The sequence below is a fragment of the Chiloscyllium plagiosum genome, unplaced genomic scaffold (genome assembly GCF_037043375.1).
Source record: "Chiloscyllium plagiosum isolate Xiang-an unplaced genomic scaffold, Cpla_swu_hap1 HiC_scaffold_24, whole genome shotgun sequence".
Classification (NCBI taxonomy): Eukaryota; Metazoa; Chordata; class Chondrichthyes; order Orectolobiformes; family Hemiscylliidae; genus Chiloscyllium; species Chiloscyllium plagiosum.
In genome coordinates this window covers 39,816,919-39,961,097 of record NW_028270162.1, presented here as the reverse complement: position 1 = coordinate 39,961,097, position 144,179 = coordinate 39,816,919, and positions in this window count along the sequence as shown.

Below are 144,179 nucleotides of genomic sequence, written 5' to 3'. Positions count from 1 at the left end.
AATCTGATGCTGCAGCTCAAGCTAGAATTTCACAATAGTTTAGAAATTGTTCTGGTCTTGAATTAGGAGTGTACAGGTTACTACTGACATTGCTAGCACAGATATCTTAGAAAGGGCTGTGAAATATCTGAATTACAGTATTTTCACCTTGCATTGCTAATTTAGTTGACTTGGACAAAAGCACTTGCCTTGTTAAACTAGTTACTGGCAAAGCAACACAAGCAATCTTAAATACTTTCACTATAATTGCTCATTTCTTTAGATTTATTAAATAAGGTGATTTACTGTACTTTCAAATTGTAGTTTGCTATCAAGCTACTTATATAAGTTGTTATAATTCTCAAACATCCCTGTCAGGCACAGATTGCCATATGCTGCTCCAAGTTTATTTTTCAACATTGTTGCCACGTTAAGAGAACCAATGAGCACAACACTTGACGCTACCAGCTAAGGGTGAAATATAACATGGAAACCCAAAACACAGCATGTCATTTGGACCACTTTATCCAAGGATCAGATCCTGTCAATCACAAAGACCATTTACTTGCACACAGGAAATTTAGCTTGGCTCCATCATTGCCTTTAGTGCCACCAGACTCCCATGCCCTGTAGCTGGTTTTGCTTCTGCCACATGTCGTAGTTTCAGCACTTTCAGAACTTTGTTTCTCATATCAAATTATGCCAATCCGGTCACAGAGATGTACAGCATGGAAACAGACCCTTCGGTCCAACCCGTCCATGCCGACCAGATATCCCAACCCAATCTAGCACCCAGCCCATATCCCTCCAAATCCTTTCTATTCATATACCTATCCAAATGCCTCTTAAGTGTTGCAATTGTACCAGCCTCCATCACATCCTCTGGCAGCTCATTCCATACACTTACCCCCCTCTGTGTGGAAATGTTGCCCCTTAGGTCTCTTTTATATCTTTCCCCTCTCACCCTTTAGTTCTGGACTCCCGGAGCCTCGGGAAAATACTTTGCCTATTTACCCTATCCATGTCCATCATAATTTTGTAAACCTCTATAAGGTCACTCCTCAGCCTCCGACGCTCCAGGGAAAACAGCCTCTCCCTATAGCTCAAATCCTCCAACCCTGGCAACATCCTTGTAAATCTCTTCTGAACCCTTTCAAGTTTCACAACATCTTTCTGATAGGAAGGAGACCAGAACTGCACGCAATATTCCAACAGTAGCCTAACTAATGTCCCCCTTGCTGCGGTACATTTTGTTGTTGGTTACTGATGCCTCCTATTCAAATTCTCATCCTCCTATTTTAATTCATTCACGGCCATTGTCCCACATATCTCTGAAACCTCCCACAGGCTTTCAATCCTTCCTCAGATTCTCTCTCTCTTCTTCAAACCCTGGCCTCTTATGCAGCTCGCTTTCTTTGCCGTGTGAATAGCTATGCCTCCAGCCACCAAACTGTCATACTCTGGAATTCCCTCCAAATAGCGTGCCCCCTTTCCTTCTGCCTTTTCTGTAGAATCTCGAAACCCAGCTTGTTTGATCAAGTCCTTAGCTAGCCCACCTCAGGCCTGGATTTTTATCATGACAAAACGGAATTGCTTGCATAATTGTGGTAAAGCAAGTATCTGGGATAAAATTTGAGGTACTCAAACATAAGTGAGTAACACATGTAACTGCACTATGCCAGAAATTTATTAATCTTTCACACCCATCCATCAATCCCAGCACTTGAAAATCTCTTGGAAAGAACCGTGGGTGCCGAGCATACCTGGAAAGGGTGTTGCAGGGAGTTCAACACAAAAATAAAACTGAAGAAGGTTCACTGGACCCAGATCATTAACTTTGGCTTTCTCTGCATAATGCTGAGGTACTGCTGCACTTTCTGCTTTTGTTTAAAAAGCTCTCAGCTGATTATTATGGGTTTACCCCAAGCTGACAGCAAGACGTGCTGATCCCTTGTAATTCAAAGGTTCAACAAGGGTATAAGTCAGTTTTCTGGATATTTCTGGGCTTTCGTTTCAAGGTGACTTGCATTGTATTATCCAAATGCATTTTATCATCAGCTGTTGTGCATCGTTCTGAGCCTGCTGTATGTGAATTTTGCCTGAGTAATCTGATACTATATGTATGGATTTTTAAGGAATACAACACACAAGCCTCCTTTAGGGTCTGATTGTTCATTAGTTCAACTTGTTGGGCAGAGTCTCAATTTAATGGATTCTTTGGGGAGGTTCGCTTAAAAGCAGGAGATGTATCTGCTTAAGGGTAGTTTGGGTTTTCCTTCGCCTCTATGTCCTTAGCACATATTATGGGGAGGTGGGTGACATATTCTGCCCCCATCAGGATCATCGGCACTGGAACGTCCAGGTGCCATGTTTAAAAAGATTCCTGGACTCCACTTCGGTTTGCAAGCCAGGAGCACCACTCAACCTCTGTTCATCAGCCCCACCCATCCCTGGAAATGAGAGACACCAGGGACAGGTCCACATCACCTTTCAACAACCCTTCCCTAGTAGGTCTGCCTGAAGACCGGGTGATGTGGGAGCGTTGGTGTTGGACTGGGATGCACAAAGCCAGAAGGCGCTTGACACCAGGTGAAGACTTCACCTGATGATGGAGCAGCACTGTCAAAGCTTACGATTTCAAATCAATCTGTTGGACTATAACCTGATGTCATTTGACTTCTGATTCCAAAGAAGAGAGGTAAATTTTATTTTCTGAGGGATGGCAACAGGAAGCTATCCTGACACTGAGAGGTAGCCTGGATAAAGGTGGGAAACTCAAGAGAACCTGATCCCAGTGCCGCAAGAGGGTGAATGGACCATGACACTCCCACACGATATATGTCTATTGAATGCTTCATGTTTCTACAAAAAAGTATTAGTATTGTAATGCAATCTAGATTAGAGTGGTGCTGGAAAAGCACAGCAGTTCAGGCAGCATCCGAGGAGCAGTAAAACGACCTTTCGGGCATTGTAATGCAATGGCGTACACGATTATAGGAATGGTATGGATTAAAGATGTTGAAGTGTTTCGGCAACGATGGTCATATTGGATGGTGGGGCAGGCTGAATGGCCTACTGCTGTTCCTATGGTCCTAATGTTGCCACTGCACAGGGCTAGCCTACACAGTACTGAATGCCAGGCATCAGCCTCAGCTCCCTCACATGCAATCGATATGGGTATTTGAATTGGAAGGGTTTAGAGCAATATGAGCCAAATGTTGGCAAATGGGACTAGTTTAATTTAGGAAATCTCATTGGCATGGACAAGTTGGACTGAAGGATCTGTTTCCGTGTTGTATACCTCGATGTTTCTATAATATCCACCAACGTAGCCTATTGAACCACACTGCACCTGACTCTCTCACATCTGCCAAGGTTTACATTCAAAACATAAAAGTAGCTAGACCACTTAGGTGCTTGTGCACCATCAGCTCACTGACTTTTTTACACAGTTAGAGGAACATTTGATATTTTTCTAAAGTGTCAGGCATTCCTGTCATAAAGTACTTCATTGTTTTTCAACAACTGCAGCTCGATGATGACACTGAATCATCCTGAACCCTTTAACACCTAACTTCCCCATTTGACATGTTCTTTTTCTCACTACTAAATCCCACAATCACAGCTTCAGGGATTAGCATCTCGATTTGGAATGCAGGAACGGTGCTCTTGTACTCGTACTAACATCTCTTAATTCTTCTCAAGAGAAATACATGCACAATAAGTGTCAAGGTGCGTAGGCAGGGTGCAGTTGACTGACTTAGGCTCCTGACCCCCATGCAGGAGCTGACCATTGAGATGGCAGGCAAGCAACAAAAATGTGTCTGAGACCAAAATGTGATTGGGTATCTGCAGCCAATCTGTGAGCCTCCAATCTCCTACTCCTAATTCCACCTCAAACATCAGTGTCTTAATGAAATGTTGACTAAGAGCGGCCATTTGCAACAGTAATAAACCTTTCTCTGTCTCTGTCCAGCTTCCCACTCCCAAAGCCAGGATACCTTCCTCCTCCTCCTCCCCCTCCACTATCACCACCACAGAGATCTTCTAAGACACTAGTCTCAGAAGATGCACTGTCAGGTCTTTCCTCCCCACCCACCTCCAATGCAGATACATTCACCACTCTATCTAGAGTAAGCTCAGGGTCACATTCTGGTGAGCACAGCACTATTACAGGCCTGCAGTGAGAGGTGGGGGGGGGGAGGCAACAAAATGACTGAGGTCTTCGACACTTGGAGGACTGCTGGAGAACAGATCCATTGCTGACCCCTGTACAGATGGTGAACATCTGGACACAGTCATTCACGAGTTACAGAGGGAAGGGGGGTGGGGGGGGGTTCATCATCTGGCAGAGATGCCGGAGGTCATGTGCAGATTGGAGTGAAAGAGAGAGGAGTTTGCAAACATTCTGTCCGATTGATATGGCTCCAGCATGTAAACACATGGGTGTCTCCAAAGAACAATTGGCAGCTTCCCTGTGCAGCCGAACAGTCTGTATCTGCCAGATATGAGATTGTGGGATCATTCACTCCACACCTTGAATCATGGATGCATTAATCCACTGGCGAAACAAAATTGGGCTGAGGAGTCTATACCTCCCTTCAGCTGCCCCCTCCTTTCAAAAATGTCCTCCAGCGCAATATCCCCTCCTACGTGGTTGACGATGCCTTCCAGCACATTTCCTCCACTTCCTGTACTTCCGCCCTTGAACCCCACCTCTCCCAATGCAACAAGGACAGAAACTCCCCCCACCCCGGGCCTCACCTTCCACCCCATCAACCTCCAGACATATCGCATCATCTGCCACCATTTCCGCCACCTACAAACAGATCTCTCCACACCCTATCTGCATTTCGAGAGACCATTCCCTTCGCAATTCCCTTGCCAGGTCCATGCCCCTCACCAAACCACCCACCCCTCCCGGTACCTTCTGCTGCTATCACAGGAAATGCAAAATCTGTGCCCATACCTCCCCCTTCACCTCCATCCAAGGCCTCAAAGGATCCTTCCACATCCGACAGAAATTTACTTGTACCTCCACACACTTCATTTACTGCATCTGTTGCATCCAGTGTGGTCTCCTCTACACTGGGGAGACAGGACACCAACTTGCAGATCATTTCAGAGAACACCTCTGGGACACCCACACCAACCAACCCAAATCCCCATGGCTGAACACTTTAACTCCCCCTCCCACTCTGCCAAAGACATGTAGGTTCTGGGCGTCCTCCATTGCCAAATCCTAACCACTTGATGCCTGGAGAAAGAATGCCTCATCTTCCACCTTGGGCCACTTCAATCACACAGGATCAATGTGGATTTCACCAGTTTCCCCATTTCCCCTCACCCCACCTTATCTCAGTTGGTAATGAAAGAGCCTAAGTCGATGAAGAAGCTTGTACTCAGCAGAACTTGGAGAAAGAAATCAAGCCCACAAGGTAGGTGCCTTGCCAGCAGGTTTCTGACCAAACATGTGTCCTGATTTTTGTCCACAAAGATGGTACCTGGTCACACAATTCTTGCAGTCTGGAGTGTTAATGAGTATTCGTGGACTACTAATGGATGCAAAAGAGCTTCTTAACCATCAAGGTCAAGAAAGCTGACCTGGCTGAAAGATTCAGAGATCCTTATACCACAACTTTAACCAACCATAGAGGAAACTAAGTAGAACTTGCAAAATTCTACCCATTGATGCGTTCTTAAGTTCAAAGGGGACAGCCAGGAGATTTTGACAAACAATGACTTTAACAAAATTGATACACGAATGGGTATACTTTTGAATACAGCTTCTCTCGCGATCACTCATGGGATTTTCTACCTTTACCTGAAACCAGGTCTTCAGAACTACCCTCCTGCCAGTGACGTGGGTGGTGATCTGCTTTCGTTATCTTCATAGAATTTATCTGGAAGGCTTTCTAGGTCCTCTCTCCCCACCCGGCCTGTTCACTTCCTGCATCAAGGTCGACAGCGATGCACTGGAGAACCTTAGGAGTTCATTTCCAACCAGGCGATGCCATTTTCCTATCCTTGCCAGTTCCAAGATTGAATTGCAGTGCATGCTGAAGCCAAAGTACAGCTCTCCTTAGCTCTCTGTGCTCCTTAGCTTTCTGTGCTGCCTGAATGACAATAAATGGACTCAGCTACAATGTGCATCATCATCATTGTGCCCAGTTTCAGGCTTAACTCAGCTTTCCTCCCTTTACCCCTTGTGGTTCTATCCTGTCACTGACTGTTTCCAACTTGGACCTTCCATTAGGGATAACATCTGATTCCATTGCACCCCTGCTTCCCCAGAGCAAAGCTTTCAGAGGCAGGTACCTTTTCAAACAGACAAATCTACTGACTCAATCTTCCCAACTCTCCCATGAAAATCTGGCCAAACATCCACACTTAGTGGGATAGAAAGCTCTCCTCAACACCTAATAGGCAACACTTGATAGCTCTTCATTGCTAACTCTTCTTCACTTGTTGTCTTGCACTCTGATCACTTCAGGCTTAGGTTAGTTGGGTCCGTATCTATGATAAAGAGGCAAAGTGAGATTATCATTGAGTGAATGGGATTTTAGCCTGTGAATTCATCACTTTTTGTTCAGGGGCTTTTTGCTTTCCTGCTGTATGTTGAAGCTGGAGTTCCCGCCCATAATGTTCAATCATCTGGGTGATTTTTCTTTTCAAGCTCCTTACAAAACAAAGCATATTACAAGGCCAGTATGGTGGTGACAATTCCTGCTGGACTTTCTTTAACAGTTCTTGTGAATTTGGTTTTCAAGGACAGGTTCCTTTTCAAACAAACAAATATATTGACTTTTGCCCAAAATGTCGATTTCAAAGCTCCTTGGATGCTGCCTGAACTGCTGTGCTCTTCCAGCACCACTGATCCAAAATCTATTGACTCAGTCTTCCCAATGCATGTCTTAAAATTACACTAAACTGTAAGAATTATTTAATTGTTTGGTTTTGCACATGTACTTATTGAAATCCCCATACCTCTTGCTGTAGATCCCACCACAATCAAACTAGCCAAAGCATGTTAAGACCATAAGACCATAAGACATAGGAGTGGAAGTAAGGCCATTCGGCTCATCGAGTCCACTCCGCCATTCAATCATGGCTGATGCGCATTTCAGCTCCAATTACCAGCGTTCTCCCCGTAGCACTTAATTCCTCTAGACAACAAGAATCTATCAATCTCGGCCTTGAAGACATTTAGCGTCCCGGCTTCCACTGCACTCCGTGGCAATGAATTCCACAGGCCCACCACTCTCTGGCTGAAGAAATGTCTCCGCATTTCTGTTCTGAAATGACCCCCTCTAATTCTAAGGCTGTGTCCACGGGTCCTAGTCTCCTCATCTAACGGAAACAATTTCCTAGCATCCATCTTTCCCAAGCCATGTATTATTTTGTACGTCTCTATTAAGTCTCCCCTTAATCTTCTAAACTCCAACGAATACAATCCCAGTATCCTCATATGTTAGACCTGTCATTCCAGGGATCATCCGTGTGAATCTCCGCTGGACACGTTCCAGTGCCAGTATGTCCTTCCTGAGGTGTGGGGAATAAAACTGGACACAGTACTCCAAATGGGGCCTAACCAGAGCTTTATAAAGTCTTAGTAGTACATCTCTGCTTTTATATTCCAACCCTCTTGAGATAAGAGACAACATTGCATTCGCTTTCTTAATCACGGACTCAACCTGCATGTTTACCTTTAGAGAATCCTCGACTAGCACTCCCAGATCCCTTTGTGCTTTGGCTTTATTAATTTTCTCACCATTTAGAAAGTAGTCTATGCTTTTATTCTTTTTGCCAAAGTGCAAGACCTCGCATTCGCTCGCGTTAAATTCCATCAGCCATTTCCTGGACCACTCTCCCAACCTGTCTAGATCCTTCTGTAGCCTCCCCACTTCCTCAGTACTACCTGCCTGTCCACCTAACTTCGTATCATCGGCAAACTTCGCTAGAATGCCCCCGGTTCCCTCATCCAAATCATTAATATATAATGCGAACAGCTGTGGCCCCAGCACCGAACCCTGCGGGACACCGCTCGTCACTGGCTGCCATTCTGAAAAAGAACCTTTTATCCCAACTCTCTGCCTTCTGTTAGACAGCCAATCCTCAATCCATCCCAGCAGCTCACCTCGAACACCATGGGCCCTCACCTTGCTCAGCAGCCTCCCGTGTGGCACCTTATCAAAGGCCTTTTGAAAGTCTAGATAGACCACATCCACTGGGTATTATTATGTTATTGCGCAGAGTGCAATGGTAACACCATAAATATTGTTTATGATAAAATGGCACTGATTCAGGAAGCTCTTCCATTTCCATGTGTTTGATGTCTTTAAAGCTGAGATTGTCTTTCATAAATGAAGAGGGGAAGAAATTAGTATCCCACCTCCTTAAAATGTTTAAGATAGGACTTTCATGTGGCTCTGGGTGTTGGCTGACTTGCTACAGGAATTTGAATTTAATTAAGTTTTTTTAACCAGTGGTATTCAAGCATTTAAGGAATTACACAAGCAGACAAGATAAGGGTAAGCCACAAGTACTGCTCACACTGAAATGTGAGCTAGATGCCATTTATGTTATACTTTTCTTTTTGCTTACAACATCTCATCCACTCTACATAGCACCACTATATAGGCCAAACACTTGTCCTCTATATCTTTGCTGGATGGAAAATCTTTGGTATTAACTGGTTTCATAACAGTTTCTTAACTGTTCAGAATCTGAAATTATGTCATAGCTTGATTGTAAGGCCTGAAAATTTGCATTCATTTAAGTTTATTTTTAGTTTTGCATGAAAGGTAAATCTAAAATCCAAATACAATACTATTTTATCTGAAATCAGATATGAAAAGAGAGATCTTAATTTTTAACTTTGTAATCTTTGGAAAATCAAATTGGCAGAGTTAGCCATGTGGAAGAAATCATAGAATGTATGGACAGTTTCCTGGAACAACTTTTTGTGGATCCAACCAGGAATTTGTCTATTTTGGATCTGGTAATATGTAATGCGGTAGGTTTAATAACTTATTTTCCAGTAAAAGATCTTATAGGAAACAGTGACCATAACCTGGTTAAAATTTAGCATTCAAGTTTGAGACAGGGAGACTTGAACTGGAAACAACTGGGCTACAACCCAAATAAGGGTAATTACAAAGGAACGAGGCACAGTTAGCTGAGAAAGGAGTTTAGCAAAAAAGACAATTGCTGAACTGGTTAGACCACATCATTGAAGTTTTGGACCCCCTATCTAAGAAATTATACTAAGAAGTATTTGGATGTACACTTGCGATGTCAAAGCATACAAGGCAATGGGCAAGTGCTGGAAACCAGGATTAGAATAGAGAGGTAGTTGTTTTTGACTGGTCCTTAATATTCTGAAAGACCTTTTTCTGTGCTGTAGACCTTTGTGACATTGGAGGCCGTCCAGAGGAGGTTCACTAGATTGATCATTGATTGGGAGGGGTCCTCTTATAAGGACGATTGAGTAGATTGGGCTTGTACTCATTGGAGCTTTGTATAGTGAGAGGTGACTTCATTGAAACATGTAAGATTCTTAGGGAGCTTTACAGGGTACATAGAGAAATGTTGTTCCCCCTTGTGGGAAAGTCTAGGAGCAGAGGGTATAATCTCCAGAGTAAGGAGTTACTCATTTAAGACAGATGAGCAATTTCTTCTGTGAGGGTGGTACATCTATGGAATGTTTTACAGCAGAGAGCTGTTGAGGCCGAGCCATTGTGAATATTCAAGGCTGAGACAGAGAGGTTTGGAGTCCGTAGAGGCATAAAGGGAATAGACAAGAAAGTGGAGTTGAGAATCATCAGGTCAGCCATGACTTTCGCGAAAGGTGAGGCAAGCTCAATGGGTTGAAAGGTTTACATCTGCTCCTGTGTCCTATGATCTTCTGGCCTTATACAGCTTTGTTTTGTTAGCATAGCTTTACAATTTGTCTGCGCATTTGCCTCTGTCCAGATTTTGCGAAGAGGGAGGTGTAAAGGAGGGGAAAAGCATTTTGACATTTGATGTGCAGTTTTAATGTTAGTATGTTTCCAGCACCAGTCTGATTAAGACTTGAGCATTCTGAAACAAAAGGGTTTTCTTTTGAGGAAAGGCTGAACAGACTTAGCTTGATTCCGTTGGAGTTTTGAAGAGTAAGGGGTGACTTCACGGAATTGTATAAATTCCTGAATGATTGAGCAAGCTGGCAGAGAAAGGATGTTACCCTTTGTGAGTGAGTCCAGAATTAGGGAGGACACTGTTATATGTTTAGGATCAACTATAATAGGGTCAAATTATTTCGCTCCAATTATTTAGGGTCAAATATATAGGATTTTATATCGAAAAAAATAACATTTTTCTCTGAGGGCTTTGTGTCATTGGAACTTTCTGTCTTAGAACGTGATGGGGTGGGGTCCATTAAATATTTTTCAGGCCAAGGTAGTTAGATTCTTGTTAGGTCTGGGCATCAGAGGTTGTGGGTTGATGGGAATGTGGAATTCAAAACACAAATAGATCCCTCCCACTGTCCAAGCCCCAAACCTACCTTCCAGGTGAAGAAGCATTTCACTTGTACTTCTAGTTTACTATATTCTCTTCACACAAGGCAGTTTCCTTTACATCGGTGAGACTGACTTAGACTGGGTGACCTCTCTGCAGGTAGGAATGACCCTGACCTCTCAGTCGCTTGCCATTTCAATAAATCACGTTGCTTTCATATTACCATTTCTGTCCAGCGTTCCAACAAAACACAATGCAAGGTTGAGGAGCAACACCTCTGAGCCACTTACAGCCTTGAACTCTCCACATTGAATTCCATAACTTCACAGCTGACCATATTATGCCTACTCTACATTTTTCAACCCCTCTACACCCACAGCCTTGTCTTGTTTACTTAGTAAAGACAAATTATTTTCTCACTTTCACACATTAATGCATATCTCTCTCTCTTTCACCACAATTAACAACCCTTTTGTCCTTTGTACTGGGTCTCTATCTTCCTCTGCCTCTGTCAAAAGTACATTTAAAAAATTCTGTCACTTTTCAGTTCTGAAGAAAAGTCATACCAGACTCGAAATGTGAACTGTGCTTTTCTCTCTCCATAACAGTTACCAGACCTGCATTTTCATTGTTTGTTTCAGCCATGATTCTATTGGATGGAAGAACAGATGGCTCACATCTGCTTTCCTGTCTTTATATGTTGGGCAGAGGTTTAGGGATTAGGAGGGAACCTGTGGTTGTGTTCGTGGACTGGGGCGGGGTGGGGTCTGAAACTCGTAGGTGGTCACGTTGCGTGTCCCAGAGTGTGGGCCAGTCTCTGACCTGATGTCTTACCTTGGGATAGTGATGAGTCTGACCTCAGGGAGGTAATGTCTCTAACATCATCATCAAACTTTGGGCAGCTATAGTTGGTGGGGCTGAGCTTCTTATTTTTCATCCTAAGGAGTTGGGAGGGTGATGTTCCATCTGAAATGAAGGTTAGTGATGGATTTTTCTGCAGAGGTCAGGAAAAACAATTAGGTAGTGGACTGGGAAGATGCTTATCTGTTGTCTCTGGCTTGCAGAGTGCTGTAGAGGCAACCTTCTCCATGAAACTTACCCTCGCTTCCCTTTGACTGCTTATATTCCCAGAAGAAACCTGGAAGATAGAACATGCCCTAGTATGTTCTAGTACAGGCCCTTCGGCCCTCGATGTTGCGCCGACCTGTCATACCAATCTGAAGCCCATCTAACCTATGCTATTCCATGTACGCCCATATGCTAGTCCAATGACGACTTAAATGTACTTAAAGTTGCCAAATCTACTACCATTGCAGGCAAAGCATTCCATACCCTTACTACTCTCTGAGTAAAGAAACTACCTCTGACATCTGTCCTATATCTATCACCCCTCAATTTAAAGCTATGCCCCCTCATGCTTGCCATCACCATACTTGGAAAAAGGCTTTCCCTATCCACCCTATCTAACCCTCTGATTATCTTATATGTCTCCATTAAGTCACCTCTCAACCTTCTTCTCTCTAACGAAAACAGCCTCACATCCCTCAGCCTTTCCTTAAGACCTTCCCTCCATACCAGGCAACATCCTAGTAAATCTCCTCTGCACCCTTTCCAAAGCTTCCACATCCTTCTTATAATGCGGTGACCAGAACTGTACACAATACTCCAAGTGCGGCTGCACCAGAGTTTTGTACAGCTGCAGCATAACCTCATGGTTCCGGAACTCGATCCCTCTGTTAATAAAAACTAAAACACTGTATGTCTTCTTAACACCCCTGTCAACCTGGGTGGCAACTTTCAAGGATCTGTGTACATGGACACCGAGATCTCTCTGCTCATCTACACTAACAGGAATCTTACCATTAGCCCAGTACTTTGCATTCCGGTTACTCCGACCAAAGTGAATTACCTCACACTTGTCTGCATTAAACTCCATTTGCCACCTCTCAGCCCAGCTCTGCAGCTTATCTATGTCTCTCTGTAACCTACAACATCCTTCGTCACTATCCACAACTCCACCAACCTTAGTGTTGTCTGCAAATTTACTAACCCACCCTTCTACACCCTCATCCAGGTCATTTATAAAAATGACAAACAGCAGTGGACCCAACACCGACCCTTGCGATACACCACTGGTAACTGGACTCCAGGATGAACATTTCCCATCAACCACCACCCTCTGTCTTCTTTCAGCAAGCCAATTACTGATCCAAACTGCTATATCTCCCACATTCCTATTCCTCCCCATTTTGTACAATAGCCTATTGTGGGGAACCTTATCGAATGCCTTGCTGAAATCCAAAAACATCACATCAACCGGTTTACTCTCATCTCTCTGTTTGGTCACCTTCTCAAAGAACTCAATAAGGTTTGTGAGGCACGACCTACCCTTCACAAAACCGTGCTGACTATCCCTAACCAAATTATTCTTTTCTAGATGATTATAAATCCTATCTCTTATAAACTTTTCCAACACTTTACCAACAACTGAAGTAAGGCTCACTAGTCTATAATTACCAGGGTTGTCTCTACTCCCCTTCTTGAACAGGGGAACCATATTTGCCATCCTCCAGTCTTCTGGCACTATTCCTGTAGACAATGACGATGTAAAGATCAATGCCAAAGGCTCGGCAATCTCTTCCCTGGCTTCCCAGAGGATCCTTGGATAAATTCCATCCGGCCCAGGGGACTTATCTACTTTCACACTCTGCAGGATTTCTAATACCTCTTCCTTGTGAACCTCAATCCCACCTAGTCTAGTAACCTGTATCTCAGTATTCTCCTTGAAAACATTGTCATTTTCTAGAGTGAATACTGTCGAAAAATATTCATTTAGTGCTTCCCCTATCTCCTCTGAATCCACACACATCTTCCCACTACTATCCTTGATTGGCCTTAATCTTACTCTCGTCATTCTTTTATTCCTTAAATACCTGTAGAAAGCCTTAGGGTTTACCCTGATCCTATCTGCCAACAACTTCTCATGTGTCCTCCTGGCCCTTCTGAGCTCTCTCTTTAGGTCTTTCCTGGCTGCCTTGTAACTGTTAAGCGCCCTAACTGAGCCTTCACATCTCATCCTAACATAAGCCTTCTTCTTCCTCTTGACCAGAGATTCCACTTCCTTTGTAAACCATGGCTCCTGCGCTCTACAGCTTCCTCCCTGCCTGACAGGTACGTACTTATCTAGGACACACAGGAGCTTTTCCTTGAATAAGCTCCATATTTCTAATGTACCCATCCCCTGCAGTTTCCTTCCCCATCCTATGCTTCCTAAATCTTGCCTAATCGCATTGTAATTGCCTTTCCCCCAGCTGTAACTCTTGCCCAGTGGTATACACCTATCCCTTTCTATCACTAAAGTAAACATAACAGAATTGTGATTGCTATCACCAAAGTGCTCACCTACTTCCAAGTCTAACACCTGGCCGGGCTCATTACCCAGTACCAAATCTAATGTGGCTTCACCCCTTGTTGGCCTGTCTACATACTGTGTCAGGAAGCCCTCCAGCACAATGGACAAAGACTATAGTACTCATACTATAGTGTTCCCAGTCAATATTTGGAAAGTTGAAGTCCCCCATGACAACTACCCTGTCTCTCTCACTCCTATCGAGAATCATCTTTGCTATTCTTTCCTCTACATCTCTGGAACTATTCGGAGGCCTATAGAAAACTCCCAACAGGGTGACCTCTCCTTTCCTGCTTCTAACCTCAGCCTATGCTGCCTCAGTTGACGAGTCCCCAAACATCCTTTCTGCAATTGTAATACTGTCCTTGACCAACAATGCCACACCTCCCCCTCTTTTACCATCTTCTCTGTTCTTAGTGAAACATCTAAATCCTGGAACCTGCAACAACCATTCCTGTCCCTGCTCTAACCATGTCTCCGAAATGGCCACAACATCGAAGTCCCCGGTGCTAACCCATGCTGCAAGTTCACTCACCTTATTCCAGATGCTCCTGGCGTTGAAGTAGACACATATCAAACCAACTTCTTGCTTGCTGGTCCCATCTTGCGTCCCTGAGACTTGATTTCGGACTTACCTACTCTCAATCTTTTCTATACTCGAACTACAATTTTGGTTCCCACCCCCCTGCTGGATTAGTTTAAACACACCCCAATAGCCTTAGCGATATTTCCCCCCAGGATATTGGTTCCCCCCAGGATATTGGTACCCCTCTGGTTCAGATGAAGACCATCCTGCTTATAGAGGTCCCACCTACCCTGGAAAGAGCCCCAATTATCTCTGAGGCATGAAGCTTCATTTTAATAATTAAATGACGAACCTGACTCCTGTCCTATCCCCATTAGATTGGACATGGTCAGGATGGGGTTTAAGTTCAAAAATATTTTCATATTCCACTGACCCAAATGCATCCAGTTTACAATTGTTCCCTATACATTGATCGATCACTAAAATTGACAAATTGTACAGGGCAACAGTTGATAAAGAAGAAAAACCAAGGAAAGATATGAAGGGACACAAAAGTATTCGTACCTGAAAAATACAGTGATTCTTTTTCCCCTACCATCAAGAATTTCTGTTGAAAGATTCCCTTATACTTAGTTAAAAATCACACAACACCAGGTTATAGTCCAACTGGTTTAATTGGAAGCACACTAGCTTTCCGAGCGACGCTCCTTCATCAGGTAAGGAGCGTTGCTCCGAAAGCTAGTCTGCTTCCAATTAAACCTGTTGGACTATAACCTGGTGTTGTGTGATTTTTAACTTTGTACACCCCAGTCCAACACTGGCATCTCCAAATCATCCCTTATACTTGTTTCCTTTACAAATGCTGACAGTCTATTTCTGTTTTGTTTCACATTATTTAGAAACATGGGTTCATTGTGAAATTCTTAAAGTTGAAAAGTTTGTGCAATTCAACACTTCTGAACCTGATCAGATTAATGACTTCCTGCTCCTTTCTTCAGATCCATGGCAAAAGCTGTTAATTCTGGAAGTGATCAAAGAGAATTAAGAAGCAGGTTCCAAGTGCTAAGGTGGGTGGTATTATTCAATTATTTTTAGTCTACCTGCAGGTACAATGCAGTTAATTGCATATGCTGGGACAAATACCCAGCTGCATTTCAACTCATTGTAAGTACATATTTTCTTGCTTGCCAGTTATCTTTTTGTTTATCAATATTAAAAAAAAAACTGGAAATATGCAGCAGGTGTATCAGCATCCAAACAGCGCACGTGAACATTTGTGATTTCAAAGAGAGTGGCATGTTGGTGGATTGGTTGTGGATTTTGCAGAGTTTTCTGATTTGTATTTTGCACATACTCAGATTTTCTTTTGTTCTCAGTTGCTGAAAGGATCCTCTGTTAGGTTGTGATGATTATTTTCAGCACAATCTGCTCAATGTCACTCAGACTAATGTATAAGATCAAGAAATCTTTAGGGTAAATCGGTGCTTCGCAATTACTCTTGGCTATCAACTTCTGCTTAAATACAGAAGTCTTATTCCTAAATAAAATGAGAGTGATGACTGAGTGTGATCTTGATTTCTCCTCTAGGTTTGGAATCATTTCTGAGTTTATGATTTGCATTCTTCCTGCTTTGGTGTAGTGCATTTTGGGAATAGTTTCTGTGATGCTCAGCGTTTGGCACTACTGCCTCACAATGCCAGGAACCTGGGTTCGATTCTGGCCTTGGGCGACTGTCTGTGTGGTGTCTTCAAATTCTCCTCGTGTCTGCGTGGGTTTGCTCCCACAATCCAAAGATTGCCCATAGTGTTAGGTGCATTAGTCAGGCATAAATGTAGGGAAATTAGTCTGGGTGGGTTATTCTTTGGAAGGTTGGTGTGGACTTGTTGGGCCGAAGGGCCTGTTTCCACACTGTCGGGAATCTAACCTAATACTCATCAGTCCTTCTGACTTCTGTGTTATGCTCCAGCCATTAGTTTTAACAAACCTGCATCTTGAATACCGATGAAGGAAGGATATATACAAGAAAAAGAAAATCTGTGAATGTTTGGAAAACCAAGCAAGCAGAGGTAAGCATACGATATGCTAATGATGAAGAATGTTTTAAATATGAAGGCCTAAAGCATTTTTGGTGATGTTTCTCAATTACTTCCTTAAAACAGAACTTCAATTCACTAATTTATTAGTTTCTATCTTGAAACAAATGACTCATGAAACTCCGGAATCTGTGGCTTGTGCCACAATCAAAGCCTTATTTTCCAGCTATATTCAGTATTCAGCCGCACACTAATGAACACATGCCAGTTAAGTGTATTCAAGATCTTGAGCAGATACAGTGTGCTGTGACCAAATCTGTAGCATGATTATTACAGAAGAAAAAAGCCGCTCTGTTTTGAAAAGTCACCGAAAGCCAGCATTTTGTTTATATTCATTCCCGGGTTTTGGTATCATTGGCTGGGCCAGCATTAATTGCACTGTTCTAGTTGTCCTTGAAAAGGTGGTTCTAAGCCCCCTTCTTGAACCACAGAGGTCATGTGCTGTAAGTAGGCCTGCATTGCCATGATAAAGGGTGTTCCAGGATTGAGATTCAGTGACATTGAAGGAACTGCTGATGGACTGTGAATTGCTTGAAGGGAACTGGGATGGTGTTCCCATGCATTTTTTGCCATTGTCCTTCTAAATGGTAGTGGACATGAATTAGCTGGTACCGTTAAATATGAATTCCTGCAGCACATCTGCTGTTACTGGTCATCGATAGTGGAAGAGGTGGATGTGGTGCCAGTCCAATGGGCTGCTTTGTCCTAAATGGTGTCATGCTTCATGAATCTTATTAGAGCTGCACTTCTCCAGGCAAGTGGGGAGTATTCCATCACATTTATGACTCATGGTTGTAAATAGTGTACACACTTTGTAATCAAGAGGTGAGTTAGTCACAGCAAGATACATAGCCTCTGACCTGCTCTTTTAGCCAGAGGAGTTACATGGCTAGACTGTTAAGTTATGGCAACTCCAGGATATTGCTAAGCATGATGATAATGCTATTGAAAGTCAAGCCCTGATAGCTAGGTTGACTCATTTCGGAGGTGCCTGGCACTTGTGTGATACAAATGTTACTTGCCTCTTCTCAGAAATTGTCTTGTTGCATTTGGTTGTGGACTGCTTCGGCGTCTGAGGAGTTGCGAAAGCCAATGTACATTGTGCAATCATCAGAGAACATCTCACTTTAGACCTAAGATGGAAGAAGGTCACTGATGAAGCAGCTGAAGAAGAATGGGCAATAGCCTTTCTCTTGGGGAACTCCTGCAGAGATGACCTCAAGGTGAGATGATTACTGACCTCCTTTGTGCCATGTCTGACTCAAAAAGTGGAGAGCTCCTTTATGTCACATTCAGACTTACGCAGTCTTGGTCTCTGGAATTAAACCCTTTCATCCATGTTTGAACTGACACTGTAATGAGGTCTGGAGTTGGGTGGTCCAGGCAGAATCCCAGCTGAGTGTCAGAGAGCAGGTTTTTTTAAAATTCTCTTGTGGGATGCGGGTGTCACTGATTTGCCAGAATTTATTATCCAACACTAGTCCGTTCTTGAGAAAGTGGTAATGAGCTGTCTTCAGGAACTATTACAGTCAACATATTGTAGGCTGATTTCCAATGCCCTCGTGGAGGGAATTCCAAAATTTTGACCTAACAACAGTGAAGGAACAGTGGTATATTTCCAAATCGGGATGATGAGTGGCTTGGAGGGGAACTTGCAGTGGTGCATTTCCCATGTATCTGCTAAGCAGGTGATGCTTAATGATACCTTCTGTGTGGGGATGGTATTTTGTCAGGTTGACTTAGTCCCGTTTTCCTGATGAAAAGCGTCATCAACAGTGCTATCGAGCAGCACCTGCTCAGCAATAACCTGCTCAGTGACACCCAGTTTGAATTCTGCCAAGACCATTCAGCTCCTGAACTCATTACAATGTTAATTCAAACATGGAGTAGATAACTGAATTCTTGAGGTGAGGCAAAACTAACTGCTCTTGAGACTAAGGCCACATTTGATCATGAGCAGCATCAAGGAGCCCTAGGAAAACTGGAATCAATGGGAATGATAGAAAATCTCTCCACTGGGATTCATACATGACACAAGGGAAGATGGTTGCCATTGTTGGAGGTCAGTCATCTCAGAACCAGGGCATCTCTACAGGATCATGTCAGGACAGAGTGGCATGGTGGCTCAGTGGTTAGCACTGCTGCCTCACAGCACCAGGGACCTGGGTTTGAATCCTATCTGTCTGTGTGGAGTTTGCACATTCTCCCTGTGTCTGTGTGGGTTTTCTCTAGGTGTTCCGGTTTCCTCCCACAATCCAAAGATGTGCAGGTCAGGTAAATTGGCCATGCTAAATTGCCTACAGTGTTAGGTGCATTAGTCAGGGGTAAATATAGGGTAGGGGGAATGTGTCTGGGTTGGTTATTCTTCAGAGTGTCAGTGTGGACTTGTTGTGCCGAAGGGCCTGTTTCCATACTGTAGGGAATCTGATCTAGTGTCCTAGGCCCAACCATCTTCAGCTACTTCAAAATTATATTCCCTTCATCATAAGATCAGAAGTGGGGATGTGTGCCAATGATTGCACACTGTTCAGTCGCAATTGCCAAATGCAACAAGACCTGGACAATACTTAGGTTTGAACTGAGAAGTGGCAAGTATCATTTGTGTCACAACTACCATCGCTGAATCCTCAATATCAACATCAGGGGGCTTACCCTTGAATAGAAACTAGACTAGCCATGTAACTACTATGACTACAAGAATAGGTCAGATGATGGAAATCCCGTAGCTAGGAACTCCCCTTCTGATTTCCCAAAGCCTGTTGACCTTCTATAAGATACAAGCCTGGAATGTGATGGAGTTCTCTCCACTTGTCTAGATGAGTGCAGCTCCAACAACATTCAGATACCATCCAGGACCATGCAACCCGCTTAATTGCCACCATATCACAATCAATCAATCCCTTCAGCATCAACACTCGGTCACAGCAGTGTGTGCTGTCGATGCGATGCACTTTAGAAATTCACCAAGGCCTGATACACAGCATCTTTCCAACTCATGACTACTACCACCTGGAAGGACACGGGCAGGGGATACATGGAAAGATCGCCACTTGCAGGTTCCCCTTCTGAGATATTTACCAATGTGGAAATACATCATCATTCCACAGTGTCACTGATTCAAAATCCTGGAACTCCCTCCCTAATGGCATTGTGGGTATCCCTGCACCGAATGGACTGCAGCTCACTATCAGCTTCTCAAGGACAACTAGAGATGGGCAGTACATACTGGCTGAATAAGCAATGCCCACATCCCAGGAGTGAATCCAAAATAAAAAGCCTCTTTTCTTTCAAAAACTCAAGGAGACTGTGTTTTTTACACTCACAGCATTTAAGTAGTTAAAACTCAGGGAAATAGCAAGCATATCCTTCTTTTTTTAAAAAATGTCTTAATTTGGTTAAACAGGAAGTAAGAAATTGTCCTACCCCACTTCTCCTAGTCATTATAGTCACATCGCAGGTGTTCAAGGCTAGAGGTTTCGCTGCACGTACAATAGCATTCTCCTTCTCTTTCCCTTCCAGGCCATAATGGCATTCAGAGGTGCAACAACCTTTACTTGCTCAGAAGGTTAAACTTGATAAATTACTTCAAAAGAATTTCACCTTGTTGATGAGAATATGTCTATATATTCATGTTTTAGAATACACTCGAGCAAGTATTTTTTTCATCTTGGAAGTATCTGCAACTGTTTTCAGGAATAGTTTCCCAGTTGAAAACCTGACCGTGAATTCTCACAATAGAGTTCATTGTTTGTGAGAGGGGGTTGGTGCACAAGTACAAATGGTTGGAGTCCCGAAAGGAGTTGGCAATTGAACTTGGGTCTTGGTTCAGAAACCAGTGAAGCATGATTCAGTTCCTGTTAGCACAACTAACTATTTAGATGGTTCAGGCTGAATAACAGAAAATAAAATACATGGCCCAAATGGACACGTTTTGAATTAAATCTATTGATGGATGGTCTGCTATTGCACATTAGTTACTGTATTTAGATTTTAATTCTGTTCCTGTTTGCCAAACTGTTTTGTCTTTAAATAATGTTGGGATCAATTAATTAATCCAGACAGGAAGTCATGATGTTCTATGACTGAAGTCTCGATATTACATATTTTCAATTTATCTTTTAATATTTTTAAGTGTGTATACATAGATGGAAGCAGTGTTGTCCTTTAATATATTTTACATTTTCTCTATATTCTATGATCTGTCCATTTTGCTGTGTGTTTTAAATGCTAGATCAGTGGGGTTTTGCGGCCTTCTGGCAGACTGGAGTGTTATTGATTGTCCTGCCCCTCTTTTATTGCCCTCTCAGAGGGGAATGAGCTCACCTGCAATTTCCTGTCTGCCAGAGAGGATCATGGTGATGCAATCAAGAACTCTCACTCCCAGAAGAACTGTGTGTACTCCCCAGTCCACAGCAAAGGTTCCTTATGTTAGCTAAAAGCAAGAACTTCATGACCTCAACACAAAATATTTTGCAGTCTCTGTTGCACTTCTGAAGTGCTTAGGAAACACAATGGTCAACATCAAAGTCTGGTCACATGATGTCTATGCTCTATTTTCCTTGGCTTTTCTTCCTTTCCTCCACCCTACAGTTTTATTTATGTCCTATTTACTTCGTTGTCAGCAGGGAGGACTCTTTCTCCCTTTGGCACCTTAATTTACACCCATATTGCACGTGGCCTCCACACCATCTGTTCATTTTACTTTCAACAGAGGAGCAGTATAATAACCAGCATTTTCCAATCTCTTTCAGATCTGAATAAGAGTCAGATCAGACTTGAAACATTAAGTTTCTTTCACCACAGTTGCTGCCATATTCTGCTGAATTCTTCTAGCATCTTCTGTGTTTGTTTCAGATTTCTAGCATCCACAATATTTTGATTTTAACAAAATTGTTGGCTGTGCCAACAGTATCCACATCACATGAATGAATTTTTAAAAAGCCATAGTCCATTAAAACTTGCAACCTACTGGTTACTGTCTCCTCATATTTATTTAACCAATTGAAACCCAGTTAACTCTCAGGGGCTGGGGCTATTTTTCCTGAAGTGTCAGAGGCTGAGGGGTGACCTTATAGAGTTTTATAAAATCATGAGGGCCAAGGATAGGGTAAATTGACAAGGTCTTTTCCCTGGGGTGGGTGAGTCCAAAACTAGAGGGCAGAGGTTTATGCTGAGAGGAGAAAGGTTAAAAAAGGACTGAAGGGGCAACTTTTTAATGCAGAGGGTGGTGCATGTATGGAATGAGCTGCCAGATGAAGTGGTGGAGGCTGGTACAATTACAACATTTATAAGGCACCTGGATGGGCATATGAATAGGAAGGGTTTGGAGGGTTATGGGCCAAAGTCAGATTGAGATGTCTAGTTGGCACAGATGAGTTGGCTCGATGGGTCTGTCTCTGTGCTGTCTGACTCTATGACTATAAATCAGATTTGAGGAAATGGAACTCAATTTAATTTAGGATATCTGGTCAGCATGGACAAATTGGACTGAAGGGTCTGATTCCATGCAGTATATCTCTATGACTCTCGACTCTCATTATTGCATCCTTCACCTATTCCTCATTCCATTTGGTCTCGGGCATTTTTTAAGACAATGATGACAATAACAGACACTGTTTGTTTGGATCCTTTCTAACAGTTTACGCACTCAATGGAACTCAGTGGATCTTTTGTGATCTCAGTGTTCTGTGCTGATATTAATATTGTCAATAAGCTGGGACACTACAAGCAGTTTAAATTTGTTTTTGCAAAGATATGAATAAATCAAAGACCCAGGACATGTTTCACCTTAATGTTTTACGCTCTGAAAACTAGTTAGCAATGTGGACCAATCTTATAAGGCCATCATCAAGAATAAATATTTAAATACAAATATTAAGTTAATTAGGAATTGTCAAATGTCAATTATCAGAATGAATGACGTTCAGTTTGGATTTCAAATATCTGAAGGTTATATATAGAAGGAAACCCTTTGGAAGTAGAGAGTTTAAGGATTTTGAGGAGTTTGTTGGATTTGAAGGATTGTATATCATACATATCCACAGGAAATGCAATTATATGTCACAATACCCAGCATTCAGCAGAAGGGAAGCCAACTGATACTAAAAATTATTTTATGTCTTAAAACAACGTAGACTTCAGAGACTTCAACATGTTTTTTAAGACTTCAGTTTATATAGTCACTTGTATAGCCTAGAGTCCTTTAGAGCCAATGAAGTCATATGATTTGGTGTAGTCATTACTTCAGTGCAGAGAAAAGCAGCAGCCAAATTGTACACAGCAGGATCCCACAAGTAACAATGAGAGAAATGACCAGACTATCTGTTTGTTGGTTGATTGTATAGCGCAACAGTCAATTCTGAACTGAAGTATCACTCAGTACTAACACTGAACCTTCTGACTTGAACACCGAGCCAAGATTGCATTCGACTATTAATTGTGGGGTAGTTTTACTACATTGGTGTAGTAATTAAAACCAACAGAACATGTTCACATTTATATTTATCATTGCAATAGGATTGTTTTGTCAAATTTCGTTTCAATGGCAAGGTAGTTCCAATATTATTTGGATTGTTTTTCTAATCTACATTTACAATAAATCCTTTCACTTGTGGTGATATCAATAGTTGTGAGAGTAGATTTGGACAAGTAAAAACTTTACCCACAAAGAGCTGTTCATTATATCAAGAAATCTATGCAATTTGTTTCATGTGACGTGACTTGTTTGTCATTCATACTTAGTAGAAACCTGCTTATAGTCAAATCCAACACAATACATTCTGTTTATACCTCATAACATTTACTCTTCAAAAAGAAATATTTTGTATCAAGTTATGATTAATGAACATCTGCTGTAGATAGTATTTGTTTTTAGTTCTCTCGTTGTTAGTGCACTAAGGCCCTCAATTTTAGGAGATGGTGGACTCACACTGTTGTTTATGTATTTATATGATAGCCTTATTTAGGACCAATGACAATATTCTTTTTTGTTGCATGTGATTTTCTTTTTCAAACTCCAAATGTGAATCAAGTTAATATGAGATGAAGCAAGGCTATCATCAAGCAATTAATTTGTGTTATTTTGCAGCAAGGTGAAAATGGAGAACAATAATAATATATAATTTGGAATACATGGTAAGGTTGTCATTTTAGATTTGAACGTTTTCTGTAACTATCTTTATAGCCTTTCAAAGCTCCTTGCTTCAGTAAAGGACTTACAGAATTTATGCCAAATTCCCACCAGCAGGCACTTGTTTGGCTTTTACCTGTGGCTGACTGGGGCTTGGGTTCTGGCTCAGCCTGTCTTAGGTTGAACTCCAAAGCTGCTATAATCCTTCATGCCTGCTCCCTCTGAAACAAACTCAATGGGCTGTTCAGCAATGCATCAAATATTCATATTGACCCTTTAATGTAATAACATTTCTCAAGGTGCTTCTCAGGAACATTATAAAAGTGAAAAAGAGTGAACCCAGCCAGATGAGATGCCTAGACTAACTGCCTAAATATTTGTCAATAAGGTGGGTTTTAAGGAATGACTTTTAGGAGCAAGATGAAGTTGTGAGCTCTAAGGAGGGCATTCCAGAATTAAAGGCTGTGGAGGTTAAAGGTGCAGCCACTATAGGGTGAAATGGTTACAGTCAGGGATGCTTAAGGCTCAGAGTAACCAACCTCCAGGATTGCCCTGGACTCTCCAGTATTTGAATATCAATTTCCTGGACACTCATGTGAAGCGCTGGAGTAATACCATTGGGATCATAAATGTTTTGTCATTTTCTTTGAACCTTCCTCTCTACCTGTTATTAAAACACTGAAAATAGAAGGGGCATGGTGTGCATGGGTGAGATAGGCTGTTTGGCTGAACATCAAGCATCAATCTGATAGGCAGGTTTGCTTTTCAAATGGCATAGGAAGGCGATGTATTGCAGGGATGGGTACGTTGGCTGTCTAATGGCTGGAGCATGGGGACAAGTCAAAATGAAGCCTCCAGGAATATGCTGAATCACAGTTACCAGCTTCATCAAGAAGGCAGAATGAGGTGAGCCCAAATATTGTAAAGGGTTGTGAGAGATTACAAGATGGGAAGCAGCCAGGCCATGGTACAATTTCAAAGTAAGGAGGAGTATTTTAAAATCAAGACATTGCTTGGCTGGAAATGAATAAAGAAGGAGCTGGAAAATGTGTTGCTGGAAAAGCGCAGCAGGTCAGGCAGCATCAAAGGAGCAGGAGAATCGACATTTCGGGCATAAGCCCTTCTTCAGGAATGAGGAGGGTGTGCCAAGCAGGTAAAAGATAGGGAGGAGGGTCTTGGGGAGGGGCGTTGGGAATGCGATAGGTGGAAGGAGGTTAAGGTGAGGGTGATAGGCTGGAGAGGGGGAGGGGGCGGAGAGGTCGGGAAGAAGATTGCAGGTCAAGAAGGCGGTGCTGAGTCAGAGGGTTGGGACTGAGAAAAGGTGGGGGGAGGGGAAATGAGGAAGGTGGAGAAATCTGCATTCATCCCTTGTGGTAGGAGGGTTCCTAAGCGGAAGATGAGGCGCTCTTCCTCCAACCGTCGTGTTGCTATGGTCTGGCGATGGAGGAGGTCAAGGACCTGCATGTCCTTGGTGGAGTGGGAGGGGGAGCTAAAGTGTTCAGCCACGGGGCAGTTGGGTTGGTTGGTGCGGGTGTCCCAGAGGTGTTCTCTGAAACATTCCGCAAGTAGGCGGCCTGTCTCCCCAATGTATAGGAGGCCACATCGGGTGCAGTGGATGCAGTAAATAATGTGTGTGGAGGTGCAGGTGAATTTGTGATGGATATGGAAGGATCCCTCGGGGCCTTGGAGGGAAGTGAGGGGGGAGGTGTGGGCGCAAGTTTTGCATTTCTTGCGGTTGCAGGGGAAGGTGCCGGGAGTGGAGGTTGGGTTGGTGGGGGGTGTGCACCTGACGAGGGAGTCACGGAGGGAGTGGTCTTTCTGCTGATAGGGGAGGAGAGGGAAATATATCCCTGGTGGTGGAAATGACGAAGGATGATACGATGTATCTGGAGGTTGGTGGGGTGGTAGGTAAGGACCATTGGGGTTCTGTCCTGGTGGCGATTCGAGGGGTGGGGTTCAAGGGCGGAGGAGCGGGAAGTGGAGGAGATGTGGATGGCATCGTCAACCACGTCTGAGGGGAAATTGCGGTCTTTGAAGAAGGAGGCTATCTGGGTTGTTCGGTGTTGGAATCGGTCCTCCTGGGAGCAGATGCGGTGGAGGCAAAGGAATTGGGAATATGGGATGGCGTTTTACAGGGGGCAGGGTAGGAGGAGGTGTAACCTCAGTAGCTGTGGGAGTCAGTCGGTTTATAATAAATGTTCGTGTTGAGTCGGTCGTCTGAGATAGAAATGGAGAGGTCTAGGAAGGGGAGGGAGGAGTCTGAGACGGTCCAGGTAAATTTGAGGTCGGGGTGGAAGGTGTTGGTAAAGTGGATGAACTGTTCAACCTCCTCGTGGGAGCACGAGGTAGCGCCGATACAGTCATCGGTGTAGCGGAGGAAAAGGTGGGGGGTGGTGCCAGTGTAGTTGCGGAAGATGGACTGTTCCACATATCTGACGAAGAGGCAGGCATAGCTGGGGCCCATTTGGGTGCCCATGGCTATTCCTTTGGTTTGGAGGAAGTGGAAGGATTGGAAAGAGAAGTTGTTCAGAATGAGGACCAGTTCAGTCAGTCGAAGGAGGGTGTCAGTGGAAGGGTACTGGTTGGGTCGGGGGGAAAGGAAGAAGTGGAGCGCTTTGAGGCCTTCGTGATGGGGGATGGAGGTGAACAGGGACTGGATGTCCATGGTGAAGATAAGGCGTTGGGGGCCGGGGAAGTGAAAATCATGAAGGAGGTGGAGGGCATAGGTGGTGTCTCGAACGTAGGTGGGGAGTTCTTGGACTAAGGGGGACAGGACCGTGTCAAGGTATGCAGAGATGAGTTCGGTGGGGCAGGAGCAGGCTGAGACAATGGATCGGCCGGGGCAGTCAGGTTTGTGGATTTTAGGCAGGAGGTAAAAACGGGCGGTACGGGGTTTGGGACTATGAGGTTGGAGGCAGTGGATGGGAGATCCCCTGAGGTGATGAGGTTATGGATGATCTGAGAGATGATGATTTGGTGGTGGGAGGTGGGGTCATGGTCAAGGGGGCAGTAGGAGGAGGTGAGCGCGAGCTGCCGTTTAACCTCAGCAATGTAAAGGTCGGTGCGCCAAACTAACACCACGCCTCCTTTGTCTGCCGGTTTGATAGTGAGGTTGGGGTTGGAGCGGAGGGAGTGGAGGGCTGCACGTTGCGAGGGTAAGAGGTTGGAGTGGGTGAGAGGGGTGGACAGGTTGAGGCGTCAATGTTGTGGCGGCAGTTGGCTATGTAGAGATCGAGGGCGGGTAAGAGGCCAGCACGGGGTGTCCAGGTGGATGGGGTGTGTTGGAGGCGGGAGAATGAATAAAGACCAGTGAGGGGTAATGGGGAAACGGTGTAGATTAGGACACAGGCTGCAGAGGTTTTGTTGACCTCAAATTTGCAGAAGGTAAAATATGTGTGGCCAGCCAGAGATTTTTGAAATAGTGAAGTTTGGAGGCAATAAAGGCCTGGGTGAGGGCTTCCACAACAAAGAAACTGAGATTAGCATGCTGCCAAGTGGTGACAGGGGAGATAATGGCCTATTGGTATTATCTGGTAATCTGTTTATCCAGAAACTGTTAAACCAGAGACCCAGGTAATGTTCTGGGGACACAGGTTCAAATCCTGCCATGGCTGATGATGCAATTTGAATTTGATAACAATCTGGAATTAAGGGTCTAATGATGACAACAAAACAATTGTCAATTGTCCGAAAAACCATCCGGTTCACTAATGCTCTTTCGGGAAGGAAACTTCCATCATTACCTGGTCTAGCTTACATTTATCTCCAGACCCACAGTAATGTGGTTGACTGTTAACTGTCCTATGGGCAATTAGGGATGGGCAATAAATGGGATGGCCAGTGGCGCCCTCATCTTGTGAACGAATAAAAGTAAGGTTACAGACATGGAGACAGGCAGTTTGATAACTTGAATAAATGATCTGAAGCTCAACTTGGAGTTAACTGTGATACCAAGATTGCAGACAAAATAGTTTAGTCTCAGACTATTGCCAAGATGAGGAATTGTCTCAATAGCTAGGGAATAGAGTTTGGAGCAGAGACCAAAAACCATGGCTTTAGTGTTTCCAGTAATAAGCCATTGAAAATTTCCATTCCTCCAGCACTCAATGATGGATAATATAGTCTGATAATTTAGCAACAGTGGATGTGTGTATGAGAGAGAGAGATAGCAATGAGTTAGATCTAGATGTCATGAGGGTACACATAAAAATAACATTCCTTTCTATCATCTGCTGTGGTGAGGCAGGGAGATGGTTCCAAGGATAGGTACTTGGTGGACACTAGAGATGTTGATGAAGAATCAGAAAGAGAATTCATGAAAGTGATTCTTTGACTATAATTGGGAAATCAAAATAGAATACCATGACAGTGCTCCCAGCTATGAGGAGATTTTGGAGGAAGATGGTAAGATCTACCAAAGACTGCAACTCAAGGTCAGGAAAGAGAATATAGCTTTGTCAAGGTGAAACTGGATGCATTTTGTGACTATGATGCATTGGTATTGTGGCAAAGTGCAAACCTGATGGGATGTAAGCCAAACATGGACGTGGTAACAAATGCAAGAACTTTGGACAGGAAAGGGAATTTTGAGATTGGGTGGAGCTTACCACAATGGTGGACAAAGATTGTTGTTCAGGGTTGTTAATGGCAGACTTGATGAAGAGCAAGACAACAGCAGAAGAGACAGAGAAATTGAAGAATTTCAGTCTCAGGCCCGTATCATGTCAATATTTGTTGGGAGATCATGGAATGAGATAATAACTTGCTCACAAATTTTAGTTGTCACGAGTAATGATTTATGGGCAAGGATTTGACCAGGTTAGGGAGAGGTGGGGAAAGGTGAAGCCATCATAAAAACATATCCACTGACAACTTCCAATTAGGCAACCTATCAGCTAGATTTGGCCTTCAGTCAGATAGAAACAGTCTGGAGGAGGTTACAGGATGAGGTAGATTCACTTGAAAAGGAATCTTGGGATCCAAGAATGTGAGTTGTGATTTTGAATGATTGAGGGATTGTCCAAAGCTGGGAGTCTGAGTTGGGGTCCAAAGCTGGAGTTTCAGAGCCTGAGGAGAAAAGATATTGCCTTCAACAGAACTAAACTGGGTCACGCAACCAGTATATAATAATGCTTTAGCAGTACCAACTCCCTAACGACTTACCTTAAAAAACCAAAACTTAAAAGTTAGAGAAGAGGCTTTTCAGCTCATCAAGCCTGTGCTCGCTTTATTAAAGAAGTAGTGAATCACCTCCCTGCTTTTCATCTCAACATGCGACGTGTCCCTTTCTTGTCCTTTTTAAAGAAATGATTAAACCTGCTTATATCAGCCTTTTGGGCAAATCATAACTACTGACTGAGTTTAAAAAAGATCTTTGTTTCCCACCTCTGGCTGTTTAGGCAATTATCTAAAATCTGTGTCTTCTGTAATGTGAAATATTACAAAGCAAAATATGCCCTTTATAATATCTTTTCATTTTTCAAGTGATCTGCCTGATTAAGCTTTGACATTGCTCCAGTTTCAGTCCAGAGTTAAAGATGAAAGGAAGGCAAGCTAATTGGCAGAGCGCGGGCAATGGCTAAACATGTCCTTTGTATCCATCCCAGCCTTTGCTCTCCCCCACATTGCCTGGAAACTAAAGTGAAAATATTGACACTTCAGCACCCTGGCAGGTAGCCAGGGGCAAAAGGGTTTGAGAGATAAGAAGGAGGCCTTGCATCTACTGCAGCAATGGGACTGTTACATGAACAACTGTTACATGGCCAGGGGCAGAGGGATTGGTGATAAAATACCTACCCCCACAGAACAGAATAAATGCTGTGCCGATTTGTTTGAAATAGCTTCATTTTACATGCACTTTGGCCTTTGCAGACAGAAGGGGAATAAAACATTGATCTCGATTGCCCTGATTTTTGGAATGCTTTCCAAAGATTGAAGTTTCTTACTGGCCACAGACAGAAACAAGTTTTATGAATAGCCAAGGAGAGTGACAAACCATTCGATAAACATGCCTGAGAGCTTGGCTGGAGATGTGGGTTGGGGGGGTCTTTTCTATTCCTCATGATCTGGAATCACATATTTCACTAGAGGGTCCATTCAGTAAGACATTGAAAGAGAATGCAATATACTCTGAGATTAATGAGCTATTCTTTAATTAGTTGATTGTTAAAGGATTTTTTTAAAAAAACTGTTGGTAGAAATAATGCAAAAAATTATTTTCGTTGTTCCATTCCTCATATTTCATGCTTCTTCCAAGACGTGTGAAATATTGTTATGATCACTTCATGTTCCAAACAGAATAATGTCACCTCATTGTTGCACTGTAGAGGTGGTTGACTTTTCTTCCAACCAAAAAATGTTTGTTCAAAGATCAGATTGTGGACAAGACTTCCTGCTCTAGGCCTGACTTGAGCCATCAGCTTCACACTCTGTGTCAGCCTGATCCTCATTGTTATACCTAGTGCTCCCTCCCATAACTGCTGTAGAACAGAGAGACCTAGGGGTTTGCATCACATGTCAATAGGATGGTTAAAAAGGTGTTTAGCATGCTTGACTTCATTGCTCAGACCTTTGAGTAGAGGAGTTGGGACATTGTGTTGAGGTTGTACTGGACATTGGTGAGGCCTCTTTTGGAGTACTGTGTTCAGTTCTGGTCTCCCTTTTATGGAAAGGATAATATTAAGTTGGACAAGGCTCAGAAGAGATATATCAGGATGTTGCTGAGAATGGAGGGCTGAGTTAAAAGGAGAGGCTGGATAGGCTGGGACTGTTTTCACTAGAGACTAGGAGGTTGAGGGGTGACTTTGCAGAGACTTATAAAATAATAAGGGATATAGATCAGGTGAATGGCAGGTATCTTTTCCCTAGGGTGGGGGATTTCAAGACGAGGGGGCACATTTTTAAGCTGAGAGGAGAAAGATTTTAAAAAACATGATGCAATTTTTTTTACCACAGTGTGGGTCATGTGTGGAATGAACTTCAAGAGGAAGTGATGGATGCAAGTGCAGTTACAACATCTAAAAGACATTTGGAAAAGGTTGTGAATAGGAAAGGTTTGGAGAGATAGGGGCCAGCAGCAGGCAGGTGGGGCTAGTTTAGTTTAGGATTATGGTCGGCATGGATTGGTTGGACCAAAGGGTCTGTTTCCGTGCTGAATGACTCTATAATCGGCCACTTGCTGCGGAGAAGGAGGATACATGTGATGGTGACTGCTCGAGCAATAGAGTTGTTACTGCTGTATCAGATAACCAAAGGATGTGACTGCAGGATGAGGCTTAGAAATATGATTGAGTACTATTAAAGCCAGTAAATGCTGACATACACTGGTTGGGCTCATTAGTCTATTTCTGTCTTGTGACTTCGGTGTCAGATTATAAGATATATGAGCAGAATTATGCCATTTGGCCCATCGGGTCTAGTCCCACCATTCCATCATGGCCGATACATTTCTTGACACCATTCGGCTGCTTTCTCCCCATAACCCTTTATCCCAACAATATAGAACATAGAACATTACAGCACAGTACAGGCCCTTCAGCCCTTGATGTTGCGCCAACCTGTGAAACCAAGCTGAAGCCCATCTAACCTAAACTATTCCATTTTCAACCATATGCCTATCAGTGACCATTTAAATGCCCTTAAAGTTGGCGAGTCTACTAGTGTTGCAGGCAGTGCATTCCAAACCCCTACTACTCTCTGAGTAAAGAAACTACCTCTAACCTCTGTCCTTTATCTATCACCCCTCAATTTAAATTTATGTCCCCTTGTGCTAGCCATTACCATCTGAGGAAAAAGGTTTTCACTGTCCACCCTATCGAATCATCTGATATGTCTCCATTAAATCACCTCTCATCCTCCTTTTTTCTAATGGAAACAGCCTCAAGTCCCTTAGTCTTTCCTCCTAAGACCTTCCCTCCATACCAGGCAACAGCCTGATAAATCTCCCCGGCACCCTTTCCAATGCTTCTAAATCCTTCCTATGATGTGGTGGCCAGAACTGTACATAATGCTCCAAGTGTGGCTGCACCAGAGTTTTGTACAGCTGTAACATGACCTCATGGCTCCGAAACCCAATCCCTCTACCAATAAAAGCTAACACACCATATACCTTCTTAACAACCCTATCCGCCTGGGTGACAAATTCAGGGAACTATGTACATGGACATATGGATATGATTTTTTTGGGTCACCATTCTAACATGAATTCAAGCTCACAAGTTGGTAGCTGACATGTTACACTTCCCCTAGCTACATTTAGATGCTTGCTTTACTTTTCTTGGTGTCCAGTATTAAGTAATGTGTGACTGCTGTGACTCGGTCATCATTACCAAATTAAAATTTTCTGCTTCTGAATGGCTGAGCAGTTCGAACATTCTACATAAACTTGGTTAATATTCCCTGATTCGAGAAGTTTGAGATATGAAATTTGAAGAGGATTCAATGGGGTAGACTCCCTATAATGACGGAGTCAAGAGTGAAGGAGATATTATTCTAATATTGGTGCTAAGTATTTTGGAAAGGAAAACAAAATACTTTGACATGAAGGTGAGAGAAATTTGGACTTTTCTGCCCAGAAGGATGTTGCAACAATTTAAGATTTCAAGACAGATGGGCTGATTTCCATTAGGTAAGGGTTCAGGATACAGCACTAAGTCAAGTTAATAAAGTTGATGCTCCAACCAACCTGACCTAAATGAATGGTGGAACACTGTTTTGCATCTAATGACCCGACTACTACTATGGAATCAATCCGTTTAATTAGTATAAATTTAGTATAATTAGTATAAATACCTCCCTATTTGTCTCTTTTTTTAGCTTTGACAAAGGGTCAGCTAGACTCAAAATGTCAGCTCTTTTCTCTCCTTACAGGTGCTGCCAGACCTGCTGAGATTTCCCAGCATTTTCTCTTTTGCTTCAATCCATTTAATTGTTGAGTGAGAATTGCACCCTGATACACTTCCAAGCAGAATCTTTGCTATGAAGGCTTGATCTTTGAACAGTGTCCCACTAAACTGGTTGAAGGGCAAAGATAAATCCTTGCTTGTTTGTTGGGAAATAGAGTTTCTTTTGTTTTGTTTAGCTGGGTGCATGACCTGCGTAAAATCTTGTCTCTGTGCTTAGGAATTTCCAAATAAAAGTACGGAGTGATCTATACTAGGCAAGTTCATATCTGTTTGATCTGGAACACACTCACTCATCCCAATGAGACCAAGCTCCATTTAATTTCTGCTCACTGTGTGCATCTATTGCATAGTCTTTTTAAGCTTGATAGAACAAAGAACAAAGAATATTTACAGCCCAGGAACAGGCCCTTCGGCCCTCCAAGCCTGAGCCAATCGAAATGTATTGTCTAAACCTGTCGGTCAATTCCTGAGCATCTGTATCCCCCTACTCCCCACCCACTCATGCATTTATCCAGACGCATCTTAAATTAATCTACCGTGCCTGCCTCTACCAACTCTGCTGGCAACGTGTTCCAAATACCCACCACCCTCTGTGTGAAGTACTTGCCGTGTGTATCCCCCTTAAACTTTCCACCTCTCACCATGAAAACATGACCTCTCGTTATTGAATCCTTCATTCTGGGGAAAAAACTTGTCTCCATCCACCCTGTCTATACCCCTCATGATTTTGTAAACCTTAATCAGGTCCCCCTTCAATCTCCTTTTCTCTAATGAAAATAAACCTAACCTACTCAACCTCTCTTCATAGCTAGCAACTTCCATACCAGGCAACATCCTCATAAACCTTCTCGGCACCCTCTCCAAAGCATCCATATCCTTTCGGTAATGTGGTGACCAGAACTGTACACGGTATTCTAAATGTGGCTGAACCAATGTCTTGTACAATGTTAACATGACTTGCCAGCTCTTATACTTAATACCCTGTCCAATGAAGGCAAGCATACTATATGCCTTCTTGACCACTCTATCCACCTGTGTAGCAACCTTCAGGGTACAATGGACCTTCACTCCCAGATCTCTCTGCCCATCTACTTTTCCCAAGGCTCTTCCGTTCATTGTATAATTCCGGAATGGGACTATTTGGCGCCGCCCTTTTGGCTCTAAACTGTTTTGGTGCCCGTTACTTTGGTGCTGAGATGTTTTGGCACCAATTCAGAATTTTAAAAAAGTCTTGTTTGGTTAAAGATGAGAGGATGACTAATGACCCGATGTAATTTTCTCAACTAGCAAGACTTGATAGTCAAAGCTGTAATGACCCACTGTAAATTCAAATCTCGTTTTGTAATCATTTTCTCATTTAACAATTGTTAAGTCATCTAGTGCCTTGATGATACTTAAGCCCTTCTGTCTTCACATTGGAAAGCTGTAATACAATTTTATTTCTATTTTTTTGTACAGCCCATACCAGAAATGGCTGAAAACATTCTAAGTAAGAGAGACAAACCAAAATTTTCACACGATGGTTATCTGTATGTGTTTGGTAAATGTAGCAAAATGTAGAAATTCATTTTTATAATGAATAGGTTAAAAATAATGAGTAAAAAAGAATTAGATTTATTTCTTACAATGCAATAAAAACTAATTTATTACGGGTTCTACAAGACTTTTTTTTTATTCTGAATTGGCGCCAAAAAAGCTCAGCGCCAAAGTAATGAGTGCCAAAACAATTTAGAGCCAAAACGGCGGGACCAAATGATCAGCACCAAAAAGGCGGCGCCAAAACGTACCCGACCCGTATAATTGGCCCTAGAATTATAATTGCCTAAATGCATCACCTCACATTTGTCTAGATTGAAAGCCATCTACCACTTTTCCGCCCAACTCTCCAATCTACCTATATCCTCCTGTATTCTCTGACAGTCCCTTATACTTTCTGCTACTCCACCAATCTTTGTGTCATCTGCAAACTTGCTGATCATACCAACAGTGCCCTCTTCTCGATCATTTATGTATATTACAAACAACAGTGGCCCCAACACTGACCCCTATGAAACACCACTGGTCACCTTTCTCTATTTCGAGAAACTCCCTTCAACTACTACTCTCTGTCTCCTGTTGCTCAACCAGTTCTTTATCCACCTAGCTAGAACACTCTGCACACCATGACTTCACTTTCTCCATTAGTCTACCATGGGGAACCTTATCAAAAGCCTTACTAAAGTCCATGGATATGACATCAACAGCCCTTCCCTTACCTAACAACTTGGTCACATCCTTGAAGAACTCTATTAAATTGGTAAGGCATGATCTCCCCCGCACAAAACCGTGTCACTGATAAGCCCATTCTTTTCTAAATATAAATAGATCCTATCCCTCAGTACTCTCTCCAGCAACGTTCCCACCACCAACATCAGGCTCACTGGTCTGTAGTTACCCTGAGTATCCCTACTACCCTTCTTGTACAGGGGGACAACATGAGAATCCTCCAGTCCTCTGGCACCTCACCTGTATTTAAGGATGCCACAAAGATACCTGTCAGGGCCCCAGCTATTTCCTGTCTTACCTCCCTCAGCAACTTGGGATAGATCCCATCCGGTCCTGGGGATTTGTCCACCTTAATAATCTCTAGACTACCCAACACATCTTCCCTACTTATGTCAACATGATCCAGACTAATCAAACTTCTATCTCGAATCTCAACATTCATCACGTGCCTCTCCTCAGTGAACGATGATGCAAAGTAATCATTCAGAATCTCACCCATTCTCTCAGGTTCGACACACAGCCTTCCTTCGTTATCTTTTAGTGGACCAATCCTTTCTCTAGTTACCTGCTTGCTTCTTATATAAGAATAAAATGCTTTGGGATTTTTCTTAATTCTGCTTGCTAAAGCTATTTCATGACTCCTTTTAGCCCGCTTGATTCCTTGTTTAAGACTGGTCCTACTTTTCCGATAGGAGAAAGTGAGGTCTGCAGATGCTGGAGATCAGAGCTGAAAATGTGTTGCTGGAAAAGCGCAGCAGGTCAGGCAGCATCCAGGGAACAGGAGAATCGATGTTTCGGGCATAAGCCCTTCTTCAGGAATGAGGAAAGTTTGTCCAGCAGGCTAAGATAAAAGGTAGGGAGGAGAGACTTGGGGGAGGGGCATCCGAAATGTGATAGGTGGAAAGAGGTCAAGGTGAGGGTGATAGGTCAGACTGGGGTGGGGGCGGAGAGGTCGGGAAGAAGATTGCAGGTTAGGAAGGCGGTGCTGAATTCGATGGATTAGACTGAGACAAGGTGGGGGGAGGGGAAATGAGGAAACTGGTGAAATCCGAGTTCATCCCTTGTGGTTGGAGGGTTCCTAGGCGGAAGATGAGGTGCTCTTCCTCCAACCGTCGTTTTGTTGTGGTCTGGCGATGGAGGAGTCCAAAGACCTGCACATCCTTGGTGGAGTGGGAGGGGAATTGAAATGTTGAGCCACAGGGTGGTTGGGTTGGTTGGTCCGGGTGCATGTGTGGAATGAGCTGCCAGAGGAAGTGGTGGAGGCTAGTACAATTAAAACATTTAAAAGGCGCCTGGATGGGTATATGAATAGGAAGGGTTTAGAGGGATTTGCCAGCACTTGGCCCATATGGGACTAGATTAGGTTGGGATATCTGGTCGGCATGATTGAACTGAAGGGTCTGTTTTCGAATGGTACATCTAGATGATTCTGAGTCCAGTTGCAATGGTCACATGGTGTCTTTATTGTACACATGGAGAACCAAAGCTGGACAGTCTAGGTGCTTTACCACCAAGTTTCAAATGAGCACAGTTTATATGTGTTTTCATTATCAGTTACAGCTGGGTAAAGGGCAAAGCACAATGCCCTCCATTGGGCACGGTGGCTCAATGGTTAGCACTGCTGCCTCACAGCGCCAGGGACCTGGGTTCAAGTCCAGCCTCAGGCAACTGTCTGTGTGGAGTTTGCACATTCTCCCCGTGTCTGCGCGGGTTTCCTCCCAGTATTCCAGTTTCCTGCCACAGTCTAAAGATGTGCAGGTTAGGTGAATTGTTCATGCTAAATTGTCCACAATGTATAGCGATGTGTAGTTTGGGTGCATTAGTCAGGGGTTAAATGTAGGGGAATGGGTATGCGTGGGTTACTCTTCAGAGGGTCAGTGTGGACTTGTTGGGCCGAAGGGCCTATTTCCACACTGTAGGGATTCCATGATAATTGTGTTCCTATACAGTTATTGCACTGTAGAGACTTGGTATTGTTGTTCTGGAAATAATAAAAATATGTTTATAGAAGGTTTATGATGTAGTTAGGGACCATCAGACAATGTGACAATGGCCTTCCCCATTTCTGAATTAGGGCTTTTCCGTGCATTGTTTGTGTGTCGTCCATTGCTTCATTGGGTCATTGTTTGAGCATCTTTTTGCATCCTAGCTACTGGTCACTTCAAAATAAATTCAAATTTTGCACCTTCAGATGGGTGACCTCAAATGATTACTCAGGAAAGGGAATGTTGCACAGCCTATTTGCCTCAATCACCACATTTCCAATTGTCATGCAATTTGAACAGTGAACTACCACTGACAAATTTCGAGACCATTCTGCCACTTCCTTATCCATTTTCAGAAACAGAAAATAACTGGAGAAACTTAGCAGATCTGGCAACATCTGTGGAGAGAAAAGAGTCAACATTTCTTCAAGACCCTTCTAAAAACTTGGAGGACAGGGCACTGGACTTGAAAGATTTATTCTGTCATAGGTGCTGCCAGACATGCTGAGTTTCTCCAGCAATTTCTGGTTTTATATGTTTTCAGAACTGCAACATCCTCACTTCATTGTTCTTTCAAATTTCAAATCTAAGCAGTTAAAGCCACATTATTAAGACCATAGATTTTCAAATGTCTCTCCGAAAGAGGGCCCTATACTCATCCGGTCTATCTGGAATAGGATTTGCAAATTACCAAGGCAGTGGTGATAGGCCAATACCAATTGGCCAATTCCATTAGGCCAATTGTCCTGGAACAACCTGAACCTGCCTAGTTCCAATACTGGACTTAACCACAAAAGATCAACCTTGTCCTAATCTTGCATTGCCAGGCGTGAAGGAGATCCCACTTAGTATCTCTGTTAAAGAGAAATGCTCAATTGGGTTTTGAATAATTGACAAATGTATGTTTGGAGCCTTGCTTCAGAAACTTCATTTATCTTGATTTAATCTCCTGAAAATTCATTTTGGAGAGCCCCCCTCCCACCAAACTCAAGATTTAAACAGGAGCCAATTGTTTAATGGCTCTAGAATAGTGTGTTCAGTAAGCCTTTCCTTTGTAGTAAAGACACTTTGACAAAACACAAAGTCAAGAAGTGCTTCAGAAATCAGAACAATTACTTTTCTATTGTGATTGGAACCTCAGAAGTTTCCTTTTATTTTTGTGAAACTACATTTAAATGCATGCTTCTAATCCTATGTCCGTTTAGCATAGCTATACAAATCAAAGAAAAGCATCTGGTTCTACTATGCATGATTGTGACAGATTAAATCTCAACAGAGCAGATGTATAATCATTAATCACTCTCTGACTACCTTTAGTGAGAACAGGTTCAAATACCCTATTGCCGAGAAGGTAATTTCCACATCCTTATCCCTTAGGTCATATCACTGGCCACTGATCCATATTAAATTTGAAGCTAATCATATACTCGCTGATTAAAAATTAAGTCAACAAAGATGTCAGCCATAGTAGCCCTAAACTACACAAGCCTGTTCCTACCAGACCAATTGGTCACAAGGACAAGGCTAATGCTCTTAGCAATTATTTGTAGTTTAAACCCAGAAAAGACAAGTCATCACAACAGAACCTGCCAAGTGCATTTCTAGACTATTTCGCCAGAGGAGAAGTACCTGCAGATCAATGCGATGGTGCCTTGATACTGTTGATAAAGAGGAGCATGTTGGTTGTAGATTTGCGAGATAAGATCACGAGGATTAATCTGGAACCTTTAGACTGACGCTGAAACATATTATCAGACAGGTGTGACTTTCAGTCCCAATTCAACATCCATCTCGTGGTCGACATATTGCCAGCTTCTGGCAGATGCTACTTAGATTGTTGCTAAGATTCAGGTGATGTATTCATTTTAAAAAGAAGAGATGGTGATCTCAGATTTGTTGGTGAATTTGAAGGCAGTATCATTCCCCTCTGATTATTCCACAGTCGTTTCCATTGAGAGTAAGGCCACGTTCATGTGAAGAAAGCGGATTCAGTTTCTTTTTCCAAACAAGCGTCCACAGTCTTTTCATTCTCAGTGTACATGTCTTCTTGGATTATTAACTTAAAAGGTCACAGTAACATCTACTAGCTATTTTTGTGGAGAAACAGGCTCTTTATTATATTGCTGCTGCTGCACATTTAACTGACTGTTCTCTCTTTGCTTTTGTGCTAGAAAACCTAAAAATGCTGGTGCTCACTGGAAAATAAATCAGCTTGGGCTCACAGTAATTTCACTATCCTGAGTGTCAGAATAAACGAACATGTTTTTTGAGTGTTCAGATGGCTGTTTTGGCTAATACACTGTGTGGAGTGGGCTCTATTATTTGGCATTTTCCCCTATATTTTAAATTAATCTTATTCGAATTTCATAATGCTATTAAATGAGCAAATCTTATCTTATTAAGAACGTGCCTAACCATTTGTACATCAGGGAAGTAATTCAGAAATTCTGTTTCGTAGGGCCCAGAGAAGTGATTGGGTTTCCCTTTTTTTTTGAAAAAGAAATGCAATTGTCAAATGCTACAGATGCACATGTTCATGAATATTTGAACAAGGAATAGGTGAGCTACATAAATTATTAGGTGGCAATCCTTTCTCAGAATGTGGCCTGCATTTTCTCTTGCTTTACTGATGGGTCCACTGGTGTCTGACTTTGTTTGATTTCTAACTTTTGTTGTTGGATTTTGCCAATTTTTTAGAATTAATACCACATTGGACACACCCTAGGTTAATCTCCCCACATAAAGACATTGTTGGAAGCTGCAATCACACGCTAATTTTTGTGCAATATTTAGTCTTCATTTAATAGTAAATCTAGGTGCAGATCAGCAACATGGGGAAGACAAATTACTGATCCACAGTTTCCTACTCAAAATAGCCACAGAGAGAGAAACCAAAACCCAAAGTTCAAACAAAGCTAAACAGACCAGATGCAGAGAGTTTAGAACCAGAGTAACAGTCCCAGGATACTGACTGAGATGTGGAAAATGTTCTTCACTTAAAGAGTAGTAAGCCTGTGGAATTCTCTATCACACAAGGCTGGGGAGGCCAAGTCACTGAATGTAGTCAAGAAAGAGATACATACAGTTTTAATTGTATAATGCATCATGATTTGGAGATGCTGGTGTTGGATTGGGGTGTACAACGTTAAAATTCATGTAAAACCAGGTTATAGTCCAACAGGAGTGTTGCTGAACAAAGAGACCTTGGCGTGCAGGTTTATAGCTCCTTGAAAGTGGAGTCGCAGGTAGATAGGATAGTGAAGAAGGCATTTGTTATGCTTTCCTTTATTGGTCAGAATATTGAGTGCAGGAGTTGGGAGGTCATGTTACGGCTGTACAGAACATTGGTTAGGCCACTGTTGGAATATTGCCTGCAATTCTGGTCTCCTTCCTATCAGAAAGATGTTGTGAAGCTTGCAAGGGTTCAGAAAAGATTTACAAGGATGTTGCCAGGGTTGGAGGATTTGAGCTATAGGGAGAGGCTGAACAGGCTGGGGCTGTTTTCCCTGGAGCATCGGAGGCTGAGGGGTGACCTTATAGAGGTTTACAAAATTATGAGGGGCATGAATAGGGTAAATAGGCAAAGTCTTTTCCCTGGGGTGGGGGAGTCCAGAACTAGAGGGCATAGGTTTAGGGTGAGAGGGGAAAGATATAAAAGACACCTAAGGGGCAACTTTTTCACGCAGAGAGTGGTACGTGTATGGAATGAGCTGCCAGAGGATGTGGTGGAGGCTGGTACAATTGCAACATTTAAGAGGCATTTGGATGGGTATATGAATAGGAAGGGTTTGGAGGGATATGGGCCGGCTGCTGGCAGGTGGGATTAGATTGGGTTGGGATATCTGGTCGGCATAGACGGGTTGGATCGAGGGGTCTGTTTCCATGCAGTACATCTCTATGACTCTATGACTCTAGGTTTATTTGGAAGCACTAGCTTTCGGAGTGCTGCCCCTTCATCGGGTGGTTGTGAGCAGCCATCCGAAAGTTAGTGCTTCCAAATAAACCTGTTGGACTACAATCTGGTGTTGTGTGAATTTTAACTTAATGTATCAAGGAGTCTAGGGAGTAAGGGTCATTATGGCATGGACATAGAGGATCAGCCTCAACCTGAATAGCCTACTCCTACTTCTAGTTTCAATCTTTCTTACATAACATCACATTACTGCCAATTTTCCTTGATAATTAAACTTCCCACAACCTAATAACCAAAGCGGAACACTCTAAAGCCTGAAGCATACACTGGACTAGTTACATTCCCCCTGATGTGGCAACATTTTCACTGCGTTTTGGTGGCAGATAACTGTCATTAGTCATATAATGTAAATTTCTAAATCAAAATATTATGAAGTAATTTATGCTATTTTGTATTTTCATGTCTCCTTTTCACTTGATATGCCACAAATATCAAACATTGTATTTAATCATGACACTTTCAACTTAATAAGCTAAGATCAGTAAAACAAAACTTTTCTGAAAATGCTGCAGATTACTTACACATTTCAAGGTTATAAAATATATATACTTAAATTAAGCTGCAGTAAACACAAGCTTTCAGTGAGGCCTGAACAGACGTCTTTAAAAATGTGTTGTTGCATTCATGAATTTACTCTCATTGAGCACCATACATCCAGTCGAACCTCATATCTCATGGTAAGGCCTTGCTAACAACTAACAACACAAAGCCAGCTCTTGTAATGTTAGAGTTCTAAATGAGGGGCATTTTAAGTTTAAGCATTGCCTAAGTCATTTTACTGAAAGATATTGAAACACAAAATGATTCCAGATTACTGAGGTGTTTGCCTGAAGTCAATTGAAGCTCATCAGCAGCCAACACATGAAACCTGCATTCTCTGTTTGACTTACTTTACCAGTTCTTGGGTGAGGCCACTAGGTGGGGCATTTCACCATGGTGAAGGTCTAACTGCTGTGACAGCAATGCACAACCCGCAGGCTCATTCAGCTATCCAGTTAGAAGCGACTTCACAGGAGAGGGGGAGGGGAGCGCCGACTGAGAATTGTTGGCTTGCATTTGGAAAGTTGTGATCAATAGTTAAATCAGGGCAATACCATTAAAGCAAGCCTTGGGAAAACTAGGAAAAATGTTCGAACACTATAATGTAAAAGAATTTGATAAGAGTGCAATTTTGAGCGGTTCTCTTTTAGTAGTGCTTTCTTTCCAAAAAAAATCACTGACTTCTTGGACATTTCCTGATGCAGCCACATTAATATTTCACCAACCTTCTTCTTCAACTGATTATAATTCATTTTTCAACTCAATAGTCTTTATAGTCAAACCTAGCTACTGCAAGTTTATAAACACTGCATTCTGATTATAAATAGTTCGAGTTGGACATGAACTGAACTGCAGTACTTGCATTGACAATGAATCTACGAGTTTTGATGGCATTGATTTATTCACAAATAAAGTAAAAAAAAACGCTTTAAATACTCAGCAGGTCTGAAAGGATCTGCAAAGAGAGAAGCAAAATATTTCAGTTGAACTTTTTTTTCAGAAGAATCACAACTTGTTGAATAACTCCTTTCATAGAATGATGGAGTAACTTGTCCATGGCTGACCAGGCTTCCGAAGCTGAACTAGTGCCATTTGCTTGAATTTGTTTTGTCAATAACTTGACTCTCGACATTTATTTTAGAATGCTCCCTGCAACTTGGTGATTAAGCTAAACACATCCCATATGACGTGAAACCCTGTGGATGAAGAACATCACAGGTTGCATGTCCATTTTGGTGACACTCAAGTTGTTATCATTGACTCAGTGTCTCCAAACTAGGAAATGGTCAAATTAAGTAACAGGAAAATCAAAATAGTTTGGGGCCCTTTGGGAATGGAGAGGGATGGGGTCCCGGGGTTACATATTCTGAACTTATCCTTTTCTTTTGCAATTCTTTTGTGACTGGTGAAAGAATGTAAGTTGAGTAACATTTGAATCAACTAATAATGGGAGGTAAAACCATTTTATTTAAATTGTTTTTGCTAAGGCCTTCAAAATCTGGAACAAATGTCATTTTCTGTGTTTGGTTACATGAATGAGACATGAGATTTATAAAGCCAGCATTGAAACCTCACATCCACTGTGCAGTATGCCTAAGAGGCACAGTCATAATGTCACGCCATTTTGTAGCATCTGACCTGAGGATACAAACGTTTCAGTCTCTAACTTAACTGAGGCCACTTGAAGCACGAAGCAATTATGAAATTGTGATTTGTAATAGCTTAACAAAGAACCCTGAAGTGCCTATGTGCCTATCAGGGGCTGTTGTAAACATCCATTGAAGCTTTCAGTACTGTGCTAGCCATGCCTACCTCTTATATAATTGGAACTGGCAATAAGTATTGCCTTATCGGGTACAAATATTCCACTGGAGGTAAAAGTCCACATCCCTGTAGCAGATCAATCTAATCAGCAAGAACGGGGCCCATTTGGACCAGAACCTCTGTTAAAAACACACAGTTTGACTCTTCAAAGTGTTTATTCATGTGTGAAATTGGGTGAGGGGAACTAGTTTTACAGTTTATTGTTGGTAATACATATAGTACCATGCAAGTATGTTATTATTCCATCATGACCTTGTACCTAACTTCCTATGTACCTATAGCTTTTGTTCGCTATAATTTAGATCCTGAATATGATGTTTGGGACATTGAATAATGTCAGCAAGATCATTTTCAAATGGAAACATTGATAATGGGTATTTATGTATGTTGGATTGTGGTCCCTCTCATTTAAACTCCCCACTCCTCCCCCTGCCCCCACATCCCCACCAATAAACTGTACCTAGTTTCCCAAGAAACTGTGAAACCGTCTCAAAAAGGCAGCTCAAGCATGATAGAGGAATCTACCTCTGTTAGAGGCATTTTAGCAGGTAGGTAATGTCCATTTTTCCTCAGAAATTTCCTTTATAACAACACAGGGCATTCAAAGATTGGGGACTCTATTGTGTATTCCTCACAGTGTGACAGCTGGGAGAGCTGCAGTTCACTGACTGTCCAGTTGCCTGACATTGTAGCAAGAACACTTTGAAAGGCAAAATGGGATAAATACAATTGCACATAATTATTCATTGCACATGGATGATTTTGAATGAAAGAGCTGTGGCTACAGTACAAGCTTATGTCTTTTGTTGCACATGGATTATGAAGTCCTTCATCTTATGTGACCTACTTTACACTACCATACAATGTGATTACAGCTTAATCACAGCACAAAATCGAGACAGGAATGTCACATTGTTGTTTTAAGTCAACACATGCTTCATTGATTAGTTTGTATTATAATCTATGAGAATTAACTTGGATTTTACAGAATCAGTGAAACCCTACAGTGTAGATAGAGGCCATTCGACCCATTGAGTCTATACTGACCTTCCTAAAAGCATCCTGATTCCTCTCCCCCACTCCAACCCCCAATCCTATAACATTGCATTTCCCATCCATAATTCACCTAGCTTGTATGACCCTATCGGGTAATTTAGCATGGCCAATTCACCCTAATCTGCACATCTTTGGACTGTGGGAGGAAACCAGAGCATCCGGAGAAAACCCACACAGACACAGGGAGAATGTGCAAACTCCACATAGACAGTCGCCTGAGGGTGGAATTGAACCTACGTCCCTGGCGCTGTGAGGCACAGTGCTAACCATTGTGTCGCCCCCTTTTATATAAAATTCATATAAAGAAAGCACTTATGTCTGTAGGGAATGTCTTCCTTATGGCTGTAATGGTTTGTGCTACTTTCTGGTTGGCTCTTTTGCAATCGGTTATCCCATTGATGCCATAGCCCTGATAGTTACAGGAAAACGTACTGATCATTATCCAAAATACAGCAGCAGCAGGACAGGGGGCTCTCATGGAGCAGTGGTTGTGCCCCTAATTCTGAGCCAGAAGAACTAGATTAAAGTTCCATCTGCTCCAGTGTTGTGTCACAACATTTTTGAACAGTCAATTAATCTACAGCAGTAAGGACAGTGTGGCAGCAAATCCAGACACAGAAAGAGAGAAAGAGGAAAATATCAAGATGATTGTATCATTGGTTTGTTTCACTCTTCAGAAAATAAATTATTTCAGACAGCTTTTTTTTACCATGGAGAGATTTTCAGTTGGATTTTTAAGTCCATTTGCGGTCAGAAACCAAAAATGTTGAACAACATGACAGCTTCCTGTCTCTGTTTCCATTGTCGACAATTTTGGGGGAGGGTGTTTTGAGGCCTAGTAAAGTTTCCCTCCCACATGAGGCAGGCAACCAGGCAAGTGAAGTACCCCATGTGGCAGGGACAGTCAATTTACCTAGTGGCTGACAACTAGCAGCAAAGCGAGAGTTCCTGATTAATCAGCAGGCCTACAGGCACTCCCTCTGTACCAAGGTAGGATTATAGACCAAGGTCAACCTTTAATGGGACTCACTACCACAGTGGTTTTACTTTTTAAGGAAGTGTTTGAGAGGATACCTTCTTGGAGAGCCACTCTCTCGGTTATGTACCTTGTACTGCAGCTACGCACTCCTCTGAGGCTGGAAGGCCTCTGAATGTTTTTCAGCTTCAAGAGTCTACCTGGTGCCTACAACTGGACACCACACCAGTCTCCACACCAATTTGGATGGTGCCCTGGCCAACATTCCAGACCAGTCACTGCTCCTGTTTCACTTCCCTCTCTTCTCTACCCCCAGCCAAATCCCAACCCCACCCTCCTTCCACAAGTGGATTTGTGACTTGGTGACAATCCGGGCTCCTGCATCCTAGTCCAAAGGTGAACATTCAACCCTCTGTTCAGGCAGGAGAGGAAGTGGAGTTGTGTGACACTGCTTTTCATGGAGTATGTATGAGGATTATGCAGGGCAATGAATGGGAGACTGTGTTCCATCAGGAAAGAAATTAACCATGGGTAGCAATATCTCTTAAAAAAAATATTTGTTAAAGCTGCAGAGCTAGGCAGATCACTGAAAACCCACTACACATTCAACCGGACCTACGGTGCCTATGTGCTTAGCAGTTGAGATTTCTAAGTGTCATCTTAGTTGTAACAGAAATGCACTTTGCAAACAAGTTTCATGTTGAAAATGGGTAGAAAGCAGTTACTGCATATCCTGCAGTGGAGGGCAGAATATTAGAAATGCAAATGGTGCACTTAACCAGCTAACACTCGGTCATGGATCTACAAAGTAGAATTGGTACCTGGCAAGAAGGTGCAACACACTCAGGCTCTGTTAGCGTCTATGTGACTAATCAGCAGCACTAAGAAAGAATGATAGAGTCAATTCTCCATGTTGTACTGGCAGTGACCATCAAAAGTACAGTGTTGCTGGTACGGTAGAGCCAGAGGAGTCAGGTACCCCTAGAGTGTTTGTGCAAGAAGACTTCTGGGGTCCTTGTGTCCTTCCTCTGGATAGTCACCAGTCTGCTTCTTTTGCGAGGAAGGGGCACTTGGAGTGAGGTCAAGTTCCCTCATTCCTCGTTGCCTTACTGTTGATGCTGAGTACCAACAGAAAAAGCAATGTGAGCAGATCTATGTGCATTTCCAGCAGCCACCAAGTTATCTACAGGATCTGACTTTCCATTGTGTACAATTCTAGTAAAGTTGTTGGACTTGCCCAACTTTCAACTCAGCTCACCCAGAAGGTCTAACAAACCTGCCTTATGACTATGCATTTTCACAAAGTTATTAATGGCTAATATCATGGGTCTTCTGCTGCCTGGGACAGAGTAGATGTCTGATTTCCAGAGATTAGATTATATTAGATTACTTACAGTGTGGAAACAGGCCCTTCGGCCCAACAAGTCCACACCGACCCGCCGAAGCGCAACCCACCCATCCCCCTACATTTACCCCTTTACCTAACACTACGGGCAATTTAGCATGGCCAATTCACCTGGCCTGCACATCTTTGGACTGTGGGAGGAAACCGGAGCACTCGGAGGAAACCCACACAGACACGGGGAGAATGTGCAAACTCCACACAGTCAGTCGCCTAAGTCGGGAATTGAACCCGGGTCTCTGGCGCTGTGAGGCAGCAGTGCTAACCACTGTGCCACCGTGCCGCCCACTTCCCCAACCAACTGCAGAGACCTTGTCTTCTCCAGAACATGCTCCCAAGTCTCATCTGGATGAAGTGCCCACTGAGGTCTAAGTGTCTGTGATGGTGGATGATGAAGGAGATGGCCTTGCAGATGCATCCTCTGAGGAAGTTGTGCCATCATCTTCAGAGAAAGAAGCAGCTGAGGAAGTTATACTCTTTCGGTGTCAAGAAATTTCTTGTTCTTTTCCACTACCCACTGCTTCATATGTTGTTCTGTGTGCAACTTGATTTCATAAACCAAGGAGGTGGCTTAATGTATTATCCAGAAGGTGTGGGTGCCATGAGCTGATACAAAGTGCTGATATATTTGCTCTCACTCATCTTGGGCATGTCCTTCAGGAAAAGAACAGTAACATATATTGGAATAGCGACAAATAGGAATTCTATGATGAGAAATGGCAAGACAAATATGCATGCAGCTGTTATGCTGCATATACTTTTGTGCTACTGAATGTGTGTGTAATGTTTGGAAAGACATGATATTAGCCAGGAACGTTTTTTCCTAGTCCTTCTAAGGCCTCCAAACTAATGACTCCCTAAATCATGTTCAATGGCAGAAGTTGTGAGGCTCACGTTTGCTTCCGGCTGTTCGCAGTGTCTTTTCCTGTAAGCAGATCCTAGCCATGCAGATATTATTGTTAGGAAGAGCAATGATAATGCTATCCCCATGCTTGCATGCATTAGGCACCATGCAAAGATTTATGTGCTGCTTTGAAAGTTATATTTCAGGGGCACATTCAAGATCTCTCTAGCTGTAATATAAAGATAGATATGAAAAAAAAAGATTGCCTGAGTGTGTTGTATGTAATGAAATGAAATTGCATGGAATTTTCTGTAAACTTATTATGGCATGTATCCTTACATCATATATTTAATAGTAGGAAAATTCTGTGTATAAATATACCAGCAATCGTCCTGACTCATATCTATATTTGAAATCTAGGACTTACGGATGTGAAATTGCATTCCTTTGCTCAGTCACTTTCACACAGGGATTTCTGATATTGTCTTTACCTGAGGGAATGTTTGGAATGTCTATATTTCAGTTCTAAAGAAGACAACCCTCCTCTGCTATTGCTCCTGCAGCAATTTCAAGAACAACGTTGGGTCAAAACCTTTCAAAGCTATACCAACAAAGGTATTTCAATCATGTCAAAACATGACAGCAAAGATTGGAAATGGGGCATGGGAAGTGGGATTGGATTGTCACATTTTTAAAACTATGATACCCCTAGACTTGGATTATTTTATTTGAATTTGAAAATGGTTGTAAATTATTCGGCTACCTTGACATTGATACAAGGTTCTTTTGCCTCTATTGGGTCATCCTCATCTTAAATCTTTTTACTGAGGATTGAGAGTTGACAGGAAAGTCTGCTCTTGCTAACAACAATGTTTTAACCATAGTGTCATGATGGGGATTGTGCACAACCATGTATATGCAAAACTCCATTTCTCTTACCCAGAGACTGACGTGGCACTGGTTCTACCTCAAGTCTACAGCCTTTCATCAACCTAACCAGACAATTGACCTCAGTTAGCTTACACTAATAAAGCAGTGTGCTCAACTTTACTGTGAACCCCTGGAGATACCCATATTTGATGTGTGTCATGGAAAAGGAATTGCATTAAGACAGGTCCTGTAATTTAAATACTTGTGGAACAGCGGTGAAGGTGCTACTTTAATATGAAGCCTAACTTGTCTTGCATTAGTATTATATAAAAGGAGACTTTTTTACTGAAAAGTATACCTAAATTTGACTACCTACTATGCAGCACAATATTTGTAAAGGATTCTTGTGATGTGAACCAAGATAGCGAAGCTTGAATGGTTTATGCATTAGTTAGTACCTTGAACTTGCGTTAATCCCTGAACACATTTGGTCATTTAACATGTGTTAAATGAATACCTCATGGCATTTTTTTTTCACTAGTTCTGTTGGACTTACTCAATACATTGCAACTGCTTTTGCTGTAGGTAATGGCTTCTTCAAACCACGGGCCAGGAAAATATTCTTGTACAGAATTTATGAAGCAGCATCTGCCTTATGTCAGTGTTTCATGACAGTAAGAGATTACTTTTCTGAAAATAAACTCTTTATTAGGATTATATTCTTGTTGCATGTTGGCCATATAATTGTGTTACAATTCCTTGATCTGATATTGACAATGTCTGATGATTTTTTTTTCCCTCTTTATCATGAGCTACAGTTAGGAAAAGAGATATGTTGTAAAACTTGAAAGGGTTCAGAAAAGATTTACAAGGAACTTGCCAGGGTTGGAGGGTTTGAGCTATAGGGAGAGGCTGAATAGGCTGGCGCTGTTTTCCCTGGAGTGTCGGAGGCTGAGGGGTGACCTTATAAAGGTTTACAAAATCACTAGGGGTATGGAGAGGATAAATAGACAAAGTCTTTTCCCTGGGGTGGGGAGTCCAGAACTAGAGGGCATGGGTTTAGGATTGGAGGGAAAAGATTTAAAAGGGACCTAAGGGGCACCTTTTTCATTCAGAAGGAAGTGCATGTATGGAATGAGCTGCCAGAGGAAGTGGTGAAAGCTGGTATAATTACAACATTTAAAAGGCATCTGGAAGGATACGTGAATAGGAAGGGTTTGGAGGCATATGGGCCAAGTGATGGAAAATGAAGCTAGATTAGTTTAGGATATCTGATCAGCATGGATGAGTTGGACCGAAGGGTCTGTTTCTGCTCTGTACATCTCTATGACTCTATATTAGGTCTGTGAAGCAAGATTTCCAAAATGTGGATAATTGTTTGAGAGGATCATTAATAAATTGTTTCAAAAGTGTGTGGAACTACAGTGTTATGAAGTTGAGGGCTATCAGATCTGAAACACAACACAGAGGTGGGGGGGGGGGGGAGGTGCGACAGGTACAGTATGATTGTATGAAGAGAAACTGGTAGTTAACATTGTCACTGGCGTTCCAAACAAAGCAGAAACAACTGCAGTGTAACCTTTAAGATCAGTCAGAGGATGAGTCACTGATCACATGTTCTGAAACATGAAAGAAAGAAGCATGATAAGGCAAATTACTGCATTGATGACATGGGAACTAAAAGACTAAGAGCATAAGTGCAAGAAAACTAGAGAACAGCAGCAGGAGAGAAAGGAGGAGCAGTAAGAATGTGTGAATGGAATAACTAAATGGAGGAGTAATTTAAGAAGGGAGAGTAAGAACCAGAGAAAGTGAAATATCAATGCAAGCGCAAGAACCATTGGCATGTACTGAAGTGTGAGGATCACTGAAAGTCGTGCAACAAAGCAACAGTTTGACAGCAGGATAGAGTTTGGTCCTATGTTGAGCTGGAGGCTTGGGTTGATGAAACAAGCCTGAGAGAAAGGAGAGCAAGGCAATGAGGCATAATTAGACAGGAAAATGATTGACAAGAATGTCCATGTGGTACCTTGCATGAGGGAATACAATAAATAGACATTTGTTTGCACCAGAGATGTTATGCTATTATTGGAATGGGAATAGCAGAGGTCAAAGAAAGGAACAGCATTGAAACTAACCTGAAGGGATAAGAAACCAGAGGTGAACAGAGCTCTAAAGATGATTGGAGAGGTAGAAAGAACCTTGACATCTATGTGGAAACAGCAGCAAACTGGAAGCGAGTCCGATCAATTGAGCTCACTGACAGCTCCCTACAATGCAATCAATGGGTTTAGTTTGAATGTCATGAATTGTGACTACACTGAGACCTGGCACATCAGTATTCCTGCTACTGCTCAACCACTGGGATCTACCAGATAAAAGATTTTGGGAAGCCAGGATGAGCTTTCATATTGACACCCAAAAGAAAAGAACTCTGCCAATGTATGGAATTGGTGATCTGTTTATGCAAGGTGAGCCCATTTCTAACGAGGTACCATGTACTAGACTGGAGGATCTCTTGCTGAGTCTTTCTGGATGATTAGTGGTTACATGTTGGGACTCGCTCCTGAGTTGACTTCAGCTTTTAAAGACAGGACATGTGTTAATATTCATTAAAGGTTCTAAGTGTCTCACATTATCAATGGAAAGCACAGACACAAAATGTGCCTTTTGTTTGGTTAGCCCTGAACCTCATTGATATGTTTCTCTTTGTGAGCCTCACCACAACATTTCTTAAATTCACAGTCATGTCCTTTAGTTGTGGCATGCCCCAAGTAGATTCTTGAGGGTTGCTGTCTTTATGAGGAGAATTGGAATCTGTTATTCCAAAAGTTATTCTTACCTTTAGCTGGTCTTCAAGAAATTATCAGATCTTCATAGGGTCTTTCTGATGGCTCATGGAAATTTCAGAAGCGTTAATTCTGTAAAACCCTTTTTGACAATGACATAAAAGATGTTTGAAGCTCTTTTCATGGAATGCTTGATTAGTCGGCCTGCGGATTAAAACTGGGTGTGTTATTTAATTACATTCTGATGAAAGGTCACCAGACTCGAAACATTAACTCTGCTTTGTTCTCACAGATGCTGGTAGACCTGTTGTGTTTCACCAGCAATTTCTGATTTTTGTTATCAGTAAGTCTTTAGATTTGCTTGTACTTCTAACTTCAGCCTTTTTAAAGTTTTAAATAAAGAGACCATTAGAAATTTCTTGGTTCTTGAAAGAAATTAGACTTTAATCAGAGAAAAATTAGTTGTCTTCTGGCTAGCTATTGTCCTATCTACAAGTTTGTATAATTGTCTGTACACTTAGAAACTGGTGTTATTTAATGTCTGAATTCTGATGTCCAAAGTTGTTAAACATAGATAGCATGGTATTGAAAAATCAAATAGATGTTTAATATGACTAGCTATTATGTGTAAGCATCACCTTTCTCTCACACGCAAGTGGACTGAAAGGGTGGTAGAAACAGATTCAACAACAATTTGCAAAAGGGAATTGGATTTATCCTCCAAAATGAAAACTTCTAGATTATATGCCAGGAAGCAACCTGAGTGAACCTGGCTGAATTGGAGAACAGTTGTAAAGAGCCAGTATTGGTGCAGGTGCTGACCAGCATCGTTCTGCCCATAGTTTACAGAACTAGCTCAATATCCTTTGAAGGCCATAATGGAAACTTGGGCAACTAGCAGCAGTTTTGTGGATGTGAAGAAGAAAAGTGCAGGCAAGAAAGACAGAAAAAACTGGGTTTTGTTGCTACTGACCAAGTGAGGCCTGGTTATTCTCTTAGTGGTGGCACACGCAGTATACTGTCTGATCAATTCCACATATTTTCAAATGCTCAGGGGTAAAATGCTATCAGTTACTAATCAAAACTAATCATATAGTGTAGTTGTTAAGAGAATCCGAAGGAATGAAGAACTAAGAAAGGGTTATTGAAAGCCAAACAGAGGATAAAGTGTTTGAAACTTCTTTCTCTCCTTTGTTCTGAATCATTTTCTCTTAGATCTCTTAAGGTCTTATATCCCGATCAGATGACATTATTAGTAGTCATTATCTCAGATTGTAGCTGACCTCTGACCTGAAGGGGCTAGGGAACATACCTAGAAGTAACATTTTATGGTCATTACTGGGTCCCAGATCTTTGCTGTCACCGTGGCTGCTGGTCTCGGCTGTGGCTGTGGAGAAATAGATACCTCAGACCAACTAAAACAGCCCATTGAAAGAATTATTATTGTGGATCATTAGAGGCTTTCAGCATTCCTCTAACTTGGGTTTATCGGTTCCACTGCTGCAGTATTCTTGGATTTCTCTTGGCAATGTTAAATATTAATTAAAGTCTTGTTTTCACATGGTTACCAGAGGCGGTTCTGCAGTGTCAGGTTGCTGGTATTATGGCTCCAGCAGACCTCTTGTCAGTTGCTGTGTCACAGGGAGTTGGTGGCAAGGGTTTGAGACGAATGACCTCTCCAACACTGGGTCACAGCACCTTGTGCAACTGACGCACACTTTTGCCAGGGGAGCTCGGATTAGTAACTCTGAAAAGCCTCTGAGACACGAGAGTTCATGACACAACAGAAGTACATGGAAGTGAGCAATCCCAGGTCGCATGCATTTGTTTTAGAAAATACACCCTCAGGGTATAGTGGATATAGATTACTTCCACGCAGGAGTCTATTTCTCAATGCAAAAAGGATGAATTAAGTAGTAAATTGCACCATTCAGAGTAGATTCATGACAGTCTGACAGCTGAATGCATTATTTTCAGTTTTCAATGGTATATATCCCTATCATTCCCAATTTAAAAATAATCATAGACCATAAATAAACTGTGAAATGCTGCACATGAAATGCTGCAGTTTTTCTCCTTTTATTCATTATTTTAGTTTGTCCTTTTCATTGCCTGCTTCTCCCCCCTCATTTTTCGTGTGGTTACTGTTCTTGCAATTGTCTGCCATGAACACAAAATTCTAAATGTTCATAACAATGAGAATAGTAGCACCAATGGGAATTCCCAATAATAATTCAGTACTTGCACATTCAACGTGTTGGAAGCTGTTGAGATCAGGATAATTTGGAAAAGATCCCACACATTTAACTAGTTTTGGGACATCAGCACAGTTACCATCGGCACATAGCAATGTGGAGCTGACCATTTGGCCCCTCAAACCTGTACTAATATGTGAAGTAATTACAGTTAAATAGGAAACAAGTGATGGTTTATTAGTTAGTTAATTGTCTGGAAGTATAAAGGGGTAATAGCTGAAGAAGAGAGATATGAGATTGTGTCTTAGTTATAGAGGTGAACAACATAGCAGACCTTTTAGTCCAACTCAGCCAAGTTGACCAGACATCTTAAATTAATCTAGTCCCATTTGCCAGCATTTGGCCCATATCCCCCTGAACCCTTCCTATCTACATATATTCATATACCCATCCAGATGCCTTTTAAATGTTGTACTCATACCAGCCTACACTACTACCTCTGGCAGCTCATTCCATACATGCACATGAAATGGAAGTCATGTTTGATAAGGCTGAGAATTAGTTGAGAAGGAAGCACATGCTGTGGCTAAAGGGGAGCCATCAGATGTACATTACTTAGATTTCCAGAAGGCTTTTGCTAAAGTGCCATATCAAATGTTATTATGAAAAATAAAAGCAAAATTCTATATTGGAGAGAAGAAGGCTAAGAGGGGATTTAATAGACATACAAGATGATCAGAGGATTAGATAGGGTGGACAGTGAGAGTCTTTTTCCTTGGATGATAATATTGGCTTGTACAAGGGGGCACAGCTGAAAATTGAGGGGTGATAGATTTAAGACAAATGTCAGAGGCAGGTTCTTTACTCAGAGAGTGATAAGGACTTGGAATGCCTTGCCTGTCAATGTAGTTAACTCAGCCAAATTAGGGGCATTTAAACTGTCCTTGGATAAGCATATGGATGATAATGGGATAGTGTAGAGGGATGGGCTTAGATTAGTTCACAAGTCGGCGCAACATCGAGGGCTGAAGGGCTTGTTCTACGCTGTATTGTTCTATGTTCTATGTTCTAAAAGCTCGTGATGTAGTGGGTAGCATATTAACATGGATAGAAGATTGTCTGCCTGACAGGAAGCAAAGGATTTGCAAAAAAAAAGAATTATTTTCAGTTCGGCAAGATATAATGAGTGTTGTATTACAGGGATCTCAACTGACTACAATTTATATCAATGACTTTGATGAGGGTGTGGATTGTGTGATTGCCAAATTTACTAATAACACAAAGACTGAAAGGAAAATGAGTTGTGAAAAGTACATAAGGAGGCTACAAAATGTTAGAGACAGGCTGAGTCTTAGTAAATATGTGGCAGTTAGAGAATAGTGTACAAGATGATCAGAGGATTAGATAAGATGGACAGTGAGAGCCTTTTTCCTTGGATGGTGATGGCTAGCATGAAGGGACATAGCTTTCAATTGCGGGGCGATAGGTACAGAACAGATGTCAGACGTAGGTGTTTTACTCAGAGAGTAGTAAGGGTGTGGAACTCCCTGCCTGCAATAGTAGTCGACTCACCAACTTTAAATGTATTTAAATGGTCATTGGATAAATATATGGATGATATTGGTATAGTGTAGTTTAGATGGGCTTCAGATTGGTTTCACAGGTCGGCGCAATATCAGGGGCTGAAGGGCCTGTACTGCACTGAAATGTTCTATGTTCTCATGTGGGAAATTGTGAAAGTCTCCATTCTGGCAAGAATTACACAAAGAAGCATAGTATCTAAAAGGTGAGAGATTTTGGAACTCTGAGGTGGAGAGAGATCTGGTTGTCCTGGGGCAGGAATCAGAGAAGTCTAGTATGCAAGTACAGCAAATAAATCGTAAATCTCATAGAATGTTATTGTTTATCATGGGGTTGTGATCAGGTGACAATTGCCACAAAATTGTGCATCCATATCTTAATGAAACCCTTAGAAGTATCAAACTCTTAATAAGACCAGACTTGACAGATAGGAGATAGTAGGCAGCAGAATAGGACCCTATGCAGCAGCTATGCCCAATGGATGTCACACAGTTGTGGGAGAAGCTCAGGCAGGCTAAGCAAAGACACGTCCTGTCTTTGATCAGGGCCAAGCAGATACAGCACTTGTTCCATGGGAACAGACACCCCAATATTTCAAATGATCGATTACAGCAACTGACCAAAGTCTGGTTTAATCACCATTGTAACGGAATCCAGGCATGCCGTGGAAATACTGATCATAATGTCAAATCAAACCGGGTTTGAGGTGGAAAATGTTGGCATTATCTGAGAGGGAATATGATTTGAATACACCAGCACCCTTCTGTATGCTGTTGAGAAAGAGGGAAGGCTCATTGGTATCACTCTGGATAAATGGCAATGACAACCCCAGCCTGGATATTCAAATGAACGTGCCTTGTGTGGTCTTTGGACAAACAATGTCCTCAAATGCATTGTTGAGATCTGGAACCTGAACATAGACATCACTAATGTAGCATGCGGGAGGAGGGAGGATATTGCACCATAATATCTCGAAAACATTACCAAGTGACCTTCACATGTAACATTCAAAAGACCAGCTTTTGTGTTAGTCCACACATACCAGCCAGGGTAGCACTATTCGAGCTCAGATACCCACAGGTGGAGGGGCCTTTTCATCAATGTCAATGTCAAACTCAGGCAACCTTATGGGTTTATTGGGTGAAGTACGACACTAGCATTGAACTCCTCCAAAAAAATTATAACAAGTCCAGACACAATTGGCTATTGCGCATAAGGAACAGATTCATATAAAGAAACACTGAAATCTCAATCATTAAAATTGTTAAACCAGTAAATTTAAGAACTTCAAGTGAACAAAGAAAAGGCAACTTTCATTTTTATGTGTCAAAATATTGGGATGTGGGCTATTTATTAGAAACTAGGGGGTGAATTGTGGACTGGAACTATGAGCATCTGTGCAATGTGGGCAGTGGTGGGATTTTTGGCAGAATGAGATGAAAAATCTGGTGGAGCCAATCTTAATGTCAGGCGCAGCTCACTTCATCTTCTGACAAGTGTTGAGATGAGATTCTGGTAGGTCAGTGACAAGTTGCCAGTTAAAGGGATCATTGCTTATTAATCATCATGTCAACGGCCCTATTCAGTTCTTGTACGTAGTATTGGTCACCTTATTCAAAGAATATAAAGATGTTGGAAGCAGTTCAGGAATAAAATATTACTGGGCTAATATATGGAATGGGTGTGTTTTCTGGTGTAGATATGTTTGAAGATCTAAACCTGTATCCCCAAGATTTTAAAAGAGGTCACTTAACTGAAACATATCAGTTCCTTAATAGTTCATGAGAAGGTAAATGGGGGAATCTATAACCAGGGGGTCACTGTTTAAAAATCAGGCATCACCCATTTAAAATGGAGATAATGTGAATTATTTTTCTCTGAGGATTGCAAGCCTTTGGGACCCTCTTTCTGAATTATTGGAAGAAACAGAGTCCTTGAATATTTTTAAGGCAGCTGTAGATAGATTCCTCCTCAGCAAGGAGGGTGAGTGTGACTGTGGATTTGAGGTTAGAGTCAGATCAGCAATGATCTTATCGAATGGCGGTTAACAGGCTATGCCTGCTCCTTGTTCATATTTCATACACAACAATGTTTCAGTAAAAATGTCAAGCTTTGAGGTAACCACAGGATCCAACTACACAGTGATCAATACAAAATGACCATGTCCACATGGGAATGGGCTCCCGTACAAAATTGGTCAATAATGCTGTATCAGGTTTGCTTCATCACGGTTCACCCAAATCCCATCACTTTCTGCAGGAGAAACTGCAATTAGAGGTCACTCATTGAAATGGTGTTTGCATGAGTTTAATGAATAATCAGAATTTAACAGGAGATAATTAGGACATGAAATAAAGTCTGCAAATTAATTGGGGTTAATTTTGATCTTCTTGTAGATTGGAGGGGGGAGGGGGAGATCAAATTGTCAGAATTAACTATGAGAAAGAATGCATAGATTGTTTGTGAGGACAAGATATCATGTATCCAACCATGGAATCAGGCTATTTTGGATCTGACGGTGTGTAATAAGTCAAATGTAATAAATTATTTGAAAGTAAAAGATCCCCTGTGAAACAGCAACCATAACATGGTAGAATCTACCATTCAGTTTGAGAGTGAGGAATTTGGGTCCTAAACAACTGTGATAAACACAAATAAGGGGAATTACAAAGCATTGACAGCAGAGTTAGCTGGAGTGAACTGAGAAAGGAATTGAGCGGAAAGGATGGTTAATGAATAATGTTTGATGTTTCAGAAATTAATTCATGACTCAGCAAAGGTGTATCGCAGTGAGGAACAAGGATTGTAGGAAAGTGTTGAACTAGTCATGGTTAACCAAGGAAACTAATAGTAACAAATTGAAAGAAGAACACACAATATGACAAATGTTAGTGGTAAACTGGGAAGAATGGAATTTTTTAAAAGCTAATAAAAGATGGCCAAAACTATATGATGTGAAAATAAATTATGTGGGTAAAGTTCTCCATTCTATTTCAAAGTGTCCCAGTTATTTTAATGTCTCTAAGTTAAGAACTCTACTTTTTGATGTTATCACAGTCAATCTCTTGTATACTCTACCTATGGCCTTTGTTTGGCATCTTTCTGACAATGGAGGTCCCCATATCTTGACCTGACCAATAATTGGTATTGCATTTTGGAAGATCCTTTCAACCATCAATTTATTTTTAAAAGCTAGGATCCCATAAGCTTTTATATTTGCAACTTTATTCACCACCTTTTGAAAATGTGTATGTCTTCCTCATTCCCTCTCGTCTTTCAAAATGTTACCAAGTTTGTATATTTTTTCTTGCTACCCATTAACTGTATGTAATATTTTGTGGCTACATGTGAGAGGCAATCATTGCATTATGATTTGTGCATATGCTCAATATGTGCATCTTGTGGTGTAATGGTGAGGCCTCTCTTCCTCACAAGATACAGGTTAAAGTCCCACTTATCCTGGCGATGTGTCATAAACTTTCTCAAGAGTTAGTTAAAAGCAGTTAAAGAGGCAGTAATTGACATTAGTGACAGTTGACAGAATTAGAGTTTACACATTTGTAATGTTTCATTTTGTGAATAAATTTGAAGTGTAAAAAAGATTAAATTCTGGTTGTCTCCTTCATCAATTTACTGCTAGAGGTTTAACCCTACTTGCCAGGTTTTGCAGGATTAGATATCTGTAATTACTTTCTCACGCAAATATTAGATTTATTGAATCCCTACCATGTGGAAGCAGGCTAATGGCCCATTGAGTCCACAGCACCCCTCCAAAAAGCATCTCACCCAGACCATGGCTAATCCATCTAGCCTGTACATCCCTGGACACTTTAACATGGCCTATCCACCTAAGCTGCATATCTTTGGACTGTAGGAGTAAGCTGGAGCATTTGGAGGAAACCCACACAATCGCCCATGGCAGGGATTGAACCCAGGTCCCTGATGCTGTGAAGCAGTAGTGCTAACTACTGAGCCATCATGCCACCTGAAATTCCTGTTAATAATGTATGACAGAAAAGCTTTGCATTTGTATGATTTGTTTCACAATCTTGGATGTTTTAAAGTGCTTTTCTCTCAGCGAAATACTTCTGAATTGTGGGAACTGTTGTAATATCAAATATGCAGTCACCAGTATGTACACAGTAAGCTTCCACAAGCAACAAAGTGATAATAACCAGATCATATATTTTCTGATGCAGATTAACAGATAAATGTTGGTTAACTCACCCCCAGGGATACCTTCCCAATTCTTCTACTAAATAATACAATGCAATAATTTACCTGAGAGGGCATAGTCTGGGTTTCAAGTCTCATCCAAGGAATGTTTCCTAGCACAGTGAAGCATTTGAAGTGTCTAGAGTTTTGTGCTCGAATCTCTGGAATGGGACTTGAAGCCACATTATTTTGACTCAGGGCAAGAATACCAGCACCTACGGCACTACTTACTGCATAGAATTACAGTCGTATTTTAACATTATTGAATGTCTGGTTATGCAATGAATAACATGAATTGTAGGGATGTGGTTTGCAACAATTTCACCACATTGCAAAAAAGGCCTCAGTTGAAAGTGATATTTGCCTTTTGATTTATTTGTTACCTACAGAGGAACCTCGATTACCCAGCATTCGACTAACCGAATTTCGGATTATTCGAACAAGATAGCAAGGTCTCGATGCTTAGTTAACAATGTTATCTGGCATTTGATTATCTGGCATTTGATCAACTGAATGAAATCCTCCCTGCCCACATCTTTTGGATAATTGAGGTTCCTCTGTAAATATCACTAGTTGAGTAAGAAAATTTGTTGAACTATTTCAAACAGTCTTGTAAGATTCCTAATAGTTAATATTTTGTGCCCATTTATATATTAGCAACTATTTGTGTCTATAGCTATCAGATTAATAACCGGGGTGGGGGAGGGAGTGATGGAGTCAAGGGAGATTTCCTCTCCACCTTTTTAACAACCTTTTATAAAGAATAAATTTATAGTTTGATTACATTGAGCAAGAAACCTTTGCTAGAGGGTTCTTTGAGTAATTCAGTTTGTGTGAAATATTTGAAACTGTGATATAAATTATCATTTCAAAATGATTGGAAATGCCTGTTAGTTTAAAAATGGGATCAAAATATGTAACATCTCAGAAATATTGTGAGGACGTGAGAGACAATATGCAAATGTAAATTATTTATTTTTGATGCAATCATTTTCAGAGAATGTAAAGACTAAATATTGTTGAAACTTTATTGCTGGAACAGCACAGCAGGTCAGGCAGCATCCAGGGAACAGGAGATTCGACGTTTCGGGCACAGGCCCTTCTTCAGGAATGAGCAGAGAGTGTTCAGCAGGAGAAGATAAAAGGTAGGGAGGAGGGACTTGGAGGAGGGGAGTTGGAAATGTGATAGGTGGAAAGAGGTCAAGGTGAGGGTGATAGGTCGGAGTAGGATGGAGGCGGAGAGGTCAAGAAGAAGACTGCAGGTCAGGAAGGCGGTGCCGGGCTGGAAGGATCCGGCTGAGACAAGGTGGGGGGAGGGGGGATGAAGAAACTGGTGAAGTCCAAGTTCATCCCCTGTGGTTGGAGGTTTCCCAGTCGGAAGATAAGACGCTCCTCCTCCGACCGTCGGGTTGTTGTGGTTTGGCGGTGGATGAGTCCAATGACCTGCATATCCTCGGTGGAGTGGGAGGGGGAGTTGAAATGCTGTGCCACAGGTTGGTTGGGTTGGTTCGTCCGGGTGGCCCAGAGGTGCTCTCTGAATCGCTCCGCAAGTAGGCGGCCTGTCTCCCCAATATAGAGGAGGCCACACCGGCTGCAGCGGATGCAGTAGATGATGTGGGTGGAGGTGCAGGTGAATCTGTGGCGGATATGGAAGTTTCCCTTGGGGCCTTGGAGAGAAGTGAGGGGGGAGGTGTGGGCGCAAGTGTTGCACCTCCTGCGGTTGCAAGGGAAGGTGCCGGGAGTGGTGGTTGGGTCGGTGGGGGGTGTGGATCTGACAAGGGAGTCGCGGAGGGAGTGGTCTCTACGGAAAGCTGATAGGGGAGGGGAGGGAAATATATCCTTGGTGCTGGGGTCTGTTTGGAGGTGGCGGAAGTGACGGCGGATGATGCGCTGTACATGGAGATTGGTGGGGTGGTAGGTGAGGACCAGTGGGGTTCTGTCCTGGTGGCGGTTGGAGGGGCGGGGCTCAAGGGCGGAGGAGCGGGAAGTGGAGGAGATGCGGTGGAGGGCACCGTCGACCACGTCGGGGGGGAAATTGCGGTCCTTGAAGAAGGAGGCCATCTGTGTTGTACGTATTTTGAACTGGTCCTCCTGGGAGCAGATGCGGCGGAGACGAGACACCTACTGCGAAAAGACTAAATATTGTAAAGGTTATATATGTCGAGCACATTAATATCATATTTATATGACTTTTACTTTCTGACTTCCTTTTAAGATTTCCCTGAAGCCTTTTTAGGCTTCTTATTTCAAATGCCACTCCTGTCTATTTTAAGCTGTGACTGGAAACATAGTTGACAATGGGAAATGCAATATAAAAATGTATCTTCAACTTTATGTTAACATAATTCTCAAATAAGCAAAACCAAATGGCTTTTATGTGTATTAATGCTTAATGTTTGTAAATTTGCATATTCAAACCAAGACCGGGTGTTTTTATTAACTTCCAACTTTTAAGCTCAATTTATTCGAAGATTAAATCACTGTGAGCATCTCATGTAAACTCTATCATAGGTCACTTGTATGAATAAAGAACATTAGAGCAGTTTACCTAATGTGTAAAGTTTTGATTTAATAAAATTCTTGTGATAAGGTATTATTGATCTTAAAATAATCTGACCAATATTAGAAAATTAAAACATAAAAACTGCATATGCTTTACCATGGAACCTTGCCATAATGTATAATAGATTTAGTTCATCAATCCTATTATTCTTCAGAAGGACATTCATGGCGACACTTGCTAATTTTCAGAATTTGTGAAGCTATGCAAAAGAAGATGCAAACATTTAACAGCAAGACAATGCTTCTCTATTTCTAATAATTGGCAATTGGCCTCTGCAACCACCATCCAAAAATTTCCCAGTTGCACGAGTGAGTTAGTACAAAGTATATATGCTTTAAGACTGCAGCCAATGGCACAAAATATGTAACTGAAGGAAGGACTGTATTTTTGTCACTTTCTTCCCTCATTCTGCAGTATAGGGCTACAAAATCCATGGGTACCTGGGCACAGACATTATGCTGGGACTATAGGACGTTACCATTGAACAAACTGGGGGGAGGAACCTGCAACTTCATCAATTTTGATGCGCATCTGAACTATATTACTTTACAGCCAATGTTTGGTGAAACAATCACATATCGTCAAGGTCGGCATGATTTGTTTGACAACTAGCAGTGTACAAGGTTCATCATCCCTTAGACTTGAATTCCTGGACTGGTTGTGGATTAAGTTCAGAACTAGGTGGTCATCAATCCATATGCTCAACTGTTAATAAATAAGAGTGTAATTTCACCAGTTCTATTTTCTCATCCAGATGTCTCCTTTTGCACAATAGAACTTTGTAATAATTTTATTTCCCTTTTAATTTACATCATTCTGATTAACAACTACTAATTTTACTTAATGAAACAAAGCCACCTCATTGTTTTTAATCGACTTAAAAAATCTTCTATATAATTGCTTGTTAGTACAGAATTTAAGATTAGCTATTTCAACAAAAAATGTTATACAGTAAATTAGGTGCATCCCTTCTTGATTAACTTCTAATTAGCAATGTGTTGTTAGCATTTAATCCTGATTTTGATGTTGCTTAACCTTCTGTCAGCATTACTATATTCATGAACTCTCATTTATTCCCATCAATGTTGATTTTTTTAAAAAGTGGTAAATGGATGTGTTAAAAGCACAGCTGAAGGAGTAAAAACTCCTGATATATCTGCTGTAACATCTCACGCCCTTAAATTTGTTCAGGACCTGTTTTATAGATTAGCTTGCAGCTCTGCTTTGTGCATTTCCACGTTAACCAGTCTGAAAATCACTTGACTCCTAAGGAGGAAAACTATTCTTTCAAGCAGTTTCCGGGTATTCTGCTTTCTCATGAGAGTTCTTGATATAGGTGTCACTGTCCCTAAAAATACATCTGTTACTTTGGCAAGACTTTTATTGTCTTCCTGATTTGCAATGGGTTTCTTTTTTTAAGGTCAAATTGGTGCCTCTTGCTGTTGTTTAAATTAGATGCAAACGCTATATTAAATTTTCTCATCATTCCTTGCCCTTTCACTGCTCGGAGTAAAAATCAGGCCAAGTCTTAGTTTCTTGGGTGAGAGGCAGGTATTGTTTTCTTTTGTCTGCACAAATGATAAAAATCAGGAAGGCTGCAGTTAACACAATATCCTTCCTATAATTATACTGTTAGTAAATTATTTCTTTCACAATCTTTTGATATTTGTACTCATATATAGTGTGCAAGCTAAGGTTTCCTCCCTCTCTATTGCCAAATTAAGCAGCTCTGTTTCACTTAATCCTTTCTGGATGTTTTAAAAAGAATATATATCCTCTCCACCTTCAGTTTATTTGCTATCTCTTTGTAATTGTCAGTGCACTAGATTAGATTTGTGGAAAACCTATAACTTTTAAGCTGCTTCGTTGGCAGAATTTTTGGCTGTGGGACCTTTATTGTATGTATTTGACTGCTTTCAATTCACGATGGTGAAGATTATGTTGGAAATCCTGGGTGAAATCTTGTGGAGGCTTTGGATGCCTAGAGAGCCTGTGAGAGACATGCACTGTCTCTTTCAGGGAACGGCTGCCAAACCACATACCAAACTGCAGTTGAGAGGCCTTGTCAGACTCTCCTAGAACTAAAACCTCAAGGGCAGAAGACCTGCCCAGGAAAGGCTGACGGTCAGCCTTTGTGCTCAGCAGTGCCACAGAAAAGTCTGTGTCTGCTGCCAGAAAAGCATCTTACAGGGTTTTATGATAAGAAAGGACACAGGACTAAGGTCACTGTTGTGGAAGGACAGCAGGAGATGTTGGGCGGAAGGTGGGGTGGGGGGGGGGGAGCGGGGAGGGGGGAGGGGGGGAGGTGGTGGGATGGTGGATGTAGGAAGCAATGGTAGCTGAAGGCACCCAAAGGTACCATTGTCTAGTGTCCATCCCTCAATCATACTCATGGATTTTAATCAAGTGGTCCTTAACTGGCCACTTCAGGACCTCAATTGACAGTAAGGAAGAGACTTTTTTTTTCCCACCCAGAACCTAATTCTAGTAGATGGGAGGGAGACAGGAGTGTTTGGGTACAGCACCATTTTGCCTAAAAATACACCACTCCTGCCTCTGAGATCTTCCCTCTGGGAGCAAAACATTCCACCCCGTGACTTCACATCGAGTCCACAATTAAATTTCTGTGTCATTCAACAGCTTGCAAATTCAGTTATGAAAATCAAAGTATGCTTGAATTTGATACACATTTAGATATTTTTTTAATGACCTTTGTGTTTTTCTTTTAAATAGTCAACACTTCCATTCAAACTAGCTTTCCTCTCTTTGCTGTTAAATTACTGTGATGTACTTTTATTTCATTCTGACAATTAAAAAAGGAAAACCATTACAGGCACGTATGGCAATAACTTTAATATTTTAAAAAGACATGTTATAAACATTTTTTAGTGTCCAAAGAAAGAATAATTTCTTTTCCACTAGAAATTGTTTCCTATTGTTATCAGGGATGCAAAAGATGAAGGCATTTGTATATTTGTAGTGCTTTGGTAGTATGTAATTCTAGTGTGGGAGGAGTAATGTTCAAAAGGGAGCAAATATTTTATGAATGAGATCTTTTTATATTTGGTTTTTTGTCGCCAGACATCCTTGGCTGAATACTGTGCTTTGTGTTGCAAGTTTTGACTTTCAGCAAGCCAGGTCAAGGGGTGCGGAGACATCATCAACTGTCCCTGTTGAGGGCTACAGGGGAATGTGATGTGAACAGGGTGTCTGATCTAATCCTGCTCCTTAGCAGACAGTTAGGAGCCAGAGCCCATTTCGGAAGGAGCATTGAAGAGCAAGATTGAAGAAAGAAGCAGGAAAAAAAGGTCTCTGAGGATTTTATAGATTTTTAAAGTATTAGTCTCATGCTACCAGCATATGGCAATTTTGTTTTGTAATGACAAGGAGCGTGTTGTTATGTTGCGCGAGAGAAAAATTGCATTTTGTTTTTTTCGAAACATCAAAGTAATAGGGGATTTAATGCTGGTTTCTGTTCAATGCTCCAAGTGTCCAAAGCATTGACTTTTTTGTGAAGTATTTTCTTGTAAATTAAACAATTGTCAAATTAAAATGCGCTATCCAGAAGCTAACATGAAGAAAACATATTTATAAGAGCATTAACAGTGTGACAAGTGTTTGAAATTTGTTTTTTAAACATGTACACATTTCATTGAAGAGTAAACTTACCTGATTCATGGTTAATGGGTATTCATAATGGAAATGACGCACATATATTTGTAGTGCTTTTGTAGTATAAACAGGTATTTCATAATGGAAATGATGCATAATCTTCCTGGCTGTGTCTCTATGTATACTTTACTAGGATTAGACATTTTTATGGAGATGACACCTTCAATTTACACCATACATGACAGCACCTTTTCAAGATGATCTCAAAACTGTCTCTATTTCTATTATCTGTGTCTTCTGTCATTGTCAGGGCATTATCTGGTTAGTGACAATGATTATAAAGTAAATATGTACATATATGTCTGACAGAGTCTAAAGGCATTCAAAGACAGCTTGAACTTTGACTTTTAAAGTGTGAGGTGGAACTTAAATGTGATACTTCTCTTTTTCTCCCTCCTTTATTTTAATACAGACAAGACACCTCCAATATATGAAAAATGAGATGTGATATACTCACAAAAGTCTACAGACAAAGAATACATTGATTCACAAAAAAACACCAACGGCTTTAATACAATTTTCTTGTCATTCTTGGTGGCAAGCATTACTTAGATTTTCTTTTCCTCCTGTAAAATGATATGACAGATTATTAATATATTAGAGTGGGAACAGGTTACTGAATAAATACTTTCATGTTTAAAACATTGTATTGCTATAGGCTTTAAGTGGCAAACATCCTTCTCCACATTAATATATTTTTTCATATTAGAATGCATTATATTTTATTTTCTGTTGATGTGGCCATTAGAGTAAAGGCACTTTCTACCTATCGAAGCAGGACCCAACAATGCATTTGTTCAAGTGAATTGGATGCCATAGAGGCCTTTAACAATGATTCTTGAATTTTGTCTCAGAAACAAAAGCATTCTGCAATTTATGAGAGCAACCAGTGTTTTAAGGTCTGAACAGCTTTTGTTGTCTTTCAGCTTTGTCCTCTCAGATAAGCCAGTTTGTGATTAAATCCTCACCGCACCCAACCATCAGAATGTCTCAAAGTATCCTTCTCCTTATCAACACTTGCACATTGATTGGATAATTAAGGGAATATAGTACCATAATTTCATCATTACAGATACCAGGAGACGATGAAAACCATTGATCACTCTGCTAGATGTCTGCGGCAGATGATGCTATCTGGATGTCTTATCTCCTCACGTTCCCAGTGCAGCTTTTTAATGGCCTATCTAGGCCTTCCTTGTTTCTATAACTGGTGGCCACAATCTGCCTGGCTCTGCTGTATTATTGCTTGAGTGATATTCATTTATGAGGCTGTAAAACTTATTTTCTGTTTTACACTTCGTTAGAATCCTTTTACCCTTTGGTCATTGCTCTCCTTCTGTCATGTTTCAATCCTGTTCCTGTCAAAAAGGGCAAAAGATAAAACACCTAATTGTCAATTCAAATAAAACATTGAAATTTTAAAGGGGTAAATAAATCCCATGCAGAAAATAAACTGAAAATAATCATGAATAAGAAAAAGTTTAAATATAGTGACAGAAACATCTCGGAATTTGACCCATTTTGCACTATTTCATGCTTAACTACGCATTATTGTACAGATGAATGGTGCTATTTTGCTTGTCAGGCCTGATTTGTATGCTGCCATTGTAGTAGCTGTCAGTGGCATGGAGTGATTTTAAGATGAGCCACGTGTATTTGTTGCCTTTGTTGCCTATGTTAATTTACTGATTTGTTGGGTCGAGTATTTGCTGTGGATCTCGTGGTCAAGCTATTGCACCTACCTAAGTGCCTGGAGTTCTAGTAGGCCTGCTGGTTAGAAAAGAGACATATACTCTATTACAATATTTAACAATTGAATCTATAGTCTGTTTCCATTCACAATAAAAGATTAATCTAGGTTTTTCATATAAACGTGGAATTTTCTCAAATGGTTATCTCAAACGTTAAAATACTGAGACGTTTTGAAAAAAACTGCATGTTGCAGTAAACAATGGTTTCTGCAGAACAAGAGCTTAAGCAATGAATGAATCAGAAATGTGTTTCCCAATGATTAAACTGGCAAATGTACAGTATTATTTATTGTGTTACTGATCTATGTAGACCAGGATGATGCCAAGTTTTATATTCTGTTTCGCAGAGAGTTGGGTGACAATTCTTTCAGTACCTCCTCAACCAGGAATTTGACTCCTCAAGAATGTCCAGTGCCCTTTATTAATATGTATGAGTGTATCTCCAACAAAAGAGAATCTCACCATCTGCCGTTGATGTTCACCAGCATCAACAACAACATTATGAGTATTACCATGAACTTTACTATAACAGACATATTAATAGCATTAATATTTTTAGCATTGTGGTGGCTCCAACAATGGCGAATTTGACAGGATTCAGTGGCAATCAAACAACTAATGAACTATGCTCAGAGTTCCCATTCCTGTAAAAGGTCTTGTCTCCAAGGGCTCTAAAAGGGGCAGAGGTTCCTCATTCTAACAGTGCCACAGGGACTATTCCTGGCAAGATGCATTGTGAATACTTACTCTCACACCAAAGTGGCATTGTTGCACCCAACTAGGTGAATCTTGACCAAGTGAGGTGATGTGGTTGGTGACAGCAGATGGTGGTGTTTCTGTAAGGGCTTCTGGAGGGCTCTGTTGTGGATTTCAGAATACCCAATCAGAAGGGCAGCAACTAAACTCATAGGGAGTATACCAGCTTTACTGGGTGCTCTCCCCATTTGGCGGAGGACTGACACCCATTGGCAAAATGTCCGTGGCAGTGGGAACAGACCTCTGATTAGAAAGGTCATCCTCCACTTTTCTCACTGCTGTTAAAATTCCATAGCACTGGGAAGTTAATTGGTATACCACACTGCATGATTCCTTCCATCTCTCTCTCTCTCTCACTAGCCTACCAATTCCCCCAACCTCACTACACACCTAAGCAGCCCATAAAATTCCACCATTACTGTGTTTGCAAAAGCAGTTTGTTGGCTTATTATTCACATCCTAACTCCTATGTGCCACCTTCAAAGTGTGAGTTAGGAGTGTGATGGAGTACTCTCGTCTGCCTGGATAAAGGTAGCTGCAATAACCCTGAGTAAGTTCAATGCCATCTGAAAGCAGCCTGTTTCAACAGGACCCCATCCATTAACTCAAGCTTTCACTCCCTCCACTACCAGTACCCAGAGCAACAGTATGTATCATTAACAAGATATATTGCAGAATCTTGCCAAGGATTTCTTGAGAGCATCTTTCAAATCCACAATCTCAGTTACCAAGAAGGATAAGGACAACAGATATTTAGGAACCTCATCATTTACCAGATCCTTTTCAAACCAGACTCCATCCTGTCTTAGAAATAAATCCTTCACTGTTCCTTCACTGCCACTAGTTAAAAACCATCAAACTCCCATCCTAAAAACAACATGGATATAACTACATTACGTGGATTTAACAGTACAAGAGGGCTGCTCACCATCAACTTCTCAAGGACAATTGGGAATGGGACAGTAAATGCTTGCCTGGCCAGTAATGCTCACCTCCAATGAGCAAACACTCCAAAAGATTGCTTGGAGAAAGGATAAGCTTAAACTCTGATAGCATTTGTAGTCAGACAGTCTGATAACTTTGAGGCCCCACATGAATAAGATTTACTTGAATGAGGATCTGGTACACCAGCATAGCATGATCACTGATTTTTAAGCTGGTTGGGGAAAGAAGAGGGTTGAGGGAAAAGATGCAGTGCCTCATTGTTGATTTTTAGGAAAACCATTCTGGGAGAGAGGAAAGAAAATAACAAGGGTCTTTTTAATTGCGTAAAACCAAAGTTTTGTTTTACAGAAATAATAAGGAAAACATTTATTTTGCTTTACTATTGTTGATTAACCTGACAATACACAGGCTGTTCTGTATTGATAGCTTACAATAATGATTTGCATCCAACCTTAGTGCAGCCCATTGTAAAGCTGTCCTAATAACCAACATAATTAGCTGTTGATTTATTGCAGCCTGTCACATTATAAGCTGTAAGGCTTCCTAACATTTCTATGCTCATTTTGATAGGTGAAATTGCTTTAGACAAGCATAGTTCCAGGTCTGTAGAACAGTGGGACAGTAACTGTTTTGATAACAGCTTTTGATGCATTTACTTTTATTACTGATTAATGCACTTGCTGTGCTGCAGAATGGCACCATTCATAGATCCATTCAGGGACTCTACACTGAAACGTTACGCCATTTTGTTTCTTACCCCAGGCTGACGTTGCAGTTGTGATAAAACAACGGTGTTGTAGCCCACTCTCCTGTTTCTGAGACTCCTTGGCCTGGGTATCTGAAAGCAAGAACTCAGGATGCAAATGTTAAGGTGTGGGTGGAGGGGAAGCAAGCAGTTCATAGTCATACCATCTGCCCATTCATCATGCTGAATGTTACAGTGAGCATGTATTGGGAATTCTGAAGGAGCATGAAGCAGAAGCATTGTCAATAACTTTATCAATGCCAGATGCTGTGGGAGCTTTTTGCAGCAGGATGAGATGTGCCATCTGCTCTCTAGCGTTCAGGAGATACAGGTGACCTTGCAAGAATGAGAATAGAGGGAAGAATGAGAGTGTTGATGTTAAACTGTGTTTGGGTCATGTAACTAGTGGGGAATGTGTGCAGGGAGTAGGAAATGTGTATGGGATAAGCCACATTGATAGAGTGTGAGGATGAGGTAGCGTACCCAAATGTGTGTGAGTCCAAAGTTCCAGGGGTTGATGGGGGTCTTGTCCATTGAGCAACATGAGAGGCTGGTGATTTGGATTTATTGATATTGCCCATCTATGTGAGGTCATTAAATTTAATTAGACTTTTAGTAGCGCAGAACGTCGGTGTTGTCAAAGCTTTTCATCATGGTAATTCACAGCAATACTGATTGGAGGGAAAATGAACATTTATTCTGTATGAAAGGAAGGTAATGATTGGTTGGTTAGCAAGTTGACTCTGATTGGTAAAGATGTTGCCATGGACAATGCACCAGTTATCATGATTGACCCTTAAATACCAGGTTTTGTTTAAATTTTAAACCAAGCAGATTGTCCCTGACTAGTCAAGGCATTGTCCTGAGAAACGCACAGCGAATGTATCTTTGTTGAGTTGAAATAGATGCCATGCTCAAGTTAAAGCAAACACAGGATTAATTCCGCTATTCTGACAGCATCTGCAGAGAGAGAAGCAGAGTTAACATTTCAAGTCCAGTATGACTCTTCTTCTGAACACTCAAGTCATGACATTTCTTCCAGCTCAGCACCAGGTCCTTGGGGCCAGCCTCCAGCATGTGACCTTCCTGGCGAACTGATCCAAACTTCTTCCAGGGGTCAGCCTCAAATGACTTCTGCCACCACAATGGTCATGTCTTTCTTTGTGGTAAAAAAACCCCAATTACTCCGCCTCCGCCGGATCTGCTCCCAGGAGGACCAGTTCCACCACAGAACACACCAGATGGCCTCCTTCTTTATAGACCGCAATTTCCCTTCCCACGTGGTTAAAGATACCCTCCAACGCATCTCGTCTACATCCCGCACCTCCGCCCTCAGACCCCACCCCTCCAACCGTAACAAGGACAGAACGCCGCTGGTGCTCACCTTCCACCTTCCAACCTTTGCATAAACCAAATCATCCGCCGACATTTCCGCCACCTCCAAACAGACCCCACCACCAGGGATATATTTCCCTCCCCACCCGTTTCCTCCTTCCGCAAAGACCGTTCCCTCCGTGACTACCTGACCAGGTCCACGCCCCCTACAACCCACCCTCCCATCCTGGCACCTTTCCCTGCCACCGCAGGAACTGTAAAACCTGCGCCCACACCTCCTCCCTCACCTCTATCCAAGGCCCTAAAGGAGCTTTCCACATCCATCAAAGTTTTACTTGCACATCCACTAATATCATTTATTGTATCCGTTGCTCCCGATGCGGTCTCCTCTACATTGGGGAGACTGGGCCCCTCCTAGCAGAGCGCTTTAGGGAACATCTCCGGGACACCTGCACCAATCAACCAAACCTGCCCCGTGGCTCAACATTTCAACTCCCCCTCCCACTCTGCCGAGGACATGGAGGTCCTGGGCCTCCTTCACCGCCGCTCCCTCACCACCAGGCGCCTGGAGGAAGAACGTCTCATCTTCTGCCTCGGAACACTTCAACCCCAGGGCATCGATGTGGACTTCAACAGTTTCCTCATTTCCCCTTCCCCCACCTCACCCTAGTTCTAAACTTGCAGCTCAGCACTTTCCCCATGACTTGTCCGGACATGTCCTACCTGCCTATCTCCTTTTCCACCTATCCACTCCACTCTCTCCTCCCTGACCTATCACCTTCATCCCCTCCCCCACTCACCCATTGTACTCTATGCTACTTTCTCCCCACCCCCACCCTCCTCTAGCTTATCTCTCCACGCTTCAGGCTCACTGCCTTTATTCCTGATGAAGGGCTTTTGCCCGAAACGTCGATTTCGAAGCTCCTTGGATGCTGCCTGAACTGCTGCGCTCTTCCAGCACCACTAATCCAGAATCCATGTCTTTCTTTGTGCTAACCTGTACACTCCAGCCTCCAGCACTGTCCGCATGATCCTAAAGCACCTCAATCCACATGTTCCATTTTCAATATTCTGATTTGCAGCAACACCATTCAAAAACACATTACTGTTACATTCCCTTAAGGAGGAACTGACTGCCTCTGAGAGTAAAAGGCTACCTGCAGTTCTTGCTATCTGCACAGTGCTGCATGATTCCCACTGAGTGCAGAGGCAGCCAGCAACAACAGGGACCTCTCCATGGAACATTATTCTTCAATAAACAGCATGATAGCACTGTAATCGCTTGTTGAACAGAGACCTTGGAGCGCAGGTTCGGAGTACCTTGAAAGAGGAGTTTCAGGTAGACAGGGTAGTGAAGAAGGCTATTTAGTATGCTTGCCTTCATTGATCAGTGCAGTGAGTATAGGAGTCGGGAACTTCAAGTTGCAGCTGTGCAGGACATTGTCGACCACTTTTGGAATATTGCCTGTAATTCTGATCTCTCTGCTATAGGAAAGATGTTAAACTTCCAGAAAAAACTTACAAGAATCTTGTCAGGATTGGAGGGTTTGAGCTACAGGGAGAGGCCGAATCGGCTCAGGCTGTTTTCCCTGGAATGTCTGAGGCTGAGAGGTGACCTGATAGCAGTTTATAAAATTATGAGGGGTATGGATAGGATAAATAGACAAAGTCTTTTCCCCAGAGCCGGGAATTCAAAGCTAGACATCACAGGTTTGAGGTAAGAGGGGAAAGACTTAAAAATGAACTAAGAGGCAGCTTTTTCACACAGAGGATGGTGCGTGCATGGAATGAGCTGCCAGAGGAAGTAGTACAATTATAACAGTTAAAAGGCATCTGGATGGGTACATGAATAGGAAGGGGTTACAGGGATATGGGGATGTGAAGAATATAGCTGAAGAACATTCTTTACAAGAGAGGTGGAAAGATGAACAAAAGTATGCAGTGCTCCCCATATGCAAACAGTGACAGAGTGTATGTTAAAGTAGATAAAGCAAGCATATAGCAGAAGTCAGATCGATAATACATTGGCAACCAGACTGAATGTGGATATTTCAGAGGAAAACTGGAAAAAAATTGAGATAAAAGGAGAGAAAGCATGAGAATAAACTAGCAGCTAAAATAAAAATAAATTCAAAAGTCATCTAGGTAAATGAGAAAAATATATATTTTGGGAAGGAAAGGTATTAAGGTATATGGGCCAAAGGCAGGTATATGCTGTTAGGGCATGACCAGCTGTGATCTCATTGAATCGAGGAACAGGCTCAAGGAGCTGTCAATAGTGTACTCCTGATCTCAAGTTCATCAAAGGAAGCGTGAGATTATTTAGAGACCAGAAAAGAAATTTATGCAGGGAAACAGGGAACATGGCTAAGATACTAAATGGGTACTTTGTTTCTGTTTTTACCCAGGAGAAAAAATATTGTGACAGAGGTGATAGTTGTGATACAGGATGGACTACAAGTTCCTAAACACAAGGCATAGGCAAGGTTGGTTATGCTTCAAGCTGATAAGTCACAAGAGACAATTGAAAAGCATCCAAGGATACTGAGTAAAATATAAGTGGAAATTGCAGAGACATAGGCCATCATCTTCTAATTCCTCAAACACACCAGGCTTGTGCCATACGTCTGGACAGTTGTGAATGTTACACCTTTTTTCATTAAAGTATCTTAGGATACACCCAGCAATCACAAGCCTGCCAGTGTAGTCGTCTTGGTGGGAAAGATTTTAGAAATGATGATTGTACCAAAACTAACTTGCTTGAGATATTAAACAGTGGTGGTGAGATATTCTATTGATCAATGTACATCTTGTGCAAAAAATATATGGAAAAGTGCCATATCACTGGCTTGTCCACAAAGTTGAAGCCCATGGAATAAAAGAAATAGTGGCAACATTGATGTGAAATTGACAAGTGGCAGGAAGAAGAGTAGACATGTTTGTTTATTGAACCAGAAGAGGATATACATTAAGGTTTCACAAGTATTGCTTTTAATGAGCGAGACTTGTGTACACGTAGCAGAATATCAAAATTTGTGGATGATCCAAAACTTGGCAGTACCAATATTATGAACTGAAGACAGTGAAAACCGTTAAGAGGACTTAGACAATCTGATTGAGAAGTGCTGGATGATGGACAATGCCGAGATACAATACAATGGTTCATGGCTGGTCAGCAGAATGAGCTGACACAATGTCAAATAAACGAGAGTCTGAGAGTGTGATGGAGATTCAATAAGGTCTTTCAAAAGTGAAAACATCTGAAAGGTTATGGAGAAAAGGTAGTAGATATTGGGGTGGTTGAGTTGTTCAGAATACTATAGCTGAATGACCTCTTCCTGTATTTTTTCACCATTTCGTGATTCTAACTTTGAATTATTATTCTAAACTTTGATTTATTATTGCCACATGTACCAAGATACAGTGAAAAATATTGTTTTGCGTGCTATATAGGCAAATCATACCTCACATCAGGATAATAAAACAGAATGCAGAATATAGTATGATAGCTACGGAGAGGGTGCAAAGAAAGATGAACTCTAATATATGAAAAATCCATTCATAAGTCCGATAACAGCTGTTTTTGAATCTGTTCATACACGTCTTCAAACTTCTATGTCTTCTGCGTAATGGAAGAAGATGGAAGAGACTATAACTGGGGTGGAAGGGGTCTTTGATTATGTTGGCTGCTTTCCCAAGGCCAATGGGAAGTATAGACAGAGTCAATGGAAGAAAGGTTGGTTTTCCTGTTGGACTGGACTACATTCACAACGATGTGTAATTTCTTATGGTCTTGGGCAGAGCTGTTGCCATACCATGCTGTGATGCTTCCAGATAGAATGCTTTCTATGGTGCATCTTTAAAGATTGGTAGGAGTCATTGTGAACATGTGGAATTTCCTTAACTTTCTGGGGAAGTAGAGGCATTACTGCTCTTACAATCCAAAATTCTTAGGGAACAGAAAGGAGTTTCAAAGAGTTCTGGAAATCAGAAGGTGTAGACAAATTTGTAATTTTGTTATGTTATGCAATGATATCAGACCTGAGCTAGGATATCATGCCAGCCTGATTGGATCTCTTTGATCCTTTCTGTGTTCCATATATAGTGAGTTCACTTCATTTTGCAGATTATTTGTTAAGGAAATTGATGGGATTGAAGGCTGATAAATCCCCAGGCCCCAATAATCTACATTTCAGAGTACTTAGGGAAAAGGCCCTAGAAATGGTGGATACATTGGTCATCTTCCAAGATTCTATAGATTTTGGAACAGAAGCTATGGATTAGAAAGTAGCAAATGTAATTGCATTATTTTATTTTAAAAAGGAGGCAGAGAAAAAACAGAATGACAGACTGGTTAGCCTGGCATTGGTCGTGTAAAATAGGCTAGAGCCCATTAAAAAGGTTTTCAGAGCAGAGCACTTTGAAAACAGTGACAGAATTGGATAGAGGCCGCATGGAGGTACCAAAGGAAAAACATGCTTGACAAAATACTTGAATTTTTCAAAGATGTAACTGTTAGCGTTAACAAGGGGCGCCAATGAATATGATTTACTTTAACTGTCCAAGGACCTTTGATAAAGTCCTACATACAACATGTATATCCTACATACAGGATGCAGAGATGCTTCAGTGTGATTTGGACAAGCTCACTGAGTGGGCAAATGTATGGCAGATGAAGTATAATGTGGTATAATTTGGTAGCAAGAATGATAAGGCAGATTATTATCTGAATGGAGACAGGTTGGGACAGGGGAGATGCAATGAGACATGCATGTCCTTGTACACCAGTCAGAGAGTCATACAGCATGGGAGCAGACCCTTCAGTCCAACTCTTTTAAGCTGACTAAGTTTCCTCAACTACACTAGTCTCACTCACCTGCAGCTAAACCTTTCCAATTCATGTACTTATCCAAAGATCCTTTAAGTGGTGTAACTGTAGCTGCATCCCCCACTTCCTGTGGCAGATTGTTCTGCATACAAACCATAATCTGTGTTTAAGAAGTGGCCCCTCTGCTCCCTTTTACAATTTTCACCTTTCACCTTAAAAATATGCCTCCCTAGTTTTGAATCCCCCACTGTAGGGAAAAGACCTTGGCGATTCACCTTATCTATGCCCCTCATGTTTTTATAGACCTCTATCGCCCCTCAACCTCTTAGGCTCTCATGAAAAATGTCCCAGCTTATCCTTATGTCTCAAACTCTCCATTCCCAGCAACATTCCGGTAAATCTTTTCTGAACACTCTCCAAATTAATAATACCCTTCCTATAGCAGGGTGACCAGAACGACGCACAGTACTCCAAAAGTGGCCTCACCAATGTCCTATACAAACTCGACATGATGTCCCAACTCATAGACTCAAACATCTGAGCAATGAAAGCAAGCATGCCAAACGCCTTGTTGACCACACTGTCTACTTTGACGCAACAGTCACTGAAAGTAAGCATGCAGGCAGTGAAGAAGTCAAACAGTGTGTTGACCTTCATAACAAAAGGATTCGTGGCCAAGACAGGAATGTCCTGTTTCAATTGTACGGGGTTCTGGTGAAACCACACCTGAAGTATTGTGCACTGTTGTGGTCTTCTTACCTGAGGAAGGATGTTGTTGATATGGAGGAAGTACAAGGGTTAATCAGACAGACTCCTAGGATGGCAGATTTGACATTGAGAACACTTTGGATCAGTTCGAACTATATTTACAGGAATTTAGAAGAATGAGAGGAGATTTCATAGAAATCCATGAAATTCTAACAGGACGAGGCAGGGAAAATACAGGAAGGATGTTCCTGATGACTGGGAAGTGCAAAACCAGCAGTCAACATCTCAGGGTTTTGGACTGAGATGAGGAGAAATTTATTCACCCAGAGAATAGGGCTTTTTGGACTGAGATGAGGAGAAATTTATTCACCCAGAGAGTGATGAGCCTATCGAATTTTCTGCCACAGAAAGCAGTTGAATGTTTTCAAGACAAAGATATATATTATTCATAGGGCCAAAGGAATTGAAGAGCATTGAGAACAACTAAATTTGAAAGAATAAAGAATAGGAATTGTATATAATATGTATGCATCACCATATTAAATAAAAAGGAAAAAAGGGAAATTTTAGAAAAGAATTGTCCTACCAGAAAAAAATAAATGAATGTTATGGTCAAATGCTTTTTCACAAAAAGCTATTGCCCAAAACATTAGTCGATCTTATTTCCTATCCATTGATGATGTTTTTCTGTGTTTTCTTCTTTTTTTTATTTGGGTCCTAGTATTTATGGTTTTTTTTCCTTCCCTTTTTCTCAAGATTAATGTTCCACTCATGTTTACTTGCCTGTTAGATAATATAATGTCTCTTTGTTTCTAATGAGCTTTAAGTAGTTTGTTATTCCAAGATGCATTATTTATGAAAATGGTGAGCAGTCTCTATTTGTATGGACCCTTCTTTATGGAAAATTATAGACCTCAGCCATTCATCCTGTACAAAGAAACAAGGCCCGAGTGCCTTTGGCATTGATCTCTGGTGGAAGGCTAAACCCACATTTGAGAGTTTTAAGGTGCGATGGTATTATGGTTAGGGAAAAGTTAGAGAGTTTCTGTTTCATTTCAATTGCTTTACAAGCTGTTAAATTTGTTTCACCATTATCAAGTGCAATACACAAAGGGAGTTAGCTTACTGGAACATTAAAGGTAACATAAACACTGATTATTAGCATGCAGCACATTTTGAGAGTTTGTATGCTAATGAGGCATACACTACTTTTCAGTGTTTTGTGATTTTCTCTTCAAAACAAGCCAGAATAATTCACCGTGATGCAGAAACCAATTTGAGGAAACACGCTAAATTAGCTTCACCGCAGTTTCATTCGAATAATTATCAACATTTTAAGCAGGCATTAAATCCATGGAGGCAGCTAAAGAGGGATGAGAGCTGAACTCCAGGCCTTTTCAGAGATCATCTCTGCACACCATTCATGGGTCTGGTTAATAGAATGTAACTACTGCACACTTTGAAGCTGAAAGTGGAGGAGATGATGAACCTGTGTGTGGCTGGAAATTCATGCTCATTGTGATTTGAGTAAAAGGACAGGCCATCTTTTGATTTCATGGAGAGCGAAGAATGCATAAAAGAGTTTCAATTCATCAATATTGTGTCCCATGGCCACCACCAGCTTTTACCATCTGTGCTATGGCAGGGCCGAAGCACTGGGAAACTTGTCAGAAAGGCCAAGATGGATGTCAGTGAGCTGGGGGGGATCGTAGCACAGTCTCGGCAAATGGTTTTGTGTGGACCTTGCAGAACATTTTATCCAGCATGGAATTAATGTCTGCCTCGACTGGCACGCTCTTGGGCCCCATTCTGATATGTTATCAAGTGACCAATGCTGCATCTTCCATCGGGCAATGAGCAAATTCCACGAGTAGCCTGACTGCTGCTAACTCAGACTGCCCTCAAGCTTGTTACCATGTAGATTCCGATTCCACCCATCCTTGCTGTGGATAGTGGTGCTCAAGGTGTTTGAAGCATCCCACAACAGTTCATTGAGCGATGCTCCAATATTTACTGGTGCGTTGAGGCTCTGTCCCAGAGGAATGCCTGTGGCCTCATGTACCGCTAGCTTGCTGTCCGACTTCAGGAAGACAGAATTCATCCTCCCACTCACAGCAAACTGCGAATGTTGCCTAACTGCCAGACAGCCTATCATGAGATAATCCTGCCCGAGGCTGAGGCTTTTAGGCTCAGAGTTTCTCCAGAGTTTCCTCCAGTACCATCCCTGCCAGCAATTTTCCACCAGTCATGCTCGCAGCCAATGGGTTAACACTACACTGAAGCACTACACTTTTAATTGTGTTTAGGTTTCCTTGGGTTGGTGATATCATTTCCCATGGTGATGTCATATCCTGTTCCTTTCTTCAAGGTGGTAAATAGGATCCAAGTCAATGTGTTTATTGATAGAGTTCTGGTTGGATTGCCATGCTTCTAGGAATTCTTGCACATATCTCTGTTTGGCTTGTCCTGGGATGGATGTGTTGTCCCAGTTGAGGTGGTGTCCTTCCTCTATGTAAGGATATTACTTAGAGTGAGGTCATGTCTTTTTGTGGCTAGTTGATGTTCATGTATCCTGGTGGCTAGTTTTCTGCCTCTTTGTCCAATGTAGTGTTTGTTACAGTTCTTGTGAAGTATTTTGTAAATGACATTAGTTTTGCTTGTTGTCTGTATAGGTTCCTTCAAGTTCATTAACTGCTGTTTTAGTGTGTTGGTTTGTTTGTGGGCTACCATGATGCCAAGAGGTCTGAGTTGTCTGGCAGTCATTTCTGAGATGTCTTTGATGTAGGGGAGAGTGGCGAGTGTTTCTGGATGTTTTTGGTCTGCTTGTTTGGGTTTGTTGCTGAGAAATCGGCAGACTGTGTTTGTTGGGTACTTGTTCTTTTTGAAGTTTGTAAAAGCTCTTTCAGCATTTCCCAGTCCACTACCCGTGACAACATTAACAACTACAGAAAGAACCAACTGTAGCATCAAAGCAACAGACAAAAGAAATCAACCAGCAACTAATATGCAAGTAGTAGATGATCCCTTCAGATAGCCACAGTACAGGATCCTTCAGGCTGCTGAATACAGGTGCAGCTATGTGAGGTTGAATTAAGCTGTTAGCTGGAACATTGAACTCCAGAATGTCTGAACTGGTATTAAAGCAGCATTGCAGGCTGATTGACAGCAGGATCTACCTACACTGCATACTTCCAATTCCTGCATACTACATAATGCCTTCATGAATCTGGTGTCTGGTATGGCTCAGCCCACAAGTATAATGCATGTTGTGAATGCCAGTTTAGACAGTAAACAGTACTCAAAGTGCCCTAATAACTGCCTTTGATCAGAATTTTAACCAGTATGCTTCAAATATTTTGCATAGAATGAAGTAAAATGTACTGCATTGAGCTAGTGATTAATGTTCCACACAAGCCTTCCCTTACCATACTTCATTTCGCTTTATTACCATATCCTTCTACTCCTTTCTCCTTCATGTACTTTTCTGACTTCCCCTTAAATACATCTATGTTGTTTTCCTGAACTCCTTGTGTTGATAAATTGTACATTCGAAGCGCTCTCTCAGGTAAGACCTTTCTCCTTCTTCCTTTATTGTAAACTGGCTCTCGTATATGAATAGCTCCTTGTTTTATATTCTTTGCACGTGAAAACATCCTGTTTATATCTATCCTTTCAAAGCTATTCACGATCTTCAAGACTTCCATCACTCATTGCTCGGCTTTTGTTCCTAACTGGGCCTTCACTACCAAGAGAGTTTATTAAAGTCATATATTGCATAACAAGTCAGTAACAAGTGCCCTGTTTTGAAAATGCTTCAGTACACAGTAATCTGGACACTGACATCCAGACTAAAGAGGAAGCAGAGCCAATTTATTTAATTGCAGAGCAGTCATTCAAGTGGAATGTACCATTCACAGCATGCAGTTGGCATTTGTGCAGCTGTAGGGAATACATAGCCTTTCACTAACAGAAAGCAACACTGTTTGAATAACAATGGTGTATATCCAATGACAGAAAACATATCTGGGGATTGTTTGCTGTTGCCCTTGCAACATGCTTTTGGAATCGAGCAATTGCTAGGTGCAGAGCCGGTTACAGGGTTGCCCTTTGGGGACACTGTGTTTATATTCTCTGATCTAGGCTGAATTTCTTGAAGCCTCAAGTGGTTGATCTGACTAAGGATATCTTTTTGGTGCCCTACCTAATGCTCAATTACAATGGGGGCAGGGAGGTATTGGGAGAGGTTTATGGATGGGCGAGTGGATGAAGATTGTGAAGCACCTCACCATCAAAGTGGCTGGGAGACCAAAGAGAATGGAACGACAATTCAGTGAAAAGGTGCTGGTGGCTCAGCAGGAGTACCCCTGCTCTCCATTTTCAATGCACAAGTGTCCAGGTGCTTTGGAAGTAAATGTAAATGACTGAAGTCAAATAATTAAATAGACTACTGCTGAAATTACTTGGTGACATTTGGGTGCGATTTAACCTCCCGAAAAACCTTACACTTTGTTAAAATGAGATCATTTACATTAAATAATACCCTACATTAATTATTTCAAGAAATGTAACAATTTCTACCATTCTTATAGACTTTCAGTAATGTTCGAATTTCTGGACTTGCCTAAGTTGTCAATATTTTTTGATGAAATGGTATGTTTTTAATGTAGATTTACAAGGACATTTAAAGAGAAATTGTACAACATCTCCGATATTTGATGTGTTATGAGTAAACTTGGATGTGTTCAGCCCAAAATGGAGTTGTTCCATTATTATGTCATGGGCAGGTTTGTCCACAGCTGTTAATGGCAATATTTTAGTATTTGCCATGATTGAAAAGTAGACAGGCTGCAAAAACACCTACTTTAAAAAGTAAAATCTATGACGTATTAGCATGATTTAGCAGACCGATTAATTATCAATCTTTAAGGTTATTTACTTGATGAAAGATACTGTACTTTTTAAAAATATTTTAAAACTTTAATTTTGAAAGAAGTGCGTTTTTAGTTTTGGCACATTAATTATATCAACTAAAAATACAAATTTTCAAAGCTCTTTTATTTCAGACAGCTTTCTACAGTTTTGTGGAGGAGTCTCTAAGTTATATCCAGAACTACCTGCTGTTTTCACCCGCACAAGTCTGCACTGCAGTAGACTAAAACTGGCAGGAATACTTTTTTGAGCCATGAAATTCTTACCATCGGGATCATGAATCAGCCCCAGACACTGCCTGTGCACTGCAAACTGCAAAATCACAACCAGCAATAATTATCGAATTAAGTTGTGTCATGTTGGATCAATGCCATAAAAATTGGATTCCAATCATGTTCCAACTAAAGGGATGGTCTCCAAGACATTTCGATCCAAAGAGACTTCCTTTACATTTTTGCTTGAATGGAAGTAATTCCTTTCCCAGTCATGTAAGAACACCTACCTGGTTATAAGCTGTTGCTATCCCAGCCACTGGCAATGGTTAAAAGAAACACATGCTATACAATTCATTACATTCATTACAAGCCACAAATTGTGACTTTTGACAGACCAAGAATCTTCCTGAAATGTGCAAAATTGAAAGTTGTGGACAGGTCACTTCCAACTACTTGCATCCTATGGGCCAAATTGAATTGGTATTGGTTTAGTCCGCTGGCTGGAGAACTGTTGGGAAACCTGTGCATGTCCTGAAGAGGAGGCCTGATTGGAATGAAAGTGTCTGCTGGGCACTTTGCTGACCAGTCCAGAGTCTTCCCCAAGACTCAGAGCACCGGGGCAGAAGGAAATCCTGCTCACTTTTCTGTTAAAGGTTGGCAGCTCGCCATTACTGGCAGTATCATCATGACCATTGATGCTCCCAGTTGTTTACATTTTTAAAAATCATCAAAAGCACCATTAAGACAAATAAGCTGGCTATTTGCTTTGTTGCTGTTAGAGATCTTACTGTGTGAAAACTGGATGCCACGTTTCCTACAATGGAAACTACACTTTTTTAAAAAAATGTTACTGATTTTGGATGTCCTGAAACCTTTATAAAAGCAAATCCATTCTTTCTTGCTTTAGAGCCAAGTTTGAGCCTCATCTTATAGTTGGTAGAAGTAATGGTGTTGACAGGAGCTCAACTGGAGACACATGGATGATTGTTTCAGTTCTTTATTTAAGTAAATGACATGTGTGATGCGATATCGTACAATATCTTCGAATGTTATTTCATGCCTATATCTTTTCCGTCCAAACTTGTCGAAGGTAAAATTAATTTTGCCAAGCTGAGTGATTAAAATGAGTCATGGACAACTATGATTAGGATTTTACAGAAACAGGTTACAGGTGACAGCAGAGAGACAATATAATGCTGTATCTATCTACATCAATTCAATGGAGTGAAACAGACACAATCACAGTTAATACTTATTTTCAGTCTCAGGAAAAAAATGTTTCATGAGTTACATAAGAGATAATATGGAGGGCTGTGGAAATGTCTTGCTATTTCCTCTTTGTGACAGATCTAAATATACATGTGCGCATGTCTTTTAGAGATCAAGATCTCAGAAAACAGGCACATTGTCAATAGTCGTAAGATACAAGTTGGAGAAAATAAATGAATTTAACTACTGTAAAGTGCCTTAGAGTCAAACTAATAGTATTTGTTTTACAATGCTATAAGTAGCAAAGCTATAAAATTTGATTGTGTTAAAAGGGGATGTACTATAAGTATACTTCAGTAGTTACCGCCCAAATTTGTTTTTGGATTATATTTAGTTTTATGAAATAAGGACCTTGTATTTACATATAATGTGATGGTGTCACGCCAAGTATTATGCTTATCAGAGTACAAATGACAGTACAAAGGTGTTGACTATTCATAAAGGATTTGCACCCTATGTGGCTAGTGCTAACTCCACTCTGAAAACTGATAAATCAAAGATAAACATAACCGAATACCGGCTCTTCTACATTAGCAGGGCTTTTTCAAAATTAATTCACAGAATGAAAGGGGCACTGGCTAGGCCAGCATACACTGCCCAAAGGGCAGGTAAGTGTTAATCACATTGCTATGGGTTTGGAGTGACATGTAGAGCTGACCAGGTAAGGATGGAAGCTTCCTTCACTAAAGGACACTAATGAACCAGGTGGGTTTTCCTGACAATTGTTTCATGGTCATCATTAGGCTCCTAATTCCAGATTTTTATTAAATACAAATTCCACTGTCTGTTGTAAAGGGATTTGAACGTGGGTCCCCAGTATATTACCGACGCCTTTGGATTAACAGTCCAGCAGTAATATGACTACGCTGTCTCCTCCCCTTGTTTTACAGGTGTTTCAAAGTACTGCTACGAAGCATCTCACCATTGCTTACTTAATGGTGTTAATTGCACACTAATTTCAACACTGTTTGTCAGCAGAAGCTAACAGCTGTCTGGCCACATCATAAAATTTGAGCAAACTTTTACTTTATCAACTCTCCGATAATTATCTTTGCTTATCTTGCAAGCAATTGCAATTGAGGGATGATATGAGCAGGGAAGGGCTGTTTAGTACTTTGGCAATACTAGTTATTGTGGCTTGCTGGCGCCAGGATGTCTCTTGGCTATCTCAGTGGCATGGGTTCAGGGCAAGAGAAAGACTGCACAGGCTGAGGTCATGTACAGGTAATTTCCACTTGTAATGATCTAAGCATTACTCTGGCTAATCACCCATCCTGAAACTAGACAACTGCAGAAATTTAATGAAATCTGACTTCTTGAAAGAGGACAACATGTTAAAGTAACATTTTTATTGTTTATGTTGTGCTTGTGTCGTTTAAGCTTCTCTCCATTAGATTGAGATCTCACCCGAATTCAGACCTAAACCTGACAGAAGTAATAAACTTTTATTGGTGTTTTTAGACTTTGCCTGGAAGCTGAATGATTGAGGAGTCAAATAATTTACAACATGTGACCTGAAGCTCAGCACTGGTAGCAATTGGTGCTTCCAGCAGAAGACTCACATCCTGCAGGTGGCATTCAGGAACTTTGATATTTTTTGTGGCTAACTCAGCTTGACTAATTTAGAATTGCAGAGCTATAGATTTTGATAGCATAGAGTTCATTATGCCTTTGCTGACTCTGCCGTTTCTTCAAATTATTTGAAGTGTTTATTTTCTCAACTACTTGTCGATTTTACATTTAAAAGCTGCCATCCGTTCTGCTTCCACTATTGTTTTCAATGAGAGCATTCAACACCCCACATAATTTCAGGGAAGCTTTTTTTTAATTGATGGCTTTGGGCTTCTTTCACATTGCTATGGGTTTGGAGTGACATGTAGAGCTGACCAGGTAAGGATGGAAGCTTCCTTCACTAAAGGACACTACTAGGGACTGGCAGCACTTCTCTCAAATGATCCTTCAAGCCTGGACAATATGTACCGAAGGCAGTGCAGTACCAACATAGTCATCTGGCCTCACATAATGACTTGCCATCAAGTGATGAGTAATAAGCATTCTCGTTTTACTTGATCACTCATGGATTTATGGCCTAGCCCTAATTGCCTTTGAAAAGATGGCGCTTTTTGAGTTATTGGCTCTTAACATAAATGTACCAAACTATACAACAATGATTGATAATCAAAACTAAGTGTTATTTATTAAAGAATGATTGATAGGTGTCCAGGAGCACTCCTCATGCATATGTTATTGACTGATCAATACTACTCCAACTAGTGTATCTCATGTTAACTTGTTAATTTCCTGTCATGATGTATAACAATTCAGCAAAATGTTAGTCAGTACATGCATTACAAAGCAATGGCCCAACAGAGTGAGCTACCTTCTTGAATTGTTCAAGTCCCTGTAGTGTGGATGCATCAACAATGCAATTTGGAAGGAAGCTCCAGGAGCTGGTTCCAGTGACAGTGAAGGAGCAATGATATAGTTTCATGTCAGGATGGTGCATACAGGTCCTTGCAAGTGGTAGTGTTTCATGTGCAAGCTACCCTTCTTCCTTTAGGTGACAGAAGATACAAGTTTGGAAGGTGCTGCTGCAGAAGCCGTCATGCGTTGTTGTGACGCATCTGGCAGATGGTTCATACTGCTGCCACTCAGTACCTGTGGTAGAGGCAGTGAATATTTAAGGTGGTGAGTGAGGTACCAAAGAAATTATCTGCTTGGCCCGGGACGGTATTATGACAGCTGCTGGAGCTACATTCATTGAGACAAAGTGGACAGTCCACTTCTGAATTGTGCCTGAGGAGTTGGAAATGAATCAATGCTGTAATCATCAGTCAACCTCCTCACTTCTAATCTTATTATGTGTCCTTGATAAAGCAGATGATTATGATTCAGCCATGGACACTATCCTGAGGAACTCTGGCAGCAGTGTGCCAGGATTGAGCTGATTGGTCTCCAACAATCACAACCATCATCTTTTGTGTGAGTTATGCTCCTAACCAGTGATTTTGTTTTCCCACTGACTCCCATTGACATGAATTTTACAGCACCTCCTTGCTCCAGAGCTTGGTCCAATGTTGCCATGATTTCAAGGGCAGTCACTGTCAACTTATCTCTGTCCGTAAGTGCTTCTCTTCATTTAGGAGTAAAGCTGTGATGGAGTCTTGGAGCTAAGTAGTCCGAGGGAACCCAAATTGAAAATCAATGTATAGGTTTCTGCTGAGTATCTGTTAATGCCATTTTCCATCATGTTACTGATGATTGACAGGTAACTGCATGGGAAGTCATGTCTCAGAAACTTGATTGAGTTTTCTGAAGAAGTAACAAAGAGGATTGATGAGGGCAGAGCGGTAGATGTGATCTATATGGACTTCAGTAAGGTTCCATGTGGGAGACTGGTTAGTAAGGTTAGATCTCACAGAGTACAGGGAGAACTAGCCATTTGGATACAGAGCTGGCTCAAAGGTAAAAGACAGAGGGTGATGGTGGAGGGTTGTTTTTTAGACTGGAGGCTTGTGACCGGTGGATTTCTACGAGGATCGGTGCTGGGCCCTCTACTTTTCATAATTTATATAAATGATTTGGATGTGAGCGTAAGAGATATAGTTAGTAAGTTTGCAGATGACACCAAAATTGGAGGTGTCGTGGACAGCGAAGAAGATTACCTCAGATTACAACGGGATCTTGATCAAATGAGCCAATGGGCTGAGAAGTGGCAGATGGAGTTTAATTCAGATAAATGTGGGGTACTGTATTTTGGGAAAGCAAATCTTAGCAGGACTTATACACTTAATGATAAGGTCCTTGGGAATGTTGCTAAATAAAGTGATCTTGGAGTGCAGGTTTATAGCTCCTTGAAAGTGAAGTCGCAGGTAGATAGGATAGTGAAGAAGGCGTTTGGTATGCTTTCCTTTATTGGTCAGAGTATTGAGTACAGGAGTTGGGAGGTCATGTTGTGGCTGTACAGGACATTAGTTAGGCCACTGTTGGAATATTGTGTACAATTCTGGTCTCCTTCCTATCGGAAAGATGTTGTGAAACTTGAAAGAGTTCAGAAAAGATTTACGAGGGTTTTGCCAGGGTTGGAGAGAATGAGTTATAGGGAGAGGTTGAATAGGCTGGGTCTGTTTTCTCTGGAGCATCAGAGGCTGAGGGGTGACCTTATAGAGGTTTATATAATCATGAGAGGCATGGATAGGATAAATTAACAAAGTCTCTTCCCTGGATTGGGGAAGTCCAGAATTAGAGGGCATAGGTTTAGGGTGAGAGGGGAAAGATATGAAAGAGACCTAACGGGAAACCTTTTCACGCAGAAGGTGGTATGTGTATGGAATGAGCTGCCAGAGGAAGTGGTGGAGGCTAGTACAATTGCAACATTTAAAAGAAGTCTGGATGGGTATATAAATTGGAAGGGTTTGGAGGGATATGGGCCGGGTGGGACTGGATTGGGTTGGGATATCTGGTCGGCATGGATGGGTTGGACCGAAGGGTCTGTTTCCATGCTTTACATCTCTATGACTCTGTGACTCTATAACTGATTGAATAATACCTTTCTAAATTGGATTTTTCCGTTCAGAATATACCTTCGCATTTTTCAATTCTGTCAAATAGATACGACTGCTGGAGCTGTACTGGAAGAATTTAGATACAGGTGTACTTGATTCAGGAATACAGCTCTTTAGCAATACAAAAAGGAGGCTGTTAGATCTTTTTAGCCTTTGCTGTATCCAGCTATTTCTTATTATTGGTGGGATGTTCATGTCACTGGCCTGGAAATCCATAAACCCATACTATGCACAGTGTCAAATCCCACCAAGATAGCTGGCTGCATTTTATTTTCAATGAATAATTTTGGAATATAAAGCTAGCATGATAACTGGAAACCATGATAACTATCATTGATTGGCACTTTGGAAATCTATCATCTTTACCTGGTCTGACCTCTTTGTGATGTTAGACTCACAGCAGTTGGTTAACACTTAACTGCCACCTGAAAATGACTTAAGCAACTCCGTTCAACAGCAGTCAGGGCTAACCTTGCCAGTGATATCCATATACAATGAAGGCATGTATATAAAAAAAAGTATATTGAATTTCCACACATCTTGCCCTACTCAAGATACCACTCAACCTTGGTCAATTAGCTTCAACTGAATTGCGAATCAAAACTCACCTCTGATAGATTTTGCAGCATGCCAGTGTCATAGACTCATATAGCATGGAATCTTTTAGTTCAACTTGTCCATGCCTACCATGTCCCCAAACTAAACTAATCCTACTTGTCTGTGTTTGGCCCATATCCCTCCAAACCCTTCCTATATATGTACTTATCCAAATGTCTTTTAAATGTAACTGTATCTGCATCCATCACTTCCTCTGGCAGTTCATTACATACATGAACCACTCTCTATGTTTAAAAAGATAATTGCCCCTCATGTCCTTTTCAAAACTTTCTCCTCTCATCTTAAAAATATGCCCCCTAGTTTTGAACTCCCCCACTCCAGGGAAAAGACCCTATCCGTGCCCCTCATTATCTCATAAACTGCTATAAGGTTACCCTACAAACTCCTATGCTCCAGTGAAAAAAATCTCAGCCTATCCAGTCTATTTTTATAACTCAGACCCTCCATTCCTGCCAACATCCTGGTAAATCTTATCTGAAACCTCTCCCATTTAATAATAACCTTCCTGTAGCAGGGTGACCAGAACTGCACACAGTACTCCAGAAGAGGCCTCACCAATGTCCTGTACAATGTCAGTATGACATCCCAATTTTTAAATTCAAAGATCTGAGCAATAAAGGCAAGCATGCTAAATACCTTCTTAATCACGCTGTCAAATTGTGATGGAAATTTCAAAGAATTATAAACCTCAACCTGTAAGCCTCTCCATTCTACAACACTACCCGAGGACCTACCATTAATTGTGTAAGTCTTATCTTGTTTGTTTTACCAAAATGCAATACCTCACATTTGTCTAAATTAAACTCTACCTGCAATTCCTCAGCTTATTGACCCAATTGATCAAGATCTCTTTGTAGCCTTAGATAACCTTCTCTGTCCATTATTCCAGCAATTTTGGTGTCATCGCAAACTTGGTAACCATGTCACCTATATTCTTAGCCAAATCATTTAGACGGCACATTTTCTCATTAAGTTCTTAGAAAATATGAAGAACGTTGCCAAACCAATAGAGAAGAAGCAAGCCTGAAAAACATTTGAGAAATGCATAGTCTAACTGCCTTTCAGAACAGCAATTACATCACTGTTATTTTGAAAATGATGGTATTTTCAGTGGAAAACTTGTGAAAAAGTTCAAAAATGTAAATAGCTTTTTAAAAAACTACTTCATGCCCTTGTAATAAGGTAGCTGATTATAATTATATTTTGAAGGAAGACCGTAGCCTAAAGGGAATCTTATCACCACCATCTCACACTCAAACAATGTCACAGCATATTTCAATGTGACTAATGTTGCATGTTAGAACACCCTTGTTTATTTACCAAACATTCTGCTCATGGGCATGGTTTCCCTTTAATAGCTGATAACCAACTGAACCTATGATTAGAATGTGGACAACACTGATGTTTCTTTGGAAGTGGACAATAAGGATGAAATCTCATTTTGACACATAACGTGCTTTTGTAGCATTTATGTTTGCACCTAACTCTACTTTGACGACAATTCTTGATATTTTTCATGTCAAATATGAAATAGTAGCCCATTTTATTCAGGTTCAGAGATAGAGAAGAACCAGCATATCAGCCATGATCAAACGGTGGAACAGAATTGATGGGCCAATTAGCCTAATTCTGCTCCTACATTTTATGGTCCAACATTTACTGGTTGGATCAAATTCAGGAACAAGCAGCTGTAATCTGAGAGCTTTTTTTTTATTAATCTCTCAATTGCCTGATTTTATAAGGGAAAACAGATGGTAGTGGAACAGTCCTCATGTGAGATAATTATACTAAAACTTATCATCAACGGTCCATCAGTTTTTATTTCATAACCAGAACACCTATCAAAAGCAAACAAGTTCATTATTAATATTTGTAAATAAAGGTAAAATCACCAAAACCCATTTTCATTCCAGAATGCATTGTTACCATCATTAACCCATTCACAAATCATGAGAGCTATGAGTGAGAGGTAGCCATTTCCAGTAATATTCAATGGATGCCTTAGTTGCTCTTGGCTAAAATGCGAGAAAGTTTGTGAAGTATTTTCCTTGTATTGCTTTCTTTGTGCTATACTGCTTAGTGTGACTGTGCAACATTCAGAACCTGGAATATATTCCGGCAATGTATTCTTTCTTCATGTAGGTCCTACTGGCAACTCCCATGCTGATGACTTCCAACTCTTGTTCCATACACTGTTTCTCTGTTTCCAGACTGCTTGTAGGATGTCCAGTTTTAGTAAATTAAAAATTCTTTTAATTAAACATTGGGAAAACTGAAACCATTGTTTTCAAGCTTTTCATGTCAGAAACGCTATAGCATAGCACAGGAACAGGCCATTTCTCCCACCAAATCTGCACCGATTCTAAAGCTTATTTAGATCGACTATGTATTGCCCATGCCCTATATCTATTCCTTTGTTTGCCTTCTGTTCATGTTTCTATCAAGATACACTTTAAAAGTTGATGACGTGCCTGCTTCCACCATCTCCATTGGCACTGTGTTCCAGGCACCCATACATCTCTGTGTGAAACATTTTCATATTTCTGCCCTTTCCCACTCTCACCTTGAAACTGTGCCCTCTTGTAGTTGACCTTTCCATGCTGGGAAAATAGCCTCTGACTATTCAACCTATCTATGCCTCTCATAATTTTGTACACCTCTGTCAGCTCGCCACCTCAGCCTCCGTCTTACCCAACCTCTCCTCATAACTAAAATCCTCCAGACCAAGCAACATCCTGATAAACCTTCTTTGCATCCTCTCCAAAGCATCCACATCCTCCTGGTAATGTGGCAACCAGAACTCATGTTCCAAATGTGGCCGAACTCATGCTTTGTGCAGCTGCAGCATAATTTAGCAATTTTTATATTCGATCCCTTGGCTGATGAAGGCAAGTGTGCTGTATGCCTTCTTGACCACTTTATCTAGGAGAAAGTGAGGACTGCACCCATATTGCCCCTTTCAGGGATCTGTAGACCTGCATGCCCAGATCTCTCTGTGTGTCAATGTTCCTAAGGGTTCTGCCTTTTATCATATAATTCATACCTAAATTTGATCTTCCCAAATGCATCACCTTGCATTTGTCTGGTTTAAATGCCATCTGCCATTTCTCTGTCCAAATCTGCAATCTATCTGCATCCTTTGACAATCTTCCTCACTATCTGCAACTCTGGTTTCATCTGTAAACTTACTCATCAAACCACTTATATTTTCTGCCAGGTCATTTTTGTATAGATTACAAACAACAAAGGTCCTGGCACTGATCCCTGTGGAACACCACTAGTCACTGATCTTCATTATGATAAACTCTTCCACCACTACTCTCTGTCTTCTATGACCAAGCCAGTTTTGTATCCATCTAGCCAGCCTACCCCGGATCCCATGAGACTCTACCTACTCTACCAGCCTGCCATGAGGTACCTTATCAAATGTCTTATCAAATGCCTCACTAAGACCATGCAGACAACAGTACACTGGTATAGATCCTGTCTGGCCCAGGGAAATTGTTTACCTTTAATGTGTTTCAAGACACCCAACACTTCCTCTTTCATTGTGTTGACCAACTTGAGAGTATTCACACACCTTCTCTAACCCCATCATGTCCCTCTCTTTGGTTAATACCGATGTAAAGTACTCATTCAGGATCTCTAGGAGAAAGTGAGAACTGCAGATGCTGGAGATCAGAGCTTAAAAATGTGTTGCTGGAAAAGTGCAGCAGGTCAGGCAGCATCCAAGGAGAAGGAGAATCGACGTTTCGGGCATATGCTGCCTGACCTGCTGCACTTTTCCAGCAACACATTTTTAAGCTCATTCAGGATCTTACCCATTTCCTCTAGCTTCACACATAGCCAATCTCCTTTATCCTTAAGTGGGCCTACTCTTTCCTTAGCTACCCTCTTGTTTCTAATATATGTATATAATGCCTTGGGATTCCCCTTAACCCTGCTGGCCGCCAAGGATATTTCATGGCCTCTTTTAGCGCTTCCTACTTTCCCCGTATTCTTCAAGGACTTGGTTTATTTTCCGTTGATTAGATCTTAATATGCTTCCTTTTTTTAACTAAGCTGAGAATTTCCCTTGTTGTCCAAGGTTCCCACATTCTCCAATTCTTGCCCAATTCTGTTATAGTTGGCCTTCCCCAATTTAACACCATCAGCTGAGCTCCTCTTGTCCTTATCAGTAAGTGTCTGAAAACTTGCAGAATTACACTCAGTACTCTCAAACTTTGATCACCTGGCCAGGCTCATTTCCCAATACCAGGTCCAGTATGGCCGCCTCCCTCACTGGACTATCCACAATTTTTTTCAAAAAGTTCTACTGGACACACCAAACAAATTGCCCCCCATCAAAAATCTCTGGATTAAGCAAGTCCCAGTCAATATTGGGGAAGTTAAAATCAGCCACCTGTTATTTTTGACATCTTTCCAGAATCTGACTACATATCTCTTGGTCTATCTCCTGCTGGGAGGTCTGTAGTACAATCACAGCATTGTGATTGCACCATTCCTATTCCTGAACCATGCTGCCTTGCTGTGAGAACCCTCAGCATGTCCTCCCATAAGACAGCTGATGTTATATGCGATATCATGTCACATCGAGATACACTTTCTACTGTTAATGTTTATTTGATCCAAGCTGAGCTTCCAAATCCATATCCTCTCCATTATAAAGATCACTCACATTGCCCTCTCTAACTCACTCACCGTTGTCCTTACCTTGGCCTGTTTGTTGCTGAAACCTGTATTGATTATTGTTGTTGCTTTCAGCTCCAATGCTCTCCGAGTTAAATCTCTTGTTCTCTCCACCCTTTCATAAACTTAAAATCATCCAAAACCCTGCTGCCACAAAATATCACTAACCCATACATCTTGTCCTTATTAAAGTCCACTGGCTCACAGTTCCTATAATCTCAAATTTGAAATTCCCATCCTACTAATCTAGCCTTATCTATCTGTAGCTCTCTCATCTTATACAACTCTTTGTGTAGATTAGCAGTTGCTTTACCATGCTTAGTTTGAGCAGTAGAGGAAAATATTTTCATTTGATTTCATTATATTTAACCCATATTATATATGACCTGGCAGTGTTTGATACAAAGTGGAAGATATTTTGTTGTCCTGGAACTGACTGTGAAATTAAAAAGATTTGCTTGAAGGTATCCAGTATTTATTTTTGTCTCCTCAAAGGTTAGAATAGGCCTGCTCCGAAATGATGTTTCTGCTGAGGTCAGCAAAGCATTAACTTCACTTAATAAACATCCTTTTGCAGCTCCGTTGTGTTACAAAGCTGCAGGAGAGCAAAGTCATGTGTCTTCGTACATCATCACAGGAAAAGTTAACATTCCACACAGTTGGACTTAACTCCTTCTGTAACATAGGCAAGGTGTAAAAATGTGATGCTGTGGAAAAAGCAACATTGACATTTTTCTCCTTTCTATAGCCAACTTGTTGAAAACAGCAATTAATTTTGCATTTGCATTGGAATGTGGAGTGGTCAGACATAAGGATGTGTCTTTGGTTTGTTATACTGTAACTTTTTGTTTGCAATCTAATTCAGGGTGTCTCCTGGCCTGTTGTCTGAGGGATGGTACTTTCAACAGCATTCATAAAACGTGGAAGGATGAACAGAGATCAGTAAAACCTGGGGGAGAAAATATTTGAAGAAACATTTGGGATTCAAGACTAGCTGCGCAATGTACTTCGTAAGCATATTAGCCATAGTCTCACGTTACTGAGGTATCTGCTCCATTTTGTTCTGCACAGCTCTTCAGTTCCACCGGAAATTCTCTGTTTCATTATAACTTTTCGAGTTGGACTATCCTGTCTATCAGATAGTGAAATACTACATGTTAAATTAATAAAGAAAAAAAATTAAATAAATGGGCTTTTCGTTGAAGAATATGATCTGTCAGGAACAATTAATTTTAATGGAAAAATAAAAATATTTACAGTAAATCTTGTAGTAAATACTCTAATACTCCATTTCCAGCCACAGGAATTAAACTCTCCAAAGTCATGCCCTCTAGTGGATGAGGCCTTGTGCCCGATGACTAGTATTTCTGCAGTTTTATGTATATGCTGTTACAGTGCCGTTCTGAATTAAATGAGGCACTTTCATTCAAGCTATCTTTTGAGAACTATGATTTTTGTAATCACAATGAGCTTGAGAAACATGTTGAAAATACAATTCCCCAAAAACCAAGCTTTAAACAACATACGCCATATTAAATACTTGAAGACATCATAAACCATAAAATTGGGTATAAGTATCATCATTTAACTGCTTTTGGCTATGAGTCAGAAAATGCTTCATCACAGTATTCTTCCATGAGTTCAAGACAAACAAATGAGCAGCCTTACTTATTGCCATAGGAGTCAATCCACAGTGTAATAAAAACACAGCCTGTAATGCATAGGAAGTTGTTGACAATTTGTTGTAAATTGGCGTCTGTAGGAATGTAGCTAGCTTTCAACAGGCTAGGAGCTGATGGCATGGTGTGTACACTTGGAAGCTTTTATAGGTGTCTCATTAGATAGCCTTCCAAGGTCCACTTAGTAAGAAAAAGCACAGGATGTTAATGGAGTTTGCAATGAAAACAGATCCACGTCTTTTTTGTTGAATTAATAGTGCCTCATTTTCCTCCAGTTCCACCTTTTACTCAAAATATATGATCAAAATAAATCCTTCAGCTTCTGCTGCCGTTCTGAAGAACTTCAAAGAGAAACAGAATAGATAAATGTCTGGTTTGTTTGCTAGAGATTTCTGTTTGTGAACAAATAAATGTCAGTAGTTGGAATGTGAGTGCAGTCTAGCCTATAAAAGCATTAGAGGTGCAATCTTGATCTAAACGTTTCTGTACTTCAAAATTTGCATTAGATTGCTCATACTGAACAGTTTCCGTCTGTATCCCGGTTAGATTTGAATTTTTGTGGTGACAAGGTCACGGTTTAGCACAAAATCACATGTAATATAGTCCAGAGACCTTTCACACATTTCCCCTTCTTGCCTGTGATACTTAATAGACAGTGCTGTAGAGCAAGGGTGAAGTGAGGAAAGACTATTTCGCTCAGTGAGTGTTAGGGTCTGGAACGTACTGCCTGGATATGTGGTGGAGGCAGATTCAAATAGATGTATTCAGGAGGATGCTGGGTGATTGTTCGGATAAATGTAATGTGCAAGCCTGTGGAGAAAAAGTTGGACATTGTCACTAGCTTACTGAGCTGGTGCAGGCACAATGGGCTAAATGGCCCACTTCTGTGATTCTGTGAAGTTCATCTGGACCCTATTTTGTGAATGTGTTGCCTGTGCAATTATAGATAAGTTAAAAACAGATATGAAGGCAAATATAGGTGAGTCAGCAACTGTTTTTAATAAAGTTAAAGCTATGGCTATATATCCTTTATCAGATATGGCTAGAGCTAGGTTTCAGTTTCTCATTGCTTTATAGAGTGAACAAACAACAGAGTAATAGTATAACATCATTGCTCCCATGAACAACTGTACTTGAAGGGAATCTGAGTTAATGCATTCTAGCCTTCCACCTCCCCGCTGCAAGCATTCATACTAGTCAAAAACTACCCAAGTTTGAGACACCTATCACGTTTTTTTTAAAGAGCCACATATGAGAATGCTCTTTAAATTGCCATGAGATTGTCAATAGCTAAAAAGGTTCATGAGAAATGCAAGCTTAGGCTGTTTTGTGTTGTTAATGGAATTGTATTTTCTTTTTGTCCTCCATTGTCTTTCTCTACCAATGATAATGAATCTGGCCTCAAACACCAATTATTACAAAGCCTTAAAAAAATTGTAACCCAGAATTGCTTGCTACATGTTTTGATCTGTATGGCATTTTGCCATTAAATTGCAGTGTCTTTCAAATGTAATGTCACTTTGAAATGGGTCAAAAGAATTGCTTCAATGATGCTAGGCAAGCTGCTGTAATTAGACACAAAATTAAGAGTGAATTGATTACAATTTTTATAACATGGGAAGGACCCCAGACATCCCATTAAATGTCTGCTGAATGCCCATTAACAATACCTTACCCTAGGATGTCATGCTGACTGCATTAGTGGAGGTACTTTCTTCACTGTTACTGATCAATAGCTCAGATGAATTTACTCTTATTTAAAATATTCCACAGCCTAAATTGGATAGGCGTCTACCTGACAATGGGGAAAATTGTCCACATATGTCCTGTCCAGAAAAAAGTAGGACAAATCTAATTCCATTAATTTCTGCTCCATCAGCTTGCTCTCAATCATCAGAAGATATCACCAACAGTGCTGTCAATCAGCTAGCACCACAGTCAATGCACCAATACTCAGTTTGGGTTCCACTGGGACACTTACAACAGGTCATTACAACATTAGTTCATGGAACGAGAAGATTGGCCTATGATAAAAATCAAATAAATTCTATACTCTCTGGAGTATTTAGAAATAAGAGAGAGTCCAATTAAAGTATGTGTTACTCGGAAGACCATGAAGACATCGAGTGGTTATTTTCTCCTGCCTAAGGAATCTAACATACGGAAGCCACAGCCTTGGGTTAGGAGGCCAGTCAATCAGGAATGGAGGTGAGGAGAAATTATTTCACTCAGAAAGTTGTGAACCATTGGAATTGTCTATCCCACAGGGTTACAGAGCTCTTCAGTTAAGTATATTTAACAGCGAGATCAATAGGTTTTTGATCTCTGGGGAAGTTGAGAAATTCGCGGTGCAAGCAAGAAAATGTAGACGAGGTGGAATGAAGGATCTGAGGGACTGAGTGGCCTAATCTGGCTCCTATTCTTGTGATCTCATCTCATCTGGATCTTCCCCTCTGGTATGAAACAATAGTGTCGAAACAACTGAATGAAAAATTTCTAAAATATATATTCTGTTCTTTGCTATAAATAGAATATACAACTGATGGAACAGAGTGCCATAAAATATTCAGTATAACTCTTTTCTGACTATTTTGCTGTTAACAATGTCCTGTTACTGCATAATCACAATGTAATTTATTCAATGCATCTAATATTCTGGTAGACAGAAATAAAGCTCACTTGTTTGAGGACTAAAATGTGAATAATACATGATTCCTCATGGAATGACCTTTAGGATAATAGATATTATTTTAAAAAAGAATTAAAGATTTATGCCTTTGGATTGAGTATACTTCTGGTGTGCGCCATTTTAATGCACTGTTCAGTTCAGTTAAAAGTAGTGCAGTGTAAATTAGTATTGTGTGTGAATTCCTTGAAAGAGCTGGCATGTTGAGTGGTCTACATAACATATATCTGACCAATGCTGCTGACCTTGAATAGACCACCTCCCTGTTCGTCAGGGTCATTGTGAAGTACAGTTGGGGGAGTGGATGCAGCTCAATAGGATTTCTCAGAATTGTCATGTTGGTCACAGAATTGTAGTGATTTTGTTTTGGCACATGGCTGCTATTTTGCTGACACGATGACATGTGTATATGACATGGACATCTCTAGGAAGGCCAGTTGCCATCATAGTTAGGGCATTTGGGGCTTGTGTTAGAAATGTGCAGAAGAAGCAGAATGCAATATCTGCCATCATTTAACATTGATTTGAAATCTATGCTGTCAAGTATTTACTTGTGTTATTTTGAAGGGGTGCTGTTTAATTGTGCATCAGAATACCTACAGCCACTTTCATTTGCAATTGAATTTTTGACCCCTTATCTTATGAATAAAAAGATGATTATGGTTTGTGTTCAATCCCTTCTTCCCCTCTCCCACTCCCACCCCCAGTCAAAATCTTACAAAATATTGACTACTTTGAAGAAAAATTAATCAGGCGGGGCTCTTCAAACTGAAAGGTTGCTGACAAAGCCAATTGGAAGAGTTCTGGAGCCTGTAATATTTGAATATAGTTCGAATAAGTTTAATTGTTCTGATCTCTGATCCTCTTGGATAGAATTTAACACTTCATGGCAAGATTGGGAGTAGCAGTTTAGACCACAACTACCTCTGCCTCTGCCCTGTTTGGGTTTGGAAAGGAAAGTCTTGTGGCTGTCACCAATTGAAGCTCGTATTGAGACAATTAATGTCCATTTAAGGGCTTTATCACAATGTTGCTGACATTCAATTAGCAACAGGCAAGTTTGAAAAGCAAAGTCCAACAGGGCTTCTAGAATACTCCCAGGTTGGGGGGCTGGAGGGAGCCTGTGTCCAGCCGTGATCCCGAATCTTAGCTGCACATATTACCAACAGCGACCACTGTCTCCCATTGGCAGGCTGATGAGCAACTGCTGGCCTTTAACCACTTGGCAGCTCTTGATGGATAGGACTTCCATCTGCCCAGTGTGCTTGATCGTGAAAATGTCTGTTATTGTTCAGCCAGACACATATTTCAGTGTGCCTTTCCAAACAGTGACAACACAAAGCTCCTGTTGGCCACTCAGTTTGTGGGCAAGGCCTCCATCATCTCCATTAAATTCTGCCCCGTATGTTTTGGAAGGAGGTGTTTAGACCATCCAGCTAAACAGTTTCCTTTCTGTGATTTTGGGACCCAAACTTCTATTATATTTCCACCAACTTCATTTTGTGGAAAAAGTACTTTGTTTCATTTTTATTTTCCCTGTTAGCTGATCCGTCTTTGTGTATTAGTCATTTAATCTTGCACTAAACAGGAAAACTTCCCCGGATCCAAATGGTGCCATTTGTCCAGGTAAGGGGAATTAGTTTTGGGTACATGCAGGGAGCACAACCTTCTAAAATTGATGCCAAGATCTCAACATCATCCCACTCTTAATCAGTTTTCACTGGATAGAGGGCATTGCATTGAAAGCAAGTGGAGGACACCCGCCAAATAAATTGTTAAAATAATCAAGTGGGTCTTTGAGTACTCCTTTAATGTTCAACTCTTGATTTAAGAACAGCACACCTATTTCCTTGCGGCAACTTTGCAGGGTCACGGAGATTAATGCATGGCAGGAAGAGCTCTTCCAGTGAGACTGACGTACAGGTGAAGCCTTTGATCAGTTACACTAAAGAGCTCCAGCCAAGTCCAGATGAGAGGCTGCTGTTCATTGCACTACTTGGCAGCTGGTTGGCAACTTCTTGGAAGACATTCGATCTATCACTTTACTCACCTTCAACTGCAGTTCCCTTTCTGCAAACCTTTAATAGAGTCTGGGAAGAGTATATTCAGAGCATTTCACACTTCTGCTGAGGGACAAAAGCACCCTCAGCACCACCACCAATGGTTTTGTCCTCAGCTGCACTGGATACAGGGGATGGATACTGAGATCAAGCCAGAAGGAAGTGAGATCCATCTCCCCTCCCACCCCTCTCTCCCTCAAAGAAGGGTCTACAGAGAGAAAATCAGTTAACTCAACATGCCTGAGCATGAGTGCTTGAGAAGGTGCAATCTCTCACTGTAGGTCCTTGCTAACATCCGCAGATTCCTGAAACAACGCTTCCTTCCTAGTGGAGCCAATGGACATGCATTGTCAGCACGCATTTAGGTGGCTATCACTGGAAAACCATCACTTCCTCCATGCCTTGGGGCATGACTGTGTACTGATCGGGGCCTGAGGGTGCTATGTGTCACAGAGAGACCTACAAATGGAACAAGCTGTGTAATGATCTGTGGTATTTGAAAACTTTAAACACTGATTTTGGACCATGAAGATTAGTAACTGTTACAGATGTAAAAACAGAAAACAGTGATATTAATGTCTTAATTTCAAATCATTAAGTGCCGAACAGCTTTTTGTGCCCGCTAATGCCAATCTGTCACTTGTAATGTCTAATGATATATATCATAAGATTATCTTATTATTAAATCTATTCAATTTATCTGTCAAAAAAGCATACTTATTGGACTTATCATTAATGCATAACGATGGCAAATGAGTTCAGATTTACATCAAGTGCAAATTACCTGGAAGTTTGATTAGCGGTGAGTGTGGAAGGGGTTTGATCAGTGGTGAGTGTGGAGGGGGTTTGATTAGCGGTGAGTGTGGAGGGGGGTTTGATCAGTGGTGAGTGTGGAGGGGGTTTGATTAGTGGTGAGTGTGGAGGGGGTTTGATCAGTGGTGAGTGTGGAGGGCATTTGATTAATGGTGAGTGTGGAGGGGGTTTGATCAGTGGTGAGTGTGGAGGGGGTTTGATTAGTGGTGAGTGTGGAGGGGGTTTGATCAGTGGTGAGTGTGGAGGGGGTTTGATTAGTGGTGAGTGTGGAGGGGGGTTTGATCAGTGGTGAGTGTGGAGGGGGGTTGATCAGTGGTGAGTGTGGAGGGGGTTTGATCAGTGGTGAGTGTGGAGGGGGTTTGATTAGTGGTGAGTGCGGAGGGGGGTTTGATTAGTGGTGAGTGTGAAGGGGGGTTTGATTAGTGGTGAGTGTGGAGGGGGTTTGATTAGTGGTGAGTGTGGAGGGGGTTTGATTAGTGGTGAGTGTGGAGGGGGTTTGATCAGTGGTGAGTGTGGAGGGGGTTTGATCAGTGGTCAGTGCGGAGGGGGTTTGATTAGTGATGAGTGCGGAGGGGGGGTTGATTAGTGGTGAGTGTGAAGGGGGGTTTGATCAGTGGTCAGTGCGGAGGGGGTTTGATTAGTGATGAGTGCGGAGGGGGGGTTGATTAGTGGTGAGTGTGGAGGGGGTTTGATCAGTGGTGAGTGTGGAGGGGGGTTTGATCAGTGGTGAGTGTGGAGGGGGGGTTTGATTAGTGGTGAGTGTGGAGGGGGTTTGATTAGTGGTGAGTGTGGAGGGGGTTTGATCAGTGGTGAGTGTGAAGGGGGTTTGATCCGTGGTGAGTGTGAAGGGGGTTTGATCAGTGGTGAGTGTGGAGGGGGTTTGTTTAGTGGTAAGTGTGGAGCGTGGGTTAATCAGTGGTGAGTGTGGAGTGGGATTTGTTTAGTGGTGAGTGTGGAGGGAGGGTTGATCAGTGGTGAGTGTGGAGTGGGGTTTGATCAGTGGTGAGTGTGGAGGGAGGGTTGATCAGTGGTGAGTGTGGAGGGAGGGTTGAGCAGTGGTGAGTGTGGAGGGAGGGTTGATCAGTGGTGAGTGTGGAGTGGGGTTTGATCAGTGGTGAGTGTGGAGGGAGGGTTGATCAGTGGTGAGTGTGGAGTGGGGTTTGATCAGTGGTGAGTGTGGAGGGAGGGTTGATCAGTGGTGAGTGTGGAGGGAGGGTTGATCAGTGGTGAGTGTGGAGGGAGGGTTGATCAGTGGTGAGTGTGGAGGGGGGTTGATCAGTGGTGAGTGTGGAGGGAGGGTTTGATCAGTGGTGAGTGTGGAGGGAGGGTTTGATCAGTGGTGAGTGTGGAGGGGGGTTTGTTTAGTGGTGAATGCGGAGGGGGTTTGTTTAGTGGTGAGTGCGGAGGGGGTTTGATTAGTGATGAGTGCGGAGGGGGGGTTGATTAGTGGTGAGTGTGGAGGGAGGGTTGATCAGTGGTGAGTGTGGAGGGGGGTTTGATCAGTGGTGAGTGTGGAGGGGGTTTGATCAGTGGTGAGTGTGGAGGGAGAGTTTGATTGTTTACATTTGCTTTTGCTTTTGCAGGTACATTATTAATAGGTAAGCATTTTCCTCTTTTGCATTTTCTAACTTTTCTATGACTCTACTTTATCATTTAATATTTTATATAATTCTACATCATTTTATTATTATTTTACTATTATTTTAATGCTATTTATAAGGTTTTAAAAGTTGTTAGAGGCAGTTTGCAAATATAGTCTACAGGATAAATGTTTGCCTGTTTCTTTCTCGTAGTATTAAACGTAAGGATCTTTAAATTTAACTAAATATGACAGAGGAGCCCATTCCAATATGCTGTGCTGCCTGCAGCATGTTGGGATTCCTAGATGTTTCTGGCCACATCTGTAGGAAGTACATCAGTCTGTATGGCTTGAGTGCCAGGTCTTTGAACTTGAGTGTCGGCTGATGTCGGAGGTGCAACCGTGAGGCTGAAGGCTGCATAGATAGCACACTTTCTGAGGTACGGACTGAGGAGCTGCAGACAAAGAGGGAATGGGTAACCACCAGATGGAAGATAGGGGCAAGGCAGGACAACAAGGAAGGCCTAGGTGTATCCTACCCGGGTAACCATTTTTCTGCATTGCAAAACAATGACAGTGAGGTTTCCTCTGGGGACCATAGGATATGGGTGGCCCAACTGCACAAGAAGGGAGCAGCATGAGTTTAAGGGAAATAGTAGCAGGTGCTCGATACTGAAGGCTACAGACAGCATCTGTGACTTCAGGACAGTATGTCACCACCTGGGGCCAGGGTCAGGGATGTCTCTGAACAGCTGTATGACCTCCTGAAGGGAGAGGATGATGAAAAAGGGACGCAGTCTTGCATTAAGGTTTCAGGGACAAAGGCAGTAGATTTAAAAAACAGGTTGCAATCTCTGGATTACTCCAGCTACCACATGCTGGTGAGTATAGAAAAAGCAGAATAGGGCAGATGAATCATGGTTCAGGAGTTGGGGCAAGAGGGAGAGTTTTAGATTCCTGGATCATTGACTTCTGGGGAAGATAGAGACAGTCTGTACTTTAACCAGAATGAGGCTAACATCCTTGCAGGTAGGTTTAGTCGTGCTGTTTGGAGGAGTTTAAGCTAGTTTGACTAGGGGACGGATCACAGAGCATCTGTACAATAGGGACATAGTATAATATAGTAAAGGAACCAGTGTAGACAGCGTTCAGGAGAAAGTGAGGACTGCAGATGTTAGAGGTCAGAGTCAAGAATGTGGTGTTGGAAAAGCACAGCAGGTTAGGCAGCATCCAAGGAGTAGGAGAATCGACATTTTGGGCATATGCCCTTCATCAGGATAGTGTTCAGCCATGTTGGAATTCAAGGGAGTGTCGTGTGGCAGGATTGCCTGCATTTGGGAGGGTATTAAAGATGTGAAACCTTGCAAACTTTAAAACTATGTGGATGAGCACTTGAAGTATCATAACAATTAGCTGAGTGATGGAAAGTAGGATTAGTGGAGCTAGGTCAGTGCGGACTTGATGTGCTGAAGGACCTCTTCTGTACTCTATGACCAGATGAGTAATACTAATTTTTGAAGATTTGATGTGTTTTCCTGATCACTTCTACTTTATTTCTTTATTCTATGCATCTTAAATATGTGATTGAAGTGTAAGCTGGTTGGCTCAGTGAGTTTGTCTAATATCTTACCCTTCCTAGATCAAGTTTGTCCCTGAGTCTGGAATAAGTATACAAGTCTCAGGGAGCATGAAGGAAGGAGTGCCAGCAACTTGAATCAGTGCCCCAGGAAATGAAGCTTTTGAACCTCATTGCTGTCCATAATCTCACACTGGAATTGTGGGCGGCACAGTGGCACAGTGGTTAGCACTGCTGCCTCACAGCACCAGAGACCCGGGTTCAATTCCCGACTCAGGCGACTGACTGTGTGGAGTTTGCACATTCTCCCCGTGTCTGCGTGGGTTTCCTCCGGGTGCTCCGGTTTCCTCCCACAATCGAAAGATGTGCAGGTTAGGTGAATTGGCCATGCTAAATTGCCCGTAGTGTTAGGTAAAGGGGTAAATGTAGGGGAATGGGTGGGTTGCGCTTCGGCGGGTCGGTGTGGACTTGTTGGGCCGAAGGGCCTGTTTCCACACTGTAAGTAATCTAATCTAATCTAAAAAGGTGCTTGCACCAGATTTTTTTCTGTATTCATTTGTGGGAAGTGGGCATCACTGGCTGGGCCAGCATTAATTGCTCATCTCTAGTTACCTTTTAGAAAGTAGTGGTGCCTTCTTGATCTGCTGCAGTCCATGATCTGTAAGTAGACCCACAGTGCCCTTAAGGAGGGAATTCCAGGATTTTGACCCAGCGGCAGCAAAGGAACGGTGGTATATTTCCAAATCAGGATGGCGGTAGCTTAGAGGGGAACTTGGTGGTGGTGTTCCAATGTATCTGCTGCCCTCTTTCCTTCTAAATGGTTGTTTTGTAGGTTTGGAAGGTGCTGGATCTAAGGACTTTTGGTGAATTTCTGCAGTGCATTTTGTAGGTAGTACATGCTGCTGAGCATCACTGTTGGAGGGAGTGAATGCTTATGGATGTGGTGCCAATCAAATGGGCTGCTTTGTCCTGGATGGTGCTGTTGGAACTGCACCCGTCCAGGCAAGTGACGAGTATTCTATCACTCTCCTGATGTGCCTTGTAGATGGCAGACAAGCTTGGGGAGTCAGGTGGGTAACTTGCTGCAGTACTCCTTGCCACTGACCTGCTCTTGTTGCCACTCTACTGATACGACTAGGACGGGTTTAGACCAGGCTGCAATTAAATCTCCTTATGCTCCGTCTGGCAGTTTATGTATGAACCAGCCAGTTGGGAGAATAGGCAGCACGGTGGCTCAGTGGTTAGGACTGCTACTTCACAACACCAGGGACCTAGGTTCAATTCCAGCCCCTGGTTACTGTCTGTGCAGAGTTTGCTTCTTCTCCCCGTGTTTCCGTGAGTTTCCTTTGAATCTTCTGGTTTCTCCCATGGTCCAAAAAAAGATGTGCAGGTTAGGTGGATTGGCCATGCGAAATCACTAATAGTGTTGAGGGATGTATAAAATAGCAGGATTAGCCACAAGAAAATCAGAGAAACAGGATAAGATCTGGGTCTGGGTTGGATGCTCTTTGGAGGGTTGGGCCAAATGGCCTGTTTCCACAATTGGCAGAGAGTAACTGGCAACTATGGAAGCATACTCTAGCAAAAGTCAATTGCCAAGAAGGTTTCCTGATTGGGCATGTCTCCCATTGACCTCTATATCAATGATGAAATACTGGAAGAAATTCCATTCAAGCTGTTTGTCCAATGCTTTGGAGAAGCCCTAAAGCAGTGGTGAGTAAATATTTCTAAATAAAGGACAGAAGAGAAAATTGATGCAGAATATAGTCAAAAGGAACAAATGTAAATAATCTCTTTTGTTGAGAGGTAAAGAAATGTTTTTATCACACAGTATAAGTTTGTGCTAATGTTGAAGTAGCTTTGACTATATTGCTATTAATCTGGTGATAAGAATTTCTCCAAAACAACAATGCAGTGGCATCTTGAAAATCTGGCTATTTGTGAAATCACAAACATGTTCTTTTGAAACTTGTTTATTTGTCACTGTGCAAACCACAGGAAACCTTTACGAATGTATTAATATTAAAGCAAAGTCCTCGAGATGCTAGAATTCCAAAAAAAGACATTGCTGACAATGCTCAACAAATCAGGTAGCATGTGTAGATAGAAATTGAGGAAGTGTTTTATAGTGTGATGTCCTTATTTCTTAACATGTATATGGTGCCATATCAGAGGAATTCTAAACATCAGAGCATAATTGGAGGGTAAAGTCAAGTTTACGTAGACATTGGATTGCTATGGAACTTTGGAAAGTTTAGCTTTGAATCTGTTTGATGCAAATGGTGATTTGATGGGGAAAAAGTTTGAGTTGAGTTTTCCAGAGAAACAATGTGGAGCTGGCAGTATAACTCAGGTCTGCAACCCTACATTATTATCAGAGGATGTAATGTCTATAGTATACTGACACTCAAATTGGACTCTTAGTACCGTTTTAGTAAGACGAGGTAAAAATGTTGTTATAAATTAGCTGCTTGCTTGTTTAACTGCTGCTGTTTCTTCTTCCCCTACCCCATAAGTTTCTTATTCAAGGTCACTGACTAAACATGCGCAGCTTAAAACATACCCTGTTTTAATTAGCTAATTATAAATATTTCCAAAAACAAAAATAGCAATCACATGGAATAATTAAAGGCAGATATCATTATATTTACGGTGTGCAGGTTTGATGCATTTTCATGTAATCTTTTAAATTAAATAATATAAATTTGTGTACAGTAACCCGTATTGTAACCTAGGGCACAATTTAGTTTATACATCAAAAGAAGTACAATATTAGCATGATGGGCAAGATTAGTGGAAAATACCTGACTTACCCTTATCCTCAGGCTCAAAGTCCTGATTGAGAGGAGAATCATGGCTCTGAGCAATGGTTACACAGTAACTGTTCAAAAGCTTCTTTAACACAAAGCTCTAGGCTAATGATGAACAAAAACACCAGGGTTAAGACTGAGATTCAAATATTTAAACTAGGTTAGGTAACTGTCAAAGAAACACATTTTGATTATTTTCTTGTCTAAAATAGTCTGTTACTCTATATCTGTTTTTTGTGTTTTAATCTTTGAAGAACTTTAACCCTTGTGAGTGTCACTTCTTTGCATCCTTTGAAATAGATTTATTTGAGTGATCTTCTGTTTTATGCTGGCAATCATTAAACAGAGAAATAAATAGATAACTAAGGAGATAAATATCCTGTACATTAAATAGTTATTTCTTGTATTGGAACAACAACAAAAATTGCTGAAAATCTCAGTAGGTCTAACAGCATCTGTGGACTGCTGCCATACCTGCTGAGTTCTTCCAGCCACTTTCTGTTTTGTTTCTGATTTCCAGCATCTGCAGTTTTTTTGGGGGTTTTTTTGTTTAGTATTTCTTACACTGGTCTTTGCGCATAGCACATATTGTGGATTCAAGTCATATCCCATAGAACTCAAATTGTAGGTTGACTTTTCAATATAGTACTCCTTCATTGTGAGAAATACTGACATTAAGATAGGATCCTGCGTTTGTCAAGATGAGTATTAAAGTTTAAATGGGAAGATAGTTTCAATGTAGTAACACTGCCTGAACCTGTATAGTACCTTTCAACAAAAATCAGCTAATCAGCATTCTCTAACTAAGCACAATCTGGTCCAGGAGCTACCACACAAATATGGAAAATATCCACCTCCATATGCCCTTCACCCATAGACTGGTATAGTCCATATGCCAACTTTGTGCCAGCTTATGTCATTGAATGCTGCCCACCATCCTTTACCCTACCAAAAAGACTCAACCGAGTAGGCCTCAAAACCCATGCTGAGATTAAAAAGGTTGATATTTTAGGTGCTCATTGAAGACTTTATTGTAACAATGTCATACTCTTTCATTAAGGTAAATCAGTAAATTTAGCTCCTTTATCTACATAATCCCTGAGAAGGGTAAACATTTCATTCAAGTGCATCATCCTTCACGTATACAAACATTAAAATTCATAGTCCTCCTTCAAAAAAACCAGTTGGAACTGTGAATCAAATTGCATTCTGTCAGACAACCTACTGGTAATATCGGAAGATTTTGAGATCAGTCATGCAGCACAAATCCAGTTTTGGTGGACCTCAGGATTAAAGCAGCAGTCAGAATGAAACAGGAAGTTTTTTTAAAAATCCTGCACACAGTTTTGTTTTCAATTAGTTAAAGGTTAGGTGTTTTAAATGCCTTGAAAGCACACCGACTCCCAGCAACAGTTCTTTGGTGATCTTGATGGCACCTTTTACTGTTGCATTGATATTGATATAACTTCATGGCTTCATAAAATGTTATTCATTTTTTACACCCATTTATATCTACTTTTAACAACCCTAAAGGCATGACTCATTTCAAAGAGCAACTAATCACCATCAAATGCATCCAAGACCATATCAAAAGGTTACTGCTGTAAAGGAGTACCCTAACTAGGTACTTTTTAATTAACCTGCTCAGAGATATTATAACACACCTCTGGATCAGTCGGGGCTTGAACCAAGGGCTCCAGGATCAGAGGTAGGGACATTACTACTTTGCTGCAACAGCCATTAAGAGTACCCCCTGAGTATCAAAACATAATCCATACAGTTCACACCTGCTCCTATCAGGTCTAATCCACACACATCATCTTTCACATGACTGGGTCACCACAACCAGTCGTAGGTGGAGAGACAGCTGCTGATTTTGATGGACTGTTCTTCCATGAAAGGTACATGTATACAATACAATGGAAAGAGTATAAACTGTGTTAAGAATGAAAGAACTCCTATTTACAGATCATCTTTTACAACCTCAGGCAATTCCAAAGTCTCTCACAGCAGGTGAAATACACTAGATTTTTTTTGTCACGGTTGCAATATTGAAAATACAGTAGCGATGCCAAGTCTCAGTCGCAGAAGTTAGATAAATAATCAGAGCATCTGATTTTGCTGCTGCTGATAGAGAGAATTAATGATCAGGACAAACTCGGAGAGTACCCTGTTATTTTAAATTGTGCCATGTGCACATTTACATTTCTCCAAGAGGAGAATTAGGACCTCAGTTTAACATTGCACGTGAAAAAGATCACCTTTAAAGGTACAGTACTGAGGTGTCAGCCTGGATCACATGCTCAAGTCTTTGGAGATGGAGGAAACAGCCTTATCTTTGAGCCTTGACATCTTTGCTTGAGGGCAGACTGGAAAGGATAGAATATTAAGTGGAAAACTCATGAGGCAATTCTTGGTTCACTGGTGACAATTAAACATCGCCCATAAACTCACTGTCACATCACCTAATAGTTAGTTAAAGAGGTGATCAACAGGAACTACAACAAATAATGGGCAACTTACAGAAAGAACCAAACAAAATTAAAACGAACCACCGTCCATTATTGCGTGTTGCAATTTGAAACACAGAAAATTGCAGGGTAATAATGATTGTATGCTAGAAAAGTATCGAGATATCAGCCGCTGAGATTTGAACGCTAGGAAAGTATTGGATGCAAGAGAAAACACATTACATATCTGACCCATCAGATCAGGAATTCAATATGCCACCCATCTGACTGTTTTGCTCCAGGCAATGGCTGCTTTATTCTCTATATCAGCCACACATTTGTGGAAAATTCTCTCAATCTATCTGATCTGTTGATCCTTAATGTCCGATTAATGTAGTGGAAAAAATTACGTTTCTATAATAAAAATGTAAAAAGTTGGAATTAATACATTACAGCTGGGGTGATGATGGTCTATGCGAGCACTCCAAAAAAAGGATTGCAGCAAATAAGTAGTAACTTTCTCACTACACCCAATGATATCCACTGAAGTTCACAGAACATTATTTCAATTTCTTCATAAAGACTGCTCTTCCAGTCACACTGTTGTTTTTACTTGGATGGAATTTAAAATTCTCAGTAATTTATGGACAGGTGTGAATGAGTGATTGGCACCATTTTCTTTTAACTCCTTCTTGGTCAGGTGCAAAAACTATTTTTCATTTCTGAACACGTACTGAACATACTTCTATTAAACTTAGTTAACCAGATCAAAAATACAACAGAACCAATTCCAATACTTTTGAATGAAAGGGAAGGAGTTTTATTGCCTACTAGCTAGAATAAAATTATAAAATGTGTCATTGAACACATACACACCGGCACAGGTAATAAGCTTAAAAAGAAGAGGTGGGGAGGTGGGTGTCTTTTCAGACAAGTAGTTACCACTTCACATTTTTGAGTCATGAGAGTTAAACTTGTCCCAGGTTTGGCTGCTGGCCTGTTTCCTCAGGTGTGTCAGGACTTGCCGGTAACCTTGACGTCTTATAGAACATAGAGCAATACAGCGCAGAACAGGCCCTTTGGCCCTCGATATTGCACTGACCTGTGAACTATTCTCAGCTCGTCCCCCTATACTATCCCAAAATCATCCATGTGCTTATCCAAGGATTGGTTAAATCTCCCTAATGTGGCTAGGTTAACTATATTGGCAGGTAGAGCATTCCAAACCCTTACCACTCTCTGAGTAAAGAACCTGCCTCTGACATCTGTCTTAAATCTATCACCCCTCAATTTGTAGTTATGCCCCCTCGTACAAGCTGACATCATCATCCTAGGAAAAGGACTTTCACTGTCTACCCTATCTAATCCTCTGATCATCTTATATGTCTCTATCAAATCCCGTCTTAGCCTTCTTCTTTCCAATGAGAACAGACCTAAGTCTCTCAGCCTTTCCTCATAAGACCTCCCTCCAGACCAGGCAACATCCTGGTAAATCTCCTCTGCACCTTTTCCAATGCTTCCACATCCTTCCCAAAATATGGCAACCAGAACTACACAATATTCCAAGTGTGGCCGCACTTGCATTTTGTATAGTTGCAGCATGATATTGCGGCTCCGGTACTCAATCCCTCTACCAATGAAACCTAACACACCGTATGCCTTCTTAACAGCACTGTCAACCTGGGTGGCAACTTTCAGGGATCTATGTACATGGACTCTAAGATCCCTTTGCATATCCACACTACCAAGAATCTTTCCATTAATCCAGTACTCTGCCTTCCTGTTATTCTTCCCAAAGTGAATCACCTCACATTTAGCTGCATTGAACTCCATTTGCCACCTCTCAGCCCAATTCTGCAGTTTATCTAAGTCCCTCTGCAACCTGTAACATGCTTCCACACTGTCCACTACCCCACCGACTTTAGTGTCATCTGCAAATTTACTAACCCATCCACCTATGCCTGCGTCTAAGTCATTTATAAAACTGACAAACAACAGTGGTCCCAAAACAGATCCTTTTGGCACACCACTAGTAACTGGTTTTGAAAAACCTCAGAGATTTGAGGTTTTTCAAAGTTGCTTTTCATTAGGTGCAAGTTTCTGAAATCGAGAGAGGGAGGGAGGAAAGGAGAAATAATGTCTTCCGGTTCTTGTTTACAAAGCTAATTTCCTTGATCTTGCTTGGCTATTCCGAAACTATTGATAAAGATCCATTGGTATATTCCTGAGTCTCCTGAGTTTCAAGCAGATTACTACACACACAAACCTTCCTCTCAATTTGTAACTTCCAGACAGGTGTGTACCAACCAGGAGGCACTATCTGAGTCCTCGTGCTTCTTATAATTAAATTAATTTCAGTTCAGACTGATCCTTGTTTACTGATGGTTTTGAGAGCTTGGCTCAGCCTGGCCAGGTGATCACAGTCGACATTTTAGGAAAGTACTAATCATTTTAAAAACAATTTTTAAGGTAATGGGCATTAGAATCAGATGATGGGTGTTGAAATTGATAGTTAAGTTTTACTGTGACCGTAACAATTCTTTCGTGATAGAAAAGTCTTGTAATGGAAATAAAAAGCTGCATATTCCCTTCAGCCCATTTAGTGCTGCTGGCAGAGAACAATTACACACTACCAATTATCTTCTGGACTTCAAGCTTTCTTAAACTGCTCTGGTTGTAGACCAATCTTCCTCAAATAAACTTGCAAAGAGTTCATGGACTTTCTTTTCAGTAAATCTGAAACTATCAGCTCAGTAGCCTTGGTCAATAGCCATCTGAAAACCTATCCTATCCCTGAACTCTCATCTTTCTCAAATTTCTCTTAAATCAGCCCTCATACTATCTCTAAACTTATCATGTCCATCAGTTGGAGGAGCCGGTGTTGGACTGGGGTGGACAAAGTTAAAAATCACAGAACATCAGGTTATAGTCCAACAGGTTTATTTCGAAGAACTAGCTTTTGGAGTGTGCTCCTTCGTCAGGTGGTTGTGATGAAGGAGCGGCGCTCTGAAATCTAGTGCTTCCAAATTAACCTTGGACTATAACCTGGTTGTTCTGTAATTTTTAACTTTGTCCATCAGATCCACGTTCTGTTTGCTCAAGCCAATTTCCACAGACCATCCAACTTTCCCTCCTTGTTCACTGGTCAGCCAATGACCTTAACAAATTGTCTTTCCCCAGATATTATGCCTCACTCTTTGAAATCTGCTGTGACCAACCCTCTCTTCCAAGATCTAACTCCTGATCCCATTGCTCGTGAAAACTTATATTAGAGCAGGTGAGGGCTTCACACAATTAATACTGAGGAGGCCACTGTGCTAATGTCATACAGTCTTTTGGCAGAACAACTTAGGATCTCAGCTGAGACCTAATGGCCAAGCTCTCCTCATAATCTTCATAACAATGTCCACCATGTCAGCGTAACCTGCAGTTGGTTGCTTTCATGCAATAAACTACTTCTTGTCCACTATAAGGAGAGATGGGAGCAATGTTACAGGGCTCGCAATCCAGAACCTAAGCTAATGTTCTGGGGGCATCGGTTCAAATCCCTCCATGGCAGATGGTGAAATTTTAATTCAATAAAAATCTGAAATAAAAAGCGATATGAGAGAAAAATAGGAAATAGGTGCAGATGTAGGCCATTTGGCCTTTTGAGTCTGCACCACCTTCAATATGACCATGGTTGATCACGCAATCTCAGTGTCCACTCATACACTTTTTTCTTACCCATTGATCCCTTTAACCACAAGGGCCATATCCCTCTTGAATATATCTAACGAACTGGCTCCAGCAGCTTTCTGTGGTAGAGATTTCCACAGATTCAAAAGTCTCTGAAGAAATTCTTCATCTCAGTAATGGCAATCATGTATTCACTATAGATTGTCCTAAAAAACTCATCTAGTTCACAAATTTTTTTTTAGGGAAGGAAATTGGATATTCCTACCTTTTCTGACCTACAAGTGACTCCAGACCTACTACAATGTGGGACATTTAATAGCCCTCTGGGCATAAAACTGTATGGCTTTGTAAATGATACCCATACTCCATGAATGAATTACAAAAAGCCTCTTGTAGGAAGTTGCTCTCCTCAATTACATGAAACCAAGAGAGTCCAGTAGATCCCTACATTTAACAAGAATAGTAACCTACCACATGATGAATGACAATTGATTTAACTGTATATAAACGCACATGATCATCCCATCTGTCATCTCCCTTCCTCTCCAATGTGTTATCAGCTCCTAATCTGTGCCCATATTTGAATCCCTTCAATTATAGAACTGCAAGGTTACAGCCTATTACAGACATAGGATTGTCCACGCCTTGGATAGATTTGAAATGAAGGATATCAATGCTTTTGTTATCTCCAGACTTAGCTATTCCAATACTATCCTAATCAGTCACCAATCTAATGTGATCCAAAACCATGCTGACATGCTCTAGCCCATCACCCCTGTGTTCACTGACCTGCTTGGTATCCTGTTTCACAATATTTAGAATTCTTAGTTTTGTTTTAATCAGTCCATCATTAGTGCAAAGGCCATTAGATGCCAATGCTCAGAGTTCTTGAATTTCCTTCTTAAACCTTTCCACCTCCCTATTCCTCTTTCCTCCTCTGAGATATTGCTTAAAACTCTGACTAAGGTTTCTGCTTATTGACCCTACTGTTGGTGTATGTAGCTTCCTGTTAATTTTATTTGATTTTCTTATGAAGCATCTTGGGACGATTCACCATATTAAAAGTGCTATATAAAGGCAATTTTTTTGTTGCGATACATTCAGTCCCATATATAAAGTGTGCCCGTTGTTAGGAATGTCAAAAAGAAGTGTCTTTGTAATATTTCTTTAAAAAAGAGATCTAATAGCTTGCTCTGTTAACAATGAGCTTATCTATTCAAAGATGGAATGTAAGCAGTTTCTGATACAAATTCTACCCTAAGATAAACTGCTGTCTGTCTGGAATGCTGAATTTGCAATGTTAAACCATTAACACTTTGAGAACAAGGGTCGTATTTTGACATCAAATGATCTGAGGTTAAAGAATTAATTTGTTATGATTTAACTTTTTGGAGCTGAACTGGGTTCAATTAAATTCTAAAGTGAGAATAAATCAAAGCTATCATTTTCTGTTTAAACAAAGACTTATTCCATGAATCCACTCACTTTGCTTTCAATTATTTTTCTCTAATTAGTGTGTCTCCAGAGGAGCCTTTCCAGGTACATTCATAATATCACTTTACAAAGGGACACTGAAGCTGCTTTGACTTGGAGTGCTGATGGGGCAAAATGTATACGGTTGACTTGGAAAGCAGGTCAGAATCAAAATCGCAAAACAACCAAATGAGCACCAACATGGAGAGGCTTCTGTCAGCATTGAGTGGGCCGAATCATATCAGTTCACACTGTGAGCACTTGTATCAGTAACAGACGGCAGACAAACACCTTGAGCAAGTCAGGATATCATACGGAGCCTACACTGATTTCATACACACATAGGACGACGGATAGAGGGTTGGGGGATGGGCTGAATGGGAGGGGGCAAGTGGTTGTAGTGGTTTGGAAAGAAACTGCTGGTCAATATACCCTCTCTCATTCTCTAGTCATGTGTCACAATACAGACACTCACCACCTCACCTGTGAGCCATGTGAGACATGATAAACCAGATTTAAGCAAAACCCACAAGCCAATTTATAAAAAGAAAACTGGAAATACCTCTTCAACTCTCCCATAGTGCAGGAGATTATTCTGGCTCTGATTGTTTCAGATGGGTCCTCCCTCTTGGTTAAGGTTATCAGAAGCCCTGATGCTGTCTGGCTTGCTGTGTTCCTCCAGCCTTCTAGTTGTTTACCTTGGATTCCAGCATCCGCAGTACTTTTTGTCTCCAAACAGAACCACACAGAGCTCAAAACTGAAGGAAATCATTGTACTGTTGGTGGCTGCAAGAATTGGAGCAAGCTATTCCATATGTGTAGTATTGTCTAGGTGTACCCCCACCTCATGACATCTAACATAGTTCATAGTTATTGTATAGTAGGAGACCATTCGGCCCACCATGTGCCTACTGGCCCTGGAAAGAGCTACCCAGCTAGCTCCAATCTCCAGCCTATCTCCTTAACCATCTAAATTCATCAATTTCAAACGTATATCCAGCTCAGTTTTGAAATATCCTATAGAATCCGCTTCCACCAATCTCCCACGTGGTGTATTCCAAATCTTAACAACTCTCTGCATAAAGGTCATAGGAACATAGATTTAATCATAGAGTCCCTACAGCATGAAAGCAGGTTATTTGGCCCATCGAGTCCACACTGACTCTCAGACGATCCCACCCAGACCCAGCTCCCATCCTATCCCGGTAATCCCACATTTCCCATGGTTAATCCACCCAACCTGTCTACTCCTGGACATGATGGCAATTTAGCATGGCCAATCCACTTAATCTGCACATCTTTGGATTGTGGGAGGAAACCACAGCACCCTGAAGAAAACCATACAGATATGGGGAGAATGTGCAAACTCCACACAAACAGTCGCCTTGAGGCTGGAATTGAACCCGGGTCCCTGGCACTGTAAGGCAGTAGTGCTAACCACTGTTTCTCCTGATTTCAATCCTAGCTCTCTCCTGACAATCTTGAAGTTGTGACTTCTAATTACAGACATACCAACTACAGTAGTGGGAGCAGAATATCCTTCTTTATCCTGTCAAAATTGTTTGTAATTTTGAACACCAGAACAAAGTCACTTCTTAATCGTCTCTGATCCAATGAGAATGTTACGTAACATGGGTTTGTGACCTCAACCCTCCCCCCTCAACAACACAAATACAGTCATCAGCTTTTAAGTTCAACAATGTGGACAAGGCCAACTTCTCTTGACTGACAGAACGGATGTGATCAGGCTACCTCACATCAGGGTATCTTTCTGTTTTAATTTCTTTATGAGCAGGAAGGACGTGGCTGGGAGAAGTGGTTGAAGTCATGCGTTGTAGCACCCCTGCTGTGACTAGCCACAGTGTGGTAACATGGTTTAGTGATCAGTGTCAAGGGGTCAGACTTCCCTGCTGTCCTCCATGATGAGAGAGGCAGGTGTAGATGCTGTTGAAAAATGACTTTAAAAGGTGATTTGCTTTCTAGAGTGTGAAATCAGAAATATAATCCTGTAGTCAATTACCATGAGAAGTTCACATTTTTAGATTAATTGGGTGGAGATTGGTTATCAGTCACTCCACTTTTGTGTGTAAGTCAGAAAAACAATGCCAACTAGGCCCATGTCTCTGCTTTCTTTCTGACAACGCTGCATTTAGGATCAGTGTTACAACTCAGACAGATCAGTCTCCTGTTTTATTACTCAATATATAATTACAACTCAATTGCAACTGTTCAGACTCAGCTACACGACATAGGTATGATACCAGGGATTAGGAGCCACATTTTCTTAATTTTGGAACATGCTTTGCTAATCCATCAAACACTGAGGATATAAAGGGTTTCAGTCCCATCTGTGCTGGAAGTTTCCATAAAGCAATATTGCAGCTGCTTAATTTGTGCGTGTAAATATTTTTGTTTGTGTGTAGCTTAAATCTTTTTTTTGCTCCAAGCTTAAGTATAAACTCAAAAGAATTAGATATAGAGCAAAGATTTTTCCAACTCGTGTGACGTTAGTTTGAAATCTGTGAATGTAAATCTCCTGGTATTCATGTTTCTGGGTCTGGCCTGGTCTGACATCAAAGAATCGAGGCCTCATTCTGTGTAAGTTGAATTATTTCCAGTCAAAGTTTATAATCTATGATCAATTTTACATGATTTCAGTACCACCATGTTGGAATCTACAGATTTGGCAACGAACAGCCCATTTTTAATCCCTAATTGTGAGTCTGCAGAGCTGACTATTTGCTTTCACATTCATTGTTGTGCCAACATTTCAATGATATTTCCTGTACAATAAAAAATATAATTGCCCTCTGCTGTAAAGCTGCACCATAGCCCTTTGAAATCTGAGATAGCCAGAAATTAAAAATGACTGGCTTTCACTTGCGAATGCCAGTACCATAATCAGATAGACTGCACTGATCTGGAGTATTTCTCCTGCTAAATAATTGTCAGAGCAGAGGTGTGCAATATGCAGTTGATGCCACAGGAATATGTACCAGATCCAAGAATAAATCTGATCCAAATGTAAGGACCCACTGTAAGGGAATTGCTTTCCATTCGTTTTTAATGCACAGAATTCCTGATCTGGCCACAATTCTTCAGTGTACCATTGTAATCTATGCGTACACTTCCTGATTTATGCTTCCAATGCACTGTAATTGAATATTTTCAGATTCACGATCTAATTTTACCCAATAGTGTCAGCACAGTTGCATCATAGTTCTTCAGTAGAACTTGGAAGAGGTTCTTTTGTAATTAGTGTGTGTACTTGTGTTTGCCTGTTTCCCAAGCTTCACAGTGAAATGATGGACATCTGGAGGCTAAATTTTAATAAAGTATTGTCTGCCAGGTACTTCCAAAGAATAGCAAATTCTTTAACCACACATCCAATGATGACAGTATTAACTGATTAAAAGATAATTTAAGGCAAATACAAGTAGAGAGGTTCCCTTGATTATCCTGTCAAAGAGCTTTAAAACCTAACTTCAAAGCATCTTATTCATTTCTACCACATCCTCTTAAGGTGAGATTGTTATAGAAATATTAGTGTAGTTTATTTTTAAGTTGAAGCTTTTAAAAATAAAATTAACTTTTTTTGCCTGCCTGGAAATGCTTAACCCAGCTGTGTTCTTGTGATGATCCAGGGATCACTTGATAGGTAATTCTCCTTTACCTTGTACTTTTGCCAGCCTTGTAGGTCTGTGGGATTTGCTCTGGTTTCACTGCCCACCTGACCAGTATTGTCATGGCTGGAAGCTCAACACGGTTAGTCTTGTTCCCCTGCTCTCCAGCAAGACCAAGCGATGGAACATTATTGGAAAGTGGGATCTGGCTGAAGCATGACAACTTTATCTATAAAAATACGGAAGGCTCAAAGGGTGGCATGGTGGCTCAGAGGTTAGCACTGCTGCCTCACAGCACCTGGATTCAATTCCACCCTCTGTGTGGGGTTTGTACATTCACTCCATGTCTGCATGGGTTTCTTCAGGTTTCCTCCCACAGTTCAAAGATGTGCAGGTTAGGTGGATTGGCCATGGGAAATGCAGGGTTATAGGGATAGGGTAGTGAGGTTGGTCTGGGTAGGATGCTCCTCAAAGAGTTGGTGTAGGGATTCTATGATTCAACGGACCTCTCCAGACAATGACATACTTTTGAAATTTAGTCACTGTTGTAATAAAGGAAATGATAATCAATGTCCAAACACTGGAGAGAGTCATTAGGTCATATAGCATGGAAACAGACTCTACGGTCCAACCAGTCCACACCAATCATGTTCCCAAACCAGATTAGTCCCATTTATTTGTATTTGGCCCATATCCCTCCAAACCTTTCCTATTCATGTATTATCCAAATGTCTTTTAAACATTGTAACTGTACCTGCATCCACCACTTCATCCGGCAGTTCATTCCACACACAAACCACTCTGTGTGTGAAAATAATTGCACCTTATGTCCTCTCTAAACTCTTCTCATCTCACCTTAAAAATATGCCCCCTAGTTTTAAACTCCTCCACCCCTAGGAAAAGACCTTTGCTATTCACCTTATCTCTGCCTGTCATGATTTTATAAACCTCTATAAGATCACTCCCCAACCTCCTACACTCTAGTGAATTAGGTCCCAACCTATCCAGCCTACTTTTATATCTCAACCCCTCCATTCGTGGTAACATTCTGGTAAATCTTTTCTGAACCCTCTCCAATTTAATAATATTCTTCCTATAACAGGGTGACTGAACTGCATACAGTACTCCAGAAGAGGCCTCAGCAATGTACCGTACAAGCTCAACATGACGCCCAAAGTCCTTTCCTCAAAGGTCTGAGCAATGAAGGCAAGTGTGTCAAGTACCTTCTTAACCACCCCATCTAACTGTGACACAAATTCCTAAGAATTATGTACCTGAACTTTAGTCCTTCTCTACCCAGGGCCTTACCAAATAATTGTATAAGTCCTGCCTTTGTTCATTTTACCAAAATGCAGTACCTCTCATTTATCCAAATTAAATCTCCATTGGCACTTCTCAGCCCATTTATCCAACTGATCGAGATCTCTTTGTAATCTTAGATAACCTTCCTGTCCACTACCCCACCAATTTCGGTGTCATCTGCTAACTTACAAACCACACCTCCTATATTCTCATCCAAATCATTTATATAAATGACAAACAAATGTAGACTTGGCAAGAATTCTGTATTGCCACTTTTCAAAGCTCACCACATGAAGTGTCACTTACTGGGCAACAATAGGCCTTTCCCAAGATCAAGGATTCCAGAGGTGGAAGTCCTACCCATTCTGAGTTGCCAGTCAATAGAAACCAAGCAGTGCTATTACTGTGCAGTGCTGAGGAGATAGTGGCTATTGATGATAATGTACACACCTGAGGCCCAGGACTGCTGAGGGACCTTAGCCACTGGCAAGTGATGGCAGGAGGGTGGTCAGTAGCTTGGGCAGTAGGGGTTGCTTCCGATGCTGGATCCCTTGCTCAAATACTGAGTGCATTTTAATGCCAATAAGATGTAGGAACAGGAGTAAGCCATTAAGCATTTGAGCCTGGTCCACCATTCAATAGGATCATGGCTGATCCAACACACTTCACGTCCACTTTCCTGTCCTTTTCTTGCTCGATTCCCCAGAAGTAGGTTATCAACCCTCCAGGAATGGCCTGCAAATCCAGGAATCAAAGATTAATCTCCAGTATGCTGTTGTGTGAAACCTTGGAGGATAAAAAAGAATGGCATTAAAGAAAAGTTTGTGCTTTTGTCATTTACTTCTAAAATTTCGACTTGCAAACTATTTAAAAAAATTCAGATGGGGTTAAAAAAGGCTCTTTTGCTGACAGTCAAGCATCATCCAATTTGCTAATGAGTCTTTGACCTAACACTGCCTTCCTACACCATCTGTATCACAAAGAGAGATGCGTTGGCATCTGAAAGCCACCATTATTGCAGAGGACCATAGACCACCAAACTTGGCATTACATTTTGCCCAGTAAATTCATTCAAACAGTGATTTGATAATAAGCAGTTCAGAAGCAGAGAAAGCCAAGAAGACTTTTCTCCTAATCCCCTGCTGCAGGATAGAGACCAGCATTAAGTCATTTTGATAGGCCAACATCAGTTATGTCCTTTGGGTGCAGACAATACTATTGCTACATTAGCAAAGTGCACCAAACCAGCAAGATTTGTCATAGATGCAGTTTATCACATCTATCCAGAAACTTGCTGGCACTTTTCCATATCTGCAAAGCATGCAGCACCAAAGGGCATTCTACATGCATTTGAGGAAAATCCAGTTTCAAAAGCTGAACTGGACCCTGGAACAAGACCTAGAGTGACCAACAAGTTGCTACACCACCAGAAAGCTGGCTGCGTGGAAAGCTGTCCAAATACTCAAAATGAGCAGCCAACAAACTAAACGCAACCTTTGGACAATGGCTAAGACTCCTGTATGATGGAAAATTATAGGCCAATCAGCTTAACCTCGGTTGTTGGTAAAATTCTAGAATCCATCATTAAGGATGAGGTTTCTAAATTCTTGGAAGAGCAGAGTCTGATTAGAACAAATCAACATGGATTTAGTAAAGGGAGGTCATGCCTGACAAACCTGTTGGAATTTTTTGAAGAGGTAACAAGTAGGTTAGACCAGGGAAACCCAGTGGATGTGGTCTATCTAGACTTTCAAAAGGCCTTTGATAAGGTGCCACACGGGAGGTTGCTGAGCAAGGTGAGGGCCCATGGTGTTCGAGGTGAGCTGCTGGGATGGATTGAGGATTGGCTGTCTAACAGAAGGCAGAGAGTTGGGATAAAAGGTTCTTTTTCAGAATGGCAGCCGGTGACGAGCGGTGTCCCCGCAGGGTTCGGTGCTGGGGCCAAAGCTGTTCGCATTATATATTAATGATTTGGATGAGGGAACCGGGGGCATTCTAGCGAAGTTTGCCGATGATACGAAGTTAGGTGGACAGGCAGGTAGTACTGAGGAAGTGGGGAGGCTACAGAAGGATCTAGACAGGTTGGGAGAGTGGTCCAGGAAATGGCTGATGGAATTTAACGTGAGCAAGTGCGAGGTCTTGCACTTTGGCAAAAAGAATAAAAGCATAGACTACTTTCTAAATGGTGAGAAAATTAATAAAGCCAAAGCACAAAGGGATCTGGGAGTGCTAGTCGAGGATTCTCTAAAGGTAAACATGCAGGTTGAGTCCGTGATTAAGAAAGCGAATGCAATGTTGTCTCTTATCTCAAGAGGGTTGGAATATAAAAGCAGAGATGTACTACTAAGACTTTATAAAGCTCTGGTTAGGCCCCATTTGGAGTACTGTGTCCAGTTTTGTTCCCCACACCTCAGGAAGGACATACTGGCACTGGAACGTGTCCAGCGGAGATTCACACGGATGATCCCTGGAATGACAGGTCTAACATATGAGGAACGGCTGAGGATACTGGGATTGTATTCGTTGGAGTTTAGAAGATTAAGGGGAGACTTAATAGAGACGTACAAAATAATACATGGCTTGGAAAAGGTGGATGCTAGGAAATTGTTTCAGTTAAACGAGGAGACTAGGACCCGTGGACACAGCCTTAGAATTAGAGGGGGTCATTTCAGAACAGAAATGCGGAGACATTTCTTCAGCCAGAGCGTGGTGGGCCTGTGGAATTCATTGCCACGGAGTGCAGTGGAAGCCGGGACGCTAAATGTCTTCAAGGCCGAGATTGATAGATTCTTGTTGTCTAGAGGAATTAAGGGCTACGGGGAGAACGCTGGTAAGTGGAGCTGAAATGCGCATCAGCCATGATTGAATGGCGGAGTGGACTCGATGGGCCGAATGGCCTTACTTCCACTCCTATGTCTTATGGTCTTATGGTATTGTCCACTTCTCACACCACATCCTTCAATAAAGATGAGTGGAAGCTTTCACAGCCATCAACACCATATGTCCTCAATGGGCAGGTCGATACATCCTGGAAGCCAACATTGGTGCAGGAACTCGGGCCAATATAATACCACCACCATATCATAAAGTCATATACCCGCAACAAGTGGTGTCCCATCATGTAACCTACAAAAGACATTCTCATAGTATGTAACAAATCATCAATTCTGTACTTTGGCACAATCACACTTCAGTGCCAATTTGCAAATTTAGTTTGGATCCCCAAAATCTATCACAAACTCACCAATGATCCACCAGGGCCAGTATGCACAGACATCAGCATCATAACCATTCATGAGATTCAAATCACAACAAGGTGGTGAAGATGCAGGAGCCACATGGCTTGCTCTTTAAGAAGAGAAGAAAGAAACAGATACACCATCAGCAGGCAGGTAGTGACTCGCAGATAGAGTCCAAGTCCAATCCAATCACGAATAACTGGATACCAGCAAAGGTTTCTAAGATACCAAACAGCCCAGGCCGTCCAGATCATTTGAAGTCATTTCTGATCATGATGCTACATTTCTAACTCAGTTCAGGCCAGTGTACAATGTGATGATTAGGCACGCAGAGAGAGATGAAGAAACCTCCAATGACACTGATAGGTTGCACAATGGCAAGAGAATCAAAGTTTTTGGCCATGAGCAACTGAGAATAATACATACTCTCCAGACATAATCACCAGGTCAGGACAAGTTTTCAAATCTCCAAATATTAACATTTGAATAATTAATCTTTTTTAATTCTGTTTTTACATCTCTGTATAATTGTTGATTTCAGAATGTGTGCCTATATATAATGCATACACAGGTAATTTCCAAGTGCTGTAATAAAAGTTCATGATATGTTTCAGTGCTATGTGACCTATGCTTCATATTTGTGTTACAACAGCTAACCTAAGTATTACAGCATGAGAATGGCAGATCATCAGTGTATCCTGTTATGATGGCATATTCCATCAGTGCCAAACTGCACAATATTACAGTATTGATAGCAGACACTGTTTATGCCTCTATGAGAGACTTTGTCCTGTTACAAATCAATAACAATTCCAAATTTTGAATCCGTTAGGAAGCTCAGTGAAGAAATCAATCAGGAGTCAAAAATCCATTTAGTTTGTATGCATAGTTTTTTTTTAAATTGCAACTGTTCATGAGAATATAGAAAGCATAATCAGTAAGTTTGCAGATAACACCAAAATTGGTGGTGTAGTACACTCTGAAGAAGGTTTCATCAAAGAGATCTTGATGAAATAAGTCAATGGACTTAAAAGTGGCAGTTGGAGTTCAATCTGGATAAATGTGAAGTATTGCATTTTGGTAAAACAATCGGGCAGGATTTAGACAATTAATAGTAAGGCCTTGGATAGTATTGTAGAACAAAGGAACCTAGATGTTCATGTACTTAATTCTTTGAAGTTTGCATCACACATAGACAGGAGAAAGTGAGGACTGCAGATGCTGGAGATCAGAGCTGAAAATGCTGACCTGCTGCACTTTTCCAGCAACACATTTTCAGCATCACACATTGACAGGGTGGTTACAAAGGCATATTGAATATGCTTGCCTTCATTGCTCAGTCCTTTAAAGTATAGTATAGGAATTGGGAAGTCATGTTGACATTGCACAACCATGATGTGGAGGTGCCGGTGTTGGAGTGGGGTGGACGTGGTTGCAAATCACACGATGCCAGGTTATAGTCCAGCAGGTTTATTTGAAATCACAACTTTCAGAGCACTGCTCCTTCAGGTGAAAATGAGGGTTACAGGACATTGGTGAGGCCTCTTCACGACTATTGTAAGTAGAGTATTATTAAGCTGGAGAGGGTTCAGAAGAGATTTACCAAGATAGTGTCACGTATGGAAGAAATGCTGGATAGGCTGGGGAATTTTTTCACTGATGTGTAGGAGGCTGAGAGGGATTTCAAGACTATGGGTCATGTTTTTAAGGTGAAAGGAGAAAGATTTTAAGAAAAACATGAGAAGTAAATTTTTTACACAGTGGGTGATTTGCATGTGAGATGTACTTCCTGCAGAAGTGGTGGATGTAGGCACAATTATAATGTTTAAAAGACAGTTGGATAAGTACATAAATAGGAAGGGTTTAGAGGGATATGCAGCAGGAGCAGATAGATGGGGCTAGTTTAGTTTGGGAGTATGTTCTGCAAGGACTAGTTGAACCAAAGGTCTGTTTCCATGCTGTATGACTCTATGACATTATCTCACATAAGTTCCCATAATATGAGGATGAGATGTGAACCACAAAAAACTGTAGAATTGAACACATTTCTACTCAAGCACTTGTTATCTACATATATACATGACAATCAAAGCTTCTTGCATTTCTGGAGTCAAACTAAGCAATTTTGGTGTGCAATTTGGCCTACAAGCCTCATTCCTGATGAAGGTCTTATGCCCGAAAAGTCGATTCTCCTGCTTCTCGGATGCTGCCTGACCTGCTATGCTTTTCCAGCACCACACTCTTGACTCTGATCTCCAACATCTGCAGTTCTCACTTTCTCCACACGTCAAATCACCTTCCTGCTTGCTGGTGCACTCTTGTGACCTTGAAACCTTACTTCTGACCTCACTACTCACAACCTCCTGGACACTGGAACTACAATTTAGGTTCCCATCGCCTACTGAATTTGTTTAAACCCTCATGAAGAGCATTAGCAAATTCCACCCCCCCACCCCCCCTCCCCCGACCCCTGCAGGATATTGGTACCCATCTGGTTTGTAGAGGTCTCACTTACCCCAGAATGAGCTCCAATTATCCAGGTATCCGAAACCAACCTCCTGCACCATCCCTGTAGCCATATGTTCAACTCCTCTCTCTCCTTATTTTTCACCTCAATAGCACCTCTGTCATTAATGCTTATGTGGATCATGACTTGGGGCTGCTTCCCCTCCCCTCCCCCTTAAGGATCCCAAAAACATGATCTGGGACATCATGAACCTTAGCCTGGGAAGCAACATACCAACAGTGAGTCTCTCTCATTCCCATAGAACCTCCTATCTGTCCCCCTAACTATGGAGTGCCCAGTGACTAATGCTCTGCTCCTCTTCCCCCTTCCCTTCTCAGCAACAGGGACAGGCTCTGTGCCAGAGACCTGCACCCCATTGGCTTACCTTGGTAAGTCATTCCCCCCACCAGTGTCCAAAACTTTGCTTGTTATTGAGGGGACTGGCCATAGGGGATTCATCATGGTCTTATGAGAGACATCTAATTTTTAAACAGTGTCCTCTAGTTCAAGGACTCACCAACAAGAAGAAACATTTTTCATTCAGGATCTTTTACACTTCAGTCAAGTCAGCCCTCACTTTTCTAACTTCCAGGTGAAATAAACACAAGCTCTCCAACCTATCTTCATAAGACAATGCATTCATTCCAGGTATGAATCTAGTAAACCTCTGAACTGTCTCCAATGCATATACATCCTTCCTTAAGTAAGGAGACCAAAACTGCTAACAATATTCAAAGTGTAATCTCACCAAGGTCGAGTATGGTGGAGGCATACATTCACATGTTTATATTTGGTTTCTTTCGTAATGATGGATAGCATTCAATTCACCTAATTACTTGCCGTATATGCATATTAACTTTTTATGACACATGCACAAGTTGATGTTAAGTTTTGCATAATGCTATTTGAAGGACAGCATGGATCTCGGTTGTCATGCCAATATTCCTTCCTAAATTAACTGTCAAAAGCAGCATTATACCTTCTTCTCATTTGCTGGCTGTTGGACATTGTCTTCAGCTGGCTTTTGAAAAATGACTGTCCTTCTGAAGTCATTCATTTGTTATGATTTATTTTGGAAGGTGGTACAAAATTTTAGAGAAAACAGGTTACCTTTGTAAAACAGTGCAGCCACTCCAAAATTTCTGTATTAGTAGCTTAGTTTAAAGCTCTTTATTTTGAGATTTTGAACTGTGTGCATCAGATATTTCCCCTTCGACCTCTCACTCGCTCTCTCTGCTCTTTGTTTGGTTTTTCTGAAGGCCACAGATTTTCTACAATCCAAAGCTGCAACCTTTTCCCCCTTTTTAGTACAATTCATTCATAAAGATATGCAATAGTACTTCTGTTGTTAGATTTAATAACAAAATGACAATGTTACAAATATAACAGGAAGTCAAATAAAAATCAAACTGAAAAGTAACTCATAAAATATAAATGTAAACTCTGCCAACAATTTTCCTTATCCACTTTCCCATAATATATTAGTTTGAAAGAAGTTCGCTGTTATGTATTTATTTATGCATGTTTTATTATGTGCACTTAGTTATAAAATAAATGAAACTATATCGCAAAGACTTTATTCTGAAAAGCATATGAAGATATAAAACAGATTGATGTGCTGTAATGCTGCAATAAAGGAAATGTCTTCAATTTTTACTTTGAATGTTTTATGTTATATATGCAGTAAAGGGTTTTGTAAAAGCAATAGTGCCACTTGAGAGTTAAAGCACTGTCCCTTCTTTTCTTATTGACCTACATAGAGATATATAATCAAAAAAGTTTCATGTTTGCATATTGTTTCTGTCAATTTGCTTCCCCAATGGCGAACTCCTTTTTTTTCTTATTTGACTTTTTATTTTACTTTTATTGATCTCAATCTTGTTGCTTAAAACTATTTTCCTATTTTGAATATTTCTGTTCCAGTCATGATGTAGCAATACTCTGCCAATTATGTTGTAGGAAAAAAAAACCTATGATGTGGATGACTATTTGCCATTAAATATGAAGTTTATTGGACTAATTAACAGTTTTTGAAAAAAATGTATATGTAATGAAACCAATTATGCTTAATGGATGTGGATGTTGGCTTTGGGATGTTAAAGATCAGGACTGTAATAGGTTAATGTGTACTTTGCTGGTCTCTTTAAAATGTCTAAAATTATTACATCTTCTGAACTGAAACACAAAGTTTCAATGGTAGGAAAATATTTAAAAAACATAAAAAGCAACTTTTAGAACATATTTTTGAGGACTGTGCAATAACATTTCTGAAGACCAACTTGTATTTCTTTGGTACCATCAAATGACATCACTGTCACTTTGCCTAAGAAAGATAAAGGGTTAGAGTAGGGTGGGGAGTAATGATGGTTGCCAGCATTACCATTTGAGGGATCTTGATAGAGACTGCCATGTTTTATATATTACAGCACTGACTACACCAATCTATTTTATTTGCTGCAAAGCATTGTATGATGAAAGGAGCTCCTGAAATCCACAACATAAGTGCAAGTCTTTTCTTTTATTCTTTCCAGTAATATAAATCTACCACAAATATATTTGTGCAATATCTTATTTTTACAAGACTTTGAGGCTGTGTTTGGTTTGGTTTATAATAAGTTGTTATTATAATCTAGTTTTGAATACACATATTGTTGGTATATTTCTGCTATAATTCATAAACTGTGAGTTTTTATTATACAGATTAAAATTTCATCATTGTCCGTAGTTAATACTTGTAGCATCCACTTTAGTAATTATTTGTAATTAAACTGTGTGTAAGATTTATCACTCATGATATTATCTGTTAATATATTTGCTGGAGACAATTAATGTTATTAGAGACTAAAAACTCCACACATCTGAATTGTGAAACCTGTGGTTAGTTGCATGAGCAGCTAAAGGATTCATGCACAATTTGTATGGGATTTTTTACAACAAAGTTAAGATAGGGCACACTGCTATCAAAGTTCCAGATAGTGTGCATTCCCATTAACTCCTCCCAGCTTCTCTTGATGACTAATTTATTCAATTTTTTTGTTGGAGGAGATATCTAAATAATTTAGTAGATTTTAACAGGGAAAGCATTAACTTCCTGGTATCATTCTATTTATTTCTGTTTTCTTGATGAAAAATGTGCTGACTGTTCACTTTTGCTTACATAATGAAGGTACTGCTGAAGTGAGATTCTCTCTCCCTGGCAGAGGTAATGCATTTTACCTTAGTTATACCATCATTTTGAAACAGTCAACAAATGTAACGCATAGTGACATTAAAGCATGACTAGCAGACAGTTCTAAGCAGATTTGACTAATTTGAATATATGAACAAGGGATAAGGGTACAGGACTGCTCCACCATTCAACAAAATCATAGCTGATCTGGTTTAAACTCAAACCTACATTCCTCTATATATTCCCAGTAATCTATCATCTCCTTGATAGTCAAGAATCGATTTACTTTTGCCTTAAAATATTAAAGATTCTGCATTAAATGCCTGCTGAGGAAGGAAAGTTCAATGACTTTCAGTTCTCTGAGAGAAAAGAAACATTTCCTCATCTCGGTTTTAAATGGGTGCCCTGTATTTTTTAACAATGACCAATAGTTCTAAATTCTCCCACATGAGGATAATTTTTTTCAAAATTCACCTGGTCAAGTTCCCTCAGGATATTGTGTGTTTCAGTTAAATCACCTCTAACTTCTAAACTGCAGAAGGTACAGACCTAGTCTGTCTAGTCTTTCCTCATAAGGCTATCCACTCATTCCAGGGGAGACAGGCCGGCTACTTGCGGAGCGTTTCAGAGAACACCTCTGGGACACCCGGACCAACCAACCCAACCACCCCGTGGCTCAACACTTCAACTCCCCTTCCCACTCCACCAAGGACATGCAGGTCCTTGGCCTCCTCCATCGCCAGACCATAGCAACACGATGGTTGGAGGAAGAGCGCCTCATCTTCCGCCTAGGAACCCTCCAACCACAAGGGATGAACTCAGATTTCTCCAGTTTCCTCATTTCCCCTCCCCCCACCTTGTCTCAGTCAAATCCCTCGAACTCAGCACCACCTTCCTATCCTGCAATCTTCTTCCTGACCTCTGCCCCCCCACCCCCACTCCGGCCTATCACCCTCACCTTGACCTCCTTCCATCTATCGCATTTCCAATGCCCCTCCCCCAAGTCCCTCCTCCCTACCTTTTATCTTAGCCTGCTGGACACACTTTCCTCATTCCTGAAGAAGGGCTCATGCCCGAAATGTCGATTCTCCTGCTCCTTGGATGCTACCTGACCTGCAGCTCTTTTCCAGCAACACATTTTCAACCGCAATCCAGGTATTAGTTCAGTAAACCTTCTCTGAGCTGCTTCCAATGCGTCGTTTCCTTCCATAAGTACAGTGACCAATATGGTAGTGTTCCAAATGTGCTCTCACAATATTCGGTATAATTGAAGCGTAACCTCTGTATTTTTCTAACCTACCAGTTCAGAGATAATATTACACAGCATACCTCCCAGTCCAGAGGTAGGAACCCTACCACTGCATCACAAGAGGGTCCCTCCATAACCTCCCTACACTTGCATTCACTTTCCCTCATAATAAACCATTGTATTATTTCAGCTTTCCTGATTACTCATTGTACTGGCATACTAACTTTCTGGATTCAAGCACTAGGACAGCCAGATCTCTCTCTGCAACTTTTCACCATTTAGATAATATTCTTTTTTTGAATTCTTTCTGCCAAAATGGACAATTTCATATTTTCCCCACATTGTACTCTGTCATGTCTTTGTCTGCTTACTGAACCAGACTACATCCCTTTGTATACTCCTTATGTCCCTGTCAAGATTAGAGAAGTGCTGGAAAAGCACAGCCGGTCCAGCAGCATCCAAGGAGTAGGAAAATTGATGTTTCAGCAAAAGGCCTTCATCAGGCTTTTGCTAGAAACATCGATTTTCCTGCTCCTCAGATGCTGCCTGACCTGCTGTGCTTTTCCAGCACCACTCTAATCTTGACTCTAATCTCCAGAATCAGCTGTACCCACATTCACCGAGTCCTTATGTCCTTGTCACAACTCACTTTCCTACCCATCTTTGTAACATCAACAGATTTAGCTACCATACTTTTGATCCCTTCATTCAAGTCATTGACATAAATTCTAAAAGGTTGAGGCACTACCATGACCTCTGTAGCACACCATTTGTGACATCCTGCCAGCCTGAAAAATATCCATTTACGCCGCAGTGGATACAGAAGCTTGAACACACACACACATACACACACACCAGCTTCAGGAACAGTGTCTTCCAGATCATTATTAGACTGATGAATGGACTCTCTAGCTTCAAATAATGCTGATCTTGCTAATGTTGATCTTAACTAGTAAACTGTACAATATAACCTGTATGTCTCTGTCTAAGATTTTTTTTTCTCACCCTATGATCTGTACGTCCTTGCTTCCTATGATCTACCCGTACTGCTCAGAAACAAAGCTCTTCACTGCAGGTATACATGACAATAAATAAACCAAACCAAATCAAATTAAATCAAGTGTGTTTCCCTAGGCAAGCCATCCTTCTATCCATGCCAAAATCTTACTCCCGCACCTGAGCTTTTATTTTGTGCAATAACCATTGATGCTGGGATATGTTGGGGAAACATTTCATGGAGAAACACCTTTTTGTTCTGCTATTTTATCCGCAAGCAGCAGCTTTGCGACTAGCTTCGACTAAGTAATTTGAGTCATCAATCTTTTATTTCCATCATTATAATTGTAAGGAAAGGTGGGACCACATTGTGTTGTGCGTCACATCTCAGAACCTGTGTGATGTACTGTTTAGAGACACACTTATTATATCATCGCCATATCACCACAAATTACCTAACTGTATACAGCTCTCAATCATAAATGTATTGAGTTTGTCATCTTGTGCCATGAAATCATGCTGCAGCACATCCAAATTGCTTAGCTTGACTCCAGATATGCAAATGGCTTTGATTGTCATATTTATATGTAGATAACAAGTGCTTGAATGGAAGTGTGTTCAATTCTACAGTTTGTTGTGATCCACATCTCATCCTCATTTGATGGGAACTATGTAACTATCACAGACAAACCATCAGCATGTTATGGTGGCATCAGTCATATGGGTAGCGAAGAAATGGGGAATAAGAAATTTGGGACACCAATGAGCGTTAGCAAAAAGTCTTTATACTTAAGATTACTTAAAGCCACAAAGCGTTATAAAATGACAAGTCAACATATAATCTATTCTCAGATTTAAAAGGACAGCTTCAGGTCTCGGCAGTTTCAATATATTGAAACAATTAGCTTTATTTAACAATGTGCTTTTCTTCACAGAGTTCTTTTGCAATTGTGTGTGTCAAATTTATGCCAAGTCAACTAGCTGGGAGTTCTTTCACTAAATTCAAAGTGAAATTAAAGCAGATAGTGGTGACATGATGTCCAACATGTTACTCCTTTCAGTGAAATAATGCAGTAAATGGGCTTGCTGTTCGGGTTTAATCTGGAAATGGTGTACAGGATGTTATGGAAAATGATGCAAATTCCACAAATGGAGGATGACATTGGTGTAATTTGCATATTTATTCATGAGATAATCTAACATTTAGCTTCGCATCCAGTGATCATACGCAGGTTATGTGATTTAGGTTTTACTTTGTCAAATGTGATTGTTAAGGTCATTCTTTCCTGTTTTAGATTCTTTGATGGAATAAGTGATATAAGTACAGAGCAATAAGATTTCAGTAGTGAAACACAAAGTAGTAATTCAATGGAGAAACTCTGGTGACCTCAACAAGAATGCAAGATTAATAACAGTTTGTGTTTAAGTGCTGCCCTCACCAATTCTACACCACATCACTTATTGTCAATCTTTATTTTCCACTTCATTTTCTCATGCTGTCTTTTCTGATGTATCATTTTTAGTGTGTAGCCCACAATGTCACAATCTTTTATGGCTGTGAAATGAGTTGTGCTATAAATGAGCAAATCATGAGTCAGTTGTGGGTTGCTGATCGTGGGAATGGGCCATGTGTGTGGCTGTTGATTGGGATCCAGACTCAGAATACTGTAGCTTCAATCTGCGGAGAGTTAACTGTTATGCAATGCAGAAACCGGAGGAGGGTGTAATGTGGGAGAAGGGGGAGGCTGCCATGCAGGAGGAGGGGGGCAGTGCGAGAGGAGGGGGAGGGCGAGGGGGTAGGGCGGGGGGAAGGGCGAGGGGACAGTGCGGGAGGAGGGGCAGGGGGCAGTGCGGGGGAGGAGAGGGGGGACAGCGCGGGAGGTGGGGGAGGGGGCAGTGCAGGAGAGGGGAGGGGTGGGGGGGCAGTGCGGGAGGAGGCAATACGGGGGAGAGGGCAGTGTGGGAGGAGGCAGTGCGGGGGAAGGCAGTGCGGGGAGGGGGCAGTGTGGGAGGAGGGGCCGGGGGCAGTGCGGGGAGGGGGAGGGGACAGTGCGGGGGAGGGGTGGGGGCAGTACAGGAGGAGGGGGAGGGTGCAGGAGCAGTGTGGGGGGGGCAGTGTGGGGAGAGTGGGAAGGGGCAATGCGGGAGGAGGCAGTGCAGGAGGAGGGGAGGGGGTAATGCGGGGGAGGGGGTCAGTACGAGGGGGCAGTGCGCGGGGGCACGTGAGGGGAGGGGGCAGTGCAGGGGGAGGGGGACAGTGCGAGGGGGCAGTGTTGGGGGAGGGGAGGCAGTGTGAGGGGAGGAGGAGGGGGAAGTACAGGGGGAGGGGAGGGGGCAGTGCGGAAGGAGGGGGGCAGTGTGGGGGGGGTGACAATGTGGGGGGAGGGGGACAGTGCGAGGGGGCAGTGTGAGGGGAGGGGGATGGGGCAGTCCAGCGGGAGGGGGCAGTGCGGGGGGAGGGGAGGGGCAGTGCGAGAGGGGGTGGGCAGTGCGGGGGAGGGGAGTGGGGTGAGTTGAGGGGAGGGGGCAGTGTGGGAGGAGGGGGAGGGGGCAGTGCATGAGGTGGGGTAGTGGTCAGTGCTGAAGATGATGGAGATAATGTAATGCAGGAGGAGGAGGAGGAAACAATGTTGGAGGATAAAGCTTCTGCAAGGAGAGGCAAGGTGGAAGTTGCTATGGGGTTGGGGAAAAACAAGGCAGTGGTATGGTGGGGAAGGATGAGTTTGCGAGGTGGTGTGCAGGAGGCTGAAATGATGGCTAAGGAGATGGTTGGAATGGAGTGGAAGATGGAATGAAGGAGGTTGCAAACAGGTGGGCAGAGTCAAAGGTTGCAAAGAAGAGTGGATGGTTCTAAATTTGTCAACTATGGATTACTCAACTACCCAGGATGCAGAAGAACTTGAAGTCGTTGATGAGATAAATTCCTTGAAAATTACTCTGGAATCTGTAGCTTAAGGCTGCATAAAATCAGGAGCTACTGTCTGGGATGACATCTAATGCATACTATTAGAATCAGCACTGTCAATTGTTAAATTTAAATCCATGATGAGATCTGGGATGCAGTAAATAGGGTAGTGACTGCCTTGGAAAAATGTTCCAGCTTTGTGTATATGAGATGAAAACACATTAGCCATTGCCTTGTACATGGAAGATGTGTTTCAGGTGGTACCTTTCCTTTTTGTCGTAGTGTTTTTCAGTTATATTTTGGGAAAGAAGGAACTTTTGTTCCTAACTTATACCTGTTTCCTTTTGCCAACTAAAGTTTAATAGTTTCAAGTAAATGAATGCTTTCTTGTATGTTGTGACATTAAATTTAATATTGATGATATTGATGAATTCTTCCAATACTGTTTCTATGTGAGTCAAATATTCCAAACATCTATACTTTTCTGAAAGTCTAAATTTCCCATACGTAAAGTCAAATGCAGAAAATATTGTATTGATCTCAGCTGATATAATTATCAGACAAGTTGGATCCCCAGAAAGAACCTGACTTGATAGACTGTTTTTTCCTCATTTTAATGAGGCCATCTTTCACTCTAATAGAAACAGGCAATGATTCAGTTTTAGCACTAAAACAGAAGTTTATTGCACAAATGAAATTAAGTTATAATAGAATAAAACAAACTATTTACATATAACACAAGTTTAAAGATCTTGAAACACTGTTAAAAAAATTCCATCAATCCCAACAGCAATTCTATAGTCCTACCCCACAGAGAATTCCCTTCTCTGTCACATCTATAGGGTGTCATTTAACTGTAGCATCAACTCAAATCTGATAGCATCTTCTTTAAGTCTTCATACAACTGAGCTCAGATTTTCTTAGCTTCAAATATACCACATGAACTATCAAACTGTGTGCAATTGTCTGGCAAAGCTGTGGACAAAAGGGTATTTTATAGAAAATTGTTTTTCATTGGGTTTTGTAAGTACAGACAGTAGTAGAAAAGCAAAGGATTTTTCAGAGCCTGTATAAAACAATTGAACCTACAATGTCTGTGGTTTCCGATTTTGGGTAGCAGAAAGGTATGAAGGCTTTTTAGATGGTCCGGAATATTTACAAGAACTCCTGAGGGGATTGATGGAGGTGTGGAAAATAATGAAGGACAGTTGCAATAGAATAAGGGAAACTGTTTCTGAAGGCTTGATAATCAGATGATCCAGATTTAACTTCATTTAAGTTGACTAGCTGAAGAACCAGAGGCGACGTGAAGAGTATCTTTTACGTGATATCGAAGTGAATAAAGATTCAAAGTAGTGTTTGAATGGTAATGGGAGAAATATTTAAGAGAAATAGGGGAAGAACAGCTGAGTGGTTAGTAAGTGGAGCAGTAGCACGACAGACTGGAGTCTTTTCTGAAGAACAGCCAATTTTAGCAGGACTTAGACAGTTAATGGTAAGGACCTAGGGAGTGTTGCTGAACAAAGAGACCTTGAAGTGTAGGTTCATAGCTCCTTGAAAGTGGAGTCGCAGGTAGATAGGATAGTGAAGAAGGCGTTTGGTATGCTTTCCTTTATTGGTCTGAGTAGTGAGTACAGGACTTGGGAGGTCATATTGTGGCTGTGCAGGACATTGGTTAGGCCACTGTTGGGATATTACATGCAATTCTGGTCTCCTTCCTATGGGAAAGATGTTGTGAAACTTGAAAGGGTTCAGAAAAGATTTACAAGGATGTTGCCAGGGTTGGAGGATTAGAGCTATAGGGAGAGGCTGAACAGGCTGGGGCTGTTTTCCCTGGAACATCGGAGGCTGAGAGGTGATCTTATAGAGGTTTATAAAATCATGAGGGGCATGGATAGGGTAAATAGACAAATCTTTTCCCTGGGGTCGGGGAGTCCAGAACTAAAGGGCATAGGTTTAGGGTGAGAGGGGAAAGATATAAAAGAGACCTAAGGGGCAACCTTTTCTCACAGAGGGTGGTACATGCATGGAATGAGCTGCCAGAGGAAGTGGTGGAGGCTGGTATAATTGCAACATTTAAGAGGCATTTGGATGGGTATATGAATAGGAAGGGTTTGGACGGATATGGGCCAGGTGCTGGCAAGTGGGACTAGATTGGGTTGGGATATCTGGTCAGCATGGACGTGTTGGACCGAAGGGTCTGCTTCCATGCTGTACATCCCTATGACCCTATGAGCAGTTGCAAACTCCATGGGCTGAATGGACTGCTTCAGTGCTGTACTATGTTGTTGTGTAGGACACAAAATGCATCACAAACAGGACCTGTCAAGGGATGAAAGTGGGCAGGGGTGGTTGGAGGACGATAAGGGGCCTGGAAACAGAGGGAACACAGGGCTCTTGATTTCTCTCCTTGGTCCGAAGCTGATCTGTGCATTTCCCCAGATATGATAGACCACCTCAGGAAGTACAGTTGTATTGAATGGTTCCTTTAACACTTGAGGAATTCCCCAAAGTTTTGCTTTAGGGTCACTGCTTTTCTTGATATACATTAATGGCTCAGACTTGGGTGTACAGCATATAATTTCATAATTTGCAGATGACACAAGGCTTAAAAGCATTGTGAATGTGAGGAGGACAGCGAGGGATTTCAAGTGAAGCTAGACATGTTGCTGTAGAATGCGGACATGTGGACAGATGAAATGTGACTGAGTTCACACGAACAACATTTTCACTGTAACAAACCACAGCATGGGAGCCACAATTTTTAGTGTAAATGTAAATACTCTTGTAAGGCAGATAAATTCTCCAGATCTTTTATAATTAAAAAGCAGGCTGCCTGGGTCAGTAAGGGATGTAAAAATCTGTTCTCTCATTTATAGTCACTGGTTGCTGACATTTTCCCTCAAAGGCTGTCATGAAAATGTTTGACTGTTTTCCACAAACTACGATTAGCACTTTTTATAAAGAGATGGGAAAGCTGGGGAGATAGACATGGATGTCTCTGCGTCCACAGTTTGTCAGGATAAATAGTTATTAAAAGATTAACCATGTTCCTGTGATTATGAATAGATGTTTGCCTTTGTCAGAGAGTGGAGCCTGAGATTTAAAGGCTTGGAATGGGCTTCCCTTCATATTGTGGAGGTTGTAACAGATATTTAGACCTTTGTTTTGCTTTATCTCAACATGGTTCCTGAGGTCTGCCTATAGTGGATACTGGGTGAGTTGACCTGGAGTGCATAATTGCCAAGGATAGTGGGTGGATTGGCATAAGTTGGCATAGGTTCACATGTGGCTCAGAATGGATAGGTGACCTGAGTTAGCATAGAGGTGGATGTTGGGTGGTGAACGGGCTTGCTGATATTATGGTCTGTGAAGGGTGGTGGATCTAAAATTTGACAAAACAAGTGGAATGAAGTCCTGGAAAAGCAAGACAGACCCTTTAAACAGCCCTGTGAATACCTTCAATTTGCTGACACAGCCAGCAGATTGTGAGACAATCTTTTGAAATGGCAAGTGTTAAGATGTGGAATGTATTGTCTGAGTGTGGTGGATTCAGTTTCAAAAGGTAATTGAAAAAGCAAGGGATTATCTGATTGCAGGGGCTCTGATATTACTTTTCAAAATCTCTTTATAACAGTCTTCACAATTTATTTTATTTATGTTTCTATTCCACTCAAAAACAATTCACATTCATCATATCACATGCATATATTCACCTGTTGAGATTTGCTGCTCCTTTGTGTCTAATGAATTTCATTTAGTCAGGACCAGTACAACACGGGAAACTGCGTACCTAAATAAGTAATATCAAAATGTAATCACTGAGGAATGATGAACAAACTAGTGCAAGATTCAGTAAATCAGCTGTCGCAATGGGAGTAAGTTTACTGCTATTCATCTTGGGAAAGAACATCTGAATGCAAGGTCTGAACTTAAAATGTACTGCAGAAGTTTCTGTATCAGGGAAATTTCACAGATGGGGAAAAGGAAACAGCAAACTGGGAAGGATTAAACTGAAGTTTTAATGCATTAATTGACTACAAGAAAAAGGTACACATGTTGCGGGCAGACACATGCATTATTTAAATGTTATGTGAAATTACAACTTTATTTACCTGCATTTGAAGAAAATCATATATGTTTTCTAAAACCAATGAAAAGCAGTTCAGTTTCTCTTCAACTTCCATTTCATATTCTGTCAGTGATGTGTGCACTACAGTCACCATCCAACATCACCCTTCCCCCGCCCCACCAACCACAGACCACGATAATATTATAAGGAATGCCATGGAAATCTGCCAACACACTTTTCTTACACTCCATGGACTATAGGGGAAAAAAAGTGTGTTAAACACAGAGCCATAACTTTTTTGAGCACTTTTACTGGGAAAATTGTACATTAACTGAGAGTATAATTTGCATGTACAATGTACTGTGTAATATATTGTGCAGTTCTCAACACAAAAAAATGATAGTACTCACAATATGTGTTATCCGAACATAATTTTTTAAAAATCCTGGTTGCTAATTACTTGTACCTTTTGGAGAGTCTGAATAGCATTCTGGAAGAAAATATGCTGTCTACACTAAATGAAGGATTTGTTTATAAAGAACAGGTTTGTGATTTTGTTACATAGTACACAAGGGAAATCTTTACTTCTAATTATGATTCATTCAGACAAGAATAATCTTTATGCTTTTGAGCCTCCTACATATGGTTAATGTTTGCATTTCATTGACTAAATGAAATCTATCTTCTAAAGTATTGCTTGATCAGCATCTGATTTATTTACAGTTTCCCACAGTTTCTCATACAAAAGTAATCATTTAAACTACAAACTAACCAGTTAAGTGAACACTGACTTGAGAAAGTAGAAAGGAATCAAAGCAATCCACATACAAAAACAGCACAATATAAATATTGATCCACAGAAACTGTGGAAGTGCACTATTGATTTTACTCAAAATCGTCCTTATTCCAGTAGACAGGTAAGCATTTAAAATAGATATGGAAGTTAATGGGAATACAGGAGACATGGTTTGACAGTGATATGCGCATTATTAAAACCACGAGGCCCATGGCGTGCTGTTAGGGAGCCAGATGCAATTTGCAAGTGTATCATCTTCCCAGCCCATCTGCAAGCAGTTGAGACTGACTGTGCAAGTTATTATTGCAGTGACCTGGGTCTGCACTTTGTGACATTTGAGCAGTTTAGCCCATCGGGGTAGTTTGCCGGGCAATACATTCTGTTGTCTCCTCCATTAGGTAACAGATGTTTGGGGTTAAAAAAGCAAACTTTCGTTTTGGTTTGATTTTTTTACAGGTTGTCCTGTTATGTGTACAGTGAAAATCACAGTGAATTACAAGTACCTCTGCTTTTTGCACCAGATCACCAGCCATGTCTTTCATTGTAATCAGTACCGTGCACAGTGAACCAGAGCTAAAAATACATTTAGCATCTTTAATCACAGGGTGGCTCTGAACTTGGTTGTTAATGATAATGGAGCCCCGTGTTCGTCTAGAATTATTAAATACTGCAGAAAGTATCATGCTTTGTGTTATTGTGTACGTTGTTGAATTGGACTTTATGCCTCGGACTTTGAAAATTGAATGTTCATCCTTTTTCCCATTAAAGTTACGTGCAAAACAAAAGTAGGCTGCAAACATTTATGGACTTTATTTTGAATATTAATGGGTTTAACATGTTCACTAGATGCTGCTAATTTCAGGCCTGGGTGAACTGCATCAGTCTAACTGCTGGCCCAACCCATTCCACAAGCTCCTCCATCTCAATTTTCTTTTTCAAAGACATATCATTTGTGATAAATATACTTCTGTTGTGTTACATATAATTCCATTTGTGCCAGCGACCCTCTGATTCTTCAGTCTTTGGTCTTTGCAGCTAATCGTTTACTCACTTTTCGACTGCGTGGGATGATAACAACAACTTGCTTTTAGAGAGCACCTTTTAGTGTACTCTATAAAAACACTCCGAGGTGCTTTTCAGGACTAATGCTTGACACTGAGCACAACACCTTCCTGTAAGTCTTTAAGTATTAAAACATCCTGAAACCCACTTCACAGGAGTGTTGTAAAGCTAAGATTTGGCCATGATAACACAATATGAAGGCAGATGGCCAAAAATATGATCAAAAGTTGTAGGACTTAAGGAGCAATTTAAATGAGGAGAGATGTCAAGAGGTGGGAAGATTTATGAAGGAATTTCCATGTGTAGAGCTGCAGCTGAAAACACAGCAGCCGACATTAGAGAAATGAAAATCATGGATTCACAACAAATCCAAACTGGGGAGTGCACAGATTTATTAGCGTTGAAGGACATTACTCTTTTGATGTGTGGTTTTATGCCTACATTCATGAGTTTGGATTCAAGGCAGATACGGTCAAGAAGTCTGCCTCCAGACTTAGGCTTTGAATTCTGTTGACTGTATTTTATTACTAAACACTCATACATGGTAATCTGAGATATACCAGGCTATAGTTTTACTGTTACATCACAGAGAAACTATTCTCAAAATGTGCTTCACTCTTCAAATACCCTATCTATCTAACTGGCTCCACCCACACTATAGTTTTTATACCAAGTGGGCAGCAATGAATTACTTAGCTGTTATTTTTTACACTTACTCTACATTTTATTCCTTATCTCTCCCAACTCTTCCCCAATTGTTTGATTTGATATATCTGTGTAAGTGCACAGGATGAAAGCAAAGTGCAGAAACATTTGAGGGAAAATTGGTTTGCTTTTGTTTTCTCTGCTGGCTCCTGTTGGATCAGCAGCGCTTGCTGCAGAGGCTTGTGTTAATGTAACTTCAGGAGCATATGGGGAAGTGGGTTGTTTCATCCTCACTGTCAATAGGATTTTAATTGGGTGGGAGTATTATTTCTCTAAGAAAACAGCAAATTTGTTCATTCACAGATCATTGTGCGTCATGTGAAGAAACATTTTCCATTGCAGTAGGAACCTGTTTTTCCAGGTTCTGATCCAATGCATGAATGTAGATGTTCGCTTGAAATCAATTTGGTTTGTTTATTAAACTGTCATACATCTTCAAACACCACCATTCACTACATTTGTTATAAATACACGTGACAATAAATAAATCAAATCAAAAAGCAACCTCTTTTCCTACAATGAATACATTGTTTGTATAAGACTGAATGCTTTTGTTTTTGCCAATGTGGCATTTTGGCAACACACTTCTGACAAGATAGTAAAGCAACAGATGGTTTAGAATTTCACAAGGAAGTTATCACGTATGGTATATTGTTCAGATGAGAGGTCTGTCTCCTCTGGTCAAACATGCAATTGTGCTTTAATCAACACTTGGCAGAATGTTCTGCATTAATTGGAAACTTTATTGTATAATGTATCTTGAACTTTCTTTTTACATCTGAATCCACTGTATTACTCATTCTAAAGTAAAATCTTCTTTTGATTGACAAAGCTCAGTCACTGATTTATCTAAGAGACCAACAATAACTGTCATAGATGAACTGTTATTGCAAGTTTTCATGGTTGTGTGGTTCAGGTAGCACAAACAGATCATTAATGTAACTATCTACAGCCTTTCATGGGAGTTATATCTGCTATTGAAGGATGAACTTGCCAGTTTCTTATTTATTCTCTGTTTGTATGAAGTTGTCAAACATAATCTGTTTCTCATCAATCTCTTGGTTGTATAGCAGAAGGTCTAATGTTCTTCCTATAGGTAGAGAGGTGTGCTGAGATATTCTATAATTGATTCAGTGTCTAATCCTGAAGCTGTTCAAAACCTTATGAAATGAGTTTTGACATTTGTCAATGTGCTGACTGATCAGATGGAGTTGATAACTTGTTTTCATTCTGATGGAAAGATCAGTGAATCTTCTTACATTAGCCAATTGTGATTAAACACTTGAAGTTGTTGATGGCTTTCTGGATGTGTATGCTGTTTTTAGGATTCTGTTAACTTTGTACTACATTCATATAACTGTTGCCTTGTATTCTAAATAGCTTAAAATTGTTGAAGCTTTGTCTTTGTAAAGAATTTGTTTGTTCCAAAAGTATAAGCTGTTAAAGGTTCTGCTTTTCTGAATGCCGTTTCAAAGTAAAATTCTGTCTTTTAACCAATATTGTGTCTTTGTAAAGATGAAAAAAGATATCCTTTTTGCAAGATTTTTAAAAGAATTCTAGAAGATCTGTCGGGAGAAACTTTCTCAAAATGGCATCAATTGATAACAGTCGATGAGTTTTCGACTGTATCAAAGTTGGCTGTCATGATTGGATTTGTCTTTCTTCCTCTCTGTTCCTGAGATATTTTCACATCGAACTCCACACAGAGGTCAGATTCATGCTTTTTTTTTGTCTTCAATGTTGTTCCCTACCAGTAAAAATTGATTAAACTTCTTACTTCCTGAATAAAACTTCTTACTCACTCCCAAACCATTGATAAAATGAAGATTTCATTGCTAGGTCTTTGCAACTTTGAATTCCAAAAAAAAAGTGTTTTTTCCAATTGATGCAAGGTAAACCCACTTTAGAAGGACTTTTTAAATTTGCTTGTCATTAATGACTGCCAGAAACCCAGATTTTCAGAGTTTTTTTTAAAATCTAAGGGATTAAATCTGTTTAGTGTGACTCACAATCAGTCTCATTTCAATGTTTGATCCTGATATATCCTCTTGGCTTTTACTGATCTAACTCCTTTGTCTTTTCTCTTAAAAGTATATTTTCCCTATTACTGGCTATAAAATGTTTTTATTCAACTGATATTGTGTTTGGTTTCCCTGCAGGAATTTTCTGTTCTGAGATTTTTCCTTCCCAGCGATTATTTGGCTTTTTTGGTTGCTTCTGATCTTAAACCTGTATCAATGATTGTTCTCTCTTAAATTATTTATTTTCTCCAATGCCTTCGCGTCTACTTCTTCATCTTCACCGCTGCCATGATTTTCAAGATATTGGATGCTAATACCGCCTTATTTTTGTTATGTGGGTTTATGTTCATATTCATGAGTTTTGTCTCACTTCTATCGGAAAGAAGTTGTTAAACTTGGAAGGGTTCAGAAAAGATTTACAAGGATTTTGCCAGGGTTGGAGGAATTGAGCTATAGGGAGAGGCTGAATAGGCTGGGGCTATTTTCCCTGCCGAGTTGGAGGCTGAGGGGTGACATTATAGAGGTTTATAAAATCATGAGGGGCATGGATAGGGTGCACAGTCAAGGTCTTTTTCCACAGGATAGGGGAGTCCAGAACTAGAGGGCATAGGTTTAGAGTGAGGGGGAAAGATAAAAGGGACCTGAGGGGCAACCTTTTCACACAGAGGGTGGTGTGTATTTGGAAGGAGCTGCTAGAGGAAGTGGTAGAGGCTGGTACAATTACAAGATTTAAAAGGCATCTGGATGGGTACATGAATAAGAAGGCTTTGAGGAGGTATGGGCTAAATGCCTGCAAATGGGACTAGATTAATTTAGGATATCTGGTTGGCATGGATGAGTAGGCGGCACGGTGGCACAGTGGTTAGCACTGCTGCCTCACAGCGCCAGAGACCTGGATTCAATTCCCGCCTCAGGCGACTCTCTGTGTGGAGTTTGCACATTCTCCCCGTGTCTGCGTGGGTTTCCTCCGGGTGCTCCGGTTTCCTCCCACATTCCAAAAATGTGCATGTTAGGTGAATTGGCCATGCTAAATTGCCCATAGTGTTAGGTATATTAGTCAGAGGGGAAATGGGTCTGGGTGGGTTGCGCTTCGGCGGGTCGGTGTGGACTTGTTGGGCCGAAGGGCCTGTTTCCACGCTGTAGGGAATCTAATCTAATCTAATCTAAAGGGTTTGTTTCTGTGCTGTACAGCTCCATGACTCAGACTCTGAATGGTTGGGCACAAATCTGACAATTGCATTATCATGTGGGAAAATGTGAAATAGACCATTTCAGCCGGAAGAATAAAAAAAGAAGCATATGACCTGAATGGTGAGAGATTGTAGATGTGAAATGTGGAGTGATGTGGATGTACGAGTATGTAACCTTGCAAAATGTTAGTTTGTGGGTACAGTAAATAAGTAGGAAGGCAAATAGAATCTTATTATTTATCACATGGGGGGATTGACCACAAAGTAAGATTATGCCTCACTTATATGAGGCGTTAGTGAGAGTATGCCAATATTGTTTACATTAATGATCTCCTTATTTAAGGAAATATATAAATGTGTTGGAAGCAGTTTGGAAGAAGGTTTACCAGACTAATACTGTGAATGGGTGGTTTATCATGGGAGAAACAGTTGGATTGGGCTAGGCTTGTATTCATTGGTGTTTTGAATGTTAAGAGGCAACTTGATTGAAACATATCAAATCCTGAGGGGTTTTGAAAGGGAGGATTTTGAAAGGATGTTTCCTAATGTGGGAGGATCTAGAACCAGAAATCATTGTTTTAAATTATGGTGTTGTCCCTTTAAATCATGTGAGGAGAATTAGTTTCTCAGAGGGTTGTAAGTCTTTAGAATTGTGCTCCCACTGCTTTTTGAGGAAGAGAGTCTTTGAGTATTTTTAAGGCAGTGGTACATTAAATCTTGATAAGCGAGGGCATGAAAGGTTGTCAAGAAGTAATCGGATCAGCCATTTGAATAGCAAAGTACATATGAGGGGCTGAATGGTCTACTCTTTACTTATCTCTTCACTTGAGGACCAGCTTAAATTGGACCTGCAATGACCCACGGGCTGAACTCTTGTCCTGATGAATTCCTGTTGGCACCATGACTATTAACAGTGCATGAGCTGAACCTATTGAATGGGCTATTAACTTAACATCCATCACTACTTTTCCTGGTCATACAAGTAAAAAGAAATACGTTGCAGTGATTGGGAAAGATCATCCCGTAAGAAGCTCCAAGATTAATTTTGATGGTATAACTGTAGTCTTGGTCAGGATCAGCAAATTTAGCTTAAAAGAAAGGGAATCAAGCCTGGGATCATCTTGATTTGTATGATTCTGTTCTGAACCAGTCAATGCTCATCCCAAATGAGGTGACTTATGTACTTTGTGTGTCTATCTCTTTTAAACTGATCAGTACATATCAGTGGGATTGCTATTATTTATTGATGTCGATGAAATTTCTGGATTGCAACCATGCAATAGAAATTCACTGAATAAATATAACTGTTTAACTGCTAAGAATACTTCCCTAACTGTTCTGTATAAGGAGCACATAACAGTTATATGAATTTAATTTGTTAATTTTCCCAGTTCTATCAATGAGATTGCATTAAAATAAATAACAGAAGAGCATCAAATGAAACTGAAGTGTGCAACTTTGGAAATAAAATATATTGGAAAGCTGCTGCTGTTTGATGCTTATTTTCTGTCCAAGTAAAAGTACTTCATTTTCTTATGGTATGAAGTGACCTTGATATTTCCTAGTAGTTAACTGTAGTTAGCACATGCAGCAATGACAAGACAGAATTGACCTTCAGTGAAGACAATAGGGGCACCATCATATGTCCTGGATACACACTGACTATGCAAAGGTCAAGTTTCACTGCTTTGGCCTGCTGTTAAAGGGAGGCACAATTTTGAATTGGTTTCGAAAGCTTTACTACTCCTCTTACTGCCAATAATAAAACTAGCCCCATCAAGGGGCCTGCTCTGGTCCCTAAAGCTGCCTGTTTCAGGTGATAGGCCATTTAAGAACCAGAGAATGAGAGTCTCTGTGCGATAAATAGGAGCCTGATTACCATTTTAGTTTGCAGTTAC